This window comes from Microchirus variegatus, assembly GCF_963457635.1.
Source record: "Microchirus variegatus genome assembly, chromosome: 5".
Classification (NCBI taxonomy): Eukaryota; Metazoa; Chordata; class Actinopteri; order Pleuronectiformes; family Soleidae; genus Microchirus; species Microchirus variegatus.
In genome coordinates this window covers 18,810,538-18,954,716 of record NC_139806.1, presented here as the reverse complement: position 1 = coordinate 18,954,716, position 144,179 = coordinate 18,810,538, and the positions used below count along the sequence as shown (strand labels likewise).

Here is a 144,179-nt window from a genome sequence, read left to right as displayed (position 1 = left end):
ATGAATATGTATATGATATATAAGTCCTGTCTGTGTGAAGTCAGCATGAAAATGACACACAAAGTCATATGATCCACAATTTCAATTGGAGACATTTAAAAAACAAATATTTGTACCCCCTCCATTTATTCACATTTGGTGAACAAAGAGTTCAGTTTTGAACAGTTCATGTTGTTGGCAGAGTGAATAGTGCCTTTGTTGGTTTTTGTAAATGCATAACCACTTTGCTTTTCCACATCAGTTGTATATGCCCCGTAGAGTTTTAGAGTAATCCAAGGTTTCTGATTATGTTGTGGAAACTGAATAGAGCCTCAGGGAGAAACAACAGAAAGTAAAAAAAAAAAAAATATTCACCTATACCAGTTTAACACATTATATTTTAGTTTTGTTTAATCCACACCAAAAACAAAGTGTCTACTACCCAGAGTCTGTGTTGATTTGCTGAAGCTTATTTTACCATTTTATTTTCGTACAGATAACAACAGAAGAGATGTAAGCACAGGTGAGACAACCTGCAGGCCATTACTGCATGACGCACTTTGGGGAGCCACTGGTTAGTGTTCGTGTGCTTTTAGCTTAGACAACATTTTGGTTCAATCCTATCCTCATGTTAAAACTGATTGCATAGTGCAATAGTACTAGAAATGGACACTATCCATATTTGTACTGATCCCCTCAGAGAGCTGCTTTTTTATGATCTTCTCTTGGCCACCAGGAGGTTTTCTCAGAAACTGATGACTTGTACCTCAGATAGGAACTGTATCATTCCATTCCCAGAACCAATAAAGAGGATGGTGTTCACTCCCTGTACCTATAATGTTTATCATGTCAGGGATGCCAGCATTCCGCCATTGTTGAGTATTAACAACAGTGACCAAACAGCAACCACCGGGGACAGGAAAGTTGCCTCATGCCTTATTGAATGTTTCTCAACATTCCTTTATGTAACGTTAAAGGCTGCATTACAGCTGTATGTTTGCCGTAAAGACATGAGAGGAGGTATTGATCTCCTCATCTAGCTATTGGCAAGAAAGTACACAAGCGTATATGTTAACTATTCCTTTAATAGTGTCCTTAAGGCTTTATTAGGGTTTTCGCAAAGTACACAGACGCTGGCGAAACATGAAACTGAAAGTGCTTCAAAAGATCTTTCATGCAACATGTACCGAACGTATTGAAACCCAAAGTGGCTCCTTTCACTCTGTTGATGCTGTAGCATTTTGGACTGCAGTCGTGACTCTGCATTTGCCTAAGCAGTGTAAAACACTGCCATGTGTGGGGTGAACAAACCATGGAAGGGCTTGTAAAAAAAAAAAAAAAAGGAGAAAACTCTTAGCTGCCCTTCAGGGGATACGACTTTAGCACCTGTCAAGGGGTTAGTGGAGTGTCAGCCGGCAACCATGTGCACCCAACAACACGCAGCCAGCCTATCGTACACAGGACCTAGTTTTATTTACTATTTTATTCCAGAGGAAGCCATTACCCCTTCTTTCCATAGCAGTGTTCCACTCTATCTCTGATTTGAAATATCGAGCTGGGAGATGCTGTCACCCCACAGGCATGAGTGTATTTTAAAAACTAGAATCCGAGTGAGTTTTTCTGAATTTTCCTGTGGTGCTGTTCTTTTGGACCACAACAGGCCACAAATCTGGCAACAGCAGTTTTCTCTCAGTGAAAATACACAGGGACATCTACCCATTAAAGCACAAAAGGAATGTGGTTACAGCAGGAATGCAATAAAACTGAGGCCCTATAAAACAAAAGCCAAATTTGACTTTACACAAAGGATCTAAGAATGTCGCAGAACCAAACGAGGGATAAAAAGGAACAAATAGATCAGAATCTTTTTATTTATTGGATATAAAGAAAGGAGTGGTCACATCCTGTAATAGGGCTTTGGTTATCACATAACATAGGAATGTCCCGACTAGAGACTAGAAAGGAAACCGTACAAGTTGTTAATCCCCATTTGGAACAGATTGTGGAAACCGTAATATGTTGGCACTTTTATTACTTGTTATTTGCATAGTAATTAATTGGCTACATTTATAACATAACGTCCTTTGAAATAGTGTTGCATTTAAAGCTAAAAGAATGACAATAAAAGTCTTTAAACCGAAGCATTTGGACATTTGGTTTGGCATCACTTTGCTCCTTTGTTAAGCAGTGAAGAAAAACGGCTCAAATATAGTGCGGATTAATAAAACATAACTCCCATTGCTGGGAAAACACCCAAATCTGACTTCACTGGCTAGAATCAGTCATCAATGTGTGATTTACAGATTAATGACTGAGGCCTTTTCAAACACAGATAAAAACAATTGTGTGGTGATTTAGGAGGGAGATCACTGTTTGGCGCTCTGATAACGTCAGCGAGGCTTTTTTTTTGTAGCTTACAAGACACTTGTGCAAAATCCCTTTGTGAATCCCTCTCCTCAAACGGAAGCACTTTGCAGCACCACCTTGTAAATTCCTCATGCATTTTAGTGCTCTGAAAATTAACAGACCACCATGTGCTTGGCAGAAACATACATTCACTCGCAACAGGTTCTTTTTTTTTTTCCCCCTCCCACCCAAACACTCGCCCACCTACTCCTCTCCACTCTGTGGACCAGAATAGAAGCAGCATAGCGACGTTGACGAGCATGCTGGGCCTGCAGGATGACGTGAGCCCACCCTGGGACGGGGTTGGTGGAGGACCACCCCTGCAGGCTGCTCAGGCCAGTTTCCTGAGCCAATTTATGACACCTACAAGGCAGATTGCACTGTAAACACTTCAGAGAGCAACTGAGGCATGGACCTCTTCCTGCTCCCATTTATGGCTCAGTTTTTAGACTGTTTATTAAATCAAGAGTTCTTTATTGTCATTTTTACTGAGATAGAGTGCCGTTTCAGCGAGCATGCATGTCTTTTTTAGCATCATTATTAGGGCCTGTGCACTCGCACAGTGGTGCGAGGGCCTATTATAAGTCCCAGAATACATTTTTTCCTTTCAAAAGGATCACATTTTTAAAGCACAAAACGGAAACAGACAAAAATTGGCATGCAAATCAGAACTAGTGGAAAAGTTTGTAAAATAAGGGTGAAGTAAAATGGCTCAGTACCCAAAAGTGAAACCCAGTAAAGGCCACATTATACTTCTCAGACTGCGTAACCACGGAGACCCCTCAAGCCTTCATACTTCTCCGCCGTGGTGATGGATACGCACTGCAAGGGGTCGCAACGCAAGGTTGTTGTGCTTTTGGCTACAGTGAGCAATGGCATCCAAGAGAGAAAGACTGTAGGTGTTGTTGAATAACATTGAAACAGTGGCCGATTCTCACTTTTCTGTGTCACGGAACGCAGTAAGTAAGATAATTTGAGGCTAGCAATTAGCCATTTAGAGTCAAACCATGTGCTGTGTGTTAAGATATGACGTATTTATAATTTGACAACGATGTTGACGGCGGTGATGTGCTCCGCCTCCGTGGACACTCGGTGCGCACTGTGGCCGGCACAGAGCAGCGTTAGCTCGGCCTCTCCTGAGGACCAATCGCAGCCCTTGCCGTCTCCGTTGTCCCTTGACATAGTGACGGACACTTAAAAAACATTTTGTGCAGTCGGAGACGACGCAGAGGCTCTCCGACAGGCTCTCCGTCGACGCAGAGGGCTCTGCGTAACCTACGTAGAGCACTTTACGCAGGAGTATAAATTGGGCTTAAGACAAAGCTGTCACAGCCCGTGATGAGCTAAAATGTCAAATGAGAACATGGCCTCAACTCAACAGGAAGTTGTCCATTTGTGTTGAATTTGGTGTCCATCTTGGTGATTTGCACGTTTCACAGATGAACAAACTTGTCTGAGCACGTTTTATTGTACCATTGTAATTTTGGTGAATTTAAACCATTTGCCACGAAACAGGAAGTGCCCTGTAACTTTGCTGTACATTGACCGATCTGCTCGAAACTTCACATGTGAGACTTTATTAGGGCCTGAGCATGAAAGTGTCTGGGCCCAAAACGGCTCCTGTCACTGAGGAGTAACCTATTGTTTTTCTTCAGATTATTATTAATTATTCCATGTCTTTGTGGTCATTTTTGAGCGAGTTAACATGCATTAAAACTCTGAAAACGGTGTGGCGAAAATGCAATATTGGCATAGTGGTCGGACCCGTGCATTGCACCAGGGCTCCCTAAGGTGAAACTAAGCACCAAATGAAACATGTTCTCGCCCTAGATGAACAAAAAAGTAAATTGGGACCATGGCATTCACTCAACAATGTGTACTAGTTTTTATGATTACTATGTTATAGTATAGTGTGGTAATACTTATGATATGGAGGAAATTGTATGGTAATATATTGGTATATTACACATTGGAGTATTTCCTTTACATGAAAATGATTTTGAATCAAAATAGATGAAATGTTGAAGTTAAGTTCCTTTATATCCCACACACATTTCCCACTCTTATTACCATGTTTTTAATTGGTGATTCTTAAAGATATAACGTTTTTATTATCATAGGTTGAAATTCATTCATAAAACACACAAAAGGTCATTATTAGGCCCGTTCTCTTCATTCTTGTATTTGTAACAGTGCAAGTACACAGTGAGAACATAAAAAAATTCTCAGTGTCAGATCGGTTCAGTGCAGGTCACTGGCTATATAATGCATTATTGTACACAGTTGTAGTAGTTAAACAGTGTCGTTGTAATTAGTGCGAATAACTTGAAAATGCTCAGTATAGTGCAGTTAACATGTATTTACAAGCTCATTATGGTGACAGGTGCAGTTAATGAGTTAATTATGAGTTATTATCGTTAGTACATAAAAGTCTATGGAGGCCCATTCAGTCCCATTTTATATATAATTCAACACCTGTACGGACTGAAAGTACCACTGAAATCTCACAGTGGTAAGTGCTGCACAGAGATTACCTCATTATAAACTCATTAGATTATGATAGCCGGTTTATATATCACGATGCACATTGAGAGTTCATACAATTATAAAGTCATGAAAACCCATTATTGTTGCTGATGTTGTTGTTGACTCCTGAAATGAACAAAAATGAAATGAGCCTTCAAAGGTATGACAGTAATCAGAAGCACACCTCTCGTCTGACTGCACAAAAAGGGGGGGGTGGAATTAAGACCAGACCAGAATGTGGTCAAAAGCTTAATCCACAGCAGACTCTGCCCTCAGCTTGAATAAAGATTGCAGCATAGCTCTCCTGCATGTCTGCTTTCTCTGGTAACAAGGCTCCTTCTGTGACCAAGGAAGAGAAAATTCATAAGCAAACGTACGGATGCCCTCGCTCTCTTTTTCGCCGTCAAATAAAAGAATGCTGAGCTCCCCCAGAGAGAATGGCACTAGGAGGCCACTAGGGAGCATTCAGTCCCCTCTCCCACTTACTCCTCATTTTTTAACCAGTGTCGCCCGTGACCCATGCAGTGTGCACGCAAGGCAAGCCGAAATAGATAATAAGGAATGTCAGCCTGGAAACAGAAAATCACCTCTACCAAGACCGAGCTGTTCCACAGGACTGGCTTGCATTCCTCGGCAGCTCTGAGTGATTTATTACCACCCCCCGAAAAAAAAGTCTCCCAAAAAGACATTCAGCTCCACAGCTGGTTAATGCCAACTGGTTGTGACTTGTGATGAGTAATGACAACCCCTTTGAGTCAGTAGCTTTGTTCTGCCGTGTCTGGATGATGGATCATTCATTTAAATCTGTTTTCAAGATGTGCAGATTATCTCTTTCATAATTATTATTTTTTTAACAGACCAACAATATATATTTATATATATATATATATATACATATTTATAAGAAGTCATTTTCCTCTTGGCCATGTCAGTGTGTTATCGCATTTCTGTGGAGCACGGGTTGAAGCAGGAGATGTCCACTTTTCACTGTGCTCATCAACAGTAGATTCAAAGTCCATACAAATCTAATTAAGAATCAATTTGAGCCAGTGTCAGACAGTCTGGCGCCTGGAGAGGGGTAAATGCTTTTAATATGAACATTTTATCGTTGTCTCACAGTCCTGTATCGTCTAACAGTCTGGCATGTGAAAGGTATCTGTCATGAAGCCTTGTTCCTGTCTACTACCACAGTAGTACGTCCACAGGGCTGCACACATGGCACGCATATAAGAAAGGTCAAAACAATCCCACTTGAAAGACCTATTGTACATCACAACATACTTGACACTGACATTTTTGACAGCTGCAATTACAGGCATATTTTATATTTGTATAGCGAAAGTCACCAGCCACTTTATTAGGTACACCTATTCAACTCGAAAGATCTAATCAGTGAAGCACAGATTTAGGTATGTAGACATGATCGCGATAACCTGCTAAACTTCAAAATGAATATCAGAGTGAGGGTGAAGGGTGATTTAAGTGACTTTGAATGTGATCTGAGAATTCAAGAAACTGCCGATCTACTGGAATTTCAATGCACATTCATCTCTAGGGTTTACATATAATGATACCAAAACAACGAGAACATATCCAGTGAGCAGCAGTATCTGGACAAACAAAAACACCGCGTTGATTTCCCGAGGTCAGAGGAAAATGACCAGACTGCCTCGAAATGATGGAAAGGCAACAGAAACTCTCACTCAACATAACCAGGGTACGCAGAAGGTCATCTCTGTACGCACGACATGTCAAGCAGATGGGTTACAGGAGCAGAAAACCACACTGATGCCGCTCCTGCCAGTTAATATGGTGTCTTGTGTTCACGCTAAAAAGCCCCTTTTCCACTAGCATAGCAAACCTCGCTTCGCCGATTATTATTTTGCATTTCCATTAGTGATAGTACCTGGTACTTTTTTGTAGTACCTGCTGGCCACTATTTGGTCAGAGTGCCATCACAGAAAGAGGCACGAACGTGACGTCCAACACAAGAATCAAAGCAAACAATGCCGAACTGTAGATCAGTTAAAAACACTTAAAGGTCCCATATTATATCCTATTTCTCCAAGTTAACCCTAACCCAAGTAAAATAAAACTTAAGGGACAGGAAATGACATCAGCCACAGAGGCAACTGGGAACTAACAGCAGTTAGCATTTGGAAAAGTGTGCAAAATCATTTGCAGGCTCTAGCAGGCACATTGCCGTCATATATAACATGTATCCACTGGACAGATAAATCCTCTGAGGCTGGAAGTTTGTGTAGGACTCTGTGCTGCACTGTGGAGCCAAGAATAGAACTTTTCGTAAACTTTGCGGACTTCTGGTTTTCAGATGCCGTTGCCCTCGCCAGCACTCTCGCATGTTTTACGGACAAAGCGGAGCTCCACAAGACAACAATTCCAGGAATTTAGTGTATTGTGACGTCCCAACGAGCGCGGAAGTCAACATCGCATGTTTTATATCCTTAGACCGAGGAGGACCACAAAAACATGAGTGAGCCGTCTTTTTTCACACTTTGGCGACTGGTAGGGCCTCCAGAGTCCCAAAAATATGGATTAAAATGATTAAAAAGTTGATTGACCTAACCAAAGCATGTGTTTGGTGTGGGACGAAGCTAAATGACCAAAAAGAAAAACACATTGGGGAATTATTCGGAGAGCATGCAAACTGCATACAGCAGCATTTAAACCTGGAACCTCCTTGCCGTGAGGCAGCAGTGCAAACCACCATACCCCCACCAGACACAACATGTTTACATACATTTAAACAAAACCACAATCCTTCCTCAACCAGTAGGATTTTCTTACCTAAACCTAACCACACACACACGACTCCTGAACTCCAGCCCCTCTCCCTCGAGCAGCATCGTATCTCACCACATCCAGCACCCGGTGCTTCCAAGAAATGCACCATGTCATTCAGCAACTAATTTTTACCTCTCAAAATAACCTAACAAAATGAATTTGCCGCAGAAACACATTTGTTGTTGCAGTGTAGGTTTGAGATGTAATGTCGAGAAGATGTGGCAGACCAAACATCCATGTTCACTGTGTTTCTTTTCACAGTACACACATGCCATTAATAATAGAGCTATCAAATCAATATCATACTATTACTGCTGCCTCTGCTCCCACCAGGTAGCACACCGTACCTGTATTTTCCATCAATTTGTAGCATTTCAGATATCAAGAACCTGCACTTAGTGCACACACTGTCTGAAAACAGTGCTACAACAGCCTCTTTTTTGGTGCTCTTTCCCCGCTGTCATACCTGTGGTTGTGAAACGCTATGATTATCATGTGAGGCAGCGTCGTGCAGAAAGCAGCGGTGCTGAGCTGATGGCTTCTAATGACTGAGTAGAAATGAGTCACATCTTCTCAGTACATTCACTTGAGCATGAAGGTAGTTTTTTTTTTTTTACACAAAGGTTTTCAAAGTCACGAGTGACAGTGATGTTTCACGCTGCTCTTGATTAAACAATTCACGTATTGATTGGCTGCAGTTTGGAGCAGCAGCCGTGGAAAATGTATTCTGACAGTTGTGACTGTGTGCTAAAAACATTTGATTTCTCACTGTTGCTATCACTGCTGCGGTGTTTACGATTTTACGGGGCTTGACATTAAGGCTTGCCTGCCTGTCTGGTACACTTGGATTCTTTATAGGGCAAGTGGAAAAGAGAAAGGAACACATGTTCAACATCATAAACAACGTGTCACTCACTCACCACGAAGGTATATATGTACATATATATATATATATATATATATATATATATATATTCTGATATGTATATATATATATATATATATATGTGTGTGTATACATATCAGTCTGCTTTGTATCTGTTCATATACATCAAACCTGAGGTTCTTATACTAATTTAAGTAGATCCGCAGCTACGCTTTTTGTTATTGATCAATTACATACTCCTGCATCACACTTTTCACGCTTTCACACATGCTTAATTCAAGCTACAGTTGCTACATCGCAAGATATATGAAATATGAAAGTGTGGTGATACACTCTTAGAAATAAGGGTTCCAAAATGGTCCTTCTACAAGGGCTGAGGTTCTACCTGGAACCATTTGCTTCTGAAAAACCCCTTGGTAACACTAATGATTGATTCAGAGAACCCTTTAAAACCCCTTTCCTGAATAAGGGGTTTTGAAGGGGTTCTTGGTGGAACCCTCCTTTATAAAAAGGTTCTACCTGGAGCCAAAAAGGGTTCTCCTATGAGGAATAAGCCGAAGAACCTTATATGGCGCTACTTAGCACTTTTATTTCTAAGAGTGTACTGTATGCCCCGGTTCAGCTTGTTAGGTAGGCATTTTCAGGTTGACCTACTACGTCACAGACCAAAACACAGTTAGCTGGAGGCGACTTGGTACCCCTTGGAGCACCATTCTGTGTCTTCCTGCCGTCCCTTGACCTCGATATATTCAATGTCTTAAGCCGTGGTGTCCGTCCTCGCCAAAAATACACCAAAACCAAACCAAAAGAAGTAGCCTTGTTTTTCCTGACTGTTGTCTTCCTCTCCTGTGCACCAGCTTATTCTATAATTTCTGGGTCAAAGTCCGGGGTTGGGAACTGTGGAGCGTGCAGAAAGAGTCCAGTTTACACCTAACTCTCAACTGCATTGTCTGGGTGTGTTAGTCTGACTTTAAGACATTTGATTTAGTCAAACTAACATTTACATGTGTTTCAGAAATCCATTTTTTTAGTCAGGCTGATTCAGTAATTCGATTTTCTTTTTAAATGTCATGTTAACACCGACTCTCACTGCTGGCCTCCTTCCTATTGTGCATCCTGTTGTCATCTCTGTCAAAAGGGGGTCAGCACTGAGACACTGACCGACTTGCTCCAAAGTTCTTTACACAACAAGCTGTGCACGGTGTGCTTCTGAAAACTTTCTATCATAGTCAGCAAGGTTTTCAGTAATTTGCGCTGCAGATGTTATGTGGAATTGGACCAGGCTGCACACAACATTGAGCCTTGGACACACTGGGTCATGGGACTACTTTTGGGAGGTAATTACCACTACATATTGGGAGTAACATGCAAAACCTGCTGCTTTTGAGTTGCTCTGACCAAATCATTTAGATATTATACTTTGTCCCCTGTCAATGTCAATTAGATCCTTACTCTACATGTGTTTTGTTTGCAAATATTAACATATCTAGTCATTTTAATGTCAGAAAAGCAAACCTTTCCCACTTTTCAAATGTGAGAAAACCTTTATGGTGACAGCATACACCTATATTTATCTCATATGCCGTTTAAACCGCAAACTTTTCAAAGTTTCTCCGTCATAATAACAAGTTGTCAAAAAACAATTTAAGGAGTAAATATAGTAATTTACACGTGACATAAAAGTGGCATGATATATAAAGAGGTATATGTTTAGAATCACTGTGCACTCACACAAGCATTTTCACTTGTGCTGTTTGACTTGGTTTCTGTTCGCGTCAACGCTGCATGCAAGTTATGCAGGAAATAAGCCTTTGGCACACACACACACACACACAGAAAAAGCACAGGTGTTACCATTATTACGTCTGTATACATCGACTGTAATGTAGTGCCCTCTAGTCACTGACATTTTTCCTGACAGTGTCCTAATTCTGAGAAAGGAATGAATGCACTGCAAAGCATCCTCGAGCATCCTTTACACTACACATTGACACACAATTATTCAGTCCAAAATCTCAATTTATTTTACTTACTAGGGAGTAAACTAAAGCTATACTATTTATCATAGTATGAAAATGTGCCTTTAATCCTAGCTATATTTCCCTGTTTTAAATATTTGTTATTTGGACTTATTTTGCTTTGTCTAACCCATTCCTTTTGTAAAGCACTTAGGCTCAACCCCTGTTGTTTTAATGTGCCGTGTAAGTAAATATGACTTGACTGTCAGTTGAATCTGTAAATCCAGGCCAATTTGGGTGCAATATGTGCAAATACTTTATGTGTGTAAAGGTATAAGGTCTTTAATCCTAATACATTATCATTTTACATCCACTCTAGCAGTAATTCATATAACAAAATAAAAATAAAAATCATTTCCAATGCTTCATTTGTATGCTTGAAAATTGCTTAATGGAAAATGTTTACTGTGTGGGTGAACAGAACAGAGGTTCACTTGAAAACAGGGCAGACATCACACCTCAGTTCAGTTCCTCTCACTTGTATTCCACCATGTATTTTTGCTTAAATGGTTTAATTCACACGATTTTCCTTGTGAGCTGCTTCGTAAAATTAATTACTTCCAACACCTCTCAAGAGTATAATATCTTCCTGTTTGGTAGATTTATTATTTATTGCGTCTGTGTTTGTGTCAGAGTTAAACTGCGTGGTATGCTCTGGAGCTGGAGGTACTAAAAATAGAGGCAGTCCCACAACTCCTGCTTGACTGACAGAATTCCTTTAGCTGGCACACAAACACGACCCATTTCTTTTTTCCTAAGAAAAGTTCACAACCTTTTTATGTTGTTATTTGAAAGGGGGGAAAAAGACTCTTTCATTCAGCAACAGTATTTTCTGCCATGGCAGTTAATTAAAGATTATTTTAGCTGTATATAGGTTTATTCTACTGGGTGATTTTTTTTTAGGGGGAACTGATGGTAAGTGGGCAACACAACACTGTGGGAAAAAAAGAAGTTATCAGCTACCATTGAGTGGAATCATTACATGCTGTAAATCTTTTTTTTTTCTTCATTGCCTTTTCACGCTGAAACAATGAGCATCTGTTTCCATTTTTCAGTGTTTCAGCCTCTATGTGGAGGAGGGTAGACTCGCTGCACAACAACAGTGCTACAACTCTTAAAACTACACTCTAAGATAAACATTCACCATTGGAAACCGAGTTAAAACAAATGTTCCGAGTACTTTAAAATGCTTAAGTAGAAAGCAAGATGCCGTTTTAAGATAAGATTGTTTTTCGGGCTGAGGCACACGGGTATTTTTGGAGCAAATCACACAGTTGGAAAGCAAGCGACTTTGGTACATTACGTTTATTTGTTCGACGCTTTTACCCATATAAGAGCATTTTCCCAAGGACAGAGGAAAGGCGAGGCTTTGTGAGCCAAAAAAGATCCACAGAAGAGACAAGTCTGGATCCATGTTGCTTGTCGGGTTTTATGCTTGATGTAACTTCTGTCAGCAAAGTCTGCACTCAACACAGGTCTCATGGGGGGGAAAATGGAGGGCTACATTATTTCCCGAAGGGAGAATAATATTGTATGGTCCTTAAACTCAAAGCATCCTCTAAAGCAACTTTAAAGGCCTAAATTAATAATTGAGTACTCTATTTATATTATGACTGACAGAATGTTCTGCAGTCACCAACGTATTTTTTCAGCTGCTTGTAGGAAAAAGATATTTTAACTCTTTCTTTCATGTACAGCAGGTCTTCTAAAACCCTTTACACCTGCATTAAAATACATTTTCTGTGATCAGATAGCATTTCAACACATGCATTTACACCTGGTGTAATTAACACTATAGTGCAGTGACCGTAGGAAGTATGTGCACACCGCAAATCAAATATGCCTTGTAAAAAGATAAATAAATCAGTGAAAGTGCAGCGTGATAAATCAGCGAAAATTAAATTTACTCAAAAATTAAAAAAAAAAATAAGGATGCACACCATCGGGCCATGCTCAACCCATATCCAAAATCGTAGGGCGATCAGACTAACGGTTAGCGAGATATGCCCGTCACAGACACACACACACACACACACAAAGACACACAGGCATGTATCTCCGGTGTCCACATCACCCCCCGCCCCGCTTACGTCACTTCCCACAGCAGCAGACCACAGCGTCACATCCTGTGTGTCGCCATATCAACAACAACAACGCTATTGTATGGATTCTGACCACCTCCCGCCCGCCCCCAAAGTGTTTTGGCAGATCGGATATCAATCTGTCCTCCAGTGTGTTTACACCTGTACTTACAAGTGGTGTCAGGCGCTATCCGATTGCAATCCAATCACAGAAAAAAACGATTTTAATGTTGGGTGTAAAGCGGCCCCTTATTAATAGCTGTACAAACAGGTTGCACCGGATCTTGCTGAGTTGTTAACCTTGTTTTAATGTAGGCATGCAGAGTAAAGTCCAATTAAAATGGACTCACCAAACATTTATTTCTTTTAACATAGAGATTATAGACATTTAGACTGAGTAACTCCCAGCAGGTGTCTGTAGCCCTCGCAAGACTGACATAAACATGGCTTACATGTCATCAGTTGCATTTTTCCCCCCAAACGTAGCCTGTTATTGTTAGCCTTTTCCAGACTTACCAACCCTGCCTTTAAGTTAGCAATATTACTTGTTCCTCTCAAACACCTTTTATGTTAGATAGTTACATGTTTACTTCCACAAAACTTCAGTCAGATGGTATTATGTCATTCTCAGACTGAGTTACCGCTCACATAAGATGAATGATTACTGCAGAAGATTGGTTTAGATGCCTCCATTGCAGCAGGAGAATGTCCACTGTCAATTATCCAGAACTTTTCCTGCTTTGTTCTCGGCTCATTCAGATTATTATTCAGGCGTTAGACCAGAGGAAGCTGGCAGATATTCGGAGTGACTTTTTTGTATTCTCATAAATAACCCCTCTGGACAATTACTGGAAAATGTCTAAGTGCAGCTTTCCTTTGAATGGTTTTAGTTTTACTGGTACGGGCAGATTTCGTAAATAGGTTTGAAACTATATGTTGTTAGTATGTAAACAGGACTGTAAAAAAGCAAGTAATGTACTTATGAATAGCTGGTGTAAACCATCCTCCTGGTCCTCATTGAATTAAGCCATCATCTTATCATGACTGTGGTAGAGTGCACTTGTGGTTGAGCCCTATAATCGAGCCTGCTCCATCATGGGAACCAGCATTACATGACTATCACGATCATCATACTCCCCACCCTTTTTCATGCTTCCCTCTGATTGCTAAAGTATAGAAAACTGCTCAAACCAATAAGCTGGGAACTGGCCGCAGCCAACAATTGTCTTCTTCCTGATGCTGAGAGAACAGAGACTGTGTCTGTCTGCATACAAGCATTTATTCAATCCCATAGAAAGTCCTCAAGATTCTTTGATTTTCTCCTCTTTCAGTAAACAGTTTCTCCCCTTTAAGGTTTGCGATCGCCTTTGAATTAGCGGCTTTTGATCTTAATGAGTAAAACCACCTAATAATGACTCGGGACTTGCTGTATTTACCACAGCATTCCCCATCTACCCTCATACGCACCGCATGAATGTTTGTCGAAACACCACACGTTATTACAAGAGGTCTTTGCCCATAATCTGAAAGGCACATTTGGTGGGGGGAACACACACCAAGCATGAGAGGACAAAAATCAAAGACAACATGCAGAGGTGAAGGAACTTGAATTCTGAGACTGACTTCCTCTGTGAAGTCGCTGTGGCTACGAAACCCACTAGAATTCTGCCATCAAAAAATCTAATTATCACCCCTTTAACCCAATGTAACATCTGAACATCTGGATTCACAAGAGTGTGGAGCGGACTTTTTATTTTAATGCTGTTGCTTGAATCTCTGCAGCTAACGTTCAAGTAAAACAACCAACACTATTTTAAAGATCCTATATTATACCCTATTTCTCCAAGTTAAACTAGTTCCCTGGTGTCTTAATGAACATGTCTGTGACATGCTTTGGTCAAAATAACATAAGAATGAAGCACCACAGCAGTTCAACCACCCTGACAAAACAGCCCTATTCAGAACACTCTGTTTAGTAGTATCTCTTAAAAAAAACAAAAAACTCCACCTTAAAGGTCCACCTCAAAAAAAAGTAAAACAATGATTAAGGGACAGGAAATGACATCTGCCACAGAGGCTACTGGGAGCTAACAGCAGTTAGCATTTGGAAAAGTGATCATTTGCAGGCTCTAGCAGGCACATTGTCGTCATATATAACATGTATCCACTGGACAAATAAATCCTCTGAGGCTGGAAGTTTGTGTAGGACACTGTGCTGCACTGTGGAGCCAAGACCCGCAGACTTCCGTTTTTTTCGGATACCGTTGCCCTCGCCAGCACTCTTGCGTGTTTTACGGACAAAACGGAGCGGTCCCAATGAGAGCGGAAGTCAACATTGCATGTTTTATCTCCTGTACTTAGACTGAGGAGGACCACAAAAACATGAGTGAGTCATCTTCTTTCACACTTTGGGGACTGATAGGACCTCCAGAGTCCCAAATGTAAGGATTGCCATGATTTTAAAAAGTTGATTTTGGATAATATGGGACCTTTAAAGCAAAAGGTCTGTAATTGCAATATTTAAGACTGTAATAAATGAATATATCACACAACAAAACCGCAATACAGAGTTTGTATGAAGAAGCCAGAATCATGATTTATTCCGTCTTCCACATTGCACAGAAAAACAGTAACTAGCAATTACTGCAATTGTAGATAATGTAATGTGTACGTATGGATGGTATTTATTCTCCGCAGTGCTAATTAAAACAAATTGAGGACGCAAAAGCAAATGGTTAAAATGTGGACTTTAAGGTCTGACATATAGTGAGGCAAGTGTAGGGAAACAAGGAAGCATTTTGTTTCATGAAGACTATATATTCAATGTGATTAAAAACATGGGTCTTTTTTTTTAAGACCTATAATTTACATCATGATATCTCTCCCCACAATAGAGTCTGAACTTTCACAGTAAAAATGTATTTTTCTGTGTGAGTCAGCAGCAAATCTGCATATCACTTTTAGTCCTTTCACGCTATTACCTGGGGTTTTGATTGCACACTGAAAACAGGCACAAAAGACAGGCTGCAGCACAAAAAGCAAAGCCCAGCGTTTTCTGACAATGTCATCAGTCCTCTGCAAAAAAAAAAAAAGAAAGACAAAAAGAAGGAAAAACAGAGACAAGGGCTGGCTGTGTGTATTTACATATATACTGCTTTGACCACAATGAATAAAACACCGGCAAGCCAGGCTCTCCTGGGTCAGTTGAGATGAAACAGAGAGTTTACACTTCCAGTTGTAGGCCATACATAAACATTGTTTTTCTAAATAAGAATATGTGCCAGTGGATCAGCATCATTACATGTGTTTTTCTTTCACTTTGATATTCTTTATAATGTAAAACTATACACCTTGGAAAACATGCGAGCTCTGCACTAATCCTCGCACTTTCCACCTGGTGAATTTGACCCAAATTCACATTTCCCCTGTGCGGCCAGGGGACTGTTTTTTATTGAAGCCACGTGTAACAGAGACCACTGACCTGGCTATGTACTTTGGCTCATGAGGGGAAGAAAGAGAAGTGATATTTAAGAGAGTAATATTTCCAAAGTTGGCAAATCAAGTGTTTGTTCTTCGATCGACTTTTCTCAAGCAAATATGTCCTTTGCCTGAATTTGCACGACTGAAGTGCAGCGCTTTTACTGGAGAGCTGAAAAGTAAGGATCTAAAAATAGGAATAGTGTTGGGGAAGAATGAAAGCTCCGACTCACAGTTAAATATCATGTTCAAAAGAAAGCTGCATGGGGCTGAACTTAAAAACCTGAGCAAAATGTTACCATAAACCTGCTTCCAGCTGGGCAGATCATTCCCTTTCCCGTACATTGATTGTTGAGATATGACAACGGGAACCTCACATGATATTTAGAGGCTAAATGGCAGAGCTCAGACAGCATATGAGAAATCGCATGTTACCAGAGGAGAAAGGTACCTGTGCAGCGACACCTCTGCTCACAATGAGGACACAGCTGGTAGTAAACCACAGGTAGACATTATACATCTCGCCATTAGTGTGCTGTCTGGCGTGTCACCGGTCTAATGGCTTCTAATGATAGCCTTAGTGTGGCAACAAATAAATCTGAACATTATGAAAAACATTATTTTCTTCTTCGTTCCTGTTTTTTCCCCAGACATAACAAAAAAATGCAGCCTGCAGCTGTTAAGTCTGCAGCAGTCAACAAATCACGACTTAAAAATCTGCCCTGCGCAAACACGATGTTATCCGCGTTGTCATTAACATTATATCATATTTGCAACTAACGACAATTTAATGCTAATGCCTTTTCACTTACAGTGAAATCCTGGGGGGCGTTCAGCTTTAAAGTGTAATTTTATGGACAAACAAAAAAATTCCAGTGAGCTCAGTAAAAGTTAAGTGTTTTTAAGTCATTTACAACTCTGGTCTTCATTTGTGACCATAAAGTCACTCTGCCCTCCTTTTCTCTGTGTTTACATAATATTATAAAAAAAAATACAAATAATTGTGTTAGTGCAGCTTAAAGTGGACTTTTAAAATACATGTAAACATGTTAGTCTGACTGAAATTGCACTCAATTGAATTTGTCAAAGTTGGACTAACACACACACAGACACACACTGCATGTCCTTCAGTTGGACGAGAGTGAGACTCGAGTTGGCCTGGGTCCTGTGTCCACAGATAATAGCAAGAAATAATAGAAGAAGCCGATACACAGAGGAATAAGACAACCATGACAAAACAAGGGCGAAATTCTGCCCGGAACATTGTTTGGACTGACGAGGGGCCAGATTTTTTTTTTTTTTTTTGGTTCCATCGATTTAAAGAATATTTTAAGATGGTAGTAAGACTCTAAATGGCGCTTAACATGCTAATAACTATAGCCACATGCTAAACCGGAAACCGCCTCCTACTGCAGAACCTGAAAAGGGGGCTTTTCACCCTCTAGTGGAGCAGAGGCGGACACACTTCATTCAATTAATTGATTTCCCACTCGTGCTTGAATACTGGGACAAGGGCAGCAGTCTGTGCATGGAATTGTACTATTTTGCGACAAAGAAAGTGTGTTGTGCTTATTTAAAAAAAAAAGAAAAAAGGCAGAAGGCAGGGTCAGTGCAAGAGCAAGAGCAAAAAAAAACATGGATATTTTTTCTCACTTCTAGACGAGTGTCTGTGGGTCTGAGGTTATACATGACACAGGTATTTGCATAAGAGACTCTGTGAAAACACTTTGACCAAACATATAGACCTGTGGTCTGAAAAAATCTATATGATATGTTCTGAATATTCCTGTGAGGATTTATAGTATGTATGAATATATATATATATATGTATAATTGCACAGTTTGTATCAGGCTTGGTTCTTGACAATAAATGAAATACATTGCATACAAATAATGCAAGTTTTTCCAAAGCATACAGTATATTATATTGATATATAGACAATCAACATGAGGCATGAAAGATGTCAATATATACAATTACTGTCACATGTTCTTTAAATTTCAAAAGCAAGGATTATACTGGGATTGTTTAATGTTATGACCAATTTGGTTAAAAGCCTATTAAAAAAATTAATAAAAAAATAAAAAAATCTTGAGTTGTCTAATCCATCACAGGCAGGATCACGTCTCAGCTCTTGTATTTACTATTTTAGCTCAAATACATTTAGTAGTATTTGTAGATTTCTAACTGCAACAAATGGCACATGAAGAAAAACCTTTAAAGTACACTTGTCAAATGTGAAGTAAGTCCTCATGTACTGTACGTAGAAAATGAGGGGTTTAACATTGTAAATGAAATCAAACAATTCATATATCGGCCTACATGCAGCATGTATATGCATGATGGTGTTATTAGCAGGATAATCCAGGGTATGTCCTATGGTTTGAATTCAGTTGCAGATGTTTTTCCCCCCGTCGACGAGATTAAGATTCAAAGGAAAGCGTTGAATACTAGCAATATCTCGCCATGAACATATGGAGGGATAGTGGTTGTTTACAAGCAACGTATCAGCATCTGCTCAGAGGAAGTGAATATAATATAGCCTAAGTGCATGTGTGTGATCATAGGACTACTGGATTTATTTTTGTGGGAGGTTAAGGTTGAGGGTTAAGCCCTGATGTTTTTTTTTTTCTTTCTCTCAAGGAAATGATATTACACTGAACATTCATACTTACTCAGTGGGTATAGACATGGACATGTTTTTCTCTATATGCTCATTTACATTTTTGTTGCCTCCAGTTGCATTAGGTTTCTATATTCACACCTAATTAAGCTACTTATTTTTTTTTTACTAATTCACTGATTAATGATCTATAAATGATCAGAGAATTTGTGCTTAAGGTCCAACCAAAAATGTACCAAATGTCGGTTATATCTTCTTCTTCTTTTCATAAGATCAAAAGGATAGCAAGTCCTTGCAACTGAGGAGCTGGAATGAGAAAATAGTTTGACTTTTTTTTAATTATTATTAAAAAATAAGAATTATTATTAAGCTTTAAATCAGATTGCCAAGGTTTCTGCTCAATTAAACATTTTAATTCTGTTTTATGCTTTTGAATAGCAGCTTCCTCCTGTGTTGACCCTGTTACATACTGTTGTGTGCACTCTTAGAAATAAGGGTTCCAATAGGGTCCTTCTACAAGGGCTGAGGTTCTAACTAGAACCATTTTCTTCTGAAAAGTTTTTTCAAGGGTTCTTGGTAAAAACTAATGGATCTAGTAAGAACCAGTTTGATCCAGAGAATCCTTGAATCCTGAATAAAGGGTTTTAAAAGGGTTCTTGGGGGAACCCTCCAAAGCGTTCAAGGTGGAACCTTTATAAAAAGGTTCTACCTGGAGCCAAAGAGGGTTCTCCTGTGAGGACAAGCCGAAAAACCTTATATGGTTCTACTTAGCACTTTTATTATAGTGTCTATCTATCTATCTATCTATCTATCTATCTATCTATCTATCTATCTATCTATCTATCTATCTATCTATCTATCTATCTATCTATCTATCTATCTATCTATCTATCTATCTATCTATCTATCTATCCTTCCAGTTCCGCTTCACTGTGACACATTTAAAGTTCAATATTTCACTTCACATTTTGACGTCAGTGTCGAAGCTGTCATAATTAGCACTGGGATCCGGTCCATGTCCTGCTGCTGATCCGCCCCAGGTTTTGCGCACGGCTCCTCACAGCCAGCTGCTGCAGAGCGGAGCACCGCTGCTCCGCTTCTCCTCGCCTTGTTCGCCTCCAGTCCCGGCTGTAGCTGCGACTGTGTGAGAGAGTGTGTGCGCGCGTTTGTGTGTGTGTGTGTATGTGTGTGTGCACGCCACGGCGTGTGGATGAGGAGCAGAGGGAACACACAGGAGCGACTAAAAACACTCGCACTACACCGTCTTCTTCCTCTAGCTGCGTTGTTGTGTGAACCAGGCCGTTGCAGACTTTTACACGGACTTGACAGAGCGCGGAGTTCCATTCTTCAACGGCACCGAGGCGCATCACGTCTCCTTGAAGTGATCCCGATTTTATGCAGTCTGACCGCGTCGCTCCCGTCGGAAGGAGCCCGAGTGCACGCACGAGAGGAGAAGAGGAGGAGGAGGAGGAGGAGGAGTGGGGCAGGTAACGATCAGTACTTTTGAACATGGAGCTATTGGTCCGGTCTCGGACGCACTACAGGCTTGGAGAAGAACAGAGACCCGCCACAGGAAAGCTCTCCGTCTGTGCGCTTTGAGGAAAGTGGAACATGCAGCCGAGCCTCAGCCTTCTTTGTGCGACCCGCTGCTTAGTTTCTGGGGGCCTCTTCTGAAAAAGAGGCGAGCAGAGGAGAGGAGAGGACAGGACTAGAGAGGAGAGGAGCGGGGGCTCCCGGTGTTGATCTAAAATTCACACTCCCGAGCCGGCATCCATATTCTGGCACGGCGCACCACTGTAAGTAGCCCTTAAAAGCTGATGCTTTGAGACTTTCAAGAGAGAGATGCGGGCTATGCCTCGCTGAATCAATACCATTTATTTAAACTCCCAAGGCAGGCAAAGGCAAATGATTTATATATGTATGTATATATATATATATATATATATATATATATATTGTATGTGAAATTATATATAAATATATATATATATTTATGGCCCATTGACTCAGCCCAGCAATTTGAAACTGCAGTAATCAGCTCAGTTGTACAAAAGTGTTGTTTTTTTGACGTTTGAAGCCTCTAATTCAAATGAAGTTGCCCACTTCTAAACCTCATTCTAATGCAGATTTGATTCAATATATTTTTTAATCTCTATTTAATCGAATTCAAAAGAGCCCACTCAGTTTATACGTAATCAGCCGCATGACACCATTTGATGCATATTCCTCCGTTTTAATATGACAAAATTGGAGTATTTGTTATTGAAAGGGTACATGACATGTGTTTTGTGGCGCACAGTGATTTGGCAGGTCCCGGGCGTGAATCAAAACCTTGTAAAGAGCAAATGGGAGTTGATTTTTATAAGCTATTCAGGCATGATATTGAGCATGATCAGGTGGTGAAAAATTAGAGCTCTCACAAAACATCTCCACCCTGTGCAGGACAACAGGACATAAGTGGCTGGATGTCAGTTACTGTCTCCATTTACTTCTCCATTTTGCAGTTATAAAATAAGATCATTTCACAGAGCATGTATAATTCACAGACCTGAGCCGGCCATGTGTGATGATGGGACACACACACACACACACACACACACACACACACACACACACACACACACACACACACACACTGAGGTTTTTACAGGCTGAGGAACCATGTCTCATTCTCACGTGAAGCCTCGAGAAATAAGGCCACATAGACTCCAGCAAAAAGAAAAAATGCCCAGAGGAGCACAGCTGTGGTTGACTACACTTTTAGTTTAAATAATGTTTACACATAATCTACACCATTAAAGCCAAATTAAGATAGTGGTGCAACATTATGTAAGACACACTGACAAGTTTGCAAACTGAGAGCATCCTTGACACTTACTTGTATATAACAGCTTTCAGACGGGGAAGTAAAGAGTTTTCTAAATTAGTTTTTGCAGAATCGTTAGAGAACCAGCACTCTTTTAACGGCAGCATTATATAAGGCATATGCGGGGGTTTTGAAAATTGGTCTCGCTGCCACATTTTGACCAAATGTTTGTTTCAATTCAGTCACTGTAGACAAACTGAACTGTGGTTCTAGAATATCGACTTAGCAATCAGTGATTGCTGAGGAGAAAAAGGTCACTTCCTCCCCTGCCAACAATGTATGATGGGGCAGTGTTTTAGTGTTGAAGACAGATGCAGTTCTTGAAATCCGTGTTTCATCTCAGGCGGTTTTTTTCCAATCTAAAAAATGTTGGGACAGAAAGAAAAGAAAAGAGGGGAAGGGGCAAATGCTGTGCTGCCTCCACCCTCCCTCCCTCCTCTCCATCTCTCACCCACCCCAGACGTGCTGCTGGTTTGGTCCATTTGTCTCTGTAGTCTTGGGAGGAAGTGCCATCACATCTCACATTGCGCAAATGGTTTCAATGCATGCTAGTGTGAATTCTAGCGGGTTTTTGTAACTGCCAATTTCCATATCAAAGTGTCTGCATTTCAATAGGGAGAACTTGAGCTACCAGCCCCCTTCCTCTAAGCAGTTTTGTTCAGAGAGAGAGAGAGAGAGAGTGCTGCTGCTGCTGCTTGTGGTGGAGGCTAGTCACAGGATTGCTGGACATAGCAATTGAATGTGTGTGTGTGTGTGTGTGAGAGAGAAGTGTTTGTATTGGAAGCAGATTTAGTGTGGATTGGGAGAATTTGTTGGCCATAATCTAACACCAGAAGCCATGTATTTAGTGGGAAATTTGGACTCCTTTCAGACTTGGTCATGTGAAGAAAAAAAAAAAAAGTCAGTTTAAACAGTTTTTCTCAGTGCGAGGCATAAAACAAACTGGAGTCTGTGTTTTATATTTAAGGAGAAGGAAAACTCACTTGAGATTCCGTGAGAAGAAGAAAAGGCATAAATAAGTTGCTGAAAATCTGCTTCCGCAAATTTGGCCGCAGCGGTCTGCATCTAAAATGCATTATTTTCAACTGCTTCCTTTCAAATTAAATGCTTTAATTCCACATTCAGCGAGTGTAGATGTGAAGACGCGGCGCACTCGAGCTTTGTGGGAGAGACGTTGACTACCTAGTGGCGTCTCGATTGTTTGTCTGTCACAGAGATAATATTTATTCCCCATTTTGTGCAGCTGTTGTTTGCCGGAGACAGAATGCGGCGGTACACTTTTTATTTTGATGGATTTCTTTTTGTACCCTCTTTGTCTTGTGATGTACACCATAACGGTCTCTGCAATCCTTAGATTAATAGATAGAAATAAAGACACATTTGCTACAGACGCAAAGATAAACAAAAAAAAAGGGGGCTCCCTTGCTTTTTTGCACGCCCTTACTTTGAAAATAGGATCAGCATAGGTTAATAGCAAAAGAGAGTGCAGCGTGTGAGATGATGATTACACAGACAGTGAACATAAATGCTATTGGGAGCGGGGAAGGGGTCGGTGGCCCCTTCATGGTCATCCTACTTCAGGGTAACACCGTGAGACAACTGCTCCCCCAACCTGCAAGAGAAGAGAGCTCGCTCCTTCCTCTTCCTCCTTTTGTTCGGACAAGACAACATCACAAAAGTGAGGGCAGGTTGTGGGAGGGCAGGTTTCAGTTGGGAACCTAGAGAGAGCAGGAGGGGGGTGTGGGGGGGGCAGGACTTCACCTGCCATCTTCACTCACCGCAGACGGGTTTGACAGCTGTCTTGTTCAATTCCTCTGACATGCTCGCTGTGAAAAGTTGGACAAACAAATGGACAGGGAGGAAGGGAAGAGGGAAGGATGAATAATGGCACACGGGACAGTTCTGATTAGATTCGAGATCAGAAACTCTGTACATCTGGCCGATGCATTGTGATGTTTAGTGCGTTTCTTAGAGGAATGATGTAATTCTTTTCCCCTCGTTGTACTGACCTAACATCATTCTGTGATTTTCCTGTTTCTTACATTCTGACGAAAGCTTAGATAACCGAGTTGTCTGCATTGTGTGTGGAAAAGGCACAGGGCAGAAGAGACTGAACAAAAAAAAGCAAGTGTAGTTAAAGTTTGTTGAGTTAGGAAAAAGTGAGAGAGGAGTTGAAGCCATGCTGTGGTGTGCTGAGCTGAGCTGGGTTGTTCAGATTATTAAAAAGCAGCCGGAGAGGAGAGGTTTATGCGTTGGGCTCTGTCGGGACGGCTATCGGTGGAGAAATTGGCACCAGTGCTCTTTCTGGGATGAATTTATCCTGGGTAAGTGTTGCTACCAAATGGTCTGGAGTCTAAAAAGTAGTATCTGATTCTCAGGAGCTGACATTTACTGATGATGCTGAGAATACTCCCCCCCCTCCACTCCCAAAAAAAAAAAAACGCTGAATCGAGGCTGCACTCTTGTTGCTGTTATTTGGCCTGTTAACCAGAGGATGAAGATGTAGTAGGAATAAATACACGCCAGAGGAGAAGGATGACAAAAAAAAGAAAAGGAAACAGGATTTTTGTTTATTTAACAAAGTGCTTTGGGGTAAGTTTCTCATTTAACTGCGAAAGCCCGTCATAGCTATTCTGTGGCTTGCCTCAAAAATAAAGAGACAGATGACTGAAATGAATGATTATGCGTTTGGGTTGTTAACCCGATGGATGGATATATGGTCTCGCTCCTTTTCACTGAGTAAATACATCTGAGGATGGGGAGAGAAAAAAAAAATCCCTCCCGTACTACCACCTTCTGTGTTTAAAATGACAGTTAACTTTCCCCCACTGGTTTAAAATGGATGTTTAATGATCAACAGAGGCTTGGAGCTTAGGTCTAGCAGTCACGCTGGCTCTATACGCTCTCGCTGCCGAGACTCTATGTGGAAAACCTTCCCCTGTTGTTGTTAAAGGACGCGTCGCTCCAAAAAAACGGGGCTGTTTTCTTGAGTGATTGATCATCGGAGGTCTCTTTGGAGTGTGTGTTAACCCTTTGGTGCGTGCAGATCTCTCCCAGTCAGGGAGCCGTCGGCAGCCTGTGATGGATGTGTCCAGGGTCTTTAGGCTCCATATATCAGAAGATTAGTACTGACCTGTGAGTTGTCTGGGCCGCCCTCGTTGCCGCTTCTCCAACACTGGCTGACATTAGCATATGAGGACACTGCTCTGTCTCGAGGGGATACGGAGATAGTGTGCTTTATTTGGTTCTGTCATACTACAGGTCACAGGAAGTGTGCAGATTAAAGGCTGATGGCCTTGTGTTGGTATTAGGTGTATCTGACAGGTCATCTGTCTTCAGTAAGGGAATGCCTCTCTTTTTCAATTGTGTCATGTCATTATCCTAGAAATTGAGGATCAGGTCATGCTGCACCACGGAAAAAATCCTCCTTCGTGGCATTCATGAATCATATAAAAATGTAAATCACTTTGCTGATGCGGTTTAATGTTGTTATTTTTCATTTTGCGCTATAAAAAAGAAATTGGAACAGTTGTACTCCCCCAGTCCCCAAATACATAATCAAGGGATCTTACCACAATTTGAATTCTTCTATTAGTAGCTTTTGCATAAACAGCACAAGGGCAATCATTTTTCGATTATTTTCTTGATCCACTGATTAGTTGTTTGGTCCAGGAAATGTCAGAAAATGTTGATGGGTTTTTCCCCAAACCTCGAAAATGATGTTCTCAAATGTCTTTTGTCCACAAACCAACAGAAAACAACATCATTTATCTCTTATATGACACAACAAACCCAGCAAATATTCACATTTAAGAAGTTGAACAATCTGATAGCTTCATAAAAATCACAATATTTGACGATTCATTTAGTAATCGATAAATAATCAATTAATCGTTGCAATGTCCTGAACAGCACATTTACTCCCAGAGCGCCCAGTCACTAATTTTCAAGTTCATTCACTTACTTTTTTGTTTTGTTGCCGATTCTAAAATGAATTATAACAGCCCCTCCACATTTACAGCTCTTCTCTTGCAGTGATATTTCTCGCCCACATTTAAATGTCACCTCCCACGGTATTGCTGGCGTTTGTTGTTGTTTTTGGAGTGTCTTTACATACAGGAAGAATACTTTTAAAGCCCATCTTCAGGGAGCTGTGCATCTGCAGTCTGTCAGTTCTTTGCCCTGTCTAATGGCTTTTTGATGCCTACTTGGACTTACTTGGTGTCTTGTGATGAGGCCAATGTGTTTTCAAGGTGAGGAGGTATTGTCAAAGCCCTTGAACGCTCCCTGGGCTTTGATTGGCAGGCGTTGTCGCAGAAGATGAGAAGCAATGGGAGTCACACGGCAAAGAGAATCTATTACCTAGGATGGCAAGGCATGCTTTCACAATGTGTCAGTGCAGTCAGCCATCTTGCTCTCTCGCTGCGTCTGTGGAATTGTCCCTCCTCGACGCAAAGAGGGAACAGCTTTCAACTCTAATTTTTGTGGCTGCCACAAGTAATGCTACGGATGTTTTGTACTTGGGTTTCATGCTATGATAAATTATCGCGTTCAAAACCAAAAAACATTTAAACGTTCATCATCATCAGTGGTGGTGGTGGTGTGTGATCCCTGTTATGATTGCTGGCAGTCAACATAAAAAAAAATAATAAAAGGCATCCAGGCAAAAAAAAAAAAAAAAAGCTTGAACTATTTCAAAACTATACATAAAATGGCTCTTTCTTGTGGCATTGTGCTGATCCCCCCACCATTTCAAAAGCCTTATTCACTCACACACACACACACACACACACACACACACACACACACACACACACACACACACACACACACACACGCGCACCCGCACGTACACATACACAAGCTTCGTGAGTTGTGGTGAAGGAAGGAATCGTGTTGTTGATCAGCCAAGCAAATCAGATCTTGATATTTGAAGAGTGCAGTTGTGATTGCTAATCACTTCACTGCCGAGTTTTAATTAGGAGACCCATAAGCATTCTGTCATATCTCAGCAGAGCATAATCAAGCATCACGTGTACTTAAGGGAACAAATAACTCGTTTTCTTTGTAAGGGCTACAAAAACAAGCACACGTAGAGGATAACCACCATCACATCATGATGAAAATATCTACGTTTATCTGCATTTCCTGTGATCTTTTTCCTTAAAATGATATCTTGACATTATCAAAGGATTGAAGAGTAAACACACGTATTTGGAGCAGAGCAGCAATGTGTGCGGACACTTTTGTGCTTATCACTGCAGAAAGTCAGAATCTATAATCTTAATTTCTGGGAGACAGCTCTATAGATTGGGGCCGAGCTTCTTTTCAATGGGTAGGTTTCTGTCCTGTACTCCTAAGACCTTTGTTAGGACATTTTAATTACAGCAGAGCCTGGTGTAATTGATCTAGGCTTAGAGGGATTTCACTGTCAATGAGAATGAGCCTGGGCGTTAATACAGCCAGGCTAAGGCTTCCACCTCTGTGCTGCAGTCTCTCGCACACACACACACACACACATACATACACACATACACACACACGTACGAGTGAAGATGTGTCTCCTCATTGACTATCACTTATTTCAGTGAAGAGTATGTCTTTTATGTGTAATCAGCCTCGCGTGGTGCTGCAGACGTGTGTTTTCCTCTGACTTTAGCATTCCTCTTGTCAGCGTTGTTGCCACCTGGAGAGAAGTCGTTTCTTCATGGTTCTGTATTGTCACCCACAATCTTTAAATTTTTATAAGGCTGTTAGATAATGCTTCCCGATGAGGGTGAATTATTGATGGTCTTGTTTGTATGAGTGGGGCAGGGGCAGGCTTTTAACTCTCTGAGCTGGTGGGTCTCTTATCCGGTAACTAAGGGACACTGCACAAACACCCAAAGGAATGATGTACTGGAGGTGAAAAAAAAAAAAAGAGACAGGGGGGGCTGAAAATAAAATAAAAGAAGCACGCATCCTTTACACTGCTGTTAGGCTAAGCCACAGCACAAGGGAAACTTGGCAGAAGTGAAAAGCACGGCATCTACCAATGCCCTTTCTCCCTCTGTTTTGAAGCACTGAGAAGTTTTAAGATGGCTGTGTGTGTGTGTGTGTGTTGTTTGTGTTTGTTGTTTTATACGGGAGTACACACAGCAACCCCGGCCTGGCTTTTTTTGTTGTTTTAATATTTCGTAGAAACAAACGGTTCAAAAAGTCAGTTACTTCTATAAAACAGGAGGTGAAATGAGGAGGCAATAATCATCATATATATATTTTTTTAATTTCAGTGAACGTTTAAAATGCTGGAGCTGAAGTTAATAATTAATTAGTCAATTGAATCAAAGCTAATTTGCAGCCTTTTTTTGATATTCAATTCATTCAATTTTTTTTCTTTCTGGCTTCTGGATGAATATTCTGCTCGTTGGACTCTTGGACAGACACATACAACAATTCTATTTCTTAAATGTTCATAGACCAAATGATTAATTAGTTAAACCAATAAAGCGTTAAGAAAAATGACTTTATTTGGCTGTTAAACCAGTTTTCACAGATAAACAACCCATGTGTTTTTCTGATGATATTGATATATTATTGATACAGAGGTATTGATATGATAATACATGATATTCTGTTTTATGTATTTATTTTTATATTTATTGTCAGGAGTGGTCTTAAGGGGGGCACATGGTGGCATTTTCTGTTCTTGAAATATGACCTGCACCAGGTGGAGCCACCTTTCAACTGTCTGGAATCATAGAATCAGATTTTCATTGACTGTGTATTTGTTCATTGTGTGCTCAGAATCACAGATACCTGGCTCCTATTGGACGATGCAGCCGTCAATCACACCGGTGTCCACTCATATGTGCTGTACCCTTACACTTTATTTGCAGGATTATTATTTACAACATTGAGACCTTTTGCTTTTGAAGAAGAGCTGAAACTAGTGATTGAGACCATTAACATCTCAGGAAATGATTATTGATGTTATAAATCAGGTGAGAAATGTGTCCCAGTCAACCTGATTTTAGTTTGCAACCAGCAGTCAGCCTCTAGTATACAATATAGTGAATAATATATTTTCACTTCCTATTTGGCTTCAGGAGGAACCAGGAATAGTATGTCCAGTTTTTCACAGAAAGCTGTTGAATCCATACCTTTAGGTGATAAAATTGTTGATAAAAAAACACTGTGAATCCAGACAAGCACTAGTCACTTTTTCAGTATACTAGGTATGCATGTGCTTGTCTTTGACTAGATTGATTGATGGATTGGTTTATGTAGGTGCATGCACACATGGTAGTGCCCAGACCATGCAGGCTTTTGAGACACAAAGAAGAAAAGAAAGTGATTATCTCCTCTTCTGTTTAATTACAGACAGTACTTAAAAAGTAAGAACAATCATTTCTATTGAAAATGAGGTGAAACTGAGGTGTTAATGGAGCTTTTTGCGCTGATAAAAACCACTCAGGATAGGGATGCACAATAGTATTGACACAGTATTAGTATCGGCTGATATTGGCTTTAAAATGCCTTATCGGATATTGGCAAACACGCTATGGTCTCTCAACTTGGCTGCTACCTCCTTGACTTCTATGCTTGCGCCTTTACTAACTGTGTATTTCTTCATGCTTATTTATTTTGCACAATGAAGCAAATTTGACATGAATGTGCACAAATGAATTCCCCTCTAGTACTTATACAGTTGAGCTACAACCGTAGCTTGATTTGAGTGTTTGAGTGCAGGCGTATCCAGAGCAGAATTGATGCATTTTTAAACGAAAACAGAGTGGCGTGAATGTAGTTTCAATTGTCCTGTCCTTCTAAAGACCCCCCTCCCTGTTACACCCACCTGAAAAAAAATCCCATTATCGTCCCTGTTGTTCTTGCGGGAAGAAACCAGACAAGCCACAAGCCAAGTCTGTCTCTGAAATGGCGAAATGGAGGTTTGAGATGCGACTCGGACTCTGACTGACAAACTGTATAACATGCCACAAACAGGACGGGGCGTCTGTGTCTCTGTCTGTTGCGCACGTAGCTGCATTTCATTAAAATCTCTCCTTAACTGCTCAATGTACACCCTGTGACAGCTGTCCCGATTCTTACAGCATGCACTTTCATCATTGTTCCACTTCATTGTCTATGCACTCGTATGGCACTCCAGTTTGCATTACAATGGGACGAGCACAGCAAAGGCATGGAAATAGGGATGAGGCGTATAATTTGGAAATCTGAATTGTCCTTTCAGTCAGATTTTAGGTTCTCTCTTTAGAGATTTATTTTAAAAATTACTATATTTGATGTAGAAAAACACATTTTGTGCATTTGAGGCTCAACATCTGGCTAGTTTTGCCATCCAAGATTGGACTGAATTTCTTTGAAACTAATCTGGTGATTTAGAGACCAAGTTGTGGAATTACCTCCAGTGCCTTTTCACCTTTATTGTAGCAGCACAACAAGGGTGAGTCAGTCTACTATGAAGGATGAGACATTTATAACCCATGGATAAACCTGCTGCGGTGCATCTAAATGAAAACGATGCCCGGGTTACAGCTGAATCAGGTGTAATGTCTCCAAAATCACAGCCCTGAGACCGCCAGTGACGTCAGTAACAACAGGAAGAGAGCAGGAGAGTAATTATGTACAAAGGAACAAGAAAAACAAGTCCAGCCAGCTCCTATTTCTCACTGGAAATGCTACAGATTGAAGCCCATGTTTTAGTTCCTAAAGAAACAGACAGAGTGGGTGGGTGGACAAATTAATAGAAACCAATACTGAGGGGAAAAAAAAAAGAAACCAAAAAAAAAAACACTTTGAATTGAAAACAAGCACGAAACTCATCCAAGCCTACAGCATGTGTGTGCGTGTGCATATTAAGTCCATGGCTCATTTTCAACTCAATACAAGCCAAATTGTGGAGCATGGGCAATATGGTAAAAAGATATGAGCTTGATATTTTAAGCTGTGAAGACATAACTGTATCTCCACAGAAGGACTGCTTCTAATCAAAGCAACAATTCAGAATAATCAGTCGCTAATTAATGTTGTTAGATTTCAGACCATGTACGACATCAACACCATTTAGCGTTTTTAATGATGTCGGCAATAAATTGAATTACAATACGATTTTTTTTTTTTGTCAAAATAATCTGACTAATTTTTGCCTTTAGCGTCCACACGCACGCGCGCGCACACACACACACACGGTTGATACTTTTTGATATCTGGTTAAATTACCAATTTTAATATAGGCGTTATATATTCTAATCCCTCTCGTTTTACCCGAAAACTATAGTTGCTACTTGAATCATTGCGTATTTAGCCAAATAATTTAAAATAAAATGATTAAATTCACTATCCCTTAAAATCCAGACATGTATGTTGATATTATATCTGCATTTGCAGCTTTAATCGAACATTATAGTGTCTTTCTGCACATAGTTTTTTTTCCATGGCTCAGATTGTAGCATCATTTTTAATATTTTCAATGAAAAACCACCAGTACTGTATGTGCAAATAGCCGGTCAACACTGAGGAGAATTTAGACCAAAAGAAAGATAAAAGAAGAGTTCAATAAATAATGACTGCTTAGAATACTGTTTTAAAATCGCACATCTCCAACTCGAGATGAGTATGAATCACTCTGTAATTGACAGCTATAACTCAATAGAGACTCTTAGATTTATTGAAAAAGTGTCAAATTTCCAAAAATAACAGTGGATAAGGATCACAGAAACCTATGAGGAAATCTGGTCACATTTGAACTAACACTGAAAAAAAAAAAAAACCTCCTCGGCTAAATATATTCTTTTACAAAGGAGGCACTGACAATGTAGATGCCCTTTAGAACACAGGGCTGAGTCACAGACGCACAGCAGGTGACCTGATGTAAGGAGCAGAAGTCTGAGAAACTGAAAAAGAAAGAAAAAAAAAAAAATCCGATGTGAATAATTTCTCACACTTTCCAGTATCCTGATGGTTTTACCTGCCGAGAACAGCAGAGGATGTCTGCTGTCGACTGTTAAACATCCTGGTGGGTCCATAATAGTATTGGCAGTCATCTCGTGGGACTCATTAGGTTTGATGATTACTCCACCCGTTTGTGTAATGGCTGAGGTATACGAGGCAGTTTTTTTTTTTTTTTTTGTTACTCTGGTTGCACGGCGTGTGTTTCAGCAGTTTCATGAATTATATCGAAATTCATAGTAAAGCGTCCCCTGTTACCGTGATGTAAACATTATTTTACATCCCAGGAAATCCTGCAGGGCAGGGGGTGAGGAGTCGGTTTCCACATCCCGAACTTCTCATAATACAAGACACTGCAGGAATTTTTTTTTTTACTTCTTTAGATTCTGCAAAACCTTCATCATGTCGTCCATGACAACGACACTGCAGATCGTTTTTCGTCTTGAAGGGCGTTTGACATTTTGATCATTTTTTGTTATTTAAACCTCCATATGTTCTTTGTTGTTCAAAGTGGAAAATAATAATTCAAAAAATTAATTTTTGTCCGATTTAATATATAACACCGGAACAGAATTAATGGATTTCATTTGAGGGCTGCAAGTAATAATTATTGTCATGATTGATGTGTTTACTCCTATAATATAAATTGTTTAACCATTCCGTCAAATTAATTTTACAAAAATAATGGAAAATTTACCAGCAGGATCCACACGTTTTTTTTTTTTTTTTGTCCCCTGAAAGCTGTAAATGTCAAATTATTAAGTTTAGAACTTCAACAGATTCTTACATCAGAAGACATTAATGCGTGTCCCAAAAATGTCTGAACAAAATAATGAATGCAATCAAAAAGTGGACTGACATTATAATATTTAAAAGTTGACAATCAGTCCATAACCAAAATAAGTGCAATTTAATACTTTGGATGTAGAGCTGAAACAATTACTAAATAAGTCGTCAACTATTTTGATAATCGATTCGTCGGTTTGAAGCTTTTTTCATGATTAACACAAGATTTCTGATGGTTTCAGCTTCTTAAATGTGAATATTATCTGGTTCCTTGGCTCCATATTAAAAGTAAATCATTAAAAAACGGAACTATTTTGATTTCTGGACACAACAAGGCATTCGAGAACATCATCATTTCCAGGTTTGACAAACAGCGATCAGCATGTTTTTAACATTTTCTGACAAATTGACTAAACGATTACTCGGTTAATTTTGAAAACAATCGACAGATTATTCGATTGTGAGAAATAATCGTTAATCGCAGCTCTATTTGGCTATAATTCCTATTTTAATTAAGGTTATATTGTTTGTTTTGTTGTTTATTTTGTTTTGCTGTTGATGTAATTTTGTAATAATGATCTCAGGTGTAAATTGTTCTGTGCCTTTGTGTTTTATGGCTTCTTGTGCAAAAACTTGCGTTTTTTATTTTTTTTTATTGCCTCATGAGGATTTTGTGAACAACTGCAATCTCAGGCAGGAATGTGATAGCTGTCCCTCTGCCTCTGAGAGAACATTGTAGCCCTGAATTAAGTCGAATGAATGCGCGTCATTACTTCAGAAACTGAATGAATAGAGACCACACAGGCCGTCTATAGAGTGACGGGCTGTTCGTGCATAGGTAATGTGAAACACGCTCATATTGTGAGATTAATACACATTTGTTTTTTCGGTCTCACAAAAAATGGTGATGCTAACCTTCTCTAGGAAGGTGAAGCCAGGAGGATGAACGTATCAGTCTTCATGAAGGGAGCAATTAAGTTGTCTCGGCGTCAAAGCAGCGGCTGCATTCAATCGTTTCCTGTCCAAATAAGACGTACTACTTTGACCAAGCCCCGTAAAATCAATAGAGAAATACAGTGAGCGTGAGTTGCTCCGCGGGACGTCAGGAGACACACTGTATGATGTAAAATGTCTGTTTAACACACTTCATGTTCTTCCAATAAAAATAATGTCTCACTCCGTGACACGAGACACTTTGACTGGTGACATAGCAGCTGTTATTGCTGAAATACAAGGAGGTAATGGAGATGCTTTTATTACTGGCAGATGTGAATTCATTGCAGTTGATGTTTCACGGGTTTCATCCAAAGCAGGTTGGAGTGAACTTTATGGCTGGTCTAATTTATGTTCATGATTAAATCATGGCCTGTAAAATGTCAGAAAATGATGATGAAAAAAAATAAAAATGTTCATTTGACATTTTTCGAAAAGGCTTTGGACCACAACCCAGAACTATTAAGTAAGGGGAAAAAATATGGCTTCCTTAATTAAGTACTTGCTCATTAATTTCTGTTAATTGACTCAGTGAAAATGTGTGAAAATATTTTAAGATTTTAAGTGGTGTCAGTGCATTAATGGAAATCGCTCGGCATTTGTATGTTATTACACAACTCCCCTCAACGATAAAAGCATTATAACATTTCAAAACAAGTTTTATTATAGGTTGTCATGTTCTACACAGATATGAACATAAAAAGTTACGAATCTCACTCCTGAAACCAAATCCACACCTGTGTAATTCACTTTTATTTATATATTTATAAGTTGCGTTTGGCTACAAATGTGTCACTTTTTGTCTCTTATGTCATAAGCCCCACTTGGATGGGATTACTTTCTACAGTGGGGGGGGGGGGGGGGGGGGGGGAGGTGGGCAAAAGTAATTGAAAAATGGGGCCATGTCTGTAAATTTTAGCCCCAATCTGAATCTTGCCATGTCAGTAACTTGTGCGGATTTTAGTGTCAGCCAAATCTGGGACCTCCTGGGCCTTTGATAAACCCGTGGCTTGCCCTATATCTGAAATGACAACCCTGAGATAGTTTACAAATAATGTGTCATTTCCCTCGGGGAAAGATAAAAAAAAAAAAAAGGGAAAGGACTCTCCACCTCTCCCACCACTTCCCAAACTGAAATCACTGCGGCGCAGATGCTACATCTTCTCTCCTTTTGTGTAAACAAGTTGCCGTCAGTTTGCGGAAATTATGTTTGATTATTACAATACATTTCCGTTGCGATGGCAGCACATGAATGGATTTCTGTAACGCTGGAGACTGATTACACAGATTTTCTTCCTGGCCTGCGTGTTGTTCATTAACATCACAGATGTTGCATATTTTCATCGTTTCTTTACGTACGCGTCGCGGAAAAGTAGTGTTCACGGAAAAAAAAAACCAAGCGAGGTTAAAGTGAAACATAGTGTTGATACAATTTTCCTTGATACAAAAAGGTGTGAACATCAACACACCTCCTGCAGGGAATCAAAGCGTGTGTGTGTGTGTGTGTTTATGTGTGCACGCATGAATGTGTGTGTGCAGTCCCGGCCCTCACCAATTCGGCGCCTTAGGCTAGATTTTAGGTGGCACCTAAAAGCGCAGTAAATTCCAATGCTAATTTACATACACTCACACAAGAAACTGAATAGTTTTGTCTCTGAAATGTTCTTTTTATTTTAAGAAAACAAGTCGCTCAATCAAAACCGTCAGCTGTTAATTCTGTGCCACTGCTACCTCTGCAAATATAGGTACAATTATAAATGTAATGTAAACCTTTGAATATTTTAGTACTTCTTGTATTCTGTAAGTAAATATTCCCTGTGTGGGTTCAATAAAGTCTAGTCCAGGGGTCTCAAACTCAAATGACCTGGGGGCCAATGCGCATCTATTGTGGTCAAGAGGGGGCCGGCCTAGAGAACAAAAAGTGGGAAAAAAAAACTTAATAATACTATTTATGATGCAAAATTAAAGTATAAATATCAAAAACAGACATTTATTTTAAATTACAAAAATAATAGTGTGGACAACTGCAATTAAAATTTGTACCAGGAGCCATTTCGGCCACTGCCATTTGTGGCTTGGGCCCTGTATTTATTTGTAATTGAATGTTGCACATGATACATTTAATAATGGCATAATTATGACCAAATGTCTTATTATTACTGTTATAAAAAAACATTGCTACACTCTTAGAAATAAGGGTTCCAAAAGGGTTCTTCTACAAGGGCTGAGGATCTACCTGGAACCATTTGCTTCTGAAAACCCCTTTCCTGGATAAAGGGTTTAACAAGGGTTCTTGGTGGAACCCTCCAAAAGGGTTAAAGGTGAAACCTTTATAAAAAAAGTTTCTACCTGGAGCCAAAAAGGGTTCCCCTATGAGGACCTTATGTGGTTCTACTTAGCACTTTTATTTCTAAGAGTGTAGCAAACATATATTATGTTCTATCACCTCACTGGCAGCTGTGCCTCAGCTGCACACTGTGTTTAAAAGATGCTGAGGTCATGGGCCATGGAAGTGGGGGGGCCACATGTAATCGATTGGGGGACCGCCAGTTCGAGACCTGGTCTAATCTAATCTAAACTATGGCATATTAACATAAATGGTGTGCACTTTATCACGGATATGTGTATACATACACACACACACACACATATATATATATGGGTGGAAAATAAATTAATTGTATTTTAATTGACTGTTACAAACTGGGCAAACGTTCGCTAACCAGACGTCAATACAACTGCAGACAAATGTACAACACCTGCTTGAATACGTCTAATCCATACACATTTCCCAGAGGAATGCAAGGTGGGTGTAGCAAGTTAAGTTAACGCCACACTCTGATAGAGATAACTAATGCGATGCAGCAGACAAGTCATTTTGTCGCATTCTCTTTACATCAGAAAACTCCGCCCACAGAGCAGGTACAGTCTACTCAGCCGGAGGAGGAGGAGGGGTGTCAGCGGTGCACGGGGGACACTTAGAAACATATTATTATTTAATTATTATTTAATAGGCAGTCAAATTACTGTTTATTTCACATTAGGAAATAGTACTAACTAGTTTTACAGTTGCACTTTTCTTTCTTCCCCATTTGTGGAGCCCCCTGGATGGAGCATTTGTCTATACTGCTTATGCCACAAACCAGCTCTATGTGTGTGTGCGTGTGTGTGTGCAGGTGTATCGTTCGTTACCAAACCAATTGTGATTTTCCCTTGAAAAGAATAGTGAATTAACATTGGAGAGAGAGCTGTGTGTGTGTGTGTGTGTGTGTGTGTGTGTGTGTGTGTGTGTGTGTGTGTGTGTGTGTGTTAACAGCATGCAGGGGAGTGCTAGAATTAAGCATGGCAGAGGCGAGAAGTGAGGCCTTCAGTAAATTTATGAAGAGACTTATTGAAAAGAGCTTCTCTCTCTGCTCCTCTCCGCTGACCTCACTGCTTAACCAAGTGCTCTGGGGTCAGTGTATTCATTTCAATGCCGAGCAGAAAGTGTTAATCAGCTCAGTAGTAGCATGTAGCTGAATAATGGTCACTGAAACGGAAATCACTTGTCCCTCTTTATTTAGTTTATTTTTTTTTCATTTATTGTACAGTACAAACACGATACAGTCACATAAAATGATTAATAAAAAATCTCATTTGTCAGTTGTGATTGACAGTAATGTAATCATCAAGCACAATGTCACGCATGAGCTGTGTGCGATTTTTTTTACGAAGCTTCATTTTCCTCAATATCAAACAAAAACCCTCTTGTGCTTTTGATTTCATGAAATGAAGTTACACATCATCATGTGTAATGGCTGATCAGTCCATACTAATCAGACTATTTAAGGACATTTATCACAATATTCGGACATATGAATCACTGAATTACCATTTTTGCTTCTGACAGACGGACTGCATGGAGATAATAACTGTAAAGTGTTACTTAGATTTCTGTCTTTTGTTGACACACAATTTCAACAGAAACATCTTTTTTTTAATCACTTTTCCAAGCGTCTGCTTCTCCACACCTTAAAGATTACATGCCTGTCGTGTCATTTTGCTTGACACTAACCTGCTTGTTCAGCAGGGGTCTTCTTTGTTCTTTGTTCTCCTCACTTAACCGAGCTTCTTTGCTCACCCGTCTCTGTTTCACTATGTCCATCTGCCCGCTGGCACTCTCTTATCTCCTGCCTCTATCATTTGGCCAAGAGCCGCTGAACACACCAACTGTTGTGTGTTCTCAACAAAATAGCTTTGCACCTTTCAGAGCTTTTTTGTTTTTTTCTCCCTCTGGTCCCTTTGAGCTGCGCTGACAAGCATTTCAACTTAAAAGCATGTTTTTCTCCCACTGAGGTTAGATTTTGGAGCCATTTTAACAATACATAAAAGCTGCAGCTGAAGTGGCTTGAGTTAGACTTGTGCATGTTTAACAGAAGATAAAGACCAAAACCTTCATGACCCACAGTGCTTTCACTCATGCACAGCAAACCTGAACTTGTCTACACATTACACAGAAGAGGAGCTGCATGTTAATAACTGCATAACTAATTAAGCTCACATTTTGAAACTGGTTAATCTCGATAATCACAAATAAAAGTTTGCTTTTCTTCTAACGACTAAATGAATCAGACAGTGTGTATTTCAGACACCGTCGTTTAATTGTATCTGTCTTTTTAAACTACACTACAACTATTTTCACGTTTTCACCGGCTCGACTCGACTCACCTTGCCTTGACACAGCACAGTTATTTTGCTTTTCCATTAGCGATATTACCTGGTACCTGGTAGGGATGTGAATCTTTGGGTGGCTCACGATTCGATTCGATTCCGATTCTTAGGGTCACGATGGAATTCAAAATCGATTCTTGATTCAACCAATTTGATTCATACGATTCTCGATTCATATGATTCTCAATTCATACGATTCTCGATTAAAAAATGTATAAAATGCATAGTGTTAAGGCAAATTATGGCATCAAAACAATACAGTTTGTATAAGATAATGTGATCACACAAAGGCAAACTTAAGTCAGAAGTTAACGTTTATTCATTCAAAACAAATAAAAAACTTACTTACTGTACAAAAAATAACTTAGCTTAGGCTAGCTGCCTTTTTCTCCCAGAAGTTACAAAAAAAGTACACAAATAACACAAACTGGTGATTTGGGTGGTTTTTCAAAATAAAATAAATAAATAAAACATTTTTAACAATCGATTTTTGATGTTTATGAATCGATTCAGAATCATGGATGATTAGAATCGCGATTCCTATATGAATCGATTTTCTTCCCCCCACCCCTAGTACCTGGTTCTTTTTCAGTACCTGCTTTGGGTCTGAGCTTATACCATGTGTGAAGTGACGTCTGACACAAGAATCAGGCCGAGCAATGCCGAACTGTAGATCAGTAAAAAAAAAAAGACTTAACAATCCTAAAACCGTGGGTTAATCTCCAAATATTACCGGTGTGAGCGGCATCACAAACCCTGCTGCTCTATTTCAGTCCAGAGACTGTGTCAGACGGAGTCTGTGCTTTGGTCATATGATTTAGTTCCACTGAAAACAACTGCTTTACAAGTCACAAGTCACAGCAGTTTCATGCAGCCGTAAGTGCGGTGATGACTCTGCCTACATTGAGTATGTACTATTTTGTAGTAGAAAACCAACCTAAACTGTGCCACATCGAGGCGAGTTGGGACCAAGGTGGAAAAGAGCCTTTTGTGATTTCAAAGAGACTCAGGTCTATCTTAAAATAAGGGCCAAGATGGATGACTGCCATCCTTAATGCAACAAGAACACGTGTTAACACCACAGCAGCTCAGCTTCTTAAAATGAAACCTTCCGCCCAACAATCCCTCACTTCTCTCCATCTTCAGCTACTATCTCTCAGTCTCTCCATATCTGACTGACTGCAGGCAAGCGACTGCGTCGCGTGGATAATTCCCGGCTTTCATGTCAGAGGTCAGCGCACACCAGAAGTAAACAAACTTGCTTTAAATTATTGTATCGCGCTAATCTCGGCTGTACTAATCGCAACAATCAATTCGAACAGTTATTTTATTTTCAACGTCCAGTGCAACTGAAGTGCAGTGTAGAATTAAGTCGCTGACCGAGAACCAGTGAGTGAGTTAATGACGAGTCTCCACCTCTCTACCCCTGGCTGAAACCAAATTAATTACATACAGTAGGTGCGAGCATATCTGACGCTTCTGTGCTGTTAAAGAGGGCTGTTATGGTATTGATTTTATTTTTCCGTTCTGCACAAAATTTGTAAAACCACCGATACGATCAAAATTACCAGCAAACTTACCCTGACGCACTGCTGCGTGGCCACTGCTTGTTTCCCCTTGACACATGCAGAGTAAACCATGTAGATATATTATAAAAATCCCAGCGTGACAGAGCTCTACCCAAATATATACTAATCTCAGCTCGTAGGGCAAAATGTGGGGTACACCCTGGACAGGTCGCCAGTCCATAACAAGGCCTGAAAGACCCTTTGTTGAACTGGGATCGTAACTATTGACCCTCCTGCTGTGACGCAACAACGCAAACCACTGCAACACCACCTGATTATATTTTAAAAATAAAACTATATGTCAGGCTGAGCACCACAGGCAGTGCAGCGAGAGAGGGGAAAAAAAAGTAATGCACTGCATCATGGTCTCTTAGACTCCTGCTTTGAGAAAACATGCATAAATAGATGAAGATGAGTCGTGTATGTGTTTGTGAAAACAGCTATATAAATTATTTGTCGGTATTGAGTTAGGCAGTAATGCAAAGATGTATTCCTCCTGTATGAAAAATCATAGTGCTACAGCAGAAAATCCTCAAAACATTATCGCAAACTGCCGCGGAAATGATCGGCACATAAAGTGATTCAAGAAAAATCAGTCAGCAGCTATTTGTCGATGAAAAAATGTGAAATGCATCTGTCACTCTGACACTGATAGACGTTTGCTGTTTTATGCCATTTCTAAGACATAACCTTTACTTTAGAAAATATCACTCAGATATAATTAGCAATAATTGCAGCCCTTTAGCAAACAACGCATTTTTGTCTATGCAAATAAGGAGAGCACAGGTTTTGCTTGCAGATATTGTGGAGCTCCATCGCAAATTTGTAAATTCAGCCAGCGTGTGTGTTTAAGAAACTGCTCAAAACTCCAAAACATTTATTAACAAAAAATCTAACAAATCTCTTTAGGGGCTTTAAACAGTTTATCCTCAGAAAATAAACTTCCTGATCATGAACTAATCACTTAATGGCTTTATTTAATAAGACATTTGTCTTGATAGATCTGTCAGTACATATACAGTCGTGAACCACAGTTTACACTGCCTTTATCCTAATAGTTGTACACCATATCAGCCGTGGGTCGATGAAACGCTCTCTGCAGACTCTGCTTGTTGTTGTCCCATCTCTGTTTCTGGCAGTTGATCTCAACGTCTCTGCATCACTGGCGGAGCCAAGGAAATGACATCATGTCCCTGTAGGGCGTGAAAGCGCAGCACTGACAGGACTGTCATGACAAAAGAGTTCCTTGGGAACATCAGATCGCACCGAGGACAGAAAGTGTCTGGAGGCCGTGTTCTCTTAGTTCCTGTAGTTCCTGTCTCCCGCGTATTACCCAGCAATCATTTTCTGATGTTTGAAATTCTCCTCTCACATGTGTGTCTTTTTTTGTCCTGAATGTAGGGCATATAGGCGGGGCAGAAAGTTCTCTAAATTGGTGGTTATCCAACGAGTTGAAGAAGAAATCATTGTGTCGGCAGCAGCGGCTCAGCAGAGCCACATCTCTATTTCACTTGTAGGTTTTCAGCTAACACTTGGACTTGCGCGTCGGGGTTTTGTTTTCTGTCTTACTTGATATGTATGTATGCGCTCTTTATCTCGCGCCTCTCGCTGTTGACAATTGAAAATAAATTAACATTCCTGGGCTTTATTTTTGTCTTCGCTAAGCTTGTGCAGAAAACTTGGAGGCGAACCCCCGGAGGTCAGGCCGTACTCACAGGCTGTCAATCCTCCGCACTGACCCTACCGCCCTTTTTCTTTCTCCCCCCCTTCCATTCTCCTCTGCTCTCCCTCTCCCATCCATTTAGTCCCACTCGGCTTACAAACTCCCCAAGTCCCCCCTTCTCCCACTCTCTCTTTCACTGGACTCCTCTCCAGCTTGAGTTAGGCAGACACAAGCTTTGTCAAAGGAGCCTCACATTCATCCAGCCGGCTGTTGCACTCAGCCTTCTATTTCAAGTTAAGACATGTGGGCTGTCTCCTTCCATCCATTTATTTTAATTATGTTTTAATTGCTTTCCGTCCTCTCTTAAATGCTTGCTTATTATTTCTATCAGGCCGATGTGAAAAATTTGCTGTGGACTGTGATTTTCTCCATTATCTTAACTGATGATAGATTTCTCCCCTTAGCTTTCCACTATGTTTGCATTGGAGACAAAAGAAAAACAGATGTCGTGAATGTTTTTGCGCATCATTTTTCTTTTCATCGCTGGATTTTTTTTTTTGTTCCAGAATCATATATGCTAAAGAGAAAGGGAAAATATGAGGGTATATATATATACTGTATGTGTGTGTGTGTGTGTGTGTGTGCACGCACATATATATATTTTTAAAGATGAGGAGCTCATAGATCAGATTTAAAATAGTCAGTGGTCTCAAAGTGCATATTACATGTTTGAGCTCATTAGATTTAGTGTAGGTGGTGACAGTCATAACTGTGCTTTTTTTTTTTTACACGTCTGCGTCAGTGGAACATGATGATCTCCATGCGAAAATCACTGGCCGAGATACAAGTAACCTCAATTTCCAGACTTCAAGGGGACGGGAGGGAGGGGGGTTGGTGGTGGTTGTGGTGGGGGCTCAGTGTAGATAATTCCTGAGCACAAGCTCCGAGGGGTAAACGATGCCTCACTTACCTCTTCAAATCATTTTCTGCTTGAGAACATCTTAAACCCCCCTCCTACAAACAGCACCCCCCCTAATACCCCTGATGTGAAATTATGATTTGTCTGTTAGTCCTCGTGTAAAGCATCCTAACGTTAATCACCTAATCCTTTTATCTCAAGTCCAGTGGAGAAGGTCCACCAAACAAAACAGTGTTTTAGGAAGATGAGCATGGCTGTGTCCTCCATCGGCTTAGGGGGAGAATGGAGATGTGTTTCTCAGCGGGACGACGGCCGAGCAAGAGAAAGAACCCCAGGGTAGTGAGGGCAAGACTTCCTCTGTGAGGCCTGCTAGGCTCTCGGCCTCTGGTGTCTGTAAAGCCTGAGTGACCGAGGGGGCCCAGCAGGCCAGAGGGGGCAGGGAATGTCCCCCCCCAAAACGGTTCAAATCTCCTCCTGTCAACCACCATTATGGTTACCCTGTGGCCCCAGGCCGCGTATTGGGGGATGATAGATGGCGATGGAAGAAGTCGCATGTACCTCTGGAGATGAAGTGCTCTGCCCAATATTGACCGTGTGGAAGTCTTGTTACAAGATTTAAGAGTATGTGCAGCCTCTGTCGACGTGTTGTGAGACTTCCCATGAGGAGAGAATGAAAGCACCCTCAAGTTTTCTTCCGTCTTATCTGATCTGGTCCGGCGCCACTGGCAGATAAACAACTAGAAGACAAATAAAACCACAATTCCGATAAAGCCACCCAAGTTTAACTGATAAATTATATATATATATATATATATAGAGAGAGAGAAAAGGCGGTATGTGTTTTTGCTTGGCACAGGCCAGGCTGAACAAATATTTCATCCAGGTTGACCTCAAATGAAAATAAATACTCTCAGGCTGTGTCAGGCTAGGTGGAGATCCAGTGAGCTGTTATGTCCCAACCAGGCTTTTTGGTCAGACATAGAACGAATCCAATAGTGACTTAAGTTATTGCTCAGCAAGCTAATGTGAAAGCTTCACGTGTTTTGTGGGTTTTTATGTTGCCAAAAATATCCGAATGCATTAGTGAGGCAGGGAGAGCGATCGGGGGCTGACTGCTCTGCTGCTCAAATTTAGGTTCATTATAAAATAATCAGGGTGGTTGACAGGAGCTGCATTCACAATGGGGCAACATTCACTCTCCTCTGCATAATGACGGCTACCAAGTGACTGATCCTGTGTACAGGGTGGATACAGTGTGTGTGTGTGTGTTCTTGTGTGTATCAACACTGACCTTGTCAGGACCAGTCGTCCTCATGGAGGCCAAAAGGCTTAAGTTTAGACCTAAGATGTGAATTATGGTCAGGTTAAGGTGAGGCATTAACTGGTTATGGTTAGGGATAAGGCTTTGTTTATGCTGTCTAAATGAGTGGATGCAAATGCAGTGTCCTAAGAAGAATAGCTGCACAAACCTGTGTGTGTGTTTGTGTGTGGCATTTCACATATGACACAACACATCCCTCCTCGGTGTTTGACTTTAGTAAGCAGCTTATCTGTCTGGGGTGTTAGTTTGTCCCGGCCACTAACCTTTTGCAGTTTTTCCAGACAAAGAGCTGTTTTTTTTTTGTTGCCACCTCTTGATAAGCAAGGAGACAAAAGTAGTTCACAATGCAGCCGGGTCTCTAATGGCGTCCTGTGTGAACGCGTTGCCGGAGCGACAAGCTTTCTCCCGCGGGGATCTGGGGAGTAAATGGGGAAGGTGGAAACGGGGAAGAGTGCAAGAATGAGGCAGTGTAAACACACCATGTTGAGCAGCCGGCATGCTTATTTTGCACATGCCCTCATAAACCTTTGGATTTTTTAATATTTGTGTGAAAAATGATTTGTTGAAACAGCAGTCAGTGGGTTGTTTTCTTTGTGGTGCTCAGATTTACACATGACTTATTTTATTGCAGTGCATGAAAAACTGAATCAGCAACAGCAATTGTGCAATGATTCTTCAGGAGATTGGGCCAAATCTCTTTTTTTTTTTGCCCGAGCCTGATTAATTCCATGTTTCTTTTTCCCCCTCATATTTTGTTTTCTTTTAACGTGAACGTGCAGGGGGGTCTGCAATTTCATGAGTACATCTTGACCCATGTAAACTTACGCTGGCCTGACGTTCTGGGGGAAAAAATTAAATTGCAATTTCTCTGACTGATATTGCGATGACAGTTTAATTTGCAGTATGATTTTATTATATCAAGTGAAGTTTCAGGTGGTTTAATGTAATTAAATGATATTAATTAACGTTTTACCAGAGTAGTGATCACTCAGATGTGATATGACTTAAATAATGCAGTGAACTATGTGTAGTATTTGCAAAATACACTGTACACTTTTTATTTAATGTAATTTAAATCTTTTTTCATGATTTTTATTTGTTATAGTGTCAGTTATATATATATAAAAAAAACCTAGTCAAGTTACATTTGTAGAGTAATGAGATCTCAACACGCATATGCAGCAGTGAGTGTGTCGGAGTTGAGATATCAAGGTTCTGTCATTTTGGTCTTGGTTTCAGAAATGTTACACCGCTGAGCAGCAGCACAGCTCAGGCTGTGATGATGATGATGCTGATGATGATGACCACCATCCATTTTCTCAATTTTCACAATCTGTCATCTTGTTTCTTTCAGATGAGAAGATGACTGGTGATGCTTTTCCAAGAACTAGCGATCGGTGACATTGCTCCAGCTTTCTGCTCTCCCCCTGAAACTCATTGAACAACTATTATTAGCCATCAGGCTCCTGGATTGTTTACACACAGTGCACAATGGCCTCTGCACTGAGGAGGTGTCCTGTGTTCCACTGCATCTTGCTCCTTCTCGTTTGCTTTCATTGTTCACAAGGTGAGTAACCATGGAGTTGTGTGGAAGAAAGTAGCTTTTTTATGTAATCTTGGTCAGGCTTTCATGAAGCCACTTGTTATTCAGTGTATGAATGAGTTGAATTTATCAGTGACCATTGTTGTTGCCGCACTAAAGAAGTGAAGAGCTGTGATGTAGCAAGACTGGAGAGTTCTTCTTTAGTGGCTTTACCCTTGGAGTGTGAAAAAAACAGTATTTGAAACTGTGCTGAACTTTTTCAATATTCTTGATGATCAATGAACATTTTTCATTAACACATACACTTTTCTTATCAGGGGCCTTTTGAGTTTTCACCTCTCTAAACAGCTTATATTTGGGCATGTGTCTTAAAGGTCCCATATTATACCCTATTTCTCTAAGTTAACCTAGTTCCCTGGTGTCCTAATTAACATGTCTGTGACACACTCTGTTTAGTAGTATCTCTTTAGCTCCACCTTAAAGAACAGTAAAACAAAACTTAAGGGACAGGAAATGACATCAGCCACAGAGGCTACTGGAAGCTAACAGCAGTTAGCATTTGGAAAAGTGATCATTTGCAGGCTCTAGCAGGCACATAGCTGTCATATATAACATGTATCCACTGGACAGATAAATCCTCTGAGGCTGGAAGTTTGTGTAGGACTCTGTGCTGCACTGTGGAGCCAAGAATAGAACGTATCGCGGACTTCCGGTTTTCAGATACCGTTGCCTTCGCCAGCACTCTCGCGTGTTTTACGGACAAAGCGGAGCTGCTCGAGACAACAATTCCAGGAATTTAGCGCATTGTGACGTCCCAGTGAGTGCAGAAGTCAACATAGCGTGTTTTATCTCCTTTACTTAGACTGAGGAGGACCACAAAAACATGAGTGAGTCATCTTTTTTCACACTTTGGTGACTGGTGGGGCCTCCAGAGTCCCAAATATAAGGATTTAAATGATTGAAAAGTTGATTTTGCATAATATGGGACCTTTAAATATTAATTGGTACTAATGGCAATAGCTGGTTTTCCAGTTTTGGATGAGACAATTGAGCAGAACAGAGTCTTTGTTCATGTCCATAGCCAAAACTTGTGCTATACATACATTGTAGACCCTATTGAGATCTAGTTTTAATATCCATCCTTAGTGATCTGACCACAGGCAGGTCTGAACACTCCAAATCCAGCCCGTATGCGTCCTCGGATCCGATCACGAGTTGGATGTACGCAATCCTCAACCAATGTCGTCTGGTGTAGTTTAATTTTTTTTTTTTTTGACAGTAATCGGCCGCCGCCACAGATTCACTTGAGCTCCTTTCGTCTCTATTTTCTCTCTCTCTGTCACTCGAACACACACACACACACACACACACCGTTACACACACACACAGGCATGCCGACAGCGGACACATCTGTGCAGTCACACTATTTAAAAACATCATTTCATTCTCCCTAATAGACATGGCATCAATATGTATTTGAATAAAGAGCCACGGAGCTGAATTCAATCGTATGTGGTCACAGGAGAATGCACGATGCATTTTAATGATGTCGAACAGTCCTGTAGTACTTGAGGCTGTCTGCATTTGATCAGATCACTTCACAATCTACTTCACACATTTTCCTCCTGTTCAAGGTTTCAACTTAGCTATTAGCTCCTTAACCACAGAACCTGCGTGCAGAACATGGCCTCTGTCAGGGTGTGGTTTTGTAAAAGCTGCTTGTTGTTGAGCTCCCAAACTCGCCTGAAGAGCGATCATTTCATCCGTGCACATTTGTCCTTGCAACTCATCCTGCAAGTTCCCAGCTGCGGTGACAGTCAAGCATGGCTTACTCGACAACAAAAACCCTGATCTCACCTGGACATGCTTTTAGCCCCGAAAGAAACATTCTTTTCTTTTATCCTAACAAAATCAAAAAAAAAAGTATTTGCTGGTTTGTATTTAGGAATTGCCTTGTGGATCAAACGTATGGGCCACGTGAATCGTAGCTACTCTGCAAAGTGAGGTTTTATAACAGATTGTCTGAGTTCCCTTTGAAGCTCTGGAGCCATAGAAGAGAGATACATTTTTCATTTGCACCTATGTCTGATCCTTCTGATCAGCCAGTACCCAAAAACTATCAAAAGCCTGACACTTGATTCATTTCCAGAGTTCCGGAGGAAAAATAATGTGGAAGTATTTTTAATTGTCTGCAATGGCAGCCCTTTTTATTTCCTTCCCTCACTTTTGATTACCACATTTGGCTATAATTACAAGTATTGTCACACAACACTCCCGTCTGTTAAATGCCAATTAAAACGGCTGATATCGGTATGTCTGCTTAATGACTATCATTGCATTTTTTCTCTCCTTTCAGTCCCATTGTAGCAAGGAAACAAAGTAACCCAAAATCACTGTGTGCCAAGCATTGCTTACAGATAGATGTTGAAGCACATTATTGGAGATGGGGATTTGGGGGATGGGTCTTTTTTTTTCCTCTGTCTTGCAGTTTTTGTTCTGTGATAGATTTTGCTTCCACTTTTATTTTCGGTCTAGCTGTACTGTACAATTTAGTTACAAAGACAGACAGCTATGGAGCCGACAGTCGCAGCATTCTTTCAAGCAGAAATTCCTTTTTGTTTTAAGATTAGTAATTTCAGATAATATGGAACAATCTTACATGAGACATTTGAAGAATAGCCGATGATCTGGCTCTGCTTAGAAACTCAGTTGAATAGTCTTGCAGAATTTCTTCAAGAGAAATGCTGCTTTGGCATGCAGAAAGCCAAGGTTTTGGGTTTCAGTTGATGTGAGCGCTCTCAGGCCTAAGAATGCATATTTGCCCTTCCATCAATACAGGAATGTGTGTGTGTATGAAAACAATATCTGGTTCTATCCACATGCCACTCACCTTCAGCCAGTCCAGCCCTGAGGGCCTGCATCCCAGTTCTTATGATCTACGTTTCCATCAGAGTCCCGGCAAGGAAAACCTCTCGACTTGATAATTACCGTCTGTCCCTCACCAGAAGAGGGTATAATCAGGTTATCATTTTTACCCAAAACATTCCTCACTCTTTGAAATGTTAATTGACAAACCTGAAAAGAAAATGATTTATCTCCCTCCCCGGGACTGACTTTTCCCTTCAGAGCTGACAGTGAAGTCAAGTGAAGTTTTAACAAACATGATCGGTTTGTGTAAAACTGGAAGGAAACACTGCGCTGTAAAACAAGGAAGAAAATACAGGAATCTTGTGAAATCAATTCTTTTTGCTTGTTAAATCAATGTGATATGTTAGTCTAGGTGATTTCAAGTTAATTTATCGTAGCCTATCAAATTGTTGAGAGAGACCAAAACAAAGCCAACATCAGAAACGGGCCCAGAAACACAAGATGAACCCATTAAGTCCGCAACCCCTGGCTGTGTTTGTAAATGTTCAATTTTGAAGATCATTGTTGTCAAGGTGTTTCTGGCGCCTCAATGTGGCCGAAAATAATCGATTGCAAGAAAAACTAAAGATAATAAATTGTATTTTTCATAATGCCAGGAACTGCTGTAGTCAGATTTCTTTCCGCACAAGCGGTTTTTTTTTTTTTTCCACAAAGCAGTTTCCAGAATGAAGTTAGACAGCAGTGGTGTGTGATGACTTTATCGTGGAGAGAAAGACAGTGAACATTTCTGAAACTTAACCTTGAGCAAAGAAGAAAATATTAAAATGCAGAAGAGTATTAAAAGCCCTGGGTATTGTCCATTCGAAGATGGTGTAATTAAGTCGAGACATACCAGGTTATTTTATTATCTTATAACTGTGCGGTTCATGTAGTGTAAAGAGACGACCAGAGCATCTGAGAGCAGTGTTACTTAATCAAGTGAGGCATACCAGTGTGTGGTGGGAGTGCAGAATTATAGTCATGTCATCACAAAGGTTAAAATGTAGTCCTATAAAATAATGAATTCTACTGTAACAGATCTGTTGTCATAGCCATCTGACACCGGGAATGATGGTGGACTATGTGAGTATTAGCCTTGCCATTGGAGAGCAGCGATCATTTATTTCGAGAAGATCCAGTCTCTCTTAGGCATATGTATTAACAAACAACCAAAAACTGCATGTTCCATTTTTGTTCCAGACACCAGTCTCACTGTCTCACACCCACACGCTCCCTCGCTTGCTCTCCTTTGCCCACTCGCTATGCACACGGTGTACACACTAAACTGCATTAAAGGGGCTGCACGACTCGCCTAATATTATTCTGTCTGAAATCTATTGCAGATCGTACAAAGAGATAATAAATCACACCGTAATTTGCTTGTTAACCTGCCACATCAAGGGGGGAAAAAAAGGACTGTAATGAACGGTGGAAGCCGCATGAGTTACAGGAAGCTTAACGGGTTCACCTGTCCGTAATAAGCTGTAGTCAGCCATCAGCCGAGCTTTAGCTGTCAGGGACAATAGTCTGCTGCCGCCACAAGTGGACAGTGAGTTAGAAAATGGATGCAAACAGGCTACATGACACTGGGCAGAACGCTGTTCCGAGATTAGATGTGATGAGAGATATCGCTTCCACTTTGGTATCGTTTTGCCTTGCTTTCCCCTGATGGCACAGCACTCAGTACGTTTCCATGCACAGTTGAGATGAGCTCGGCTTGTAGCTCGACCTCGCCATTTAATTTGACTACTATCCTTGTCCCGATAAATAAGCACTAGTCAGGAAGGAGTTTATATTTATTTGAATTTATAGTGTTTTCTAGTGCTTGATTTATTAAACTACTTTTGGTGACAGCCAGTGGGTAGCATGCAAAGTGTAATTCTCTATATTTCTACCATCTATTGAAGTTAAAATATCAGAACATTAATTCAGTCAAAGAATGCATGTGGTCCAGATTTCTGCATGTTTCCCCCCACATGTCTTCTCCTGTTTGCCAGTTTCTTCTATTATTTCCTGACCAAAGCCAAGAGGGTTTGAACTGTGGATTGTGTTCAGAGAGCGGAGGTCAGTTCAGAGTCTGGTCAAACACACACATGCAGTCATAATTAGACTTGTTAGTTTGACTTTGACAAACTGGACTTTGTTTAACATGTTAACATTTATTTCAAAACTCCAGTTTTAGTCGGACGACCACAATAATTTGTTATTTTCTAACGTCTGCACTGAGTGCTGAGCTGCTTTTAGATATTCACCAAGGGCTGCATGTGACAATTGACCTATTCAGAGAAGTCACTTTGGACTTTCTCATGACATTCTCCTCCTCGCTCCCTATACCAGATATGGTCTGATTGAGCTCATGTGAGGATGCAGCAGAGAAAAATTCAGAGATGAATGGGCGAGTCTGTTGCTTCCCGTAAGCCAGACACCAGTCATTTGCCAGGACTCTCTAGAGTCAGACAAATATCTGGCTTCAATTTTTGTGTGTGAATGGGAAACTCTCGAGCATGTCCGCACCCAGTTCCCAGTTCTCTGGACTTGTCTGAAAACAGCGTCAGATAACATGCTTAAGTTGAGATTTAAAAAAAAAAAAAGAAGCAAAACATCTGTTTGTCGATACATTTTTCATTGCTGAACAACGACAGTTGGCTCGAGCGTCAAATACTTTTTGTTAACTGCTTCATCGTAAAATCGCCCTCCCGCCGCTTTCACCAGTTCACACTTTGTGGGGAAAGAAGCAGCACAGGACACGTTTGGTTTGCAACAGCATCTCTATATGTTAGAGTGAACACTACGTGTTGAGGTGTCGGTGAGATAAAATTAAAAACAGTAATGTTGGCTTTGATTCATGCATCATTTCCTGTGAGTCCCTTGTGTGTGGAGGGGGGCAGCGTAGACACTCAATGACTGTTGCATCAGAATGGAATTTGATTTCATAAACATCTCTAGGATTGTACCATTAATGCATTAAATATATATAAAGAGGCAGAAGAGACACATCAGTCAGGTGGAGCTACGGTGGTAGCTTAGACTGTGCCATTCTTGGACTACATTCCCTGTCCCAGGATAGAAGACGATATGCCCCCTTTCAGGTTCTGGTTTTGCTCTGAGCTAGTTGTCAGGGTGTCGAGCGCCTACCTATCGCCCACAAACTTTAAAATATTTAATTCCTCAAGCTGACTCAATCCAAAAAAAAAAACTTCAATGTTGCTGTGTTCTTGTTGTTGTTGTGTACATAGCTTCTTCTAGCCAGTGGGTGGGAACTGTGCTGTATGTGAGTGTCCAGGCCAGCTTGAGTCCAACTCTGGTCTGACTGAAGGTGTACATGCAATATCGATTCCCAATTGCATTATCTGGGTCTGTGTGCGAGTTCACTCATGTTTACATTAGGGCTGTCAAAAGATTAAAAAGTTTTTAACCAGATAAATCACAGGGTACCATTCGTTAATATGCCAGAAAGATGTTGGAGGAATGGAGAGATAAATAAAGTATGTGAAAATATAAATGTAAAGAACAATAAAATACTGTAAATAACTTTAAAAAAAAAACCTATACAAACTTAGTAAAAAATAAACTTTACATTGTAAAGAACCCACATTACAAGACAATATAAATATATAGAAAAAATAAAATACTGTAAATAACTTTAAAACAAACTTTTAAAAAAAGTATACATTGCACTGTAAATAAGTTACATTATAAGCAAAATATAAAGTATAGAAGTTAAATAGTTTTCTTGGTGGTACTTAACCCAAAGGTGCTGATGAAATTCCTCATCAGCACCTTTGAAGCACTGCTTCTACTAGTTAGCGTTAGCGTCAGCTAGCATTCTGACGCTAATGTTAGCTGCTGTTCAAGTCTGTGTCCCCGTTAGTTAGACAAAGTAACTGTTCAGTAACAGCAGTCATTTACTGTTAATGTTATGATTATATCATTATCTGCGCCAGTAGCGCCACTTGCAACTGTGTTGCTTTCTTTCTTTCAATGCAAATCAACCATTGTTGTTTAAGGGGGATGGGGATGCGTTTATGCAACAGCCCTCAGGCTCCGAGTGTCGGGTGCCCCCTATCGGCTCGGGACCCCAAGCAGTTGCCTGCCTTGCCTGTTCATAAACTGCACGTCTACCCGTAGCGCAATGAAAGTGAGAAAGTGCGTTTAAAAAAAATAACGCGTTAATTCCTCAAACTAATCATCCTGCGTTAACGCTTTAATTTTGACAGCCCTAGTTTACATGTACTCATAAGTCCAATTTTAGTCGTGTTAACACAATAATTAATTTTTTTTCATATGTTCCTTCCTCATTTCTCTTCTGTATTTTCTTCCACATCCATGTGCCATTATATATCACATGCATAGAATTATTCTAGAATAAAGTAGGTCATGCAGGTATCGGGGCTTGCCTAAGATGTCTCAGGCCGCCCAGTCTGCACATTTGAAAGAAGAAGACGACTCGATTCAAAAGCAGAGTCCACAAAGGTGGGAGAAGTGTATATAGGCACATCACATGCACACCTACTGTGACTGAATGAGAGCCGTTATCTAAGTCTTCAGAGCAAAGAAAGCCAGAGAGCCAAGATTTAGCGGGCATTATATCATCCAAGCCAGTGTCAACACTTTCAGTTGGCTCTTGTGTTAAAATGCCAAACGGATAGCAGCCACCTTGGTATTCATATCTAAATATTGCACCAGAGGGGAATGTAAAAAGATTAAGTGGTTTTTGTTTGAAAGCTGTGTCACATCCACAGAGAAGGGGATCAGCGCGAAGAGGCCGTGTTTGTTTTGGTCCCACCAAATGTTCCAGCGCGGATGGAGTGTGTGAATAGGAGACATTAATATGGAGGGTTTTTTTTTCTGAATTATCAAGTCAGTCGACACAAGAATCACATGCGAGGAAGAAGTAGCAATCGATTAATGAGAAGATTTCCCAGTCCTTTGGCGTCTGTCCCTCCTGCTGCTTAAATGTACGTCCCTCACTCGAGTTGCGGAATATTCCACGCTTGAACCTACCAGCATGCTTGTCTTTCTCCCCAAAAGGTTGTAAAGGTTAACAATATGTCCCAGCACAACATTTGTCTCAGGCAATGCCATACATTGTGCTGATGGAAGACCCTCCCTTGTGCCACACTGGTATTTCCAGTCCTGGGGTTGACTGAATGGGGGGGAGCTTTTGTGCTCTAACTCCTCTCTGGCCCCGGGCCATACACATCCAGTCTGTCATCCATTGATATGCTTGGCTTGCCGTTTTATAATTCATATTGAATGCTGCGGGTCCATGGCAGGGAGATCATGAATTATCAGCTAAACCATGGGAGATTCACAGATGACTGGTCAAACTGTGTGGTGAGAACAAGCTCAAAGGAAGGGGAAAAAAACGTGGGATACATCAGTCTTGCATGGAAATTCTGTTCAACTGGAAGTATTTTTGATAAATATGGCAGTGGGCCCATCATTCGAATTTGACATACTTTCTTACAGATTACAAATTGTATGGACTTGGACAAACCTTTCCATTTCTATGGTGATTTAATATTTGTTTTCATTTACTAATACAGTTGTGTCTGAATGTGGCCACACTCCCTGCTGTTACTGTAGTATAAAGCCTCTCAATTTCTCAACAGTGCACTAGATACTTTTCTGAATATTGATGTGCAAAAATATGCTGTTTTTAAAAATAATAACTGTGGACCTGAAAAGTTTGGAGCCACAAGAGTAGATGGAATTGAAATGAGCCAGTCATATGAATCTCCAGGATCAGTATTCCACTCAGAGGAAATGAAATACAATATCACCCTTGATAGGGTCATCCTAGATTTATTGTGATACTGATTTCCTGAGTGCATTTTTGGTAAAACAAAAAGCAGCAAGAACCCGTTTGCATCCAATATGCGAATGCAAACCTATTTCCCTTTAGAAGAGAAACTTGTCTTTTAGATTGTGTTTGGGCGAGATTGTAAAAGATGCTGTTTTATGTCCAGTTGATGAACAATCACTTAATTTAATGGGCTAGGTGTTCTCTGACACTTTTATTTCATTTGTGAAGCGCGCTGTAACTCTCAATTGCTTGCAGCATCTCAGAACCATTCAATTCACACCCCTTATGGTAACAAGTTGTATAAACATTGGACCAGATGCCTACCTCACTCTTTCCTTATAGTGAAATGCCGTCTGCACTTGTTTTTTTTTTCTGCAGGCAGCCTAATTCAAATAATAGATGAGTCCAGCTTACAGCCACACAGTAGTTTGCCTCAGAATCTAAACTTTTGGACTTGCTTGGTGTAACTCACTGCTTCACAGGAGGGTTCAGCTGTCATAACAAAGTAATGCATTTAATCCAGGAGGTTTTTTCGAATAAAATTAAGTCTACACTTTAGAAAGATGTAAATTATTTTCCTTTCAGTGTGTGTGTGTGTGTTTGTGTATGTGTGTGCCAACAATATAAATCTGTTTTGGAAGATAGACAAAATTATTTAGAGAGTCAACAAGAACCTGTTAAATTTCAGTGTGCGTCAGTCAGTGTTCATCCAGCACTTTTAAATAGCTTGGGGGAAAACGCTAAACCAATTCCATTTGATCAAAGAGTTAAGAAACATGCAAAAACAAAAGGCATGCATGCAATATTTAACACCAAAGAGATGTAATGCTGAGTGAGACAATCAATGCAGCTGCTGCTCTAATTAAATACTCACTTACTATTAGTAATATATTTTTAACTATATATACTTATGAAACATGAATGTCTGAGACTGACTGAGTAACCAAAGCTAAAACCTGCTGCATGGCTGAGTGACGGCAGTTACGCCAAGATAAATGGTAAACATTCCTGATTTTCAAAATGAACTGGCACAAACAGTTTATATTACGTCATCCAAGAGTTTCCAACTCAGCACCTTTGTCACTAAATGCACCGACTTCTCAGACCCCGTTAGCGAGTAACAAAACATGGCAAATCGGGCCAACAAAATCTTTGCTTCTATCTGTTAAAGAAAGTCACGAGCGTTGTCCTGATAGTGCAGGTTTAGGTTTTGCCTCCTGCAGAAAATGCAATGCATTCGTTCATTATGCTTCTTATTCAATATGTGTGTTACAAGAACATGTGGGTATGGCATTTTTTTCTTCCCCCAGATGATGTTGTGGTTTGTAGGACTCTAAGCACAGCAGCTTGGAAAAGTGGGGAAGGAACATGTCGTCTAAAATGGCTGCATTTCAGTCACCATTTTGAACCGTTTTGCGTGTGTCACACTACAGAAACAGGAAAAAAAAAAAAAACAAGTGCAGAGAATGAAAACAGGTTTATTGGCAATTGGCGTGGATAATACACTGTATATGTCAGCACAGCGTGAAAGAGAGAAACAACAGATAAAGGGCTGAAACTGATGGACACCAGGAAGAATGAAAAATACGATTGGAAGTCACAAAGATGCTAATCAGTGTATTTCGTCTTCACTTTAAATTATTTCCATTCAAGAAGTTTGCAGTGGTCCCATGCCAGTTTTCAGTTACATTCTTTCTCCTATTATCCTACTATCTCTGATTTATTAATCAGTACATACACTTCTGGTATTTTCTCTGTAATTGTGACAGAGCTTCATTTAGGAGAAGACAAAAGTGAGCATGTGTTTAAATTCAAATATTTAGATTAAAATTTCCTACTCCTCCCGGCCTTACAATCTGTCTTTGTGGTTTGGCCTCAGAAGCTCAGGTCAGGATGGATCCATGTCTTTGTTGAAGCTCTTTATGATTTGCACTGCTAAATCTACTCGGAAATGGATGGCAATCAATCCAAGAAATGATTTGGTGTTCGACAGAAGGGCTTTACTACACAGTTTGTGTGCGATTTAGTGTGTGCACACACTGTGAGTCTATTTTTAAGGCCGGAGGAAGAAAACGGACAAAAGAGAGACTGATGTGTAAATATAAGATAAAACTGCTTCCACTTTGGTTCATGTAACAGTGGTTCCTTGTTCTTTTCACTCACTTCTGCAAGGTTAGTGGTCATATATGATTCAAATCAGTGTAATGATGTGTGCTGGGGTCTCTTTCTCTTGGTGCCTGCAGGCTAGCTCTCACTGCAGGCAATGAATGCAGGTCTGTTGAATTCACTGTATTAGTAATCTCCTCAGGCTGAGAGTCTGTGCCATAGAGCATGACCACACATTTTTTTTTGTCCAGGAATTAAATGTCATCTCGGGGTGGGTCACCTGCAAACAAAAGGCCGCCAGCTGATTCGCAGGTATAAACACCGCACGATAAGGAAACACTCTCCTGCTGTGTAGGAAATTAAATACACAGAAAAAGGAAGAAAGTCAGTGAAATAGTGCTGCACAAAGAGTGCAATTGTTTTAGCATTCACTGTTTGCATTGCCAAACCGACTATACTGTATATTCCCGCTGAGTGTGTGTGTGTGTGTAAAGGCACAATGGTTTCAGCGAAGATGAGGGGAAGGAAACTGTCTGTCATCAGCATCTCTCCATCTGAGCATTTCTTATCAGTGCTCCTGTTTTCTGCTCGCATTGACTGGAATGCTAGTGGAAGGGAACGGGGCAAGGTCATCACTCTCCAGTCAATCAAAGTGGTCAGCGCTCTCGAGATAGTGGCGGGTAACTGCTCAGGAATGTGCATGGATGTAGTTTTTTCAATGGTCTTTCTCTGCGGTACTCACAGTGTTGTGTCAATGACCTAAAAGGCTTCTCTTGTCAGACCTTAGGTAACAAAAAAATACATATTATTATTTTTGAGAGAGGGACTGCTGCAACATCACAAGATCACATGGTCAGTGGGGAAATCCATAGGTGTGTCCAACTGTGCTTGAAGTGTTCTAAAACGGTCCAAAACAATGCAGCTCATACAGTTTTATGAGGTCAATTTCAAACGCAAGTACTCGACTTTTAGAAAGTCGAGCTCCTTAGCAATTTAATTCGCCTTAGAGTCAAGTCCCGGTGCACTGTATGACTTGTGGAGAGTGCACTGCAGCAGAATGATCATAGTTTTCAGGAATTCAGGATGTGTCCTGAAGACATACTGATAGGAATCACTCGCTAATGTAAGCCAGCACAGTCTGCCTTAACTGCATTCAAAATTGTATTTTAATGTGCAATGAATTGTGCGCTAGATGAAAAACGTATGTCAAACACACACACGCACACACACACACACACATATGTATATTTATTTTGTGTGTGTGTGTGTGTGTCTGTACACATCAAATTTCAAACGTTGTACTTCCTCATGTGCATAACTCAAATCACTCCAGCACAAGTCGGTTTGTTTGGCGACACAGAGCACCATAATGGATCTGTGCCCTGTGAAGGTGATATGACTATTGTGTTTGAGGTCACTGCTGGCCTTGCATGAAGATAAACCCCTTATCAGAATTGTCTTTTCGTTATTGTCTCGAGGCCTCGATCGCGGCTCCTCGCCATCCTTGTAGTTTGCGGCTCATTATTTATGTAATCCACGTTCCAGCTGCAGCTTCTTCCTGACACGCTGTCTACGTGACATACGGAGTAAGCCTGGGTTCAGCTCTGTAAAGCCAGGGTTGGGTGGGAGAGACGCGGGGGATGATTAGGAGGGTAAAATGGCGAGGCTTTGCCCTAGAAATCACGAGCAGAGATACATGCATGTCATAGAGACAAACCCTTTATTTTTCTCCTCCTTTTTCTCCTTCTTCATCCCCATCCTTACCTGACTAATTCACTGAGGTTTTCTTATTGTAAAATCAAGGTGGGTTTTCAGTGCTGGGGTAAAATATGGGCTTTACTGGGAGTTAAGTGTCACTCAGCCTAGATCAATCCTGTGAAACTACCCCCCTGCTGCACTTTGAGTTGCTGTAACTCACCACTTTCTGTGTGTTTCATCAACTCCCCTGCAAAAGAAGAGATGCAACAATATATTATACATTGAACAAGCAATGGACTAATTCTGTCAAAATGGCACTCTCGTGGGAGCATATATGTTCTTTTCATCTTCCAAGACGAACGTGTTTTTTTTCTTTCAAATGTTTAGCCTCTGTGACAGTTATTTGTATCCGTATGAAAGGGTTGTTTTCTAGGTAGACTATACAAGGTGTTGAATTATACCTTGCTTTTATCCAAGTCATATGTCCATAGACCAAACAAAAGAAAACAACGATGTCTCTTCAACTTCATTATTCCTGTCATGACTTACATTAAGCACCCACTCACTTTGCATCTGGAGGATTATATGTATTAGTAATGTAAGGAAACTCTCCTTTTTCCGTGCTGGCTTTCTTTGATGTGCGCCCACAGGGTCAAGAATCATCCAACCCATCGGCACGGGAAACCTTGATTCTTGTGGCCGAATTAAGAGCCAGTCATTATAGCATCCACTCTCTCCCATGGGAGAAATTCTTCATCTGCAGTCTTCTGCAGCTCAGTTGTTCTGGGGAGACAAAATAATCCACCATGTTTAGTGTGCATCAGTTAGTGTGCCAAAAATTAAATCTTTTTTTTTTTTTCATGTTATTCCAGACAGCGATTTCTCCAAGGTGTTAAATATACCCCAGGTTTGCACGTCTGAAGGAACATTTTGGAAATGTCCTGAAGGCACTGATTGATTTGTCGAGGTGATTATTGCTGTAGCTTACAGTGAAACATTTACCAGCGCAGCATAAGGAAACCAGTGTGTATGTGTGATTATAGTTCAGTTCAAAATATAGTACTTAATGTAGGTGGCCACTTACTGACTCTGGGATATGTTTTAAAAGAAATTGGTCAGAAATAAATCAGGTCTGTGAGCAAGAGCTGCAGCAGGTGAGAAGATTGATGACTCATCCATCTCTACTTGTCAATCTTTACATTCTAGCAGCGCGTCCTAATTCCTGAAACAACTGGTGACCAGTTTCACACAGAGCAAATAAAACAAACACTCAAAAAACCTGGGGTTTTTATTCTTGGCTGACAACCGTGGAGGTTTCTGTGTTGTTGACAGTTTCTAGGCTAACCACTCTGACTTCAATTTAAGCCAATACTAATGCTAAAACTCAAGCTGATTTATTTTCTTTAACAATCACCACTGATTATTTCAACAAAAGAATCCTGTAACAGGGTATTTAAAATCCCCATGAAGGTTGCATGGTTGATTCAACACTAAAAGACTGACGCTAAGTTAGAATCCTCGTCAGCTGACGACTCTTACTGCAGATAAGCCTGCTTTTTTAATAAATTCCTAAAACTTTTGCTCAAAGAAGAAGAAGAAGCAAAACACCATGTATAAGTGTTATTATAGCAAAGTACTAGATATAAACGACTCACCGTTCAGAGGAGGGGGTTTAAAGAAAAAAACTATGAAAGTAAGTCCCAGGTGGAAAAAAGAAAAGGATTTTTCCTCGAAAAATTCACGCGTCAACACTAAAAGAGAAAACACACCTGATAGCATCTCGCTTCCCTCTCAATGGATCCACCTGAGGAGTTAAGAGGCAGTGCAGCAGGGTCTATATCATGCTCAGTCTGAGCATTATGACAAACTCTTCACCTTAAACCCTGTGAAGACATGTTTCAACATGCCGCTCCCATCATTTTCTTTTTGTGAAATAAATGAGAGGTGAATTAGAAAAGGAGTCTGTGGCTATGAAAACAAAAAGGTGGATTTGAAATTTGAAGTGGCAACTCGTCCCATTCATGCATCACCAGAAAGAGAAAAAGGATATGACTCAGAGCGCTTTGTCTAACCACAAATGGACTCAGGCGCATATTGCCAGTTTCTATTTTAGAATCCTTATATCGGAATCAAGAGTCTCTGATAGCAGTTGTCTGGGAAAGGCGGGTGTAGCCCCGGGGTTTGTGGTCACGTCTGACACTGTCTTTAGAAACAGTTCCCAGCAAGGTGGTCCACAGCGGGGACTAAAGTGTCATGGGAGACGGAGCCATATGTCCAACTAGATTTTCAGTGTTTCGACGCATTTGGACAGTTGAAATGAAACGTGAGCCGCTGTGGCTGCGACAGCGAAGAACTGTCTGGGTGTTGCCCGTATTTGAAAAGCAGGTGTTATTTTGTGAATCCCAAATCTCCTTCCTCATCTCCCACCTTGCTCCTGCGTGTGTCTCACATCTGACAGGACCTGTCACAGAGAACACGTGTTGCACATGTTTTATGTGACAGTTTGTTTTATGGACCAGTCCAATTTAGTTTGGCAGTGTACAGACACACACCCATAAACAATCTGTACATTTCCCGGTATACGAGTACTACTGGGGACTCGTTTTACTGCCGTGAAGTATGTCTGACTCTGGTATGCTTGGTGACAATATCCCCCCCCCCCCCCTTTCATCTTGTTAATACTAGGCATTTTCTGGTTGACCTAGTATGTCAAAGACCAAAACAATTTTAGCTGGCGGGCGAGTTGGTTCCATGTCAGTTGCCACTTGCATTATCTGTGTGTTTGAGTCCAGCTTTGAGAGATGTGTACGACTACAGTCGTAAAAAATCATTGAGTGAAGTACGTATTTGTTTTTACTTACCTCATTAAAAGTTCAATCAAAATGTATCGTCATTTTTCATTTATTTACTGCAAAAAAATACTGAAAACAATATGAGGCTGTGCGCCACATCCCAAATTCAAATCTGTTTTTCAGAGTTTCTTGCTGAATTCATATTGAAAAACCCTTCCTCCACCAGAGCAAAAAAACGTGCTACGCGACCACTCTGTCGCTCCGGATATTGGATTATGGAGGCATCTCCTGCTGTTGGAGGAAAAGCTTGACTCTAATATCTCCTCATTCTTCCGAAGATGTCGGCTACTACTAATATAAGGAATAAAACAACATAAAAGGACAAACAATCTTGAAGTACTCCCGCTGTGACCACGGAGGGGGCACTCTTATTTGACTAAAGGCTACACCCTCCTTTATGCTGCAGAGAAAGCGTCCCTGTCAGACCCAAGCACAGAACAATGGGGGCCAGCCTTGGGCAAACAGGGCCATTTGCATGCAGCTGTTTGCCGTTTCCAGAACCACAAAGACCAATCAAAGGAGCTTTAATGAAGGATGACAAGCGTCAACCAACTCCTTTGCTCTCTGTCTGTGCCAGCCCTCGACACTCTGTCTCCCCTCCAAAAAATGGCCTAGATTTTTTTTAAACTCTGATCAAACATTCCTCCACTTTTTTTTTTTTTTTATATCCCACGTCTCAAGTCCTTTGCTGTCTGTAGGGTTAACGTTTGGTCACAGCTGTGATCTGAAAAAGGAACAGCAGCAAAGATGGACCTGAACATGTGTTTTTTTTGGCACAACCACTAAATGGCAACATCTTGACATAAACCTCCATTTTCTTTTGTTTTTTGTCTAGGGGATTTAAAAGGCACAAAGTGTTCCTCTGCATGTTTTCATATGTGCCCATCTGAGTCTCAGTGCCACTTCCAATTTCAAGGGTGTTGATAGAAAACAAAATATGTACGGGGGTTTGAAGCGGGCAGTTTGTGAGTAAATTAAAGGCTGACAATGAGCGAAGAGAAAAACTCCCACAATGCAACATATTGAGAAGTGGCCGCAGCCTTTGCTTTGCTCTCTTGAGCTCAATAGATGGCTTAGCAGGCAGGTCAGGGGCAGGAATCTGAAAAGCTACTTTCCTCGCGGTTGCTCACTGACCAGAATGCGTGATAAGGCTTCGTGTCAACAAGGCCAGGAATAGGGATCACAGCCGATTATGACAAAGTCAAAGTAGTCTCCATGGTGATTTGACTAAATGCTCACTACAAAGCATTATTCAATTCCCTTAGCGATTGTGTAATTTCAGAGGTACAGATACAGCCAACATATTTTCTTTCTCTTTTGAGCTCACATAGACAGACAGGGATCGTGTTGTTGGAGTTTTTCACCCTGCAGTTTTCTCGACACTGTTCTCCCTTCAGCTAGCGCCCTTCTGTCGCAGTCTTCAGCGGCTGCAGAGTTGAGCAGTCAAACAAAGCACAGAATGTGAGATGAAAAGCTCTTCATACCTCCTTAAGACGCCGCCCTTTGTGCACACAAACATCATCCCCGCTTTCTGAAATCTCACAAAACTTGTGTAAACCAAGAAAATCAACACCTACACCCAGAACCCCTTGTTGTCACACAGTATTTTAGCTGTGCTCCTCTCCTAAGATCTCATGCAATATGTAAGTCAGCCAAATATACTGTACATCAGGGGTTCTTAAAGTTTTGATACCGGAGGGCCAATTGAGGAACCCAAGGTTGGACTGAGGGCCACCAAAGGAAAAAAAAAGGAAAAATAAACAGAAAGAAATCCCATTTGTAATAATTTTAATGACCAGATTGCAGTTGTACAGTTTACACTTATTGGTCATTGGTCCCCGGGCCGCACTTTGAGAACCAATGCTGTACATTCTCCCCCTACAGAGCAAAAAAAAAAGCCTCTTTTAAATACACTGCACATTTGCAATTTTCACACAGATTTGTCATTAGTTGTACAATTACAAGTTGACAAGACAGTCATTAATGAGACAGAGGCTATCCGCAGTTTGGAAAAGAAGCAATTTGTTCTCCAGGCCGCCAGTACAGTCTAGATACTCCCCTTAATTGATGTAGCCTTAGCCTATGACCAGAGAGATCTATACAAGCGAGGGTGGTGGAGGAGGAGGAGGCCAGCTCGGCACAAGCCTAATCAATCGCTAGGCATCTGTTGACAGCAGCATGCCATCATGCAATAGTGGACTGATAGATGGGCTGAATCACAAGTGGACAGCCAGAGAAAGTAGGTTATGAAGGCAGATGGCGTGTGTGTATGTGTCTGCGAGGGTGTTTTATCTGAAGGTCGGTCTCTCCGCTCAGAATTTTAAAACTCCATGAAATGCATTCTTTCTGTCTGCTCTCTGTAGCTGCCGTGATAAACCCGTCACTCCGTCCATGAGGAATGGCAGGCGGAACAATCATTAGTCTTCGCAGTGAAGCCGGCAACTTTCTCTGTATTTTATCATGCGCCACTCTGGACAGGTTTTTTTCTGAAAGGCTTGTGTGATTGTACGGGTTATTGGAGGAGATGGAGTGACCTCACAGGCCTCCACTTACGATTCGACTGCACTGACGTCTCCTAATGAGGTGATAAACAGTCCAGCTAAGCAGAATCTACTGGCCATTAAATAGATCATGCTATTATAATGAAATGTCTGGTGGCCAAGTGTCAGAGAATTTATACCATTAGGTTCATATTTTGTTATACTACTCTACCGCTACCATTACTAGTGTGTGCAGAGGTTTCTCCTAATATGAAATTACTTCAGCATTTTATTTCAGTGCGTTTTCTCACAGATGTCTTACTGTGTGTGCGTGCGTGTGTGTGTGTGTTTTCTGTTTTGCCGACGTGACATACAGAGTGACATAGAATATCATTATGAGCGAGCCAGACACAGCAGGCTGAAATGACTAACAGACATGTGGGTCGGAGGTTTTTCAGGGAAGGAATTTCAAGCCGGACTCACTACAGCTCAAACAATGGTAATTGCACAAGGCCCCGACTGTCAAAAGGGTGAGCATAATTAAAGTGAGGGGGCAAAGTGAACCTAGTGTGCTAAGTGTTAGTACATGACAATACGCATGGTCCAATGGGAGCATGGAAAAGGTAACATGCTGAAAGGAGGGCTAATTAGGAGAGAGCAGAGCAGAAAATACAAATGGCAGCTGCCCTCCTGCCCCCCCACACACACACACACACACGGGGCCAACCATTGACACAAACAATGGTGCTCTGCTTTCACTTCTAAAATAGAACACGTTTGCGTGTTGTACTTAATTATTTTCTCAGGTTTATTTTTTTTTTCTCACCGTAGTTCCCTTGAACCCACGCTAATGAATCGCTTTTTCTCTCTTTCTTTTTTTAAATTGCTCCCCCCCCCTCCTCCATATCCACCCTTGACAAGACATTTTATTACTTGGGGGTCAGATCTGTATGAAATGGTTAATTTTCCCCCAAAGTAGAGCTATTTGGCTGCACTCCATCTGCTGAGCTTCCATGTATAGATTTTCCCCCGTGTGGACTCCAGACTGTCCCCTCTTCGATCGCCGACACTGTAAAATAGATTATATTACACTCCATGCTGCCAGGATTCTTTTTTTTTTCTTTTTTTCTTTTCTTTTCTGTCTTACTTTACAGGGCAAGTAAGGCAAAAAATAATCTAAATGGCAAAGGGCATGTATGACTGAAAAATACACTATTCTGAGGCCAGGTAGGTTTGGCTGTGCTGTAAATGTTCTCTAGATGGACGCCTTCCTGATGCTCTTTAGCTTTTGTATTTGTTCAAGAATTTATGAGGTTACCACTGGTCTCCAGTGACTTTCAATGTCATGTCTTAGCCAACATCCAAGACCACAGAAAGATGGGGAGTTGAGTTGTTTCGCCTTTCTCCATTCCTGCATCGCGTGTAATGGACCGTCTGTTTTAAACTGTGGTAAAACATTGGACTTCTGTTGGCTATTTATTGTGTGCCAGTGGATTCTTACTGCATGATGTGTGGCCGTATTGTACCGAAGCAGTGATCCTTTAACTCATTATAGTTTTTTATTTGTGTGCTTAAAGTTTCCTCTCTTCCTGTGTGTGTGTGTGTGTGTGTGTGTGTACCAGGGTTCAGCCGTGCAGCCTTGCCTTTCGGGCTGGTCAGGAGAGAGCTCTCATGCGAAGGATATGCAATTGATCTCCGCTGCCCGGGGAGTGATGTCATTATGATCGAGACGGCCAACTATGGCCGTACTGACGACAAGATCTGCGACGCTGACCCATTTCAGATGGAGAACGTCAACTGCTACCTGCCCGATGCCTACAAGATTATATCACAAAGGTAAAATGCTGCTGGGGAGTGGAGGGATCTCATTTCAGGAACAAAAAACAATACATTTCCTTCTCTCTGCACTGATCATTTCTGCACACATAATGATTTTAGTTATCAGCCTGCTTGTGTGCCCACCTACACACAGGACAATTAATCAACAGCTCACACCTTGAAAAAATATTTCCATTCTTTTATTGACTCGACGATGTAGGTGGCATTTTGAAATCCAGTATTCGCACCAGCTGTGTGCTGTTGCTGCTGTTTGAATCATAATCACCGTGGCTCAGAGACACAACAAGTTACACAAGAACACCCTCTTAATTCCCTAACTGGAATACTGGGCTTACTTCGTTCAAACACTTGTACCGCAATTGAAGTGGTGTTGCCTCAGGTACTGCGCCATGCCCATCACCGTGCCTTTTATGCCGGTTACCATCTCGCAGGATGCTGCCTCGTTGTCAAAGACAGCACAGCAACACTTCAGCTGCTGCTTACTCCTACAGGAGTGTGTTTTTCTGAAGGGCACTGGATGAACTATTCATGAATAGTAACTAGCACAGTTCATCTTCTAATGCACTGCTCTGTCCTAACTTGCCCCCCCCCTCCCTCTTTCAAGCTACCTTTTCTTATCATCGTCACTCACCAACCTGCCACTGTGAGGTTTTCCCAGCTTCATTCACGTCTTTACTCCCCCGATGTGTATAAAGGTGCACCGCAACAAAATAGCTCAAGAATAGGTCGCACTGTCTGACTTTTCTAAATTTGCAACCGAGTCCCACGGCACTCGCATAGTAACATCCTTGCCCTTCAGTTTGCCTGCAACCTGCTACATTGTGCACCACATCTGTTGACATGTCTGAATCTCACTTGCGATTTATCTTATCGCTGTGGAAGATTCCCCCGGAGGCACCGTGTGCGTGAAAAGCTTTGAGAACACTGCACCACAAGCTGCACCACAAGCCCTTAATCATCAGAATTATTCTAATGATTCAGATCAGAGGAAATGGATTCTCGACTGTAATTAACGTTGACGTGATAACCAGGGACATTGAAGCTGTCACCAAGTTTTGGGAGACCCTGTTTCACTCTTGCTTCAGGCTGCAGCACACAAAAACACCACAGTTAGGGACAAAAACTGCCAACATTGTGATGATTAACAAAACGCATTAGCACTGCAGACAGATACGGTAAACAAACATATTAAAAGAGATTGGGGAGATAGACACAGTGGGGAGTCTACTGCACGGGGAGGCAGTTTTGTTGGTTTGAAAATTGCGACAAAAAAATTATTCATCAGCCGTTGGTCTCTCTGCAGCAAAAACAACTAGACAGGAATCAGATGTTTTGATTTTCAACAGCATTGGCATCAAAGTGTTTTGTCAAGTAAAATATTCGGATGTTGACAAGAATGTGGCGGAATGAAAAATGCATGGAGGCAACTCATGGCAACTCACAGTCAGTCACACTGACTGTTTAATATTCAGGTGATCTTTCCATTGGACATGTACTGTAAATGGACCCTCACTCCTCTCTCTCCGCCAGCCTCGCTGTTTTGTGTAGGTACACAAACTATTCAGCCACAATATGAGGAAACAAGATTGAACCGCTGCCTTTTATTTGCCTTATTTCAGACGTTTGACCCAGTCAAACATGCAGAAATAAACCTTTTTTACCTGGTCAGAGATGCAGCTCTTTGATAGAAGAAGTCAGCCAGGAATCAGACATTTTACCACCGTGAGACAGACTGTGCTCGGTGTTGTCGAGATTACAGGGATCTATTTTAGCAGTAGTTTAAAACAGAGGAAGCGTGTCGAAATGCTTAGCAACAACACCTCCCTTTCTCCATGGCACGAGTACCTGAAGAAAATACAGAGCGACTTCTTACAACTTGAAATGTAGCAGTAGTGCCTGCGCATTTAGATCCTGTACTTAAAGCTGCACAAATCAATATTTACATGTCATCTAATGATGATAATAGGTGAAATACAGGGAGTGAGATTTTAAACACCGTAGACCAAAAATGTGTTTTAGAGCAGCTTTCAAGTTGCTGTTTTTTTTTTTTGTTTCAATGATTCGGTTCCCACTTGTTGTTCTCATGAGTTCATTTCCTGCAGCAGTGGCTCTTTGAGCAACATTAACAACAACAAAGAAAAACAAATCCAACCTTCTAATAATCAGCCGAGCACACTCTCAGAATCCGGCTACAGCATAAGAAAGAGTCCTTGACTGGCTTTTATATATAGCACAGCATTTGGAAACTGAAGAGCCACAGAACCCTGAATGATCTGTGCAAATGTTAATTAATTTGATTCATTAACTCATCAGAAGAATGACATTAAATACAGTTTACATGCAGGTGTAATTTGAAAATGTTCATTCCTCAGAATGGCCCGTTTAATGCATATTTATGTATTTTGGTATTGGATTATAATTACTGATGCATTGATAAGTTATAAAAGCAGCTGTAGGTGGTCAAGGTGAAGGTCATTTGACTGTTTTTGTCTTAAAACCACTGACTGTGTTCCATAAAGTGAGCTAATAATATCTTGTTCATGTGTAATCTGCTAAATGTGACTGCCACTGAAGTATAGTGGTATAGTCGTACGTGATTTTCTTAAAGGTGCCATATGTAGGAATGTGGCCAAAAACAGTTACTACATTCAAATTCAAAATAACGAGGTCTTTTAGGTTTCATTTTTTGACGTAACTGTCAACCCGTGGTTGCTCGCCAGCTGAGACTCTACTGACTGCAATGATTGGTAGACGGCGGTAGGTGGCGCCACATGCTAAAACATGATTTCAAAACATAAACATGATTTGCAGTCTGCAAAATATTTTTTCAATGCAAATATTTTGTCTGTACTGTTGTTGTTGGTGAGTTCAGTTTGTTATATGAACATTATTCCTGAGTCTCTGTGACATATTAGGAGGATTTTATGGCCAGTTGCATCAGATTTATTACATAATGCACCTTTAAATGTTGTATGTGAAAGCATAAACTGAATATGTAGGTAAGCCACAGGTAGATCAGAATGATTCACTAGGACAATGCTTCAGTAAATATGCTTTCCATAACCGAGGACGTGCATCTGTCAGGCTGACAAACCTTGAACATATTAAATAAAATCATTAAAAAGCATATCTCTATTCCTCGGTGTGTTTGAAGTCACTGTGTTGCTCTCGTCGAGTGTCAGTCGGTTCACATTTTCATGCAGTGACCCTCCTCCCTCGCGGCAGCTCCAGTGAAGCCATAACAGTGAATCTCTTAAGTGCAGCTGGCACCATTTTGTCTGTGATGTTTAAAGCATCGCCGTTGATGCTAATGCTATTTGTTAAGTCCATAACAGGCCTTAGCACCTTTTTATTCATTATTATTTTAATGTTCAATAAGTCCATTAATCTCTGATACCTTTATATTTGTGTGGTTAAAAGCGCACGGACGAGGCCTTTACGTGGCCGCTGTGCTGCATTTTTTTACAGAGAGCCTCTTAAATTACTAATGTTTCTTTGAATGTCATGTCCAGTGTTGAAATGTATGTCCATTTTGCATGACTGCTGCTGACCTTCTGAAATATTTATCCGAAGCTTGCAAATTGTTGAATGTCCTATTTCGGTGCCTTTTTTCATGTTTGCCTCTCTGCTACTGCTGACTTTATTCTCAATCCCTTTGGCCTCAAGAGAGCTTGATTGAAGTAAAGCCAATTTCACCCTGTAGAGTATTTACACAAACTCAGTCCTCTGCTGTTCTTTTATCCCCCCCCCCCCCTTATCTCTCACTTTACATTAACTTTCTTTTTACCACCCGAAAACATCTGCACACATGTACGCTCGCGCACGCACGCAGACACTGACGGACACTGTTTCATACTGGAAGGCGAATAACCTCATAACCTTATGGAAATTACTTTCATTCATGCCGCGTTTGTTGCGCATATGCATAGGAGCTGCCCTGTTTCAGCAGAGGTCACTTATTCCAGTCCACCGCATGTCAGCGCCACCTGTTGTGTGTCTTTTAATGAATGTCTTCCCTTTCAATAGCGGTATGAAGACGCTGTTAAAGGAAATGCCTTTGCTAATTCCTAACGTGCCTCCAGCTGCTGCTCTCACTTGGTTATTCATTATCATGTCCACGCACATTCATTTACTCGTCCTTAATGTTTTCAGTCCTCTCTCTGTTTTAAACAAGAATGTTTATGTGACAGCCCGGCCTGGGATTTTCATCAATTTCATTGTCGCTCTGACAATGAACTTTTCCCATTGTGAGTTATTCGTGTTGTCTTTGTCGAGCACCCTTGCTCTGGGAAGTCATGATGAAATCTCTGGTCAATCTTTTTCTTTCCTAGGTGCAACAACCGTACGCAGTGTGTGGTTGTCACTGGCTCTGATGTCTTTCCTGATCCATGCCCTGGCACCTACAAGTACTTAGAGGTCCAGTATGAGTGTGTTCCCTATAGTAAGTATCGCCATTCTAATCACATACTGAATTATACTGTCTCCTATACTGTTTCTAAAGTGTCTTTAGAGTGGATAGATGTGCTATAACCACAGTCTCTGCACATACAGTGGATACATACATTGGTTTTACGGGTGACACCTCAATAGGTGGGAGTATAGGAAAGGACATAGTAGCAATTCTATTAGTATTATTATTATTATTATCATTATTCATACTGATAATAATAATAATTTTAAATATTATTATAAAATAAATAAATTTAATAAAATAAATATAAAATATTTTGGCTGTACTGTTGTTGTTGGTGAGTTAAGTTTGTTATGAGATTATTATTCCTGAGTCTCTGTGACATATTAGGAGGATTTTATGGCCAGTTGCTTTAGATTTATTACATAATGCACCTTTAACATATTGGAATCATGTCATGCAGACAGTTGTGGTTTTATTTGTCTTTTTTTTTAACCCGAAGATAAATATCGAGTTTGATTCTGATATCTGCTTTTATTTTGGATCCGCCTCCTAAATACCTGGGTTCATAAATATTTATTTATGCTAATGTTGTAATGCCTTGCATTGAATGCCATTTTGTGACAGGGAGTCACCTATGTGTTTTTTTTTATAATCCAGCGAGACCTTTTATACATTCTTTTTCAATATACATACAATATATTTAGCTCATTTACATATAATAACATTTTACCTCCATGTTTTTGAGCCACACGCTCAAGAATAAATAATGTAAAATAACGTACAAAAGTGACATTTAGCATTTGAAACGGTTGCTTGTAATCCCAACTGAACAGGGGCGTGGTTGCCAGATCTTCTGAAATAAGCCGCTGCATTTACACCCGACGTCTTTGACGCATACATATAGCTCTCCCACCGTCTTGTTTTGTTTTTATAAACGTTGAACCTGTTCGGCTCATTTTAGCGTGTCTGCCTGCAAGCATGAGAGGAGCACTGGAGATTTATCACATGATGACTACAACACCGGACCATATGTATTATTAAATATTCACAGGCAAAGTGTATGAGAGTGACACGGAGAGAGGTAGCTTAACGTGGGTGAAGTTCGCTGTTTTGCTTCCCTGTCTGGGAGAGAAGTATCCACACTGGCATCATGACGTCTGTTGTCAACGTCCTCTCCACTTTCAGCCATTTATATTTTAATGCCTCTCCACTGCAGACCTTTCTTTTTTCTTCTCTTCTAGCCGAGACATTTTTTTTTTTTTTTTTTTAAGAGCAGTGGTGAGGTTTTTTTTCAAGTTGGGCGGACCATAACAGGATGAAATGTTGAGCTGAATGGATTATAGTTATACACAGTTTGGGTTATTGACAATTGTCTAAGACTAAGCAGAAATAGATCCTCTGATAGAATTTGAGCAGATGCATTACTGCTTTCATTTGGAGTGTCACTAAAATGCACCCCCGTTTTTAGTATTGTGAGGTTTGTGCCACCATTGCAGTGATAGAAAGTGGATTTCTTTTTTTTTCTTGTGGCTAACAGCCTATACAGAACAAAAAAAAAAAGCAACAGCAAAATCTCTTTCCAGAAACAATGTTCCTCTTACTGGAGATAATCTTTAGACCTCTCTGTGAGGAATGGCTCTACAAAAGACATACTCCCTACAAAAAAAAAAAAAAAGTGTGTTGACAATGCTGTGAGCACCACTTACAAAAATTCCTTTAACCTATTTGTTTGGTCGAAGTAACCAAGACCTCAAATGCAGATATTTTCAAGCTCGGGCAAATAAAACCAAAACTATCTGCATGATTAGGGCTCATGGGGATAATAAGTTCCTTTGAAATTGGGTGAACTCACCCTTTAAATTGTTTTCATGACATTAATTACAGATTTCTGTGTTTTGTTGAGATAATCATGGAGGCTACAAAGAAGAAAAAAAAAAAAGTAGATTAAAGCTCCAACATTACTGCTCAGACAGTCAGTGGTAATACGTTACGGAGGGTATTAGAGTGTAAAACCTGACAGTGTGAGATGATTCTGCATCTTTTCCCACATTAAATAAACTCTTGCACACAGTCATGGAACGCCTCAAGACGTGTGTGAATTTGAATGATTTAATTTATTGCACTGTAGAGATTTGTTTTTAAGCTGGTTCTGTTTAAAACTGTGTCTCTGGTATCAAGATTTAACTTCTAGGCTCCATTGCTGCCTGTTAAAGCACTTAGTATTTGAATTGATGAATCACAAACATTTTCTGAAATATTCATCTCTTCTTTTCCCTCTTTCTAACAGACCTCCCTTTCACCTCCTGTCGCTCCCTCCCTTAACTAACCTCTGCTCTCATTTTTTTTTTGTTAAGCTTTCAATATTTCACAGGTTGTCTCTCTGTCTCTCCCTTTCTCCACCCTGTGTTTGCAGCTTCACCCGTCCACTTGAGAAAGTCCGTATCAGGCAGAGTGTTCATCCGTCATTTAAATGTTCTCTTGGCTTATTTAACAGTTTGCTCTGTAATATTATCACCGTGTCATGTTGTTTTTTTTCCCCGTGTGTGGGGGCGAGTTTGGAATGGAGTTTGGATTTGTGTTCATAAAGTTGGAGCAAACTCCACCCTCCGTTGATAAAAAGCCAAAAATAAATCTAAGAATTTAATCCATTGAAGTATGACCAGGATTTAATTTTTCTTCCTGTGACTGAGGTCATGCATTTTTAGAGGGATTTTTTTCCTCCTGCTTTTAGGTGGTCAATGCATTGAGTGAAGGTATAAAAGGATCAGTGCGCTGAAAAGGCTGGCACATCGCTTATCCCTAGTCATAACTTGTCTGTTTTTATATCCTAGGATGGGAGGCCATTCAACTCACAAACATCCTTTTTTCCCCTCTAGCGCCTTTCCTTTGTGCAGCCCTGTGGTTCATCTCATGGTCATATCCTCAAACTAATTCTTCTCTTTGTACCTGGTAGTTGTCTCATGATAACCTTTCTCTCCCTTTTGCACTCTTTTTTGCTTTCTTTTCCAATGCCTGAAATAGAAGTGGAGCAAAAAGGTAAATGAGTGGTCTGGTCCCCTCCCTCCCCCTCCTTCAGCTCCTTGTTCTGTGGTGTTGAGTAGAGCTCCCCTCACGTCTCCTCCCCTCTCCTGATTGCCTCTCCTGTCAAATGCTAAACCCGTAGGAGGATTGTTTGCACCCACGGAGTCCAAATGAATTCCAAAACATAATTTCAAATGACATCCATGGTCATCGAACGTAGTTTTTTTTTTCTCACTAAGTGAAAGAAAACACCAAGTGCTGATTTGTTCCAGAGATTCTTGCTAAGTGTTGTATTAACCCTTAACGAATGACTAGCTGTCTATATATCTATATATCTATATATCTATATACATATTTGGCTCAGTCTGTAGTTTGCTCGGCCCAATTTCTCCTGCACACGTAGCACGTGATGTGAAATAGCATTGATGGTTGAGTGAGATTGGCACAGACATAAAAAAAAAAAAACAGCTTAAGAAGAAAACAAGAAAAAACTGTCTGTTTTGTCCAGAACCAATTAATTTAAAACCATCAAAATTGGGACTTTGCCATGGCCTCCCTCACCCATCAGTGATTACTCTTGTTTTTTTTTGCCACAGACGTAGTGAAAATCCTTTACCAATGTTCCGATCTATTCCCCAAACTCCACTTTCATTTTACCTCTGCTTTGCTGCCGCCACCACCATCGACAACCTATTGTTCACTCTTATTACAAGACGTGAAGTGTGTTCCCTTATCATTTTGGTTTATGACCTCAGTCATGTGAGTATGCATGTGCAGTGTCTCCATATACCCTGTTATTTATGTGGCATTTGACAACAGGGACAGGCTGATATTTAAAAAAAATAAAAAATAAAAATACACACAAAAACCCCCCACCAACTTGTGATCTCTACTTGTCCCATTTCCCATGTCTTTCATTTGCAGGATTATTTTTTTGTTTGTTCACAATACCTTTATTTTATTTTTATCCCTGTTAGGATATAGCAGCAGACCCTTGAGATGCAAGTTCTCTTAACATCACATTTATCATTCTGGTGAATCACCATGATACATTCATTTATATTCTTCCGCCTCCCCACCTCCTTATCATTAGCAGTAGTAAAAAAAAAACACTAGTTAAAATATTCCTCCAAATTCACAGTCCCTGATCTCGAGTTGTTCAGCAGCAAGAATGATGCGTGTCAAATGTGCAGCCTGTATAATACATTTTGCCTGATTGTATTTTTCTTTCACTCTCTTCTCTGTCACTAGTTTTCATTTGTCCTGGGACTCTGAAGGGTGTGGGCGACGCCACCTTCCTGTTTGAAGCAGAGCAGCAAGCAGGGTCCTGGTGCAAAGACCCGCTGCAGGCTGGAGACAAAGTCTTCTTCATGCCGTGGACGCCATACCGCACTGACACCCTGATCGAGTATGCGTCTCTGGAGGACTTCAAAAATGGCCGCCAGACGACCACCTATAAACTGCCTCACCGCGTAGATGGGACAGGCTTCGTAGCTTATGACGGCGCCATCTTTTTCAATAAGGAACGCACTCGCAACATTGTCAAGTTCGACTTGCGCACACGCATCAAGAGTGGCGAGGCCATCGTTAACAACGCCAACTATCACGACACCTCACCTTACCGCTGGGGCGGCAAGACAGACATTGACCTAGCAGTGGACGAGAGGGGCTTATGGGTGATCTACGCCACCGAGCAGAACAATGGGCGCATTGTGATCAGCCAACTCAACCCGTACACACTTCGCTTCGAGGCCACTTGGGACACGGCGTACGACAAGCGCTCGGCCTCTAACGCCTTCATGGTGTGCGGCGTGCTGCACGTGGTGCGCTCGACCTACGAAGAAAACGAGAGCGAGGCCAGCAGGAGCCAAATCGATTACATCTACAACACCAAGCTGAACCACGGCGAGTACACGGACATCCTCTTCCCGAACCAGTACCAGTACATCACTGCTGTGGATTACAACCCCAGGGACAACCAGCTCTACGTGTGGAATAACTTTTACACCCTGCGCTATGACCTGGACTTCGGGCCGCCAGATCCCGCTGAAGGTGAGAAACTGCTCCATTTTGTTTCATCAATTGTCTTTGCATAATTCTTCCATTGTTTGGCTGCAGCGTGGGATGTCACAGATGGCTGCCTTTTAATTTTGGTTGCAATTCAGGTGTGATAAAGAGAAGAGAGCCTGTGTTGGTCTTGGGGAAAGGGCTCATTTGCAGACAGAAATTACAGATTCACCTCGGAATGAGAAATAGGTCCCAGTGGCATCGCAACGCTACAAAAATCCACTCCTTTATTACCATGAGGCGAGCAGAGACACTCACTCCTGCGGAAAGCTTGGACCCTATCAAATTCTTTAATCTCAGACCTTATTCAAAACCATTATGAACACTACCCTCCCGAACTTCCCCCAAATGCTGGGAATATGTGCGAGAAGTATTGTGCAGAGTATGATGGAGGTTATCCTCCCCTGCTTACTGTGGGATTTCAAGTTGTGTTGCCATGGCTACCTCATCATCCTCTCTGAAGCAAATTTTTTTGAAAAAGATCAGGAGATAATCGCTGTCCTATTGTGTCGTGATAGTTGTAAAACCACCTGGCTAGAGTGTGCACACGATGTACACATGGTTAAAAAGGTTATTCTAATTTCAGTAAATGTCCCCAGAAGGTTCTCTGAACCACAAGCAGACCATCAGTGAGAGGTGACAGGGATCACCCACCAATAGATGTAAGGCAAATGAAAGGGGTCAAAACTAAATATTGACCCTGACCTGTTCTTTTAGATTTGACTAAGACTACATAATCCGTTTCTTTTAAATGCGGTCCATTGATTTTATTGATTATTCCTTTACTTGCTTTGTTCAAGAGATAAATAAAGAATGGCAGCTTGTAATACTTTAATATCCAGCACTTATTTAATACCTTATTCAAATGAGATGTTCAGATTGTTATGGTAACGTAGCGATCGGGTGTCACTTGGTTCACACTCGCTGAACCTGGCTGCTGGTTACCATTTGTTATTGCAACATAGCAAACAGGAAACAGCTTATCCTTCTGTGGATTGTGGATTCTGTTGGCAGTTGACGAACCAGTTTACACTAGCATTACCATCGTCTACTTGATCACGAGATAAGGCAGCAAAAAAAAACATGTACAATAACTATCATAAATAATGCAAGACAGACTTTTACCAGAACTCTTCTACAGCATAGAATCGAGATCTTGTGGCAAGAGATTTCGGCAGGTAGGGGATCAATTACAGTGAAGAATCTTGAGAGGCAGTTCTGGGGGCTTAAATTAATCTGTGAATTGCTTAGGGGCGACATACGTGTCATCAGACATGGACCTTACATGAAGCTGATAATGGGCATAATTACCTGACTGCAGCCACCTTATCCCACTGAGCCAGGCTAAGTCTCCTTTATGAAGTGGGGAAACTGGGACCATGACCCGGGTTATTTCAGAAGATCGGGTTGCTCCGAAGCACTGGTCTGGATTAGGTTATGATTTTTAACTTGTGAATATTTTCAGGGGGGGAGGGGGGGGGTTAGCCGTGGGGAAATCTGATTCTTGACCAGGGGTGTTTAAGGGGGGTTGGTGTTGATGTCTCAATGGAGGCTGTGTGCTCCCGAACTCTGCCCTCTTGTCAACGCGTCTGTTTGTTTTCCTGCCGTTCCCTGGAATCTCCACTGCCCTGATAACTCGACACCAGCACGGAGCTCCGAGTTTGTCTGTTTTTTTTTTTTTCAGAACAACTGAACCCTCAATTAAGAGCACGTTAGAGCAGATATGAAAAATACTCAAACTCTAATGAGTTTTCCATGCATGCAAACTGCCTGCTCCACTGTTCGCTTCCTGATGTATGTAAATGTAATTAACAGCTGAATTATCATAATTAGCCTCCTTGTCTCAAAAGAGTCTCTGGGAGAAAGTGGCCATCACAGAGCCTTTTCAATGAAGGGTTTAATGTGCTCTCTCAGCTACTGTAATGCCTCAGTAAACATAAATGCCACGTATAGGCACGATGTTGCCACTTGCTGCTGCGGGAACATTACGTTTAATCACAGAACCCAACAGAACGTGGTTCTGGATTTCACTTATTATACTAAGTACCTGTTTCCTGCCACTGCTTTGTTATTGGAAAATAAATCTGTGCAGCGGAAGTTGTCAGTGTGGTTCATTAGCTGTGTTTTAGTGGAACATTTTTGAAATAGTGTGAGTTCAAGAAGGAGCGAAGAGCCATCTCAAGATGCCTCGGTCAGAAGCGGCAGCGGTGGCGGCAGCAGTCGCAGCACGCCGACCTTTTTTTTTTTGAATGGCACTTGAAAATAATTGGCTCTTCTTTATTAGGTTTTTTTCATACTTACACCTTTAACTTCTTTGCTGTGTAGCTATTAGGATTTATTGCTGGCCATGATATGGCGTTGAATTAAACAACCTATTCTGCAGGGTAATCTAATGGTGCTGAAATAATGTCTCCCTCTCTGAAACTGAGGGGCACTTGAGGCGTAAAGGAAATTAATTGTTCCCATTAAGATTCATCGACCGCAAAGTGAAGTTACCTCGAACTCCAAACCCAGTATATTTCGCTGCTTTGTAGAACTAGTGTAACACAGTGTGTGCTGGTGTCCTTTTCTGTCAGAAGTATCAACCTTGGCTGTAATGCTCATCCCAGAGAGGCGCTGTGGTGCCAGCAGGATTAGGGTTTTATATTAAGGGAGTTTTAGCAAAGTGATCAAAGAAGAACATAATTGACCTTAGCAACTTGACAGTATTTCCTTAACCTAATGTTCAATGTTTGCAACACTGTGGCTTTCTGAATTCTGCCCATGGTTGAAGTGATTAGCTAAGAGCATTCTCCATTATTGATCTTTTTGCTTATTGTTCCAAACAGTTCACACGCATTTAAAGAAAACGTCCTCTGCTAATGCATTGTGAACACAAAACAGCAATGATCAATATTCCACCTCCTCTGAGGTTTTTTTTCTGAGAGAGGTGCGTGCCGATAAAAAAAAAAAAAACACACACACACACACACCTCGCTGTAGAAGAACGTGGAGGGACAAAGGTAATGCTTTCTCTGTGATGTGCAAAGATAATGGATTTCAGTCCAACAAATTAGACAAAGCACAATCAGAAGAGACAGTAATTGCCAAGAGCATTTCAAACTAACAAGAGGAGCAAGAAGAAAATGAATTTGTGTTCGAGGTACGATTGATCGGTATAGTCACTCGCAGAAACCTGGTAGCAATGGGTATAATTTGGCTCCATGTTGAAAAAAAATGCTATTTCATATCTTCCTGCAAGCCACAGTATCTATCTTCACAATACTGAGGTCTGGGGTTTTTTTTCAGCCATTTTGTGTCTGAACCCAGCTGTTCACCTCGCTGCACTTCAGTTTGCTTTAATATCCCCAAACAATGCCTCCAGGTTAGTGTTCAAGACAGAGGACATTTACAGATGTATCATTCACTAAGCCTGTGCTCCAGCCTCTGAAGCTTAATGATTGCTAACAGAAACAGCGGCTGGAGTAAAGAATTCAAAAGATTTAAAAGAGCTCTAATTGTTCCTCTTGCTCAAATACGGCAGAAAGGAAATTCTTTCAGTGGACATCACAGACGATTAGGACAGAACGTCCTCGTCTTGCTTGGAGTGTATTTCTGTCAGCCCATATATTTTTCTGTCCCCTTGCATGTCTCTTTATTGTGAGCTGCTTTGCCGCCTTCCTCTGGCTCAGACGGTCTAGTTGTGACTGCTCTACGTCTGCCGTTCCACAGGATTCGGTTTCATGTCTCATGAATTACCCCACGTTGAAACGGGATATGTCCGGCAGAAGTTTTTTTTCTGTCTACTGCTCTTTAAAGAGCAAGTGTCACTGAAGCAGTGAGCCCTGCAAACAATTCACTATAACTTGAGTTTTGCATTCAGCAGGGATACTAATCCAATTGTGTTTTAATTGGGAACTGTTGTAGAAACTGAAGGAATTGTCTTGTGGCCCTTTACCTACCATGCCAAGCTGTGCGCTCCTATGATGTAGCTTTAAATAAAAGCAGTACAGCATGAGCGCACATAAACAGCCTAATGTAAAATTCATGTCCTGTGGGATTTATTTATCTGTCATTAATTACCAGTGCTGGCTCTGTAAGTAAAGACAAACCGACTGTAAATCTCTGTGTTTCTCCTCCTCTGAGACAGCTTTGGTATTGAGTCAAGCTGAAATGCCCAGCATGGACCTGGCACACAGAACAGGTATCTTATATGAAGCATCATTAGTGTTGACTAGTTGGTTGATTAGAGCTCAGCAGCGTTCGTATAATTAGAACATCCTCAGTGTAACAGTTACTCCTGACGTTCATAGCAGTGATGGATGAAGCCGGGCTTTGCATGTCAACGCACCACTTCAAGGTTCACTTCAATACAACTGCAGTTTCATATCAACACCAAAGTTCCACTAAAAGAAAAAGCACTTTTTGCTGTGTGTTTTGAATTTCCTATAATTAAATCTTAATTATTTATTTACTGGGCCCTAAATACATTTTTGTCTTAAAATAGGAAATAGGTGATAATCAGGCTTTTAGCTAGGATTCATCATCACAACATCGTTTGGTGGTTTTGTATTTTTCGGCCGCCAAATTTCCGGTGCATCCCTAAATATAACATTTTTATTGGCAAGATAAATATAACCGTAATAATTTTGATCACATTCAGCGAAGTTACACGGGGAAACGAGAGGAAAAAAAAGGGCGTCTTTTAGGGCGTCCTGCCTAAAATCAGGCGTCTGTGTCTAATTTTGTATTATTTTCAGGACAGGGCGTCCCCAAGACACCCGGACGCCCGGCTGGCTAAAAACCTGATGATAATTTAATTCATCAATCATGCATTTTCTCAAAAAAAAACATTACTTTGACAATCACAATTTAATTTTAATGTGCAATCGCACATTTAATTACACTATAAGCTATGATTACATTTGTATTGTTTTCCATCAAAACCAAGTATGTTCCTATCACACATAGATAAACATAATTTATTTTACCTTATTATAGCTGTGTTGTTGATTGACAGGTCAACTGATGAAAGTAAGCATATATATATATAAATATATATTTATTTATTTATATATATATATATATATGTATATATATATATGTATATATATATATATATATATATATATATATATATATATATATATATAGTGCTCGTGTGCATTATTTTGATTCAAGAAAATAAGACTCCGAGGGCTCAGTGGGGTTTAATTTGAAAGAGAGAGCTTTGACAAAGAGCTCTATAAAATAACTCTGCAAGAAGTTGTGTTGCCGTTGTTATCTACAGTGGACGAGGTGATATTTTGGAGATGGCTGTTTCCCTCATGATTATAGTTTTTATTTTTTTACTGGCAGTTTGCATTTTTTCTCCTTCAAGCAGAACATTTTGTGATTTCTTCAGAGTTTTTTTTGCATTATATATGCAAAACTTCTTCACTGAAGTTCAAGTAAACTAGATTAGGGCTGCCAGAAAATTACTGAGCTGTTTCCTTTCAGACACGTGACCCCCCCCCCCACCCCCCCATATCCCACCATGAAACAGCAAACTGATGTTTTACATTTTTATTTTTATTTTTCTTAAACTTTGTTTACTGTTTCTCCCCGTTTACAGTCTGTACACTAAGGATAGCAGCTGCTGGTTTAGTAGCCTTGTATTTACAGCACCATATGGTATAATTACAGTGTTCTCTTCTTGTTCTTGCATTTGCTCATCATTTTCACGTAAGTAGTTCTTTTTCTGGAGCACTGCATCTTTTCTTTCAACTATATGTGTCTGTTTGTTATTGTAGTGGAAGGATTAGCCTTGTAAGTGATTCATCTTCACAATTTAAAACCAATTAAAAGTGCGTATGTTTGACTGTGATCTGCCATTGCAGTTCCCTAATAGTAGGTATTAAGCGGCTTATGATCCATTTCTTCTGGAGTTTGTATGGACAGGTAGATAGTTTTCACCACTGAGTTCATTGCATTGTAATCTGAGATTTTAAAAAGAAGGAAGAGAGTGCTTTGTAGGACTGGTTTGTAAATAATACCTTGGTATTTTTATGCTATGTCCCAATATATGAGATATATATTCATACATCTTAATATGAATCTGGACACTGTTGGGACTGTTTCTCCAAGCTCATGAAAAAGTGACTGTAATATACTGTTATATACTAAAAATTCTGCTGTAACACAAATAACTGGGCTTGCATTTCAACAGGAGTCCTCTACTGACTTTTTCCCACATCCTTTCATTTCGATTCCATGTATTTTTGATCAACACTTTTATGATGATTTAATATCAGAAATATAATATTTGACTAGACGCCCCGAGATCAGTACTGCAGCAGCCTTTGAAACCAGGAACAGACATCACAGATGCCATATCACGATATAGAGATATCCAAAATCAAAGACAATATCGTTCTCCCATGTCACGATATTGATATAATATCAATATATTGTCTCGCCTTAATGCCGTGGTATGAAAAGCAAGGACAGACAGATTATCTAAGTTCGTGATCATCTGATTATAGTTTAATATTTTTTGTCATCTTCCTCACAGATGCCTGAATGACTCTGGGGGGCTATAAATAGAGATAATTCTGCTTCATCTTCATGCCTTGATTGATGATCTCGCGTAATGGTTTTCGTTGCTTTTAGCTCTGGTTTAATTTACGTACGCTGTTTAGACTCCGGTGACAGCCATTTGTCAAGTGTTCAATCTCAAACTCTTCCATTATTTACAAGAGGTATTATTCAGCATATGGCCGCAGTATGCCCGTGGTGTCAAATAGCCCATAAAGGGTGACTTCACCGCCTCTTGAGAGAAATGGTAGCTAATTGGTGCAGCCCTCTCACAGTGCTATCAGAGGGCGCGTCGCTCTCACTGGAGGAGAATTTTCTCGTTGCAATCAAAAGAAAATTGCAGTGCGTGGCGCAGAGATATCAAAATAAGCCCACAGATGCATTGACATCTGACAAGCACGATACTTGATGTAGGATTGAGCAGATAGGCAGCGTATTTGATGTTTTTTTTTTTTTTTTCATGTTAGTCACAGTCACACTGTAGTGTGAAACCCGAGTCATGCTGTCTATAAACATGCACAAAGATTGTATCGCGTCTTTGATTAAAAAGAAATCACTCGGTCGACATCGGCGTGCCCACTGCTAATTAAAGCGATATGATTCTGCCTGAAAGAGTGAACATGTGCGAGACAATGAACAAGTGTCTCAGAGCATGAAAACACACTTTTACCAACCAATATGTTGTTTGGATGTTTTGTAAGCAATTTATGATGTTTTTTTCTTGTATCAATTACTCTGAATATGATTATAATTTTATCATAATGAGCACATGATATAAGATAAGACCCCACCCCTCATTTCTAAAAATCAGTAAATAAAGTTGTCTTGAAAAATAATTCATTAAGTCTTTGGCAAAACAAAGGAAGAATCATTAAAAGAACAAATAGGAAGAGGAAACAGAACTAAATGTTTCTTGACACTATGATAATTTTGGTGGTGAGTGTCAGGTGTAGACTGAGCTGGATTAATATGGTCTCTGGAGCAGGTTAATCAGGTGATGCAGGCATATTAGAGCTTAGATCAGCCTGTGGAAAGGCAGAAGTTTGCTCAGAGAGGTTTAATAATCTGAAAACCAATTACCCTCACCTTTGTATTGCATTATATGCATATATTGAATCAACTGTGTCAGGTCATGAATCATCTCACTTCTCCCGAGTCAATAAGAACATTTTCACCTGCGATACATAATATTTTTATGGCATCATTCTTGCACTATTGTTATTGCCTGTTATTTGTTTGCTTTTAATCAGATTCCACAGCAGTGAACTACATTTTTAAACAATATAAATTGGAATCAAAGTATGGGGCAATATGGCGATAAATGCAAAAATATGCTTGAAGTGGGCATATCTTTGTCCGTATTTGTGTACATTTCCTAATAATTACCAAAAAAGTTAACAAAAACATTAACATAAACAGAAAAAAATGTGTTGCTTAGTGTGACATGTTTTACTTTTTTTAATGGACTGGAAAGATGCACACTTCTCCTTGTGATAGCTCAGAATAAATCACTAGGACTGCATGTTGGCGAGTCAGAATAGCATTTTCAATTCCATTTTTCTCCACTCATGATTATCCCGGTGATGTAAATTCACCACATCCTCTCTGGTCCTCTTTTGGAAATGCATTGGCATTTTCACCTTTACCTCCTCCCTAAAGAGAATTTCTGAGCACCTTTAACTCTTGCTGCTAACTGAGGCTTAATGATCACCTGCTGCGCATGGTAGCTGCACATGTCCATTGTCACTTCCACAGCCATGCTGACATCCCGGACAAGCTGTGGATGTGTAGGTGAAAGTGACACAATGACTCGATAAGTGCAAGGTAATTATCCAGGGTCCCTGCCAGGGAGAAGGTCATTGAGTAAAACGTAACAATTAAGCCACAGTGTAAGATGTTTCTCTATTTTAATCATCACAGGAGCATGGTGTCCCCTCAGCTAAGACCTTCTGACCACATCTCTAGATTTCAGCTCAACGACTCGGCTGACGCAATGATTCAGCTGAATGGCTGATTAGAGGCCAATGTGAAATGTGGGCTTTGTCGCCGTTCTCCCTCGGGAAATGGAGATATGTGTTTGATGATGGAGTGTCAGATAGTATGATATTGCATTTTCCCAGAGGGACCCGGGGAGCCTGAGGACAACACTGTGGTGCCTTTCACAGCGGCAGACCTCATTGTGTTCAGGGGCTTTTATCTCTAAATACAATCAGGTGGCTGTGGGTAAAAAATGTATGATCATTCATGCAGGAGACAAGTAGCAGTGTACAGCGTGTCCCTGTAGACATGCACACGCATGCACACACAAACATTCAGGGTATTTTCTGTTTTATTCATGTTGGCAGCAAGGCTGCACCGTTAATCGCCAAGTAATCTCAATTCCATTACAACCAAGTGTAATGTCCACGTAAGAAGTCACTGCCATTAATTGACAAAGATAAGTTCTGCGTCAAAACAGCATTATGAAGAAATTCTGCTGCAGGAATTCAATGGCCCAAATAAGTTTGCTCTTTAGGCAAGGAAAAAATACTTTTTTGATATATTTTGTAATGAAAATGACAGTCATAGCCTTAAATCCTCATGTGCTGTGGACACTCAGCTGTTCTTTGGGGGCCCCCTCTTAGCTTGGGGCACCAGGCCACCAGGCGTGCTTTGCCTGCCCTGGTGCGACGCCTCTGCTCTCAGCAGACATCCATCTGCACTCACGGTGAAATTTGGCAGGAGCTCACCAGAGCAATTGATTAAACACATATGCATTTGCACAGTCATACACAGATTTGCTTTGCAGAGTTAGTGTGGATTGAATATGCAGGGGTTTTATATTATTGCTGATGTATGGTTTTAGTTCAGAGCTATGTGTTTTTCTTTTTGACACCAGCTTTATTAAAGTTCGGGAGATGAACTTGGCAGAAAAAAAGTCAAATGCAAGCAGGCTTTGTCTTCGCTGTTGACATTTAATCAGCCCGTGGTACTGACTCTGTTGGGAAGAAATCACTGCTCTGTCAAAGGAGACCTCACCATGACTGCTTTTCTTAAGAATACTAAAAATAGAAAGAGCCGGATAGTGTCGCATTGGCAGTTTTGCCTTGATTTTGTCTGGGTAAGGAACAGAAAGGAGGTTTTATTTCCTGGAATTATGAGCAGCAAGTAACAAATAAGCCACAGGACTCAAAGCAGTCGCAGCTCCCCCTCAGCCAGAAGTGACGCAAGTTCACGACAAGGACATTTATGACTTGAGGTCTAATCGCTTCTCTCTATTCTCGCTCTAGGGCCAACGATTGAAGATTTCTCTATTTCATCATCCATACCAAAGACCACTGCAATTTTGACCACCACAGCCGTGTCCACTGCAAAGGGACACACGAACACCACGGTGACAGGGGCGGATCCAAGAGATGGGAGAGATCCCTTTGAGGACACTCATGGGACGAGTACAGCTAAGCCGACTGTACCAGAGTTGCTCCCGACACCGAGACGTTTCTGTGAGGTGACAAGGAGGAGAGCGATTGACTGGCCTCAGACCCACGCCGGAACCACTGTGGAGCGGCCCTGCCCCAAAGGGACCAGAGGTAGGCCACCATCTGGATTGTGTGTACAGTGTATACCAATGACATGTTAGATACTGCCATTTCATGTCTTTACATCTGCACAGTGTTCTATAAATATTTCTTATTCTGCCCACAAGCCTTATAGAACACTTGTGGACTTCACATTATCTAATATTATTTACTTAACCCTTAGTGTTCCCAGGTGCACCTATTGGAAATGACCGTTCGAATAATACACAACTCCTAATATGGACACCCTGGGGGTGTGTGTTTATAGGTCACATATTCAGGCTTTAAAAAATGCATTTTTTTTCTGTCTTCATATGTGTTTTAGTAGTGATATAAAGTAGCAATAATTGTGCATAAGTCATAAAATTACACCGTTTATGTAAGTTTGAACTGTGACGTACATTTTGCTCAGGTGTGTTTATATAGTGGGTGATTATGAAATATTTTTTCTTTAGAATGCTTAGGTTGTGCTGAAAAAAAAACCAATGTAATATTATATCCAAATCTCATAAGCTATATACTGTACGTTTTAACACAGTAATGGAAAAAAGCAGCTGAAATGCTCCGTATTCTAAGGGTTAAGAAAAAGTACCAATAAGTAAAAGTTCTGCAATTTTAATTCAATTAATCACACACTGTGTGGAATGGCGCCTGTTATCTTGTTATCATAGTGTTTTTTTTTTGTTTTTTTTTTGCTTCTTCCAGTCCCTCCAGGAATCTGCGATGTTACGATAGCAACAATTAACGTAAATTCAACCAATTACCGTGACGGTTGCGTAACCTTAGCATTTTTGCCCCGTCTGTGCAACTTTTTTTTCCCTGACTTTGACCAATCACAGCAGTTTACTGCAAGACAAATCACTGTGACAGAGGCCATTTCATCATTCATCATTGATCAGTCTGCTGGGTCGCGACCAGACCGTGGGGTTGTGGGATTAGACAATAGTGTTTACATTGGGGTATATTGCGTGCAGCTGCTCCCCGGTTTTTTTCTCTCTCTCTCTCTCCTCTCCACAGACACACTGAGCTGCAGACACACTCATCAAAACCAGGGATTTTATTGCAAGGTTTCGCCTCCGCCTCTCGGGCCAAAAAAACCCCAGCTCATGTCTTCACAGAAAACAATATTTTCTAACGAGCATTGAACTCGGTCAGTTTGATGTCTGTAACTAAAACTGCGATTTAATGCTGCTACTGCTTAATGAGGGGAGAGAGAGAGAGAGAGAGCGAGCAAAGCAGCTGTGGTTTGAGAGAGCTAAAGTATATGCTGAATGCAGAGAGCGAGCAGTGAAACGGACACTAAACACATTTCTCTGATCGTTACACAGCGGTTATAAATAAAACCAAGCAGTTGAATTTTAATGTAAATACAGAAAAGACGTGAGAAAAGTCTCTCTAACTCAGACGAGCAGGCTGCAGCTCTCAGACAAAGAGGCTCAAGATCTTTTAAATTTTGGGAATTTTTCAAATTTATATTTAAAACGTAGCGATTATTGTCTGATTATGACTCATGTCTATGTTGCATCCACTGCCATGTATTTAGGGTTTGTATATTCAGCTAAAATTAGAATGCAACACGTTTTTGTCAGTTTATTACCAATATCACCTTATACAGAGATTCGAAAATACACTTTCCGTTACTGTTGCTAATTCAGACTATTGTCTTAAAGGTCCAATATTGTGCAAAATCAACTTTTTAATCATTTAAATCCTTATATTTGGGACTCCGGAGGCCCTACCAGTCGCCAAAGTGTAAAAAAAGATGACTCACTCATGTTTTTGTGGTCCTCCTCAGTCTAAGTACAGGAGATAAAACACGCGATGTTAACTTCCGCGCTCACTGGGACGTCACAATGCGCTAAATTCCTGGAATTGTTGTCTCACGGAGCTCCGCTTTGTCCGTAAAACACGTGAGAGTGCTGGCGAGGGCAACGGTATCCGAAAAAGTGTGCTCAGTCTGCGAAAAGTTCTATTCTTGGCTCCACAGTGCAGCACAGAGTTCTACACAAACTTCCAGCGTCAGAGGATTTATCTGTCCAGTAGATACATGTTATATATGACAGCAATGTGCAAATGATCACGTTTCCAATGATCACTCTTTTTAAAGAGATACTACTAAACAGAGCGTTCTGAACAGGGCTGTTTTGGCAGGGTGATTGAACTGTTGTGGTGCTTTATTCTTATGGTATTTTGACCAAAGCATGTCACAGACATGTTCATTGGGACACCAGGGAACTAGGTTAACTTGGAGAAATAGGGTATAATATGGGACCTTTAAAAATATATCCCCAAATATAGCCATGTTAATGTTAGTATTTTGCCTCCTATGTCAACATAGTTACTGATTTATCAGCTTGTAAGGAGAAAAATGTTGCCCCGCTAACAGAGCATTCAAGAAACTGAAGGAAATGTCTTAATTAAATCTGGACAGTGTGTTCACAGTCCTGTCTTGCTGTTGAAATGCTTTCTGGAGTAGGGGAATTCAGCAGTAAGTCATTACTCCAGTTCAGCCAACAATGATATTCACACAGGAATCGCTCACAAGTTACTTCAACACCCCATCACAGAGCCTGACGCGACTGTCACAATATAAATCGCGGCTGCCGGAGGATGAAAGCAAGGAACAGACAGTGTTTTTTCCTGTTGCAGTGAAGGAGCAAAATACAAATCTAAACATATTACATGCTTAGTAATGCTCATTAGGCGTAGTCCTGTGTTGTATTTATACAGATGTAAATAATCTGTTCGAAATTGTGAAAAGTTAACAAACCAGTGTGTATTGATTTATTTCTGTCAGCTATGTAGGAACCTGATAGTCTTTTCGTATCCATGCTACATTTTTCATTTGAGCAGAATGTATACAACTTTCAGGCTTTTTAGTTTGTTTGTAAATTGTTGCTCCTGCCAAACAGTTTAGTTTCCGGTGACGAATGAAGGCTCAGCGGGAGCAGCGCTTTCTGAGTGTGACTCTGGCTTCTCTCCAACTGATGTGTTTATTCTGTGGTACTGCAGGCATCGCCTCCTTCCTCTGCGCTGTGGCAGGGACGTGGTGTTCCAAAGGACCAGACCTCAGCAACTGCACCTCCCACTGGGTAACTCAAGTGGCACAAAAGGTAAACCGTGAACGTGTCAGTCATACCATACAGCAGCGAAAAAGCATGTCACACCAGCTAAAATACAGCACTGAGTCACAACTTTTGACCCTTTTCCTCGCTGTACTTCTTTATTATTCCAGTGAAGAACTGGTCTGTGGTACAGATCCTAGAAATAGTTTTTCAACTGTAGCAGTAGTTGTGGTAGCAGAGAGAAAGCAGCTAAAAACACCAGGTTAAAATGCCAATAACTGCACTCTTTACTTTTTTCAATGTGCCAGTTTTCTGCTTTGATGGTCAACAGTAATGCAGGTAGGGATCTGATGTTGACAGTTGTTCAGTCGCCTGCCCAGAGTACAACACCGTGCAAAACATTACAACATATGGTATTCTGAGAAAGAAACGCCTTTTTTTATTTTATAACTGACTGGAAAAACCCTGACTAAAAGCATCAGGTTCACACAGGGTTCACAGGTTTTGTCCAACGACATTTGGAGAAATGATTAACAGGAGCCCAATTCCATGGATTACTGCTTATTACTAGTAGTACAAAAAAGGATATTGTGCATTTGTGTTATAGTGATTTTTTAGGTTAGGCCAGTGGTTCCCAACCTTTTTCTTAAGGGACCCATATTTTTACCATTGTAAATTTGGGTGACCCCCCCCCCCCCCATGAAAAATAAAATAAGGAACATCATAACTTCTTTTACATTAAATACTTTATTATATTTCAGTAATTTCATAACAGCATGAAACAATGAGGATAACCTGTCTATACTTCTTCAGAACTTAGGCCTATTTTTAAAAACACAATTTTCTTTATTAGGCCCTATATTTCAATTATTACCTGCTTGACTAAAAAAACAGCAACAGCATGAAACAATGAGGATAACCTGTCTATACTTCTTCAGAACCTAGGCCTAATTTTAAAAACACAATTTCCTTTATTAGGCCCTATGTTTCAATTATTACCTGCTTGAATAAAAAAACAGCAACAGCATGGAGCAATGAGGAAAAACATGTGTAAAATGACCACATAAACTTCAGAACTTGTACTAGGAACACATTTTTCGTTGTATTATGATCATCTTTTCATTTCATTTTCATACATACCAGGCAGCCTAGCTTTTAATGAGAGCTCTGACACTGTATTTCTTGAGCCAGTGATGGGATGTCTGGTGTGACTTTGGTAACAGCCAAACGAAAGTCACTGTGCACATCAAGTCTGTTGCGTGCCTTTGTTTTTATGGTGACCAGAGCGCTGAAAGCAGTCTCTGACAGGTATGTTGTGGCAAATGGCAAGATGAATCTGGTGGTTGCATGATGAGCAAGCCTAGGAGCGACTCCTGGCCCTTTCACAAGCCAAAACCGCTTGTATCCATGCTCATCATAGAATCGCTTGCAGAGAGAGTTGGACTTTATATCCATGAGCTCATCCTCAGCCTGGAGGTGCTCCACATCTTCTTCTTTAGCGAGAAATGGGTCCATCACCCATGCGTCTTTTGAGACATGTTCATTAATATCCGAAAAACGCGAGTGCATATCCTCTTGAAGCTGCTCCATGTGGCGGGTGAATTGTCTGGCCAAAGCATCAGATAACTTCCCCCCTGACTGTTGTTGTAGCAAGGGAAACTGTTGCAGGTCCCCCTTTCCCAGTTTATTCTTCCTGTACTCCACTTTACGCACAAACGCATCCACTGCCTCTTTACACTCCATTACGTTGGCATCCGCGCCCTGCATGCGTTTGTTTGCCTCGTTGTACAGACTGAATATCTCCGCAAGATATGAAGTCTTAATGAGAAACTCGTCGGTCATTTCGTCGGATAGTTTCTGGTTATGAACGGCTAAGAATTCACTTATTTGGTTTTTAAGTTCCATGAAACGCACCAACACTCTGCCGCGGGAAAGCCAGCGCACTTCGGTGTGGAGGAGAAGTGTCTGGTGCGCCTCATCCTCACACAGCTGTGCAAAGATCCTTTTGTTGACCGGGCGAGCTTTAATAAAGTTGACTATTTTGACCACAGTCTTTAAGGTTACGTCCAGGTCTTCACAGAGGTGTTTGGCAGCCAGTGCGTGTCTGTGTATCATGCAGTGAAACACTAAACAGTGCGGAGCCTTCTCCTTCAAACGGCTGTTGAAGCCCTTATTTTTCCCCATCATTGCGGCGGCTCCATCTGTGCAGCATGCAACTATATTTTCATAGGGAATATTGTGCCTTGTGAAGTACGTGTCGACTACACCGAAAATATCCTCTCCTCTTGTGGTGGCTGTGAGATTAACAGACATAAGAATGTCTTGTTTAAGCTCAGTTTCCTCAATGTACTGTACATACACAATGAGAATTGCTTCCTCTGCCACAGTGGTAGTTTCATCCAGCTGGATTGAAAACGGGCGTGTCCTGATTTTTTCAACGAGTGTCTTCTCAACGTTCCCTGCCATTCTGTCGATCCTGTCTTTCACTGTGTTGTTGGATAGTGGTACAGTCTTAAATTTGTTAGCCACCTGCGGTCCACACAGTATCTCAGCCATTTTAATGCACGCAGGTTTAATCAGTGTTTCGCCGATGTTGTGTGGCTTTTTGGCTTGGGCAATTAGGAGAGAGCACTCAAGGGATGCAACCGTTGCCTGCCTCTGGTCGCTTCCTGCCCTGAAGAAACTCTCCTTTATGTTTTGGGGCCTGCTAGTGACAACAAGCTCTCTTTTTCGGATGAAAAACTCTTTGGGTTTACCCACCGTCTCGGGATGTTTAGTTGTCTGGTGTCGCCTCAGCTTGCAGGGCTTCAAACTTTCATTTGCCAGTTTCTCGTGGCAAAATATACATTCAGCTCTAATTTTATCCATTGCTTCTATGAAGCCAAACTCAATATAACTTTCTTGGAAGCCCCTCTTTTTCTTTTTGACATTTTCCGCAGTCTCCTCTACCTGACGCTTCGCCATCTCTGCCTGAGCTTTGTTTATGTTGCTAGGCAATGGCTGCTGCACGAGAGGCGTACACGTCACACAGGAATGCTCTGTTCCTCGTGATATCGGCCTATAACTTATTTGTTTACCTATTTAAATACACGAATAAATGTTTAATGTGGCCCTTGAATTTAGTTGATTTTGTCACATATATATGAATTAAACACTTACTCATTTATTTAACATTTTAATTACATTAAAATTATTAAACCCCTTAAAATCAAGAGGGCTTCGCGACCCCCCCTGGATCTTTGGCGCCCCCCTCAGGGGGTCGGGCCCCCCCGGTTGGGAACCACTGGGTTAGGCAATACGCTAAAAACACAAAGGACAAATAAAAAACAATTATTCAGTTTAGTAAACACATTAGTGCTGTACCCAGCATCAAATTACTGCTTTTTCAGACTTTTCTCCCACATGCTTGTACTCATTATACTGACGCAAGGAAACTAGTGACTGGATGAGGTATTATTATTCTTACATATCTGCTCATTAATTAGTAAAACAAGAGACAAACTATGTATAATTAACTGAGTTGATGGGATTAGTGTGTTGGTGTTGTTTCCCTTTAATTTACTTGCCTGTGGTTGTAGTTTTGCTGCCATTAGTCGAGTTTGTCGACTCTCTGGGAGATTTTGTAGCTGTAAGAACGTTCAGATATCTCCGACTCTGAATTACACCTTGGAGGGCAAATTTGTGCAAACATTTGCCTCCCACTCAGCCACTCGTAATTATTGTTTGTATGATAAGACATGAAATCTCTATCAGCTTCCTCTTTGTGAAGTTTAATTGGTGACGGCATCCCAAAATCGCACACTGTGATTGTCGCCTGTTGTGCTCCATTATCTGTATGTGTAAAGCTGAGAAGAGGAAGGATTCCTTGTAAACTAACCGCAGTAGCATTGTACCATTAAGACTGGTGAACTGTATTTGATTTTTTATTTTTTTTTTGTAAATTAGTATGTGGCTTGAAATTGGGTCACAGCTCAATCATGGCAGGTTGGGGGAGCGTGGGTGGGTACATCCAAAGAATTAGACCATTTTAACACGGAAGAAGTGCTGTATTACACTGATAATAGATGATAGCATCGACACTGACAGCTCATCATCATCGCCCAAGCACTGGGATTTTTCTTTTCTTTTCTTAAGCCCGTGTATCACAGTTGTCTATTATGTTCCCTGCTAAACATGCACACCCCGTTCTTGCATTAATTCTACGCATAATGACTTTCTCCATCTGAACCAGCGGTGTTGCAGCGAATTAGGAGTGAGGTGTACTGTATGTGGAACAGACTATCTCACCCTCACATTGCAGTACCATCATTCCAGGCATGCTTCACTAACACTTCCCAGACACCCCTCCTGATTTCTTTGTTGCTGTTTTTAGATTCGAAGTGGTGAAAATGCGGCTAATTTAGCCAATGAGCTGGCACGCCACACACAGGGCCCAGTGTTTGCCGGAGACGTCAGCTCCTCGGTGCGCCTGATGGAGCAGCTCGTGGACATCCTGGATGCTCAGCTGCAGGAGCTCAGGCCCAGTGAGAAGGACTCAGCTGGACGCAGCTTCAACAAGGTACTGTGAAATTCTTGTCTGGCTTATTGTAACCTCTCATTACACTTTGTCCCCTTCTTGGCCCAGCTCAGTGTAAGCATGACTCAGGACATTCATTAGTAGGACACCTACCGCGACACAAGCCTGTGCCTGCACTCACCTACGTGCACACGCGCGCACACACACACACACACATCCACGGACACACACAGGTGAGGGGGCTCGAGAGGCTGGTCTGGCCCTGAGGGGAAGCTCCTTCCTCTATAGCTCCCTGGTAATTACCCATGGCTTTCGAAACACAGGCTCACCTGGCAGTTCCATCTTAACGGAGCTAATGGCCATGAGCCCCCCACCAACACAGAGAACAACTTTTCATTGCTGACAAGTGGGGAACTGTTCTCTCCTGGAGCTTCAGCAACCGCTTGAAGAGGAAAGTGTAGGCCCAAGACGTACCTACATCTCTCAGCTGCAGGCAATCCCATAGAGAGTTGAGTGACAGTTTGAAAAATCGGTTGTTATTCAGACTTTCTAGTTTCTCTGTAAACAAGGTGATTTGCACCACAATTATGCCTGTCGTTTCTGCCCTTCTGTTCACGATGTTCCAATCTTCAGATGCTGTCATGTATTTGAAGATATCGTTCCACTGCTTAATGAAAGGTTTTTGGTTCATCTCTGTATAAAATCTATTAACAATCTCCGGAAACGTATTCCGCTTGTGCAGTCTGTCACAGCTGTCAGACATCGAACTTTTTACAGTCAAGTTTAAAACTACACAATTTCCGACCCAATAGTCAGTCATCGACGAGTTTTGCAAGTCATTACTAAACGACAGTTGCCTACGTATAAAGTATTCAAAGACACAGTCTGGCCACTGACGCCTTCCTGGCGTGCCGCAAGATCCGATCCCATTCCCAGCGCGCTTGAAATTTGATCAGATTCTGCGACGACTCAAGCCCCCCCAGCCAATCAGAGAGCCCCGAACGGAGCGACAGATGCTAAAACCCAAACAGGAATGCTACACCAGATCAGAGGAAATCTAAAGAAATGCAACGTCTGAAAATGTGACAGAGATCACAGACAGAGGGCTTCAATAAAAGTTCAGTGGTCGACATGTAGGCACGACACTGAGCTTAATTTAGCCTGGTTTCGTGCTTCATTCCTCGTGTCACTTTTCATGTGTGTTTTTGCGATTAAATGTGTTTTCGTAGCTAAACATAAGAGTCCCCTGGTGAAAGATGTCCCCTGTCTCACCATACTCATGTGGTGTGAACTCGCAGTGACTTCAGAGAGCGAGATTACACATTTCTATTAGGTTTCCAGCCAACCTTATTTGTAACCAGAGCTAAGTTATTGTACCAGTTGATTCTCCTTAAAGCTCACGCGTGTCTGAGTTTCAAAAATAGTTTCCCTCAATAATGGATACCTGACTTCTTTATACTCTCCCAGAAAAACCTTCTCTGCAGTAGAATTACAGATGCACTCCAGAACCTTGAGACATCACTGTTGATTCTGGTTGCAGATGCAATACTGTGTTTGGTCATTTTCCTCAACTGTACTTTTTGTTTTTTGCAAAATGGTCTGGCCAAGAAAAATGTTTTTGCCAAATCAGGAAATCTTTTTTCCAATTTCCAATCACCCACCATCACTTGGCTATTTGAGAGATGACGGAAATTGGTTTATTGCCGAAAGCTCGCACGAACCTGACAAACCTTCATGATTTGGGATGTCCATGAGAACAATTTTGTTGAAGAACCATTTCAATGTCCTGTGTGTGTGTTTCTAAAGATAATGTGGATACAAATAACTATCAATTTTTTTTTTCTTATTCAATGGAAGAGCCACAGAATATGATTGTTTCTGGTTTGACTCAAGTAAGAGAAAATGGCAACTTATTTAAAACCAAGAGACCAACAGAGGGATTTTGAAAGCAGCAGTGCCACATTATTCTCCTCATGCCATGAAATACAAATTACCTCATTCCACATTGTTTATCTTCTCAACATACTTTAAAGCATCACTAATGGGGAGCATCAGAATCTCGTCTCAGCATATTTTTTTCCCCCTCTCCCTCCACAGGGCTGTGCATTTCTCATCTCTTTTCCTCACTATTATGTGACTCATATTCATTTTTAGATTTCCAGCACCCTTACCCCCAAAAAGCTTTTAGCGCTGTTGCATCACTTTAAGGTTGTAGTTCACAGACCTGATCTTTTTCTTTCTTATATGAATTCTGTCTCTTTATGGTAAGTGGCTTGATTTAATGGTTTCTGTTTTCTTTCTACCTCTTTCTGCAATCCGTCTCTTGTGCTTGATCCTCTTGTTGTATGGGAAAGCTTCAAAAAAGAGAGAAGACTTGCAGGGCATACATGAAGGTATAACTACCAGGCTTTCCATGTTCTTGTATCCCCCTGATCCCCTATGTCTGATCGGCAGCATGCAGCACTGTCACTCGCAATGTCCTTGATTGTTTTGTTACAGTTTGTGCCTGGTGATCCCGCTTGTAAAAGATATGGCTGCTTCCTCATCTGACTCGGCTGACTGTTCTGCTGTCATTTCTGTCCATCTGAGGATGCAACTGTCAATATCACTCCGTCTTTGTCCTATTTTCCCCCCTTCCTCTGTGTGCTATCACTCGTACATCTTTCTTCCACTTTTCTCTCTCCTTCTTTTTCGTCCTCCCCCGCTCGTTTTCTCTCTCTCTTCGTCTCTCTTGTCAGCTCTTTATACATTGTGTGAATAATTGCCTTCCCACGGTCGTAATTGCACCTCCCTGTCAGCCAGAAGTGTGATCAAAGTGGCAGAGTGCTCAATTTTCACTTGCTTACATTGTAAAATTCTCGTCTCTGTTGTCCCCACTGCAAAAAAAAATAATAATCTCTTCTCTTCATTGGAGGTGTGCTTTATCTGTGGAATTAATTTCTAAGTCCATTAAGATCTGATCCATTCTGATTTTTGATTCTTGACATATAGCTTTTCCTCTGCTTTGGTAGACATACTTGATTGTGCTGAAAGACATAAGTGCATAATGGAAAGACACAGGAGGACGTTCTCCAAATTCAGGTTGTTTAGACTTGAGGATTTTTTTGTGAGAAAAAGGGAAATGATTTTCCCCTCCACTGAGTTTGAAAGGTCTTTTTAGCCATGCGCGTGTCATGGTAATAAAGAAAAATGGAAGTTGTTCTTATCGCTTTCATTCAGACCGAAATATCTCAGCAACTTAGTGATGGATTACTTTGAAATAGAGCACAGACACATGAGGGTTTTTTTCCCCCCACTTTTCGTCGAACACAGCAGGTTGAACCCACCCTGCACCCGTCTTCAAATTGGCACTGTTGAAGTATGCCAAATTAGCCATTAGCAGTTTCTGTTTGCAGTGCACCCCTGGATGTTGAGATAATTATCACTAGATTACTTTTGCATGGAAGAAGACATAAAAAACAACATAAATCTTCTAAAATAAAGTTTTTTTGTTTTTTTTTGGTTCCCTTATCTTCAAGCAATGGCATAACATAATAAGAGATAATGAATCAGACTAAGTCACGTGTGTCATGTCTCTGTGTCAAGATTTGCTGAGGAATAATGTAAGCTGGATGAATTTCTACCAAATATAGAAGCATTCAATAAACTTTATGTTTTAAGTTTGTAAGTAATCAGAAGAAAGGGATTGGATGAACTTTGATCTGTGACTTAATACCTGCAAAAACAAACGAGTAAGTAAGATAAACATGCTGAATAAAAGTACATTTCTATCATTTACGAGAGGCCCAGCAGTAACTAAGTTAAGCTTTTGAGCTTATTCTTCTTCTTGGTCTTGACGTCAGCGCTTGTCCCCAAGCTTTCACCACACGATCCCTTTCTCTGGCTACAGTGAGTCATGGGGGCTCCCCTGCTAGCACCCCTGTGATTTGTGAAGTGACCTCCACCCAGACAAGAATTAACGAGGACTCGATGAAGACACAGATTCTTTCTGAGTTGCACAAATTAGAGAGCGCCAGCTCCCCCAACCCCCTATTTGGATTTCATGGATCCTTTGAGAATGTCTCACCAGGAGAGGAATAGCGTTTAACGTCAATGTGGCTGTAATGATTCTGACCCTGCAAACGCCACCGCTCTCCCTCTCTCTCCCCCTCTCTTTCTCCTTTTTCCTACACACACACACACACACCTATCCTCCTATCGTAGCCACAGCTTGCAAGCCTCCAGTTGCATGCAAGGTCAGGGGCACAGCGATTGATTTCTGTGCTCGGGCCTGAGATACAAAGACATGCTGAGAGCTCTGTGTCATCATCACTGTGGTTAACGTAAGCTATGTGGTTAAATGTTGCGGTTAATCATATATTGGTGCAGACTTTTGTTGATCCCCTTTCTTGTTATTCAAGGCAAACGGATAATCCCGTCAGTGGTCAATTAGTGTTTGGGATAATCATAGCTGTGACTAATTGGTACAGTGAGCAGGGGCTTGTTGTGGTTAATTACCATTATTGTGGCGTGCCTAGCTGTGGTTAATGACACCTATGGTTAAATTGTCACTCTGATTTGTCGCACCAAGCGAATCGGAGTATAACTGTCTGCCCTGAGTGGGATTTGTGAACGTCAGTTGTGCCACCTTGTCATGAACTTACTCCTGCGGGGTCAAGGCAAACTCTTGTTTTAGCAACATACGATACTTGTGTGGATTCGGTGGAATGTTTTACTTACTTACTTCTTATCTGAGAGCAGGAAATGAATGGATTGCCAGTGAAAAAACAAGCAGAACATCCCTTCCCCCCCCCCCGCCTCATCCTGACTTGCTCTGGAGAGGATGGAGCATGGATTTCATGATAATGCCTCCTTTCCTCCAGGACAATAGGATTAAGGCCGTGATGGGCAGATCCTGTAATGGAAACAAACTTTGGTTCATGGAAATGATTGTTGTTTTGGAAAAAAAGGTGCTTAAAACCAAAAATTTAGATTACAACTTCTAAACTAGATTACAAAGTGAATGGAAACAAACATTTGGTTTGTATTCGTATTTTACCGCAAGCATTTTTACTTTATTATTAAATAAATGCATTTGTCCACAAGAGACTTCCTTAGATGAAAAACACATACTGCATTTTTATCATCATTATTTGTTACTTATGCCTTCTCGAGAATCATCATGTCATCATTTGAAGTGACCTTGATATTTCAGTTTCAGTTGCTTTTGCTGTTTCTGTTGTCACTGTTGAACCTGCATGCTCCTTTTTTTTTTATCATTTGCTGCCCAGTTTCCACACTTCGTTATTAACTGCAGTTATAATGGGAGGAAGCTGACATTTTACCTGTCTCCATGGATACAGGCCATTGTGGACACTGTTGACAACCTCCTGAGGCCGGAAGCGCTGAAATCCTGGAAAGACATGAATTCGACAGAGCAATCTCACGCAGCTACGATGCTACTGGATACCCTGGAGGAAGGAGCGTTTGTCCTTGCGGAAAACCTGATAGAGCCAGCGATCGTAAAAGTACCTGCAGAGAATATCAGTAAGTTCCTCTCACGTAACTGTAAAACAGCATGTGCACATCTGTCAACCAGAATTAATGATGCTCATTGTTATGTTTCCTTATTGGCCGCGCACCACATATCATAGTTTAAACTGAGCGATAAAATCATTTTCAGGGAGTATTTTTATTTATTTTTTTTAAATATAAGAATGACCACATGTGGTTGACATCACAATGGAAGATTTGTCTCAACAAAACCAAACATTTGTGTCCTCACTGTGCCGTTTATTAACAGCACAATCTCATTTATTAAAGTCAGCTCTGCGCATAATTTCTACTCGTATCGCTTTGTTGCTATGGTTATGATCTTCCACTCACCTCTTTTCTTTTATACATCATCGATTTCTAATCTTTTCCTTGCGTAGTAAAGTCACTTCATTGACATTGTGCTGCAAGATGAAGTGTCCAGATGTGTGGGACAAAACAAAGAAGCCAACCGACTGGCACCGTTCTATTCATACCACGCTCTCTCCTCTCCTAGCCTTTGCCATCAAGTGTTAGTAAGTTAAGCTGATAAGTACTAGTTTCTCTGTCGCTTTGAAAAAGCGCTGATTAATATATTGTGTAATACGCTGTATATTGGCTACTTAATCACTGCATTCAGGCCGTTCAGGCATGCAGTTTTATGAGCCCTTGCTTATCTGCATAGTCGAGATAATATTCCTGTGGATAAACATAAATGCTGTCATATGAAGACACACACGACCTCAAGGAAACAGCTTACCTGCTCCCCCTTGAAGAGTCTGAGAAAGTGTGAAAATGATTGTTGCTCCTAATTAGCAGTTTGTCAATGCTCAAATGGCATCTCCAGGCGAGTATCAAGGGCAATATGAGCGAGAGCAAAGCAAGAGAGCTTAAAAGAAGGCAGAGGTGCAGCACGACGGGGAGAACAATTCCACATCCTTGTCTGTCAGAAGTCATTTGTCTGAGGAAGTGAGGTTGTTTCTGATGGGAGCGAGTGCGCTGATACGCGTGTCCTCCTGACCCTTCGGTAATTTCACACATCAAAGGGAGCACCACCCAGCAGCCGGCATACTGGAGAGAGTGGCTGTAGGAATTTGGAGGATTTTCAGAGATTTGCTTGTTGAGCCAAGAGTTATCTGAACCCATGGGGGGGAAAGAAAGTAAAAATAAAATGCTCAATGATATTTTTGATCCTATGAATATTTGACATTCATGCTGCAGTAAGCTTTGCGCTTGCTTTGGCTCATCCTGTATCATCACCCTTATCATTTTTCTTCTTTTGCTTGTGCCTCACAGGCATTGACAATTCAGACCAATAGCATTACTTTTTTTTTTTTTAAGTGAATGACACTTAAGAGGTCCAATAATACTGGATTCTATTACTGGTACAATGAATATCAAATATTTAAAGAACTGTTACAAGCGCCCCGTGCAGCTTTTGAAATGTTGCGTATGACTAATGCATATCTCTCCTTCTGTGTGTCTCTCTGTCCCCTCTCCTCCCACCTCTTTCAGTGCTAGAAGTGTACGTGTTAAGTACAGATGGTCAGGTGCAAGATTTCAGGTTCCCACAGACGAACAAAGGTGGCGCTTCACTCCAACTTTCCTCCAACACTGTCAAAGTCAACAGCAAAAATGGTGAGGAGCAAACAAAGGTCGCAAAGCACATTTAACGACGAGTTCTGTTTTTTTCACTGACATCGATAATATGAACATCTTGTATTATATTCGTCACATCTTAGCGGACGATGAGGATTCAACCGTTTACTGTCATTTGCTTGATGGGAATTTTTTTTTAATCAGATGTTATTAAAATGTTAGTCAGATGAGAAAAGGTATGCTTCTTGTGTCATAGATGTGATTAGATTAAATTAAATTAGATCAGATTAGCATAAAGAGAGGAAGCAGGGGAAACAGCTTGCCTGGATCTCCAAATGCCAGTAGGCTCACAGGCATCTCCAACAATTAATAATTAACATAATGTATTTTGTCTGACATTTTGCACATTAGTACTTAAAAAAAAACAAAAAAACATCCAATCCATACTCAATACTTGATCACGAGAAGGCAAAAACAGAATCTTTGAGATTTCATTACAATAAAATAAAATGACTTGCCTTAAGTTTACTTGGGGCTTAATTTTAAACACCTTTGGCAGAGACTCTGGTTGTCGTCAGCATGATGCGATAAGCTTTGCTTCGCCAGGATTTGGGGATTTTCCGCCATTCTTCTCTGCAGAGCCTCTTGATCTCTCAAGTTGGATGGGGACTGTCAGTGGACTGTCATTTTCAGTTCCCTTTAGAGATGTTTGATTGGGTTCAAGTTGGGGATCAGGCTGGGCCATTCAAGGACATTGACATTGAGTTTTTTTTCTAAGCTCCTCCAGTGCAGTCTTGGCTGTATGCTGTGGGTCATTATCCTGTTAAAAGTTGGAACTTTAACACTGTCAGGTTTTCATTTAGGTTATCTTGGTACTTTGCCCTGCTTGGCTTACCCTCTGGCAACCAGTCACTGCCTCTAAATAAAAACAACCACACAGCATGATTCTGCCACCAGCAGGCTACATTATTGGTATCAAGCCGGTGATGAGCAATGCCCAGTTTCCTTCAGGGTGATTATCGAGGCCAAAACAGTACAACTCTGTGTGTCTTAAACCAGAGAATTTTTCCATTGAAGACCTCACACACACCTGATATTAACATCCATTGTCACTGAGGCTTGTTTTAACATTAATTAGTGCTCATATGTTAATTTATTATATTAACACTGATCATCTAAATAGGGCTCAGATTCTCTGGAGAACTTTGGGTTTTTGGTCACCTCGCATAAAAACAGTTGATCTTGAATTAAATAAAGTCCTGGTTATTCCAAACTGTATTCATTGCACAATTTTGAAGGCCACTTTGCCCATTGGTAAAGAGGAACACTTATCATCATTTTATGTAGCCAGTATGTCTCTTTTATGAATCCTGTTTGTCTGATGGTTTTATTATTTCTGGTTGCAGGTGTGGCCAAGCTTGTGTTTGTGTTGTACAAGAATCTGGGTCAATTCCTCAGCACAGAGAATGCCACACTGAGGGGAATGGGGGACCTGAACAAACGCAACCTTTCCCTCACTGTCAACTCCCACATCCTTTCAGCCTCCATCACCAAGGAGTCCAGCCGTGTGTTTGTGGCCGACCCAGTGATCTTCACACTGGAGCACCTGGATGTAAGCCCCCTCCTGAGACTCCCCCTGTCCACTCTATAGAGCTGAGCTGTTCAAAATACTGACTGCTACAAAGAGCCTTGATGTATTATTGTTGCAAAAGACTAAAGCGCAGACATCCATATTATCCATGTGTGTCGTGAATAGTGATTAACGCTAATACCGACTCGTACAGTCGGAGAATTCAAGTATCTTGTTTGCTGTGTTTCACCTTGTGCTTTGAAAGTGCCACAGTAATCCTTCTTACACTTCTTTGTTTTTCATTTTCATCTCTTTCATCCTTTTAATTCCAACAAACCACTTAAAGCGTTCGGTAAACCTTGTGAAACAAGCGCACACAAACAGACTTAACGCGTCACGTATGCCGACTGCGACAGGCGTCGACTCACAGTTTTGAGATATGAAGTTGTGTTTGTGTGTGATCATGCATATTACAGAGCATGTTCATATATGTTTAATCATTTCCCCGCTGCATGTTTGTGTTTTGTAGAAGGTGCACTACTACAACCCCAACTGTTCCTTCTGGAATTATTCTGAGCGGAGCATGATGGGATACTGGTCCACTCAGGGCTGTAAACTGCTGGAAACCAACAAGAGCCACACTACTTGCTCCTGCAATCACTTGACCAACTTTGCCATCCTCATGGCTCATAGGGGGAATGTGGTGAGTGGCCTTCATCTCTCGTTTTTTTTTTTTTTTTTTTCTTGCCTCAGTTAGTTGTTCTTCTTCCATCTCGCTGACAAATTTGCATTTGCACGGCATGCACAAGAATGGCATTTCAGTCGAGATAATTAGATTATCGCTGGGGGAGAAGGTAAGGGCGGGGAGAGGAGGGGACAGCAGAAGAAGCAGGCTGTCACTTTCAAAGAGCGAGATTGTGGATCAGCATAGGAAGTACCATACCATTATCAGAAGTAATTATTTTTACCTGTGGTCCGTGTCTAATATCCCTCCATGCACGTGTCCCCGTGAATCATGGGAAAAGGTGCTGCAGAGCCTCAGCCTTAACTTATGTTTCCACCACTCTTGAAGTGGTGGAGAATCCATTTGGTCGTGAAATGCAATTATAATCCAATTACATGATAAATAGCATGTGTAGCAAGGACCTAGCCCATAATAAATGTGGAGGATAAGTTTGTGGTTCGTTTAATAATATGTCCCAGCTCATGAACTCTGTCCCTGTCATCTGTCTTAACCTCAAACGTAACCACAGCTTGAAACCAGACCCTGAGGCAAGACTCTCACACCGTTCTCCTACACATCACCTCAAATGCAACTCCTGCTCCCAATAAAATTACAAATATCACAGGAAGAACTGCCTCACTTTCAGGCCACCGTGTCGTTGAAAGATTTTGTGGGGGATAGTCAAGTCTGCTTTTTTTCACATTAGCTCGGTGCCCATCTTGAAACACACTCAGTTTTTTTTTTTTGTATCGTATGCGACACACCGCAACTTGACCTCAAAAACAGAACCTGCATGTGGACGTCACATCACAAGGTTGTTCATTCTTCATGGTAGTTGCTCAACTGAAGTCACTGTTCAGTCTGACTGCCAAATCCCATCACATACAGTATAACCAAGTTAAACGACAGATGCAGAATTTTGGAAGTCTTAAATCAATATCAGGTGACCGTATGAACAATAAAACAGATTGTCATTGTCGTAATAAGATCCCTTCCAAATGTGTTCTCGTTAAAAGTGATTAGAGAGGAAACAAAAAAATCAGCTGCTCTTTTTCTGTACAAAAACCACACTATAAAAAGTGATATAGTGCAAATACACCAGTAAATGTTTGTATTACGACTCATCTCCAATGCAGACCCCATGTTTTTCTGCTGCTCTGGTCAAGACATTTTTGAGAAGGGTACCAAGGCTTTTTAGGTCCGGTGCGGTTCAGTATTTAGTGCTTAACAGTTAGCTGCTCTCTGCTCACTCTACTGGCATCCGGCGTGTTGAACTGCGATGAGCTGTGTAATTGGATGGGCGACGGTGGGTGGCAGAGTTTGCGGCCTACATATGAAAATTGAAACTGTAGTGAAAGTGAAACGTAACTATAGGCTGTTTTTGGTCGACCCCTACATTTTAGAATACGACGCATAGGTGTGTTTTTACCGTACAGATATTGTTCTGCTCAAATAGGCACAAGTTTGAGTGAGGTTAGCGTTTTAGGGCTAAAAAAGATAGGGCTCTGCAGTAAGTTACATACAGTGACATGAAAGAAAATTTGTCAGGTGTGAAAGTCTAACGTGGGACCAGATTGCTGTTATTTATACTCTCCCTCTGTGCGCCTGTTTTAAATACCTATGGGTCGTATTTATGTAGTTTTATTGGAGGACAGTCTCCCACATTTATTTGGTCAATATATGCTGGATGTTGTATTCTGGCAATTGTTATTGATGAAGCCAGTATTTCAATTTAACCTGAATGAATGAATGTTTCCTTAATCACTGGTGACACATTTTATGTCTTCATATAATCATTTCTTACATATTTCATGTACAACCCACATTTGTCTAAAGCTAATAGTGACTTCTAAAGTGAGTAAAGAACTGTGTAAATAATAATAAAAGTCTAAGTAATGTGCCCTTTGCACAGCAGCCATTTAGACAGGTCACAGTAGGAAAATTACAGGTGTAAAAAAATCTAATTACAATGGCTGAGTTCCATTTGGCTTCATCAGCTTTAGAGTGCATGCCGGTTCACTGTTTCGCTGTCCTGACATGATCTGAACAAACTCATCGTTAATGTGATCAGTGAGACACGTCAAAATGGCTGCCGTGCACAGAGCTCAGTCCTTTCACAAGAAGGAAACTCTAAAGGGAAAATGTATAATTGTGCATTCTGTTAAACTCTGCTATTTAATGATAATATTAGGAAAAATGTGGAGTAGAAGGTCAGTCCTTTTTATATCTGTCTTTTTTTCTGTGCAGGGGGAAGGGAGTGTCCATGAGCTTCTCCTTACTGTCATCACACGGATGGGTATCGCCGTGTCCCTAGTCTGCCTCGCCATCAGCCTCTTCACCTTCTGCTTTTTTCGAGGTCTGCAAAGTGACCGCAACACCATTCACAAAAACCTCTGCCTCAACCTTTTCATTGGCGAGCTGATCTTCCTCGTGGGCATCAACATGACAGAACCAAAGGTACCGTGGAAATTATACCGCAGGGGGTTTTAACTTTTATGCTGCTGATGAATGGTCTTATCAGGTGTGATTAACCTTTTTAAATGCTTGGATTTCTCCTTCAATTTGCCTTTAAATTTCCCCAAGCTGGCAAAGAAATCCACATTAGATTAAAATACCGCATATCTATTCTGTTTCAGTTTGCTCCAGCACTTGAGGATATATGATGCTTATTCTGATTGAAATATTCAAACTCAAGATGTATCTTTTATGACTGCACCATTTTATCAAATGCAAATATTCCATGCAAGATTTTTTTATAGACCTTTGGAAACTTTGGGATAGAACTAAGAATAGAGTTTGAGCTGAATGAAACTTGGTTACACATTGAGCATTTTAAACAATACGTGTTTTTCACTATTATTTGACTATTTCAAGAGTCAGTTTGTTAATGTAATTAATTAGCTCACAAAATATAATAATATAATAAAACAGTTCTTGTTTCCCAGCAGAGAGGGAGAGAGTGTTTCTGTCTACCTGATGGATGTATAAGCATTATCGACTCTTGTTTTAGCTCAGTTTTGGTCTCCTCCCGCTCTCAGGGGGGATCTGTGGCTCTTGAGCTGCTAAAAGCTCTGCAGATTTCACCAGCTGTTTGCTAACTGTGTTTTTTCCTCAGCAGGAACGGAACAGCGGGTTTGTCAAAAACATTACCGTTATACCTGCTGTGGCTGAAAGCCATCAAGCCAAAAATACTTAAATGTGCCAAAATCGTTGCTCTCTTTGAAACCTGAAGCAATAGTAGTAGTAAATAGTAACCATGGCAACCAGGGAAAAACAAATTAATTCCTTTAAAACCCACTTTTGTATGTGTGTAACCTCTGTATGCCTCTTCCTGTCAGCTGGTGTGCTCAATCATCGCTGGAGTTCTGCACTTCTGCTTCCTGGCTGTGTTCGCTTGGATGTGTCTGGAGGGTGTGCAGCTGTACCTCATGCTGGTCGAGGTGTTTGAGAGCGAGTTCTCTCGCAGGAAGTATTACTACATCGCCGGGTACCTCACCCCGGCTGTGGTAGTGGGCATCTCAGCAGCTATCGACTACAGGAGCTACGGCACTCAGCGGGCGTAAGTGTAGCATCTCTGTCGAGGCTCTTCTTTTGTGAGATAACAAAAATATTATTTTGTTCGCGCCCACACAGTGGGTTTTTGTTCTGATAATAGGAATATCACAAAGAGTATTTCACCTCTGCCCTGTGAAAATTTGCACCCTGTCACTGCTAAAGCAAGAGTGAGTGAGCAAAGCCGCAGCACTAATGAACACGTTGGCGAGCTGCAGTGGCCTGCTGGATTTTTTATTCTTTGCATGAGGGTAATTGCGAGTTAAAACTTTATGCACTTCTCAGCTGGTCCTCATTCAAGCAGCAGGCAGCTTTATGATTTGTAAAACTGCAATCCTCTAATTTATTGCATTTAAAGTGAACTACCTTTTTCAAACACCACTCTATTTCTATAGTCTCCACTTCATTTCTGTTTCCTGGTGATAAACACAGTGCGAAGAATGCAATTCATTCTCGAACTATACACACTGCGGTGTTTACTGTTCGGAGTCTTAGGTACACACAGTCAGACATCGCACATTTGTAAGCATTTGCAGACTGTGAAGTCATGAATCCACCAGTCCAACAGCCAGTGCCTTTTTAGACTGCAGCTTCTCATGGCACGAGGCCAACGCTCCCCTCAAGGTCGGGTTTTCTTCTCTGTGGTCAGAGGAGTTTATTCTGTTGCTGTGACCTATCATCCGGTCGGCTCTGCCGGGCCCTGATCGATGAGACAACAACCTTGTTTTGGCAGTGAGATGATTTAATGAACTGAATATCACCTCCCTACAGATGCTGGCTGAGGGTTGATAACCATTTCATCTGGAGCTTCATCGGGCCTGTAACCGTGATAATTGCGGTAAGTTGTAATGTTGTGCTTTTGTGTGACTCACACACCCACACATATATATATATATATACGATATATAAAGAAAAGCTTTGATAACTGTTTATAGATTTCTTTTTTTTGTGCTGGCAGCCTCATGGCTCTACTTTCTCGAATCAATTTGCATGAAAGGAAAGTGGACCCATTATAGCTGACACAAGGACATCAGTGTCCACTCAGCTATGAAATCCTCTGAAATCAGAATTGTTGAGCGGCAACAGCTTAAAGCTGTTTGGTCCTTGCTGTACATCTTGATAATACTCACCTCCTACAATCAAGAGGAGAAATCTTCTCAAGCATGAAGGTCGTTTGCTCAGTGGGAATACAAGGGTGCTGGTGACGGCGAGGGGGGGGGGGGGGTGAACATGGAAGTAATGAGTGGGTGGGCCAGACAACCATTACCACAGTTCATAGCCCTGCTGAGGATCATGACACATCCCTAGCCAATCGCAGCACACGGACATCTCCATCTTCACCTTTTAATATTTCATGTGGTGCGCTGGGTGTTCACAATGCAAACACACACACACACAGTGTGTGCGAGAATGCGGACATGCGGCACATCCGTATAGGTGCACACAGTAACACACATGTAAATCTGTCCGTGGCCTGTAAATGTATGCAAAACCCGGTGTGGTGCTGCGTCAGCTAGGGCTCTTTCTTTTTTTTCTTTTTTTTTTGCGCTGTATTTGGCAGAGAAGCTGAAGACCTAAATATTGTAGAGGACGGCCCCTTCGAGACCGGGTATGAGGGGGAGTCCATATGCGGTTTGCCTCTGCCTTCCTGCTTTCTTGCCTCGCTGTCTGTCCCTCTGTCTGTCTGTCTCATCAGATCTGTGTCATCACTTGCAGCTGCGCGTTAAACGCATCTCCAGCCACTCGAATCATGCACGACGTAAATCGGCCCCAGTGGCTGGAAGACAAAACTCGGCATTACTCTAAGCTGTGATCTAAAAGCCTCTTTCTGTCTTCATAGCCACTCCTTTTTCTTCCATCGTTCCCCCCGCTGTTGTTGGTTTTCATCTGCTTTCCTCTCAGGCTCCCTTTGTTTCCATTTAAAGACTCCTTTCTGTTGTCTTGTAGTGTTTCTGAAGGCATCTATGTGGGGTAATAATGGGAATGCATGTGTGTATTTTGTAAATGAAGTCGAATAGAAAAGGCCTGGTTAAGTGAAAACACTTCATTTAGATAAATATGTTTTGTTTTTTATTTCAATTCCTACTTTTATTTCATTTATTTCCCTTCATTTGCAGTAGATTGCTTATGCCTGCTCACTTGGCACAGATATGCCATGTAAGTTTTTGATAGCATCAAAATCTGGATGTACTTTATTTCTGTGATTATTTACAGAACTGCGAATGCTTAATGGTACTGGACCAAGCTGAAGCACATCTCTTTCCTTTCCGTCAGTGGCGACGAACCCTGCAGTGCTTAAATAGAGACAACCTTAGAGCATGGAAACCTTTGTGGATGTATGGCTTGAATCACTTAAATGTTTTTCCTGGCTTCTGTGAGATTATTTCTAAAATATGGCACTCAACACTGTTCTTTCCTCTCCTGTATTTTTCTGGAGCGTTCTTCCGCGGTACATAAGATCCGCTTGGACGTCACAAGATATACGTTCTCATACTCAATGAGGATTTGCACTTTGGGATCGAGTGTAATGTCAAACAAGGGAAAGGAAAAGAGAAACTTTCGACGAAAGCTCATGCTGAAGGCCAGTGCTGTGTGAAGTCGACCACAGCAATAACCTCTCACTGTTATTTTTCTTTTTGGAAGTCGGTGTACTTTATGATGTGCACCAAAGCAATAAATTTTCATATTCTTCTCAGTCGAGGTATGCTGGTGTCGATGCTCGCTGCAACGAGCCAAAACCGCCGTAGATTAAGCAATATTCTCAGTCACGGTGAAACCTAAGAACTGTTATAGCAACCAGTGGCCAGTTTCATGCTTATACAAATCAAAGGGAAATACAGTACTTTTCTCTCCATCTGACAGCCGTTGTTACTTTCATTAAGATTTTTGCCCCCCAAAAAAGCCAAGAAGAGGATGGAAAATATGACAAATTACATTGCTATTTTGTCCGATTATTCTCTGCATACACACTGTCGGTTTACGTGTGTAATGGGGGTATTTTGTACTGTGTGGATTTAGAAATTTACAAAAGGATTTGTATGCTTCCTTCACAGAAATCAGATTCCGACCTAAGTGCAGTCTGTTAACCCTGATATGCATCTGTTTTGACAGGTCAATGTCATCCTCCTGGTATGGACCATGTACAAGATGGTGAAGCATTCCACCTCCATGAAACCCGACTCGTCCAGGCTGGGGGGTATCAGGTGAGGGTGTCACTCTCAGAGATTAGGCGGCGGGTCTGTTGCTTGCTCTGGGACTGTGTGTGTGTGTGTGTGTGGGGAGGTGCTTGTGTTTGTGTGAGGAGAAAACTAATATGCTCCATTTCTGCTTTTGCCTCCCTCCTGAAATTTCAAAATCTGCTTTTGACCTGCACTATATTTGATTTTCTCTTCTCTTGAACCCAATATTTTGCCTTCCAGGGGTTACTTTGGTCTGTCGCTGGTTCATTTTATGATTTCAGTGTTTGTACTATGCAGTGTTATATTGTCTTTTCTTTATTTCATCATAACTAAACTTCTGAACCTGGGTATCTTTTTGCTCCTGTGCTGGCATAGTTCACAGGGTTCACATGCCTTGTAGATTTCATGATAGTAAAAACAGGGGGAAAAAAAGGGGGCCCCCAATTTTCCTGCTTCCACTGGGCTGCGTTTGCTCGATAAAAAGACCCTGACCGTTCATGTGCCTGGATTCCTGTTTCACAATATGCCTTAGCACAGGTCAACATACGCTATTATATGAGTGTTTCATTTTCCGGCAGCTGAAACAAAACCAAATACAAAAAAAAGAAAAGCTTTTTTTAGCCTGCACAAATCTGCATTAGTGCTGATTTCACACATCACAAGTTGGCAAAGAAATCTTAATTAGGGTTTACGTCAAATCCAAATTTAGTTTGTGTTACTAATGTGATAAAGAAAAAGTAAAATATGTAGTTATGCTTGTGTCTCGTGTCTTGTTTAATACATATTTTTAAAAATAATAATATTTATTCTGTTTTTTTTTCTAATCAGGCTTCACTCTGAATACCCTCTCAGTGACATGCTGTTGTCCCATTTCATCTCTTCTCACTGTATCTCTCTTGAGGGTGGCTCACTTCATTCTGTGTATCAATAACAACCAGCCATTGTCATTGAAACTGACTGTTAAGTTATCTTATTTCCACTCAGCTTAGTTCCTGGAAGCTGCCAAGGAAAAAGCTGCTGTGTCTGCAGTCTATTCTATGCAGTCAACAATGGAAAAATATTTGAGACTCAATGTCAATATTCCAAAATGTTGTATTTATCCATTTTTTTTTTTTTGAACTAGGTGCGGCTGAAGAGGAAATAAACAAACATCATATCAAACTGATTCGTTTTCATGTGTTAAAATTGATGTTTTTTTTGTCTGTTTGGCAGGTCGTGGGTTTTGGGAGCGTTTGCTCTACTTTGTCTGATGGGGCTCACGTGGTCCTTTGGCCTGTTCTTCCTCAACGACTCGTCCATCGTGATGGCGTACCTCTTCACCATCTTCAACACTTTGCAAGGGATGTTCATCTTCATCTTCCACTGTCTCCTGCAGAAAAAGGCAAGATTTTTGTCCCCGGTGATGAATGAAAATAAATGAATATTACAATACTGTAACAACAAGGTAAATGGTATGGGAATTAAATATACAATAAAGTAATACTGTATTATTTCTAATGCAATTTCCACCTTGATGATCTCTGTAGTACCATGTCATTTCCAAAGTAATATCCAAGTAACAGCTTGGTATGAGAATAATTATCAGTGTCACACCTTCACATGAAAAACCAAAAGAAGATAATTCATTATTAATACATCCTCCAGATGTCCCACACACATTTAACATTGGCTATTGATTAAGGGACTGTCATTAATACGCTTTACTGTGAGGACACTCAATCTTCTGGCTCTGAGTGGTGAGAGAATCATCTCACTGCAGTCAGGTGTGTGTGGCAGTGATCGGTGTTGATTAAGCCCATGTGTGGAGAGTGTTCATATACCCTGAGTCTCCAGTGCTCTGTTCTGACTCACTGTCTCACCTTCAGAGGTAGTGAGAGCGTCTTCCTGTGGCTTCTTAAGTTCTCGGTGTATCTATGAACACCAACTCAGAACTTTGTGTGTGTTTGATGTCAATAGCCTGTTTCCCAGTGTATATAACTTGTGGTGCTGTAGAGTTTGTCGCGACTTCAGCTTTTTAGGTTATCAAAGGTCTCCCGGGCAGCCTTTGCCTTTTCTTTCATGTTTTCTGCCTCTCCTGGACAATGCTGGTTTTGAGTCAGCTGCTTGACAGCGATGGTTTAGTTAAATCATTTTAGCGCTTTATTTCATTAAGGAAGCCTGTAGTGACTCTAAACTACGGAGCCCCAGACAAAAAAACAAACAAATGGTCAAAACAATTTTGTTGGTATAATGTGCGCACAATAGTGCTAGAAACACCAATAGTGTCCAAGTCGTACCTCTGCCATTAAAGCAACCTGGCTCTCAGTATTCTGTTTAAATGCCCGTCGGTAATAATGGTTCCTTGCAATGCCAAACGTTTCAGAATATCTCTTCTGTTGCTCATTCTGAGGCTAAAATAAAATTCAATCATACTAACGTTTTCCCTGTCCATCGTGTAGCTGTAGCCTAGCCCCTCTGCCTCTACCTGAGACCTCAGAGAAGGTGCGCTCAATTTGCTTACCCAGCTGTCCAGGAATGATATTATTTTGTTCGCACATTATACCCATTTCCTGGGAACAAATGAGTATTAGTATTTTTGTTTTTTTTCCCCCTTTCCAATCTATCAATATTGCGATTTTGTGGTTATCCCTGTGGCATAACTTTGAGAAACCCCTGGGTCTGCACCTGCGTCCCAACTTTCACAATGTCATGAACATAAACGATTAAATGTATGTATATTTATTCATTATTTATTACAAGATATAAATCTGCATCAGAGCTAAATAGATAAGTCAATCAAATAATGACAAGTAGCTGGCAGCTGTTATTGATTAATCATTTAAATAATTCATCAAGAATATAATCATCAGATTAATTGATAATGAAAACATATAAATAGATGCAACTTTAATTAACTGTAAACATGACAGGGCCCAGAATCCTGTCTTTGTTTCATTATGTGAAATAAACATCTCACAATGTCACATAAGGGATTTCAAGTTATTTTATACACTCCACTTTAAAAAATGGCCGTGTCACACAGTGTTTCCTCTCTACAATATTTCACCATGCATTTGTAACACCTGTCCCAACACATTTGGCATTTGAACTGCTGTCAGCTGGCATTTGCTGAAGATTTTGGATTTGTGTCTGGAGGGTTGTTGAGGATGAGCGTGTCACTGTCTGTGTCTGCTTGTGCTCAGTCGGTCCTGATCTTTCATTCCTCCGCAGGTTCGCAAAGAGTACAGCAAATGTTTCCGCCAGTCTCAGTGCTGCGGCGCTCTGCCGTCTGAGGGATCCCACAGTTCAGCCAAGGCGGCCACATCTCGATCCACGGCTCGCTACTCATCTGCGACACAGGTACGCGTAGAGAATCGTAAGTGTGACACTTAAAAGTGTTGTTTTGGGTGGGATTGTACTGTTTTTATATTATATGGACATATAAAGTATATCTTCTTGGCTTTTTATTTGTTTTTAAGATAATTCTGGTGATATTCTTTTATTTTTTTTTTAAAGAAAAGGCTAAAAATATCAATAGACTGATCCTGCTAACATGGATTTATGTGCCATGAGTTTAAAACCACACCTCTGAGCCCACGCAGCCACACTTTCATTATGAAGAACAAGGGCACTGTAGTTTATTTTGAGTCAGTCCCACACACATCATCGTGGTCATGTAAATGCTAAGCAGCTCTCAACAATGTGTACAAGTGTATAACTGAATATGGCACCATGTTTCCTTTTTATATGTAATGTTTGTTAAAATAAATGACACTCAGATGATCATGGCTATGAATTCAGCCTTTTGAGCAAAATGAAAGTATATGTATGAAGGTTGGCAGCTGCGCACAAACCAATCTATGAGTCTATCTGTTTTGTCCTTTTCAGTGAATTCGCCCGATGAGCAGAAAAATAATATTGATTTTTTTTTTTTTTTTCATTTCATATGAAAGATTAAATATTTTATCATAAGGTCAAGCTTCTTAGTTCATTCAGCCAAATGCAGTGCGAGCACTGGAACACAACCTTTACTCTGGAGCAGGGCTGTGTCTGTGATTGTTGTGATAATCTACATCTGAGAAAAGAAATACTTCACACCGCAAGGTTAAAAATCTTGGTCGTGGAGTCGTCGTTCTGCAAAATATACTTATATATAAAATGAAGATTCATACTTTTCTTTGAAGATCAAGAAATGTTGCTATACGGTTTGTTTAGGTGGATGGTATGAAAATGTCCTCTTTGAATGAATTGTAGCGCAGTCACATTTATATGATACTATAGTGCCGTCATGTTTCAGTTGAAAGAAACATATAAGAAAATACTGAGCAGGGCATAAAAGTCTTATCATCTCTGGTGACTTTGTGAGATCTATCTAAGAGCACTTCTGGGAGTTTGATGGCAGCTTCTGCTCTCTTACTATCAAGGGCGGCGGGGGCAAAGGGCCGATTTCTCATATTACAAGTTGAAGAGATTCTTTGAGTTTATCCATTACAATTTTTTTAAGTTTTGACTGTTTTCGGTGTAGTGGTTAGCACTCTTGCCTTTGCAGCAAGAAGACCTGGGTTCCTGGGTTCGAGCCCCCGTTTTGGGACAACTTCAGAACAAGGGCCTTTCTGCAAGGAGTTTGCATGTTCTCCCCGTGTGTGCGTGGGTTTTCTCCGGGTTTCTCCGGCTTCCTCGCACAGTCCAAAAACATACGATATGGGGATTAGGTGAATTGGTCACTCTAAATTGACCGTAGGTGTGAGAGTGTGAGTGAATGGTTGTTTGTCTCTATATGTGACCCTGCGATGGACTGGCGAACTGTCCAGGGTGTACCCCGCCTATCGCCCAATGTCAGCTGAGATAGGCACAACACCCACCGCGACCCTCTAGTGGAGGATAAAGCGGTAGATAATGGATGGATGGATGGATTTTTTTTTTCTTTTGCTCAATGTGAGGATTGGGGCCTTTGTTTTACCATAGTACAACCATGTCATCAAGCATCGGGTTAGCTGAAAATGTATATGAACATCCAGGTTTCAATCACAAACCCACTTAGCCAGTCAGTCCTCGGGGCCAAACACCTTGAATAACAGCAGCACCATGTTGAGTCCTGATCAATGGCTGCTTTTCTCTCTACCCAGAGCCGTATCAGGCGGATGTGGAACGACACAGTGAGGAAGCAGTCGGAGTCCTCCTTCATCTCAGGAGATATAAACAGCACCTCCACACTCAACCAGGGTAAGCTACCCTTTCTTCCACCACCAGCACCAGACGAGACACATATACGCTATTCTCTTTGTGACGAGACTCCGAATTCACAGTAAACACTTCAATGAACGCAGCCTACATCGTTCTGTGGCAAGCTCAGGAAAAAAGGGGGAAGATGAGACCTGATTTAATGTTGCGTTTCTCATAACGTTGAGCTACCCAACAGGAAAAAAAGGGTAAACGCTGCCTCTGTATCAAAGTTCACAGCCTTTTCCTGCACTTTCCATCGAGTTCCCTTCGCTCTGCGATCTTCAGAAAGGAGAGCCACAGTAAAGATGTGTGATATATAGTCTGGCATAAAACTAATGAGGACTTAGGTTCACATCGTGACAATGGAAATTTGAGAAACCCATCTGCACTGTGGGGTGATTGCGATGATGAAGGTAGTGAAGGGAGATGAGCAAAGTCAGGCAGAGGTCAGAGCAGGTTTTGGGAAAGATCCCAGCCTCATGAAGCTCAGGCTCCAGACTGTGCCAGCACAGATTTGGCCGTAGTTATGAACTACTTCAGTTTTTTTCTTTTTTTTTTAAAGCACATATGCCAGCACAGAGGTTCTCAGCAATGCAACCAAATGACCGAGGATAGTTATTCTCATCCTTGAGGATTTACACAAGCATGCTAAGGTTGATAGAGATACTGTATTATTCATGGAAGGCCACTTAGACATGTTTTGTCTAGAGTCTCGACTGGATGAGTTTGTTTAGATGAATTTGTCTCACATAAACACTGCAGCTGATTGTGCTGCTATGCTTTGGTCAACAGTTGTCGCAATAATTGTGTTTGTCAGTCGCATCAGTTGACTGTTTGGATAATGTTTTCGACCACCGTTTCTATGGCTGCTTTGTCCATAATAGAAGGCAGACGTATAGTAGGTCTTAAATCTTTAGTAGTGTCAGATTCTGGACAGCAACTGTCAGTGTTTGTTTATGTCGACAGATGCCCCGCGCACCACCACCAGCATACACAATGAAGTACAGTACATTGAGCTCTTTTTCCTTCACTGTGGGTTTTTTTCACTCCTGATTTTTCTCTCTTTCTCTGTCTTCCTGTTATTTCAGGGATGACTGGCAACTACCTTCTAACTAACCCTCTCCTCCGAACCCACGACACTAACCCTTATAACAACCTGCTGGCAGAAACGGTGGTGTGCAACACCCCCTCTCCTCCGGCCTTTCACTCCCCAGGTGCACATCCACCCTCAACTTTTACCCTTACAGAGATTTGTGTGTGTTTTTAAAGTGTTTTTGGCAAACAGAGTTTTTCACTTTCTCATATGAAGATGGATACCACTGCTTCTTTTTTTGGGGGGTTATCTGCCAAAAAAAACCCCAGTCCAGCACATATTTTTTTCCCCCTTCCAGGTGTATTTGAAAACCTATGTAGCCTTCAGTTAGCATCAAAAAGATTTAGTTTAGTTTGTACATTGTGGGATATTGAAAAAACATGGTGGTTTAAAATGGCAGATATGAAAGACACATTCTGGGGTAATGAAAACAACAACAGGTGATTGTACACTTATAAAAAAAATTATTATAATATATATAATTATGCCAATATAATTATTTTATCTTCAATTTCTGCCAAATTAAAAATAAATACACCTAAGTTTTACTAATATGCAGTAAGTTTAAGAGACGCTGGTAGTCTTTGTTCATTGTTTGACAGATTTCACCCATTTCCAGTCTCAAACCTAATGTAAAATAATAATCATATTTAGTAGACAGGTGTAAAAGTGAGTTTTTTTATATTTCATGTTTTATTTCAGATTATTCCAGGAAGTGTTTTCACATTAATTTAAATCATTTTAAATGTAAGACTGTGTCTGTGACAATGTGGGAATTCGTTTTTTTATATATATATATATATAATTATATTTGATTTATCGTACCATTTGTTCTTCATTTACATCTTTTTTTAGTCGTCATCAGTCCAAGTTTCGCCCGTATCTAAACACAAGGAGATAAATCCAGAGGTTTGAAAGCTTTGAATGCTATCTAACTGGGCAGACATATGGGAATGCCTTTCTGCTGACTTTTACACGTTGGTGCGCTCTTGCCAAAATTATATCAACATTATGGTCGATATTGTTTACATCACACATGTTGAAATCTTCAGGATTTTGTAGAGTTTACTTCAAATCTGGCCAAGCTCGATTTAAATCATGGCAGTGTTTATGGTGACCTAGTTCCTCGCTGGCAGAGCAAAAGAAACCCAATTTACGAAAGAAAGAGAAAAAAAAAAAAAAAAAAGAAACCGAACCACATGACGCAATGCGGGCAGAGTCATAGCCCTCAGATATTCACAGGCTTATGATGATAAAAGGGAATATACAAAAACAGCAGAATGGCCAAAGTGTGCAAGGAAAGGATTTGCAGGAACGTTCGGCTTGAACCTGGTTCAGTCATCACGGTCTCAACGTGTGCCACGAGCTCACTCATGGCACAATGGGAGCACTTTACACTCCGAGATAATGAAGGAGGGTTCGGGACCAAACAATGTCTGCACGGAAAATCAAAGACATTTTCTTTTCCTCTTTGTGAGCTAAGCAGCAGCTGAGCCAGACGGAGAAGTTTGAGTACGTGCAGACAGCTTGTGCTTTATAGCCCTAAAATGTTTACCAGCTTAATCATTGCAGAATAATTGCATGTTTAACATTTGAGCACAGGAGATACATAACTAGTCAAGATATTTAATTAGCCGGTAATTTTGAATGTCATCTTAAAATTCACCTGCAGAAAGCCCCTCTGAACCTGCCGCGCTGATTACGTGTTTAAACCTCTTAGACTCTTAGATCAAGAAGCAGCGACGGGAAAAAAAATTCAAGGATTTTAACATATGGAAAAATGGGTTTGTGCAGCGCGGGCAGCAGTGTGACACACAAATGTCAAAACCTGGTGTGAAGATCACCAACCAAGTATGAAATATGTGCCGAGAGACTGTCAACTTTAACATAAGCTCTTTGAAAATGTCCTCTGCTATAGTCATTACATTTAGCTCCTGCAAAGGATGTGGGTGTCTTCTATTATAAGTGTATTAATACTAAGTAATACTCTGCAGATGTTCATCCGACGCAGTAAAATCTGCAAGGAGAACATCTTGGATGAATCTCGGCTGGAACACTTCCCGGGGTGCAGCTGTCGCTGTGTCCAGTTGAATTCCGTTCACATCATTTCCCGCTCTCCCTGTAGACAATACCTGTCTGCAGAAAGAAAAAAAAGAGAGAGAGAAAAAAAATCCATGCCTGTGTATAAACAAATGCAAATTTGGAAGAACGGTCTTCTCAGAGAAGTGTCTAATAATCCCACCCCCACTTTCATTTTGCCCTTTCACTCTTTTTAGAAAAAGCCTTTGATGTTGTTTTCAGAGGGCTTTTTTTTTTTTCTTCAGTTGCTATCACCCATTTTCTGCCACACTGGTTTGAAGCGTTCAACTCCAGAGTCCCCCTATTCTGTGTGTAAAGACCGACTGACGACATCCTCTCAAAATGTCAGCCTCTCACTTATACCCTCACAGTGTACACAGTAAATCACTAGCTCGGATAACTAGCCCCTTCACTTGCATCCTGCTACTTGAGCTTAGTCGTAGAGCTGCACAAAATGACTTCAGTGTGTGTGTTTGTGTGTTTATTTTCTTCACATTATACTGACAGATGTGCACTTCAAGCATTCAGTCATTCAGAAAGAAAATAATCACATGAGGAAATGTTCCTTCTTTGACTGTAGACTTTAAAAAACTGTGCTTGCTGCTAAACCCTTTCACCTGCTGAGTCCAGGATTCAGTCGTCCTTGATTTGTCCTTTAGCTCTCTCAAACACATAATTTTGCTGTCATTCTCCATCCACCTTGAACAATTTGTGCAAAACATCCCGGGGGCTAAATTATAGTTAATTGCAAGGACACAATCGGAGTTGGATCGACTGAATCCAGGCTGGATGTTATGAGCTTCCACTTTTGTCTTATTTCGGTGATTTTGTTGTTTCTGCTTCTATTGAAAGAAAGCATCTGTTTTACTTTTTTTGCACATCAGCTGTTCTTAGGCCAGATAGCCTGAGCAGGCACACTTGATGTGAGTGGTGGCAAAGTGAGTCATTGCACCGTGCCTGTCTGTTGTGGTGTGTGTGGGGGCTTGTTGCTGTGCTTAGAGAGGGCGATGGCTGGCCGTCTGTGTTCGACATTGCTCTGTTGTCTTGCCTTCCTTTCAAACAGGTGGAATGTTTTATTCATTGTCGATGTCACAACACTTCCTCGTCAGCTCGCATTGATTTATTTATTTATTCATTTATTTATTTTGCTCTCATCCCATCTGTTGCTTTCTGTATGCTTCTGTGTTGTTCCCTGGTTTCCGTGTCGCTACTGTATATTCTTGATAGTTTTTCTCATCGCTTGCTGTCATTCTTCCAATATTGTTCAGGATCATTTCTTAGATTGGCCGCATTGATACTGACTCATGATGAGGACGGACATGTTGGGGGAATCAATTGGGTTCTGCTTTTGATTTTGGGCTTCTGTAAAAAAAAAAAAAAAAAAAAATTAAATCAAGATTAAACAGCATAAGAGGGAAGTGTCCTGAGCAGTATCGCATATGTACATGTGGATGGTGACGTGGTTTGTTGGATCAAAATGCAGAAAAATAAATAAATATATGTATCTCACATGGTCCATCTGCCTTTCTTTGCAGGACAGCACTCTCTGAGCAACAGCAGGGACATCAGTGCTATGGACACCCTCCCCCTCAATGGCAATTTCAACAACAGCTACTCCCTGCGAGACGACGACTATGAGGCTGTGGGCGTGCGAGCTGCAGGTGACCTTGGGGGCCTCAGCCTGGACGATGCTGCGTTTGAGAAGATGATCATATCGGAGATTGTCCACAACAACCTCAGGCCCCGCGGGGCCCCCAAAAGTCGCGAAGCTCAGAGAGATAGAGCCTTGCCTCCCCAGACCAGGGTGACCGTGGACCGAGGCGGGGGCGGGAGTGGCAGCGAGGACGACGCCATCGTGGCGGATCACGCCGAGGCCTCGTCCCCCCAGAGAGGGAGCGGAAGGGGAGGCCAGAACACGATGGAGCTGCTCTTGCACCCCCACCACAAGGAGGTGCTGGAGGCCCCACTCCTGCCCCAGAGGACTCACTCCCTGCTTTACAGCAATCAGAAGGTCCCCAGGCGTGTGGAGGGGCAAGGCGGCCATGGCTCTGAGACTGTTACCGCAGTGGAGGACATGGGTTCCCATTCACCCAACAATAATAGAGACTCCCTTTACACCAGCATGCCAAACTTGAGAGACTCACCCTCGCCTTCAGCTTCCCCATACCCCCCGGAGGAAGAGGAGGAGGAGGAGGAAGAACTCTCCCTCTCACCTCAGAGTGAGAGCGAAGAAGCTTATCATAAAAGCATGCCTGAGCTTGGTGATGCACCACAGCCGCTGTCCTACTACCACATAAACCGAGGCACCAGCGACGGGTGCATCATCTCACCCAACAATGAAGACTGCGAACAGGAGGGAGAGGCTCCCACTGATGGACAAATGCAGCTCATTACCAGCCTCTGAGCCAGTCATCTTTGTTTGCACAGGTTTTAACAGATTGGGGGGGGGGGCTTTTGGTTGAGCTGGCAAAGTCTGGCTCCACACTCCGCACGCTCTTCCTGTCAGAACAGGAAGTGAAATGTCGGGGGTTGTTGAAAAAGGAATGAATAAATGACTTTTGCACACAGATCTCATTAACAGACGAAACACGTCCGTGCGATGCCAGACAAATGTGGACTGTGAAAGCTCTGCTGTTGGACTAAAGAGGTGCAGAGAATGACACACTCGGCTCTGTCGCAGATAAGTTTGTCTCATTTCTGTTGTTCTGAAAGAAGAGTTGAAGAATAAGGGATTGAAAAAAAACAAAAAAACTCCAAGCAAAAGAACTATGAAACTCCTGACAATATTCCGGGGGGACTTTGTAAACCAGGGTCTTTTTAGTCATAAAGTACAGAACTAGAACTAGTGTGGCTCCATTTCACAGTCAGGACTGTAAAGTTAAGAAACCACTAACTCAGACTCAGGCCTTATATTTTCTCTATTGCACATTTAACTGTTGTCAGAGTAACAGCTAAAGAAAATATATTTTGCTGTACCACTAGTGTAAAAAGGACAAAAAACAAAACGGAACAAAAAAAAACAAAAAAAAAAACAGAAACAGCAACCATTCAGTAGTTATACCCTTTCAATGTTAATATGATTCTTCAGACAAGGTTAATCAAAATGGTGGAAATGTGCTTTTTTTCCTCTCACACTTGACTCGTTGTAGTATATTTGCATATGAAAAAAAAAAATGAATTTTTAAGAAATATCAGTCCATATGAAATCATGCTCAAGTCTATGCTTGTGAAGTGCTTTTGCTTTAATGATGAGGTTTTTTTTTGTTGTTGATTTTTTTTGTTTTTTTCCAGTAGTATATTTGTTAACACCGGGCCACGCACAGATTCGGAGTGAATTGGATTCTTGTGTAATTTATTTGACTTGAAAGAAATTGTCAGATTTTTAAAGGCTTATGTTTGTGTCAATGCGACACGGCAGTGTTTGCAGACATGTTTGTCCTTTGACATGAAGTAATTTATTAACTGAACTATTCAGAAAACAAAATGGGGGGGTGGGGGGGGTGGAGAAAACAAAAGAATGTGGTCGGAAAGTGTGGAAATGTTGCAGCACTGATTAGGTTCATTTGATTTTGTTTTGTAAGAGCCCATCATCAGCTGATATTTAAATCAACTCCTGTTTGATATCAAATAAATGTGAATCTTTTTCTTGTAATGAGGACGTCTGCTTTACTTTGCGCTTTGCATTCAAATCTACAGTGGCCCTGAAGGTCATTGCGCTGCAACGTTACAGAAAACGAAACACGACACCATTTCACAGAGCGTGGAAACGAACCCCAGAGACAGGAAATGACATCAGGGTTCTGTCCAATCACACACAAGGGTTTCATCACTACCCTTTTCATAATCAGTGACATGTTGTTGTGTGTTGACCTTCAGGGCCAGCATTAAAAATCCCCAATGATCAATACTTGTAAGTGAAATGACAAATAATGGATAATGGGTTCATTTTGTGTTAGTTTATTCATTACAACCTGACTTCCTCAGCCTTGTATACACTTTATATTTCCATTTGAATAAAAAAGTAGATTTTAGTAAGGTTTACAGGAACAAACGCTATTTTAAGTTTATTATGCGTTTGTTGTGCTTGTGAGGATTTCCAGTAGTGCGATTTCTGAAATACTGATTTTTTTTTTGATTTTTTTTTTAAACCTTCAAGTCTTCATCACACAAAGTTATACTGAGCTGAACAAGCGTTTAAGATTTTTGCATCAGAATCAAATAATTACGCGAGTTACTGTCAGCTTAGCTTTTGGTTTTGCTGTACAGACAATAGCTCGGTAATAAAGTCACATATTCTGCCATGATTCATGTAACACATCTGTGTTTTCCTCTCTGTCTCATCCTCTGAACACTTTTTTTTACATTTATGTAAGAAGATCTTCAATGAGTGACACAGATATTCAAGTATTTACACCGAGTCCATTACATCTGTGGATTATTTAAAAGCATGTGTACATATGTGTCTGACGTCATTGGAAAAAAATAACTGATTCATTACTGCTTAGTCGTGACTGGATGAATCTGGGACGTGGGACAAAAAGCCGGACCATTTCGGTCCACGCTACACTGTGACAGATTTATAGATGACTGAGAGATTTATGTTAATCCTGTTTCAAGTTTTTTTTTTAAGCAACAAACTTTTCTGGTACCAACATGTGAATATTTGCTTTACTTCATAGAGAAGTCTTTGTTTTATGGACAGTTGGTCAGACAACATAAGGCAAGATGAGTGATGATGGTCATGTTTCAATATTCTCTGGCATTTATGCACTCGGGTTCCCATATTTCGATAATCATACTCGTATGATAATTTGATATTACTATACCTGATGTTTTCCAAGTGTTGGCGAAAAAACTTAATCTTGATAAAACATAACTTTACAACAAATGACAACAAGCAACAACAAAGTGCATGAGCACTAAGGGTTAAGGCAACCCTTCGTGCAAATGCACCCATGGTAATTTGTCGTGGGGAATAATACACAACTCCTGATATGGACATCCTGGGGTGTGTGTTTATAGGTCACATATTCAGGCTTTACAAAAAAATGTTGAGTCAAAGTTGTGATTAATTTCAGAGCAAATTTTTAGTATCGATATATAAAGTAGCAATAATTGTGCAGAAGTCACAAATTAGACAGTTTTTCTTTTATTTTTGTTTCTAAAAAGGAGCCAAGCGAACTTTGAACTGTGTCGTATTTCGCAAAACTTCACAAATACAATCTGATTTTAAACATTTTGTGTACATTTTGGGTTGGTGAATTTATTTAATTTTGTTCATGTGATTGTCTTGGTTGTGCTGGAAATAAGGATATACGACCCTCTGTATTGCACGTTTTTATAGCCTCTGCATATACTGTATGTTTGAACATAGTAATGGAAAAAGCAGCCTAAATGCTCTGTGTTCACAGGGTTAACACTCATTGACATACAGCTTCTACCAGACTGGGCCCCAAAATGGAGGATGGAGAAGTATTCACCGTTCGTGTTAAGTGGTGTACATTTCTAACACATTTGCAATTGTTTAAATTATGGAGGGCCAAAAGTATGTTTGTTAACATGAACGTTTGAAGCCTCTGCTCAGTTTCCTTTGTAATTTTCACTTTTAATAATTCCTCCTTGTTGTAGAAGCATTGAAGAACTTTTCTTCTTTTTATTGGATTAAAAAATAGAATATCCCCGACCTTATCTTTTAACCTCCAAAACTTCAAACTTTATGAGAGTAATTTATTGCAGGTTTAACATGGTGGGCCATAATCGTTCCTGATCACTCTCTGTGTCCAAGTCATAAGGGCTGAGCTGTGGCACGTCATCCGAAAAGGAGACAGAGTGAAGGAGACTCACATCATGGATTTAGCAGATTTTGTCTTCAGCGTGCCTTTCATCCGTGGCTTTCTAGGAGTATTTGGCTCCAACTGACCACACAGACACTACGTGCAGTCACCGTATGATCTGGGTGGTGCACTTTATTAGTTTGAGCTGGGTGCCAGCTTGCTGTCAAGAGACAGTCGAGGAGGCCAAGGCAAAGCTCTGAGTCCAGCATGGCTCCCTGCCTTGTTGTTTGAACATCGGCCTCTGCGTTTACACAGCAGGACCCGAAAGCCCTGAGAGACAACAAATCAGTCTGTAAATTATGTGGAAACTTGGCTCCCGTTCAGTTATAAATTAAACCGAATGCAAAGGCGACGACCCGTTCGCGGTCATCGGGAACGAACTGGCGTTGTCTGTGAAAGCTTTCTTGTTATAAAACACTGCAAAGTCAACATTATGGCGAGAAACAAACTTTACATGAGATAAAGCTTCGGGGGCAAGTGTGATGTCACTACAAGGAGGGGGAAGTTTCCCCATCTGCATTTTCATAACAGACAAAATTGTGATGAACGAGTAAGCTGAGCATTCTTCCTCAAGCATAAGGATCGCTTTTGCATGATGCATATATATTGGTTCATTATCACAGAGTCACCTGTGCTCTGCATTAGCTCGCTTCAGCCTATGATCTATACAAGAACATTGGATTCTGAAATTGAACAGTGTATGCCGAAGATGGTCAGATCCTTTTTCCTCTACAAACCTGGGAAGGTTCCTGACACACAGATCCTTATCCGCGCCGTAGTCAGTTACAGCCTTTCATCCCCTTCAAAAAAAAAAAATAGTGACCTCCACCCCTGACTTCTCAATGAGACGCTGACACGGCCATCTGTGATTATCTAATTATACTACGACGCGGCAAATTAACCATGCAGTGTTTGAGTTGCCATTATCAACTCATCTTTTATCTGTTACCAGTCAAAGCTTCCAGCTTCCAAGGGGGCAGTGGCAAATGAAACGCGCAATAAGGCTCAGTCCGAGAAGACATTACCGTGTTTTCATTTGAATCCGTTTGATGTTGCAGCCTCTGGTGAGTTGGACATTATTTCATGTCCATCATCAAAAAGACATCAAACAAGATGCTGCATTCAAAATCAGAGCACAGAGCCTAAGCCAAAAGCAGTGTGTGTGTGTGTGTGTGTGTGTGTTGAGTGAATGTAGCCTACATTGTATAAAATGTGTGCACTTGCATATCCTCATAAACCACTGTATTTCAAAGTGAATGCATATTACGTCTACAGAATCAGCCTTTTGACCTGCTCGGCGAGGTCTTCCTTAAAAAATATATAACACGATTATTAAAATGAGCTGGTGTTCTTACAGACAATGTTTGTATTCGCAGATAGTAATCTTTTCTTTAGCCAGTGCAGGAACTATACATAATTACATTAGCACAACCACAATGCAGAAGAAGTATTATATTTCCTCAGGGCCTCTGTGAATGTACAGCTTACATTCCTTTACATTTCACTCTGCAGCAGGAAGATAAAGAACATCTGAATTGCTCCTGCTCTGCTGCCACCGTCCCACCGAAACAGCGCCGCTCTGCCTCGGCCAACTCGGCTGCTCTGTGAGCATTTAAAGCTCCGGTAAAAGACGGAGGATTCCAGCCAGAAGAAACAGCGAGACAAAAAGAAATCAGGCTCTGTCACATTTTTATAGCTGGAGAACATAATGGATAGACTCCTCGTGTGCCGTGTTACGGGGTGGATTTAAACACGCAAAGCATTAGTTTAGCAAAACCTGCACGTACAAATATAGCAACCGCAAATTGTTGTCACGAGGAGCCTGCTGTGTTGTTAAAATTAGCCATTTTATTGTCAGTATTTTAATTGCGCTGTGATGCGTTTCTTTTTTTTTTTTTCTTTTTTTTTTTCATACAATTTTAGCCTCACAACAGTCCCAGTTTGTTTTAGTGCCTGTTACTATAACCACAACTCGCTCGTTTCCAGAAGAAATATGGGCTTCGACGTTGACATCCACGGGAAGCCTATTATGACAGATTAAGACTTTAGGCTTAAAATATGCTCAAGAGTCTGGCTGACAGAGGCATGATAACATTTGTCGACTGTGTGTATGTCTGTGTGTCTCTGTGTGTGTGTGTGTTTGTGTTCTTGTACTTGTGACATACTGAGGACCAGTGAGGGTTCTTAACCAACAAAGTGAGGTCATTTTTACAAAGTGAGGACATTTTGGCCGGTCCTCACTTTGTCTCCATTGAAATCACTTCCTCAGGTTGTAAACATGCTATATTTTGTTTTTTAACACAGCGCCTCACTTTTGGTATAAAAACCCGTTTTCCAGCCCTGGTGTTTCACACACTTTTTTGCTCTGGGGCTCCACCTGCAGACATTTTATGGCACTGCACCCAGTAGTTCTTTATAGATGTCATTCATGAAGTAGATATTTGCTGGTCCTCAATATGTAGCAAGTACAAGAATGTGTGTGTGTGTGTGTGTGTGTGTGTGTGTTCTTGTATTTGTAGCTTTGGGAGGACCAAAAACAAATGTATAAACCATGCCGAGTGAGGACATTTTTGGAGAGTGAGGACATTTTGTATGGTCCTCACATCTTTATGGAGTTAAGAAGGGTTAGGGTTAGAATTGGGTTAGGGGAAGGTCCACACTTTGAATTGTCATGACTGTGTTTGTTGTCTGTTTTCCCGTGTCTGTCTGTTCTCCCTGTTCCTTCCTCCATGTCTGTGTGTGCTCTGTGTGTGGGCGTGGCTAATTCTCTCTTGCAGGCAGCACCAGGTGAAACTCATTTCCACAATCAGACCCACTCCATAAAGCCACTGGATTTCCAGCCACTCATCGCCACATCGTCCAGTTTTCTACAGTGTGGTAACAGTCTTTCCAGTGTTCTAGAAGTTCTTTTTTCCTGTGTGACTTTTTTTTTTTTTTTTAAAGAAGTCTCTTAGGCTCCGTCCCAATACCTCCCCGTTAAAATTTCCCCTTGGTTTTGAGTGCCCTCAACCGTAAATTCCCCTCGTTAAGGGAAGTGGTAAAAAATAAGTATTGGGACACCACTGCATATAAATTAGCGTAGTGAACGTAACGAACATGCTAACCTACATCACATGTTGACAATTCTACTGGTGGAGCGTGCTACTATTTTCATTCAGGAAAAATGCCGGTGAATCTAGCTGTTGTGTTGCCTGTTGTGTTGGCTGTGTTTGTTTTTCTCTGTCCTCGTAAACTCTATATCATGAATGATGATTGAAATCTGACAAGTCCTGGTAAAAAATTATTATTATTATATATTTTTTTACTTTTCTATTCTTTATCTATCTATATTATTTGTGTACAGTTTATTTTTGTAACTTCTGGGAGAAAAAGGCAGCTAGCCTAAGGTTTTATTTATGCAAGTTATTTTTTTGTACATTAAGTAAGTTTTTATTTGTTTTGAATGAATAAATGTTAACTTTTGTTGTAAGTTTGCCTTTATGTGATCACATTATCACATTATATTATACAAACTGTATTGTTTTGATGCCATAATTTGCCTTAACACACTATTCATTGTATACATTTTTGAATCGAGAGTCGATTTTGAATCGAATCGTGACCCTAAGAATCAGAATCGAATCATGAGCCACCCACAGATTCACATCCATAATGGGCATACTCTCTCAAAGCACTCGGCAAATAGCCGCTAGCTAGCTAGCTGCTTGCACAAATCATCAGTTTTTTTCTGACATTAATTTTCAAAGCTCCATGGTCCTTTGGATCTATAGCAAACCAACATATTCCAACACAATTCGACATTGTAACGCGCTTATTTGCGAAAATATATCACAACGAAAAATGTTCCTTGGCAGATGTGGCCGCCATCTTTGTTGAAAAATATCATCCGGCTCGCTGAATTCGCAAAGCACCATGGGTAATTTCATCTTCCACTTCTTTGTAAGCCCGCATCAAAGCTCACTACATTTTGAGGGTTGAATATAAGGGGAAAATCGCACTCCACCTGGCTCCCCCATACACGTGAACGTGCAAAATTTAGGGTTAGGGCAAAAATGTAAAGTTAGGGGAGATATTTGGACGGGGCCTAAGTCTCTGCTCAGGTCTGAGTTCTGTGTCTTGCATTTGGGTCCAGTCCCTGTTTTTACCATAACACGAATGCTGTACAAATGTGTGTGTGTGTGAGAAAATGAAAGAAGAGATACAGCAAGAGTTTGAGATGTAGAGTCAGAGGATGGAGAGAGAGAGAGAAAGAGATGGAGAGCAGCAGCCGCCTAATGTATCAGAAACAATCCAAGTCTGAGCCCGGAAGTGGTAAAACTGTCATAGCTCACAGTGGTGACCTCAGAATTGTGTCACGGCCATTATACAGTAAACACTCAACACTGGCCTGTGTTTTTGTTGGGTTGCTTCAGTTTAAAAAAATAAAATAAAAAATTGCAATGCGTTCCCCTGAGACAAATATAACATATGAATGCCATTAGTCAAAGGCCCAAGAGAGGAATTTTCCCACATTTAAGCAATTGCTCTCACCGTTATTTTGGTCATTACAGTCAAAAAGTGATGAGCTTTTTTTTTTTTAGCTTTTTTTTAGCTTTTTTTTAGCTTTTTTTTAGCTTTTTTTTTTTTTTTAAATACAGGACTGTGAGGAAAGAAAATGAAAAGTGAATTAATGAATACGCTGCAGCAAAGCACGTGTGACATCCCTTCAAATGTGAGAAACACATTTGTGCATTAAATATGGCCATGTCTACTGTGTCCCACTTCAAAGAGTCTTTTGATATGTCAATTCAGAGTGACAGCATGGACAGAAACTCTCTGAAAAATAACAAAAGGATTTTTTTTTTCTCCCCACTCTCCCCTTCTCGTTGAATCATGTAAAGCATGCGATATAAATGTTTCAAGAGAAAGCCTCGTTCTTGTTTTATTCAGCGGAATTTCGGAGTGATAATTACAGATCATTCACGCAGATGTTTTCCATATATATCTGAAACTGTATACCCATTATTTACATGAAAGCCCGACCATTACACAAACACATCTGCACTTATTTTGCATTTCCAATTTATTGCAAGAAAATGGATAGAAGAAGACAAAACAATGAAACGAAGAACTGCTGGCTCTGTTCTTTGTGTGTAAAAATAAGAAATAAAACTCCTGCTTCAGATTTCAAGTGCAAAACAGAAAACTGTTATGGAATGTTTTGGTGCAGAAGTGATGCATCAGGCTTTTGCAGATTGACAGAAGCCATGTCAGTGTGTCGCTCTTTTGTTGCCGCTGTTTCCACTGAAAATGTATGGCATTAAACAGCAGGACGTCTTTGACAAATACGTTATTTCAAAGGCCTTTATTCACAGCTAATTTACTTAGGAGCAGTCGCCACCAAGGATGAACCAAACCTAATCTGAATAGAAAACTCTGAGGTACAGTAGCATGTGGAGATAATTATGAAGCTAAGATAATCGATGTCATGCTTGAAGTTGCATTCAAAAGATGCCCAAAGCAGGGTTTTCCTGGGCCATTGATTTGAAATTCAAAGTGGTGAGTTCAGCAAAGAAAGAAAGAAAGAAAGACTGAGCTGCTACACATGGCGACATGTTTTATTGTTGCTTTCTTGTAGACACTTAATGACCTTTGCTACATCAACAACGGTTCATATTTCGTATTCCAAAATATTTGGATAAGAGGTTACGACAGACATGCGTGTTCAACAACCACCCACAAACACATGGAAGCACAAGAGGAACAAAATGTTTTGGAAATATCTTTCCATCTAAACTTTAAAAGTTTTTTTTTTTTTTTTGTCATCTTTTATTAGAAATGATCTTCTTCAGCCTCCCCACACAACACCACACATGTCTTTATGGTCTGGAAACAATTTGAGAGGTGGAGATCAGAATTGAGAAAGTTGTTTTAAACCCGTACTGTCAGTGTTACCCTGGAGCAAGGCATCTTTGCCTGAGAAGGGCCCAACTGTGGACCATGGGCCAATTCCAATTCCTATCTTAACCTTCAATCTTAGCCCTCAAGCTCAACCCTTAATCCTAACTTATTAAGATAGGGTTATTTTGTCACTTAGAAATGGGACACCCCTTAAATGCAGATACGTCTTCAGACTGTAGGGGGCAGAATAACGTGAAAGCTGCGTCCAGTCTGTGAACTCCAAAAAAGAAGAAGAAGAAGAACACATTTACGTCACGATTATTTATTACGATCCGTTTGTCAGTCAAGTTATTAGGTTGTCAGTTAGTTATAAGATGATACTCATACAAATACCACAACCACGGACATATTCAGCTGACAGTTACCACACACCACAACTTATTGAAGGGTAAACGATCGCGTGTCCAAACCGGCCGGCTATTGACAAAAGCACGTAAAATAAAAATAATTGTTATGCAACAATGACGTCAGTAATCCATAATATGGGCTTAAACTAAGATAATACAATGGTTTTCATATTTTTTATATCTCTATTAACAAAAAAAATACTTAATTTGTCCCTCAACTTCATTTTTCTGAGAATCGGGACAGCACTTTTTGAGATTGAGGGTTAAGATTGAGGGTTAAGCAAGGAATTGGAATTCACCCCATATGTCCAGCAACCCAAGGTCCCCAAGCCAGTTGAAATAGAGAAATAAAAACATCTCCCCAGACATGAGGTGCATCCTTTCATTTTGAGGCCATTATAGAATACTAGCAAATACTGGTGATTATTTAGTGTCTTTTGTGTTGAAAATAAATAAATTAGTTAAAAATCAAAAACAAAAATGAAAATAGGATACATTTTATTACCAGTCGTTTATACAGACATGAAAATATTAGTATGTTACATTCAACTTTATGTCTATTTAGTTTAGTTTAGGATCCAAAACAATAAATCCACAATGGCATATAACAATGCAGGTATAAACTAAATGAAAATGACAAAAATCATAAACAAGGGGAAATGTTCAAAGACAATAGAAGGAAAACACAAAAGAGTGTTGTGGTCGTTTTAAGTTTTATGTAACAGACTGAAATCAAACGGTGATAAAAGCAGTGGGAGGTTCCTATTTTCTGTTTTATTTAAGGACATAATATGATATTATCCTTTTATTGGGGTTACTTACTTGTCTTCTCTGAGGTCAATATCACATCATAGGAACCAGGAGGCTTTTTTTTTCCTCACCGGGAAACTCTAAAATGTGCTATATTTTACATATAAGCAACAAAAAAAGCATACTGAAAGTGTTGCACCACATGCAAAAGTTTGGACCCTGTTGAATTTCTCTTCCAACTGCTCTTTTTTCCAAGTTACGAATGTGAATCAGAACTCTCGCTATACAGAGCAGCCACTCACTCACAGACTTGAAGGGTTTTCTGACAAGCGCACGGATTGTAATGATGCAAAATAAATAATGAATGCCGAGCAAATATCTGCCTCTGTGTTTTTCCTTTTCTTCTTTTATTCATTTAAGCAATGTGAGAAGGGAAACGTAGCTCAGAAGTCGACAGGAGAGAAACCTTGATATTTTATGGAAAGTGACTGCACAGCTCTGCGTTTTGAGCGAGATCAGACTGAAAAAAAGCTTCAGGCAGTCTGAGAAGTTTTGTTCACCTCCACCTGCATACATCTTTAACATTTCAGTCTAAGGAGAGCTCACTACAACACCTGCGCTTGCCTTGGTCACATTCTGCTTCACTCTGCCAAATAAACTTCTAGTGGAGGTGCTTTTAAAAATTATAAGATACATTTCAGGAGCTCACACCTTCGATTTTGCCAGAGCAAAAGGGCAAAATGGGTCTTTTCAGAAAATGTATAAAGGAAAATCTCCCACAGCAGTCAGGACCTTGGTTGTGTGCCTATTTTTCTTGTGCTTACTTGAATTGTTAACTCAAGGAAATAAGGAAAGAAAGAGCACATGAAGATTATATGGGTTCATATCTCTAGAATACATACATGTCCTTGAGCAGCAAGAAGACAGAGGTTCACCACCCGGTCGGAACAATGGCTTTTCTGCATTGAGTCTGCATGTTCTCCCCCTGTGTGGGTTTTCTCCAGGTTCTCCGGTTTCCTCCCACAGTCCAGAAACATCCAGATTTGGGGACGAGGTATAGTGGACACTGTAAATTGACTGTAGGCGTAAGTGTGAGAGTGAATGGTTGTTTGCCTCTATATGTGGCTCTGTGATGGACTGGTGACCTGTCCAGGGTGTGACCCTGCCTTGCACCCTGTGTTGGATGAGATTGGCACCAGCGCCCCCCCACGACCCTCATGTGGAGGATAAAGCTGTAGAAGATCGATGACTCAATGAATGAATGAATACGTCCTTGAGAGAGAGTTTTATTCTGTAGAAGCAATGAACGTCTTCTAACATCTCTGCCAAGTGAAAAACATCCCAATACAACTGATTAAATGTGTACATGAAGATATATTTGAAATTCTTCACGGAATGCGTATTTATATATTGCCATATAGAAACAAGACAATTCAAAGTGCTTCACAGGCGCATTAAAAAGGCATTAAGAGGACACTTAAAGATAGTTAAAGGCAATGAAATACAAACAAACGCAAGGTAATAAACAGATAAAGATTAGAAAGAGTTTATGCATTTAATAATGTTGTAAGTTGCCACAGCCAACAGTGTTTTAAGACCTGGTTTAATACGGAGTTTGAGCAAACCTTGGTTGCTTGTTCCACAAAAGTGGGGAGCATGAAATCAAAAGTCGGGGAAACTTGTCCTGCTTTGTTTAGATTCTGGGAACATGGAATAAACCTGTTCCAGACAACCTTAGCTGTCTGGAAGCTTTATAGCCCCAGAGTAGACTAGATATGTATTTAGGCCCGAGACCATTTAGTTTTTTATAGACAAGTAATAGGATTTTGAAACCTTTCCTTTGACACACAGGAAGCAGAGTTGGTGATTTAAAGAACAGCATAAATGTGCTCCACTTTGCTGGTGTGGACTCTGGCAGCAGTTTTCTGCATGAGCTGCAGCTGTCTGGTTGAGTTTTGCTAAGACCTGTGAAAACACCATTGCAACAAGCGGCTAAATATAAACACATGAGCATTTCTTCTGTATCTTGTTGAGACATAGAACCTGTAATTAGAACCATTTTAAGGTGCTAGTTTAGTCCATAACTACAACAAAATATTTTGCCTGATATGTTGATTGTGGTGATAATGACTTTTAATTGGCAATTTAACCATTTTTACAATATTTCCTATGTTCAGGTGTATTTTCTGGCTCATTGATTCGTTCTGTTGATTCATTTAGTGAACGCGAATATTTTTTTTGTCTGGTGACACTGCTCTGTGAAGTCATCTGCATGATTGTAAAAGATAAATGTTGAACACAGGAGGCCCAAGAATAGATCCCTGTGGGACACCCTGTGATTTTGTTTGCTCAGATTAATCCCAATCTTTTAAACATGTCGAGTAAAATAATTCTTCACCTTGTTAAATCAGGTAGAATACTTCCTCACCATCATGTGAACAGAGAAAAAAACACACACAATTATTTAGAGAATAATATTAATTGTTCAGAGTCAAAATAAAATGTTTGATTGTTTGTAATAAATGAAGGAAACTAACATGCATGTAGTGTTATGTCACGTCAAGTTTGTTGTTTAGTTGCTCATGTCTAGTCTTGTTGTGCACTTCCTGTTTTAATTTGTTTCCCTCTCATTTCAGTTCCTGACTTCTTCCCTTTGTGTGATTTTCCCTGATTTGAGATTGTTTGCCCCGCCTCTGATTGGTTTCACCTGTTTTCACTTTCACCTCCTGTATAAATAGTCCTCATCTGCCCTTGTCTTGTTGCCAGTTGGAAGTTCTGGCCAGAGCGTCATGTTCCTGGGTTTTGGTTTATTGCTTTTGACATTTTGTTTCATCCTCCTTGCGAGAACTTTTTGTTGATAATTTTTTGCCTCTAAAAAAACACACATTTTCATTGTTTTTGAGTCGTGTATTTGAGTCCACCAGTCCACCATTGATACTTTTAATAATACAATATGTAACATTTCTGCAGTGAAATATCTAAAATAATATTAAGATTAATAATACATATTTTTGAGCAGTGTACATACACTGACCAAAACATTCCACATTAATCCGTATTTGTATTCAAGGTAACCTTTTAATGACATCATCCACTTTATCTGTCTCTGCTTCTGTGAAATACCCACGGAAGCTTCACGGGACTTTGAATTTAATGAGCACCAAAACCAGCGAAAACACGCGCAGTGTACGCACGCTTTCATACACGCTCCAACACGACTACCCTGTGTATTACACGGCACTGGCCGCATGACTTCCAGTTCCCTCCGTGTCTGCAGTAAAGCACAGAGCAAACGCGTAAACCACATTAATATATATATAGCTATATCTTCTGGGGCAAACCGATATTAAAGTCAGCCGAGGAGGGACATATTTGGTGTTTTGTCTTTTGCTTTTTCACTAATGAATCATGACTGCTCATGGCTTCACGTTCTGCTGCTGAAGCTCCATCAGAACAAAAAAAATTGTATAAGTTCCGCAGTGCTTCAAGATGTCATCAAACTAGGTCTTATGTTACTGTTTTAACTGATGGACCCCAAGTGACAGAAATGACATACCACATGTCTAAGAGGCTCTTAATGAACAATCTTCTTCCACTGTAAAATGACCTTGAAAGTAGGCTATATCTGTTCTTTCTATTAGCACACCCCAACTACAAAAAGGGAAGAAAAAGAGGAAAAAAGTATGAGTAGTGCAAAATGACTGTTCTTGACCCTCCCTTGATTTTCAAATGGGATTTCTTGTTTTCCCCTGTGACTTTTGCGGGGGGGTAGCTGTCGTTTAATGCACCGTTAAAAGGCTGCAGCTGGAAAAGTGAGCAGGAACATTTTTAACAACCTCACAAAGCCCCTAAAGCCCGAAGCCAGAGCTGCCTTTGACCACCTCACGCACAAGAGGAAACTGTCCCTCAAAACCACAGACTCCAAATGCTGCACGTCAATCTTCCATGTCGGCAGATGCAACGGTCATTTCACTTTGATTTCTCTGACCGCGCGTTGTATGAATTGATTTCAAAAGCATCTCCTGACCATGGTTGAATTGTGTTAAACAGGATTCATACATGGAGGTGGATGTGCGAGATATGGTAGAGACCTTGAAGGCATGCAGGAAAAAGCGGGGAGGTGCAGGGTTTGTGTTTTCGCTTATTTCAAGAGGATGGAATGAGGGAAATGGTTCTGAATGCATTACCTGGAGGAACTGCAAATCTTGGAGGAGAAGTCCTGTAAAAAAACTCACATCATCATGAAGAGGATATACAACCAGGGCTGCTTCCTGAAGTTGTTGAGGTCGATAACGTAGGTGTCTGAAAAAAAAGTTTTCATGGAAAAAAACTGAGTTCTATTACCCATCCTTGGATATGATACCACATAATATGTGGTATCATATATTATATTATAATCTGTCTCTACAGGACAGTAGACCTTAGAATTAAGGACGCTGGGAAGATATTGAGAGCAACTGAATGAAACATGCACACACACACACACATGCTTGCAACTTAATAAGAAAAACTGTGTCAGTATTAGAGTCATCAAATCAGACAGCTGGGTAAACGGCACAACAAGGGGTGCCAGTGTTCATATTAGATCCAGGGCCTGAGGGTATCATTGTGTATTATGAGTTCAACATTAATTGCTGCCTTCGGGAACGTTTGTTCTTGACGTAATTACTTGTCAAAGGAAGTCCTGACTCTCGACAAAAGCCCGAGCTGTGGAGGAACGTGTTTCGTGACAATCGGCTCTGTCTTTTTAACAAAACAGAGCTGATTCACAAGACGATGGAGAACTAATGTGTCCATCTATTACAGTGATTGCAGCTTCAGCATATTTAGGCTCAGCTAATGAAAAAAATATTTAATGTGAATGTTGTTTGATAAGTGATTGTGATAAGTCTTGAGATGGACAATGTGTAATAATAATAATAATCTGTGCTGGTAAACAAGTCAAGAAGTGCTGGTTAACTTCCTGGCTGCTCAACATTGCCAGTATCAGTGATTACTTGTTTTTAGTTCTTATTTCTTATTCATTTTTGTAATTTTAGTTATTTAAACTCTGCTCTATTCTTTAAAATTATCATTCTTTTTGTTCTTTTTCTTGCCTTGAGATTTTAATTTATGACTTGAGATTTTAATTATACCTCTGGGGATGTCACAAATGCAATTTCCTTGTACTGCAAAATGAGCTTGATGGAATCACGAATCCGAAATAATGAAACAACATGATATTGAATTATTTATTGTCATAATTTCAATATTATTTCAACCAAATAAGATAATTTTGTTTAATCTTCTCACTTGTGAGGAATCTGCCGCTTTTATCAGCTGAAATATTTCATTAATTAAAAAAAATTGATATTCAATGAACAGAAAATAATAATTAGCTGTATTTTTGCAGTACATGCTTTGTATTTAATACATCGCTTCTTCCAAACTAGACCTAAAATTGAACACAAACAAGGTTTTGATCTCACGTTTCACTGTCACTTTTCACATTTACTGCTCTGCTTGACCATTTGACATGCATGCACACACACACACACACACACACACACACACACACACACACACACACACACACACACACACACACACACACACACACACACACACATTGTTCACACAGGCAGGCACACATGCCATGTTGGAATCTGAAGCCTTGCGACCACCATGTCCATCTTTTCAAATGCCGTTCAGACAGGAGAAAAACCTCGGCCATCAGCTCTCCTCTCTGAACCTGTCCATCACTGTCACTCTGGATCAGTGGTGCAGAACTCATCCTTCCTCTCCCGCTGGTCCCCGCTGGACTGGACTTGCTCTGTCTAGCCCCTCATATCGCTGTCAGGAGTCCCAACTGACAGCCTGCTGCTGCAGCTGATTCCAGTTTGTTGGCCATGCTATGGGCCAATGCCAGCAATCTATGCTTTGGCAGTGGGTGGCCGTCTGGTGAGGAAAAGCCTTGATAGGTACAATGATGGAGTTATTCATAGGGGCATCATCTTAACACTCACAAAGCTCTATCATTATGCATGAAATTGTGACGTGTTGGAATGACAATCCCTGACTTTGACGTGAGAATGCTCAAGTCCTGCAATTCACAGGCAGAGGTGGCAATGAGGCGAAAATATGAACACATGCAATGTCTCAAATGCCTGACCAGACCAGATGTTCACACCAGACCTCCGTTTATAGCCTTTTTCACTCTAAACTTTTGCGGGCATACCCAGGATTTTTAAATCTGGGTGAGGCTGCTGTGAGGCCCTGTATGTGTGTGAATTGCATCACGGATGTGCTGGAAACATAACAAACTGTAGTTACTATTTCGTTTAAAGTGGACATATTATACCCTATTTCTTCAAGTTAACCTAGTTCTCTGGTGTCCTAATGAACATGTCTGTGACAAGCTTTGGTCAAAATACCATAAGGATGAAGCACCACAGCAGTTTAATCACCCTGCCAAAACAGCCCTGTACAGAACACTCTGTTTAGTAGTATCTCTTTAAAAAAAAAAAGTAAAAAGAAACTTAAGGGACAGGAAATTACATCAGCCACAGTTAACAGCAGTTAGCATTTTGAAAAGTGATCATTTGCAGGCTCTAGCAGGCACATTGCCGTCATGTATAACATGTATCCACTGGACAAATAAATCCTCTGAGGCTGGAAGTTTGTGTAGGACTCTGTGCTGCACTGTAGAGTCAAGAATAAAACTTTTCGCGGACTTCCGGTTTTCAGATACCGTTGCCCTCGCTTGTTATATGGACAAAGCAGAGATCCACGAGACAAAAATTCCAAAAATCTAGCGTATTCTGATGTCCCAGTGAGTGCAGAAGTCAACATGGCATGTTTTATCTCCTGTACTTAGACTGAGGAGGACCACAACAACATGAGTGAGTCATCTTTTTAAAACCATTGATTGATTTAAATCAATGGTTTAAGTGATCTAGTTGATTAAAACTCAATTATACTGAGCACTGTCCCAAGTTTTGAAAAATATAAGGATAGTGTGACGGCTTTAAGCCCAATTTATACTCCTGCGTAAAGTGCTCTGTGTAGGTTACGCAGAGTCCTCTGTGTCGACGCAGAACCTGTCGAAGAGCCTCTGCGTCGTCTCCGGGTGCACAGAATATTTTTTAAGTGTCCGTCACTTTGTCAAGGGACAACGGAGACGGCAAGAGCTGTGATTGGTCCTCAGGACAGGCCGAGCGAAGCTGCTCTGTGCCGGCTCACAGTGAGCAGCGAGCGACCACAGAGGAAGGAGCTGAACACCGCTGACTTCGTCGCTGCCCAACTATAAATACGTCATTTCTTAACACACACAGCACATGTTTAGACTCTAAATGGCCAATTTCTCGCCTCAAATTATCTTAAAACTGTGTTCCGGGACACAGAAAAGTGACAAACGGCTGTTGTTTCAACAACAACAACAGTCTTTCTCCCTTGGACGCCATTGCTCACTGTAGCCAAAAGCACAACAACCTTGCGCAGCGACCCCTACTGATCGGGCGGGAAATTGATTGCCTATCCGTCAGACGGATAACGCATTACGCAGTCGGAGAAGTATAATGTGGCCTTTAGGGCTGGTCATGTTTGCTTCCCTTGTTGGCTTCCAGGTGGGTGGAGCTGTGGCTGATTGAGTGATGCAGTACACCTGAACACAGCTCAGGAGGCTTTTTAAGCAAAACTGCCACAGATGCTTTTCTGCTTCCTCTGGTCTGCCAACTGACGTCATTTGTTCATATTTAGTTTACACATTATTTAAAAAATATATTTAATTTTGTGCGGGCTACGTGTGGTCCCCCATTTTGTCACAGTAGCTAGAAACATTAATGCTCGATGCTTTGCTTAATGGTGCACCTCTGGTAAAAATAGAACAGCTGAAGAAGAAATTCACATGTTCACCCAGGTCTCACGTTCCCACTGATGACGATCGGAGCCGGAACCGATAAAAACCCGAGACATTTGACCCGAGAGTGAATACCGAATAAACACATTCCCACTGGTTTTTTTGACCAGCGAGAATGGGGCATATGAATGATCACAGACATTTTCTTTCTCCCTCTGCACCACATGTGTGAATTCTATTGTAATGGCTGAGGTTTCCAGAGATTTCTGGATCTTTCTAACAAACCACAACAGGAGGTAAAACCCAGCTTCTCAACCTCCCACAGAGAGGGGGACAGTCAGCGAAGAAGTGAGAGTGGGGATTGGAATTTAATTACAGCCTTAAAACCCTCAGAGTCCAATATGAGAGAGAGGGATGAGACATAAATCTACAGGGGTGCCTTTGTTTGTACGGTGGCTACAACAGGAAAATCATTCAAAACCCACTGCGGAGACACAGAAGTCTGTAGAGCAGCAGTTCAAAGTTTGACGGATGAACAACTGGGCTTTCAGAGACTGACACTCACTCATTCACCACAGCTTTCTTTAATTAAAGTGTCCATTCCCTTTCTTGAAAAGTGTACTTCAGTAACAGGATGGAAATGACTCGGACAAATATAGATTTGATTATGCACTCTGGGCGATAAGCCAGCTGATCTATTTAACCGTATATTAAAATCATGGTAGAATTTCAACAACTGACAGAAAAATTACAATTACTTTAACTGTTTTCCAGCCCCAGAAACACCAGGGACTTTGCTGATTAACTATTGAAAAGTTTCAGTAAACTTCCTTTGTCTTGCAATTCATCACTTTAGGAGCCAAGATTCATGGCTAAAATCATTCTGTCTTTTTCCACATAGCTGAACGTAAACGCAACATCCTTGCGTCTGAGTGGAGGAACATGGATGCACTATAACAAGGGAACCTATGGCCTTATGATTGAATTTAAAGCTGCTTTGGCCGACACATCAAGGGAATTTTCTGGGCTGCAGATTGGCCAGACTGGCGGCAGAGCATAGAATCTGCAGAGTGAGTTAAAAGTCACAGGCCTGCTCCCAATCCATTGTATTTCAGCCAGGGTGGGGCTCTGACGATGAAAACCAGATTGGCCGCTATACACATACTGTTCCACACACAGCATGAAGAATAAGGCCTGAAGGACACTCTTGTCTCTTCTTCCTGTGTTTCATATTTGTAACAGAGACAGTGAGGAAGTGTTGTCTCAGGGCTTCACTGGACTCTGATAGGTGTGACAAGGAACTCCAAGTGTTAGATTCCCAGTTGTGTGTGTTGTCACGTAACTCAGAGAAAGAAAAAGAGAAAGGAGAAAAAAAAAGAAGGAAAAAAAAAACACACAGGCGTATGGGTCTGCGAGAGACTGTCAGGGGGTGGGGCACCCTCTGGTGCAGAAATCCAGATGTAGGTCACTGCCAAAAAATTCCAAAATCCTGATGTTCTGGCCAAAGAGGAGGCTACAAAACCTTCCCCGTGTAAATAACGTCAGCAAATAACCCCCTACAATCCCCTTTCCATAAAGAATCTGGAGACATTTAAGCTGAGACAGCCATGAGAATACAAACCGCATGTCTTCTTCTGTTAGGGTTTCTTAAATCACCCAAACTCTGTTAAAACAAAAATATCAGGGTGCAGCTTGACAGGGACACGTCAGGCAATGGGCGTGGGGGTATGACATTAGTGGAGCTTATACAGGGCAGAACTCGGGACACAGTTACAAGTACATGTAAGCCATGATTGTTTTTGGCATTAATATCATGCTTATATGACTTTTCAAAATGACTGGGTTTGCTCAAGAACAAAAAAACACACTTTTGTCTGGACAAAAGTCTTTGAGGCGCTGAACTCTCCACTGATACAGCTTCACAAAAGGACTCAGTCGTCTGAGAGAGACTTGTGTGAGAAAGTATCATGCATGTAGGGAGCGCCACACGGAGACTCTGCGGCTAAGAAAGCATGTGTGTAACCTTTGTGCACAACCAAGAAAAAAAAAAAAAAAAAAAAGCGAAGGATTCTCCTCTCAGAGGGCGGTTGTGAAATAGCCTGCAAAACATCAACGCTAGTAAAATTGAGTGTCTCCAGTGTGTGCCTGCTGTTTCCACCTGTTTCCTATTCATTTGTGTAATGGCAGCCATGCAAGTGTCATCATTCCCTCATTCCAGTTTGAGCCTCATTCCACCAACTTTATATCCGTTTTTCTGACACATGCAATCTCTGTCAATAAATATGATGACTTATTTTCCCCTCTCTCTGGGAGCGGTGAGGAGTTGCCCACCAGATGCGTCGTTCTCGGTCCTCCACTCGTGAACTTTTTGATTTGGAGATATGGCTTTTTCGAAAATCGAGTCAATTGCACTATGTGTGCGATGGTGATGAGAAATATGGAAATGTTTAAAACCGGAGGACTGATCCACATCAGTGTTCATGTCGCAAAGTGGACTTAATAGTTACTTTGAGCTGCCACCTCAGAGCCTCACATTTTCTCTCCATAAAATCACAGCAGAGTGACATCTGGACTTCATGCAGCAAACCGCTGTAATACCTCAAACATCAGTGTGGCTTTCACTACCTATCTGCACTGAAACTGCTCTCCAACAGAGAATGTTTTTTTTCCATCATACATGAGAAAGATTTCTATGATTTTCCATCATAGAAATAGGATATCTCATTTAATACGGCAACAAACTGTTATTTGCACTATGAATCATCATTTACCAGTAGTAGCAATCATAATGACAATTTGAAAAGCCAGACCAAACAAATCTTGGCATATAATATAAACATAATAGATATACTGTATAAATAATTATTATAATAATGACTACACTATCCATGAACTTCTTGATTATTTCCTTAATTAACTTGTCAATAAAATGACAGAAAACAATGAATCTTTTTTTTCTTCAAAACCTCAAGACATCAACATTCACAAATATATGCACTTTACCCTCACAGAAGATATTCACAATTAACAAGCTGAAATCACAGACTTTGTTTTTGTTTCTTCAAAAAAAAAAAAAAAAAAAAGAATTATTAAAATAGTTGCTGATTCATTTAGTAAATGATTTATCCATTAACTGTTGCAGCCCTACTATTATCATCATTAAAACAGCAACAAGCAGAAAACTTAGATTGTATTACAGCTCTACATAAATATAATTTGAGAAACTGCTTGAGTTAATTATGGGCTGGGGGAGACTTCTATGTTTGCATAACATTATGGCTACGCACCTTTTTCCCCTCCTTGATGAAAATACCCTGTGAACTCAGCTCTAAACAAAGTGTAAAGCCTGGCAGTGTGCACATGACATGTATGAACTGTGGCATGTCAACATGACTGGTTGTATTTATCCCGGCACAGGCTGCGACTGACCAGCCACTCAAGACTGCTGTACCAGTCACTAAGGTTAATTAACTATCTGGAAACTATTTCGGCCCTGCCAAGTTTGTGTCACTTCAGGTATGTCTCCATTTAATGTCTTCCGCTCTAAGTATAGTTGGCTGGCACGGATTCAGAGTCCCTTTCCGTTGTGAGGAGTTATAATGTCAGGACGGAGAACGCAGCGATGTGGGCACGCGCTCAAAAAGGTCTCACTCACAGGAGGCTCCACAAGGAATTGTGTGTTGTGCCAAAAAATGCCTGGGTGAACATTAACATGATCAACTCCCTCATCTATTTTGAATTAGCTTTCCTTTTTTTTTTTTCTAATCCAACATGAACCTTGAAGCTTGTTAAGTCAAATCTGTGGTTTTAAAAGAGTTTTGGGGGTATTTTTTAGGTGAAAGGTCAACATATTTATTATAATTTCTCAACAATGAATCACACGAATATGTGCTGCAGCTTCAAGACGACAACAAAGAAAAAGAACAGACGGTTTTTTTTAAAGTGCCGTTTGGTGCGAGGGCCGTATTTATTTGGTGCATTTGCATAATCAAATAGTGCATGGAACACAGTTGTCATATTGTTGCTTTGCTTGTACCTGATGTGTGGATCTTATCTCTCCTGTTGAGACAGTTATTGCAGCTCAATTCTCCGAGGGAGATCAAAGCCTCTCTTCTCTATGTAAAACAGCAGAAAGCTCTTGGCAGCTTCATAACTGTAGCACAGTCAATTGCCACTTCACGACGGATGTGAGATTTCTGCCTCACGACAAAATGTATTAAATATCAAATGTATGCGTGCAGGTATAGTGACACTCTCAGTATTACTTCATAATAATTACATTAAATACCCACAGGGAAGATGAGGGGGTTTATGTATGTTAATGTTCTAGTTATTATCATGTGTTTATCTGTTTTATTTGAAGCCATAATTCATGAAACATCTGTGTAGATGTATACATGTGTGTTTACATGTGTGTAGGTGGGCATATATGTAAACTGTACATAACATTCCCTCCCATCCTAGTGGGACTGTCACTCTCTGTCAGTCTGTACCTGCTCTGACTCCCAAATTACAAGGAAAAATAATGAGGAAAAAAATGTACATTAAATGCAGGAGAGAGAGACGTTAAAGTGTCTTTTTTTGAAATTCCCTCATCTGTAAAGTGAAAAGATAATTTGCATGAGAATTTAAATGTGAATTAAGCTTTTACTTTTCCACCTTAGAGTGAAATTATTAATTAACCGCATTTACTAGCAACGACGTTCAAATTTATCACTATATGAAACACATTCAACCGCAAATGAGTGCGATCTCAACGCATTCAGCGTGACACAAAGGAAATAAATTATCTTTAAACTGATGGATTTACTAAAGAATTAGGCAAAAGCAGTGTAGTATTATGCAAAAAGGTTATTTCTCCACATTTAAAATAACATGCAAAATAAAACAAAAAGATCTTCGTTTTGCCTTCTGTGAAAGTATTTTATTTGGAGGGCAGACAGGTTTGGGTCCATGGGTGGAACTGGATTATTGCCAACAAGTTCAAACTGAAGACAATTTTTTGCATTGTTCACAGTGAGTGATTGCTGAGTGTGAGGCATTAGTTATGCTGACTGCAGAGCCATAAATAATATTTTACTGTGGTGAGGATGTGTGCGTCTGGTACCATGACATCTGGGTTTTAATTCTCAGAGAAAAATCCCATATCTGCATGATCCTACAAACGCAAGCCATCTGAAGAGAATACAGATGAGGGATGGTCCCTCTCTCCCAGAACCTCCTCCAACAACAGCAGCGCATGGCAACGCACAGTGACCTTGGCTGATTAAACATTCCTCTCTGGTCTGTATTTTGAAAATCCAGCCTTCGCTTCATGTCTCTATATTGTGTATGAAGTGAGCACCTGAAAAGCTCCAGTATGAAAGGGGTTTTGAAATGAAATATTTTAATAGTTGAGTGCTTTGTATAGGGGCTGCTTCGTGTGTTTTTATATGCATACATGCATTACGATGATGGGGATATGCATGTGTTTGAAGACCAACATGGTTTCATTGCACATGGCCTGTGGGATTTATTATCACTCATTTTAATGAGGTAACAAGTGATAGGGCAACAGCATTGCTAAGAGGAATGATCCACTAGGAGAGTGCATAGACCGCCACCAGATGGCTTGGTTGGGAATGACTGGAATACCAAACAAGCTTTACAAACAGAATAATTTTACTTGCAAGGCTAGGTTGCATAATTTCAACCATGTTTACAGAAACAGACTGGAAACAGTCTATTAGAGGGTTTCAGCCAAGAATGGGAAGCACAACGGATGATGTAGCACAGTATGAATGAAAATAACTCGTTCACATGATTGCCGTGATGGACTCTCATCTTCAGAATAATAATGGTGTTTAGGGGTCTCTGATGTGGGCGTGCAAAATGTTTGCATCATAACATTTCATATTGCAGAGCTGGAGATATACGGCATCATGTGGGCCAGAGCGATCCTTGGTTTAATTTCATAGCAAATTGTTGGCTCTTTGAAGCCTTTCCTTGCCACATGGTGCCACTGGAAATGGTCTATTTAAAACCTGTTACATTGTCACTAGAGCCACCAGTCCTTCAGCTGCCTCAAGACCTCTATGAGATTGGAGAGGAACAAAGGGAATATGAATTAAGTCTGTAACTGAGCTGGCCGCTGGCAAGAGTCCCAATTCAGTAGTGCTTTATGAGCCTTTCATCTGATTCCAGTCTGATAATTCTTGGTCTTAATTACAACAGTAGCAGACAGACTCTGGCTACAAAAAAAAGATGTTGAACATAGGAAGCAGAGCTATCAGGAGAGTTTTGGGAAAAAAGTGAGTTGAGCCGAGAATACCCTTCCAACGTTCTTGATATATAAAGGGAAAGTTGAAGTCAGACTGAATACTGAAAGATCAGAAAGTTATTCTGGAATCGGTGATGTCTTCAGTAATATGTGTGAGACGCCTCTGCAGACTTCTCAGCTCTGATTTTAAACTATTTAACAAGCTATTCCTTGCTGAACACCAGTACCTTAGGCCAAAAACTGTCTCTCATGTCCAAGGCGAAATCTAGACCTATTTGAATTTGGTAATAATGCGAAAGGAGTTTAGGTCCAGACACGGTCACATCTTATTAAAGCAGACACAGAGCATGAACTGCAGGGTTTCAATAGCTAAATATTTAGAGCAGAGGCAGCAGTCATTATATTTGCATGAAACACAACCAGTCTCCTGCATGTACTGATGCCAAAAAGTAATTTAATCACATACTCAGAAAATAGGGAGTGGAAAATGGAACAATCAAGAGAATGAACTCACATCTGCAGCATCTTGCAGAAATAGAAATTTATAACGCTAATAATTACAATAATACAAATGCATGCTGATGATTAAAAAATAAGCAACATTTGGCAGCGTGCATAACTGAGAAATACTGACTATCATCAGGAGATTCACTTTAAATTTGAATTTTTTGACACTTCTACAGAAACCAGCCAAC

The 144,179-nt window shown here is 40.8% G+C and overlaps 1 protein-coding gene across 1 annotated transcript; it reads left to right on the top strand.

Moving 5' to 3' along the window:
* Nucleotides 1-45,012: 45,012 nt before the first annotated feature.
* On the top strand, nt 45,013-118,921 carry adgrl2b.1 (adhesion G protein-coupled receptor L2b, tandem duplicate 1; the record flags this gene model as incomplete). The annotated part of the gene is made up of 21 exons (XM_083889400.1): nt 45,013-45,146; nt 64,597-64,810; nt 69,145-69,254; nt 73,500-74,300; nt 84,140-84,439; nt 87,440-87,540; nt 91,865-92,050; nt 94,363-94,401; nt 97,351-97,534; nt 99,035-99,157; nt 100,525-100,730; nt 101,218-101,391; nt 103,660-103,869; nt 104,751-104,971; nt 105,736-105,802; nt 108,076-108,167; nt 109,356-109,524; nt 111,354-111,482; nt 113,249-113,345; nt 114,434-114,559; nt 118,053-118,921. Exons 1-21 carry the CDS (start codon nt 45,071-45,073, stop codon nt 118,919-118,921), a joined length of 4,494 nt encoding a protein of 1,497 aa, XP_083745526.1. The 5' UTR covers nt 45,013-45,070.
* Nucleotides 118,922-144,179: the final 25,258 nt, after the last annotated feature.